Source organism: Scophthalmus maximus, chromosome 2 (assembly GCF_022379125.1).
Source record: "Scophthalmus maximus strain ysfricsl-2021 chromosome 2, ASM2237912v1, whole genome shotgun sequence".
Lineage (NCBI taxonomy): Eukaryota > Metazoa > Chordata > Actinopteri > Pleuronectiformes > Scophthalmidae > Scophthalmus > Scophthalmus maximus.
Window position 1 is genome coordinate 31,384,583 of NC_061516.1, and position 126,160 is coordinate 31,510,742.

Below are 126,160 nucleotides of genomic sequence, written 5' to 3' on the forward strand. Positions count from 1 at the left end.
CAAGGCGCTCCTCCCTTCACTGTCTTGCGTGTTAGGTCATGGATAATCAAGGTGCTGACGGAAAGGTGAAGAAACTCGACTTTGGCTGAACAACAGGCCAATCAGCAAATACACGTTTCGCTTTTACCTACTCATTGATGACAGCAGGCTCTCCCCTCCGCAGCTCTGACACTCTGCTGCTTTCATGCTACTTCAGCATTCGGCCTGCTTGTCTGCTGCATGGCTTTCATTGTAACCTGCCAGGACGGTCGCTTTATTGTCAATCTGTGACATGTTTTTAATTCATCTTCGAATACCACAAAACCTCAGTGTCCCAGATCTCCTTGTTATCTCTTACATGTGACAGCATGAGCTTCAATAGGAAACAGTCGTGTGCGTGCGTGTGCGTGCGTGTGCGTGCGTGTGTGTGTTTGTGTTTTATCTTTATGTTCCAGCATGCAACTTGTATTTTGAATAGACTGCAATTGAGTCAGTGTTGCCATAACGATAAATACATTTTTATTCACCTGAGACAGCTGTCGTAATGTAGCTCCATGTTGTTCACTGACGAACATCAAGAGAGAGAGGGAGTAACAAGACAAACTGTGATGTGATTGGTATTTGGGGAATCAGCTCAGGTCTCGCGAGTGCAATAAAACATGCTCAATGAGCAAATTATATAATTTCACACGTGCAGATATTAGTCTTCGAAGAAGAATGTTTTTATTTCAAAGCGCATTGAATTAATTTATCTCAATTACGAGATCCTGATACAATGCAAGATATGAAACATTTTACAACATCTAAGATGTGCAATATATATAATAATAATATATGATACTAATATTAATGATGTATTAATTACGCATAATAAATAATTCAAGAAACTTTTGAGAACTGTTAAGAATAATTTCATCCTTTACTGACTTATTTTGCAGCTGCGACACAAAGGCAGAGCTGGACAGTCTTTAATGATGCATAACAACATAAATACATTGGTGACTTGCATCACGTCATCACAGCAGACAGAGTTCATCATGTTGTCAACTCCTGACTGACAGTTCAGGGACAGTTTGTCTGTTTCTGTCATTAAGAGTGTTCAGGGCTGAGCTAGAATTTGGACCCAAAATGCTGACGACCAGACTCCATGAAGGTTTTAACAGATGCCAGTCTTTCAAGCAGTAGAGGTTGAGGATGGAGGGTGGCCACATTGAGCAGTCAGGTGGCAATGGTTTGGTGACTGAGTTCCAGGACTTACACCTGGCACTGCCTGAAATGGAATAATTGATGGAGTGGATGCTGATTCAGGAAGACGGGACCGTGGATGTCTTAAGCAGAAGTATTTATTATAAGAGCTCAATATTGAGGAGACTTCCAGTTCGCTACACAGATCAACAGGTTCACAGTGTTTGGTGTCCCAAGATAGTCTGCCCATCCCCGGTCTCTGTATTGATTTAGCTTTGAGTAATGTCGTCATCTCCCAGCGACTATGACACCTCGAGAGAGATCTTAAACTGCTCTCTGTTTGTTTTAGCTTGCCATAGATAAGATGACCTTGCTTGGTGCCTGAGTGTTTAACCACAGTCGAAACAAAACAATCTGACGACGAGTCAATGTAGGAGAAACACCAACTCCGACCTTCCATAACGATAGCTGTCAATCAAGGTACGAGGATGCGTTTGGGTGTGACCGTGTTGAAAGTGACCAATAATAGGAGGGCCAGTGCTTCCCTTGGTTTCCACCCCAAAATGTCAAGTCAGTTTCATCCGCATGTTTTCAACTTGTTCAGACTCTGCTGTTCTGGAGGAGATTGACAAACACCACATGCTTCACCCTAATTTTGATCAGCTCCACTTTCAGTCAGGAGACTTCACTGATACCTGCAGAAGAAACGAGAACTAAGGTCTAACTTTCCTCTGAGATTTTGCTCCATGTTGACTGAATCACATCGCATCATGTCTTGTCAGCTGCACATTCATGCAACCAGTGTCCTAGCCAGTAGATCTATCACGTCCAAAAGACTCTCCTGGATTCACATCTGGTGTCTGTGGAGGTCACTGAAGTTCACTGAACTCACGTCATGTTCATGAAACCAGTTTGAGACTTTTGCTTTGTGACAAGGAGCATTATCCTGCTGGAAGTAACAATTAGAAGATAGTGAACTGGGGCCAAAAAGGGATGTACATGGTCGGTAACAACACTCACAATTACAGTACACCACCAGAGTACCATATCCACTAGAACAGGTCCTTTAGTAGCTAATCTTATGGAAGAGGGTGTGTACATTTAATAAATGGTAAATGGACTGTATTCATAGCCACTCTAGTCTTATTGACCACATACATTCATACACTGTCGGAAGAGCCACCAGAGGCCATTTAGGGTTGAGTGTCTTGCCCAAGGACACATCAGCATCCAGACTAGGAGAAGCTGGGATCAAACTGCTAACCTTCATGTTAGTGGACAACCGACTCTACTTCCTGAGCCACAGCAGCCCTGTTTAATCATGTACTATATCTCCAATTACCCAAAGCCTGAGTGAACAAAATTCAACATTAAAGTGTCTTGTATTGTGCGACCAACCATCCAAAACCCAAACACATTAACTTTACTTTGGCAGATGATCAAGAAAATCAACAAACCCTCATGGAAGCTGGAAGCAGTGCCCAGAAGGTTCACCTCCCATCAGTGCCTCGCAAAACCTGTTTTTTTTCATTTCATTTCATTTTAATCCTGTGAAAGCTTTTGTTGATGAATTTTGATTTGCAGCAGCGCAATAACGAGGTATGATGCAAATGACATGGCTCCTCCGTAATGCTGTTGATGTCTTATAGGTGACATATTATGAAAAAATAACTTTTCATTGTTTGAGCACATAAATGTGTGTATCTGTGGAGCCTGCCAGCCCACGAACTGAAAAACACCACCCTGTTTTTTTTTTGTGAGCAGGCTAAACTCAACAGTCTGGCTCTGAAACACTGTTTCAGATTTCTCTCCCACTGTGGTGTCACAGTTGAACTCTTTTGGGGGTAACCCCGCCTGCAATCTGAGAACCTCAACTTCTCTGGTGAAGGGGCGTGACATTTCCTGGACATTTTGAAATCGGATCACAACAGACTGGGACCAGCTGGCCAATCAGAGCAGACTGGGATGCATCGGGAGGCGGAGCTAAAATAAATCCAGGTGTTTCAGACAGAAGGTGTAAAGAGAGGCTGCAAGGAATGGGCAGTATGAGAACACTGATGCTTTTTGTAAACATTGAAGCATATAAACCTTTTCAAGTGGTAACACAAATTAAAACTATGAACCTGAATATGAGCATAATATGTCAGCTTTAATCTTTTTTCTTATCTATTTTCTTAACTCTGTATGTATTGATTTACAGTTGTGTATTAATGTGTTTTTAAAGTGATGAGATTACTCTCAGTGAAACACACAAATCTGTCACTGGGATCATTTGTATGATTCCACAGTTGACCTTGTCTATGCACGTGGCATGCTGCTGCACCTCAGTCATATCCATAATTATAGTAAACATCACTCTTCAGTATAATATCATAACATGATACTGAGTCACATAGGTGGCATCTTTTCATGATGTATGACTTCACAGCCTGGAGCTTCAAGCAGCTCACATACAGACCTTTTTATTAGTTCACTGACGGATCCACAGCTGGAACTATCAGCAGTCTCTGTATCTGCAAGATGAACATATTTTGTACCTATACCCAAAATGAATGTCTATATTTCAATTAAAATATTTGAAATTGTACACTAAATGTGATGAATGGCAATAAAAAAATATTTAAATGTATTTCAATATGTTTATACAACAAAAATAAGGCAAATGTGAGACAATACAGAAGAAAATATCTTTAAACTTTTATTTATGTTTCAAAGTTTTTCCACTGCCTCCAGTTCTCACCCACTTCAACTACTTAGTTCCCCAAGTAACCGTATTTGTAGGGGGTCTTTTGAATTTGGCAGCTGTGAGTTTGATCAGCCGTTGGCTGAACTGTTAACTATTAGTGGCGGAGCACAGATTCTATCCATCCAAGCACGTTTGTCCTGCACGTGAGGGGTACACTGCTTCATCATTTACTTTTCATATGCAAAAAAAAACATCTGAAAATGTAATGATTCAACTTAGTTAGCCTCTTTTTGTTAATTGGTGATCCAAACTATGTTCCATCTGCATTCATCTAACTCACTCTATCAATAAAACACATCATCTTTATAACCGTGGGTTGTCGATTGGGCAGATGTTACACTCCACGGTGTGAGGAGAGAATTTTATTTTTTCCCTTATTGGTGATTTCTGACCGGCGTTTGTTTGTCCACCATCTCAAGGTCCCTAATACGTTCATAATTGTTCATGAACACTATGACATCTGACCCCTGACCACAGTGATGAAAATCTACCTCTATTTCTTAAAAACTTTTTCATGTTAGTTGTTTCATAGAATGTGGAACTAAAAGTGTCATGAATAGAGAGATCGCTGGACAAACATGAGGATCAGTGATTCAATCCAGAGAGCCACAGCCATATCAGACCACTTCCATTGTCTTCCACGAAGAGAAGTTTAGGTTTGAACAGAAAGTCGTTCGATTTGTTGCTAGGCGCTTTTTTTGAAAACGAATACATATCTAAAAGGGTCTTAGACGTTGCTAAATCTAGTGAGGGCGTTACAGATTTGGCAACATTGACTCAAGGTAATGACCCACTAAAACGACAGATGGCTGACCAGGTGAATGGCAGTGAAAACTCTGAGGGTACCGGAGCGGTGGGGCATGACAGGAAATGGAAAAATCCATAAAACATGTGAGTACAAGGAAAACAGAAAACTCCTGATGCTGGATGTTAATGAAGGGTGACGTTGTTAACGTCCTTTTAAATCTGAGGTGGAAATCTTGCAGACTGGAGGACGGATGTTTGTGGAGATGAATGATGTCTTGAGCAGAATCATATAGTAGTCTTGATGTATCAAGGAGAAAGGTGGTGAGCAACAGGCTTTTTAATTAAAAGGGTGTATATATACATATAGATATCTATATGTATATATATATATATATTTTAAGTGTCTCTAACTTGCATACTTTGGTTCGATTACCTGTGGTACTTCTCTGTTGGATACTTTAATCTAAAGATAAGCTTCTGACAGGGGACAGATGTTTTTCTACCTGATCTCGAAGAACGTCACAGAATGATTATTTCTATGCGACTGTGGATTTCTGAAGAGCTCTTTGGGGTAACCTTGGTTGCCATGGTTACTGCTGATGATAATGGCTCAAATTCTGAGCTTCAGATGACTAGTGGACTCGAGTAACCTTTCTCATGACCTTGCCTTGTTTGCAGACGTGCTGAATAAGAGCAGCCTATTGAATGAATCAATGCACGTTGATTAAGAATGAATGAAACTGAAGGTAAGAAAACTAGATATAAAAAATAGATAGAACTCAGTCAACTCAGCTTTCTGTGGAATTCTTTTGGGCAGCACCAATTGGCCAAAAATCAAGACAAAAGGAGATATATAAATAATGTCAAAACTTTCAATCTTTTTTCACACTTTTGCTAAAAAATATCACGGACAACATTAAACACCTGTGTTCACAGGCTGAGCAGCACTTCAAGTCCTAAAGATATTAAGTTAACATACAGTAATATCTGATCAAGTGGCATTTAAACCTCATATTTAAAGGGGCAGTATGTGAGGTGGAGAAACCTTGTTCCCTCTTTATTGTTGTTTGCCAACTCGCGCCAGTGGATAGAATCAGCGTATCACTCCGCAAATCATTTGTTCGACACAAAGCAGTATGGGTCGCCAGATGAACTAGATTCTGTCACATATGATCTAGATATAGAGACAGTTTCAGCAAATATGAAAAAAAAGTTATTTTTGCAAATCCTACCGACTGCAGCTTTGAAAGGGACAGAAAATTAACTGATCATCTAAATAGTTGCATTCTGTTGGTCAATTCAGCTCTAATGCTGATATATGCATACAAAAACAACAAATCATAGAACCAATTTAAATTAATGTCTGTGTAAACTGTGATTTGGTGTTAGGAGAATGTTGTCTTTTGTTTTATTCACCTATTCTGTGTCTATTTTCCTGTTTTTCTTTCAAACTAAGTTTTCTTAAGAGATCCAATCTATACCTGCAGTAAAGTCTGGCAGAATGATGCTGTTTCCCCATGTTCCTATTTCAATAATGGGCCTCACTAGCCAAACAGCTCTACCACCACCAGGATAACCAGGAAAATGAAATATATCATATTTGTAAATTCACAATGTATGGAATGTTCACCCTGTAGATCTACTGCACTCCTAAACATAACGGTTGGCCTGGGCCCGCTTCACCCTGCTCCAGTTGTAATGAGGAAACAGTGAGTGGAGTAACAGCAGAGGCAGCCACCGGAACGGAGCGGCTGCTATATGTTGTGCAGCAAACTGTTACAGGGATAATAATGATCCTCTGGACTTGGTCTTCACATGAAAGCTCCATGTAATGAAGCAGGGAGATTTAAAGAAGACCTTCAGATGACTTCCACGGCGGGAGACACGCCGTAATGGAGCTAGATTGAGTGATAAAACAAAAGCGTGGGCGGTGAGCAGGGATGGTGCCATTTACAGTCTGTGTGTAGATATGTACATACACTATATGTATACTGCTTATGTGTGTGTTTGTGTGTTGTTCATAACAGTATCTTATCAACACAACCAGAGATGTTAGATTGTTTTTTAACTGCAGTTTTTTTTAACCCTTCAAAGGCAACTGCAGGGGTCTACCCCTGTGTGTGTGTATGTACTGTATGTGGAATAAAGAAAATAAAGGATAACAGTTTTATGAAAGGGGGCAGGACTAAAGAGACAAAAATGGGACCAGCAGATGTGTGAGTAGATCAGAGCACTGGGATGCACCGGGCACGATGATGAGAAGGAGGACAGGACAGGTCTTGTTTGTGGAGGTGACCGATAATGGCCATGAGCTTGATGAAAAATTCTTTGGACTGATGAGACACAAAGTAACACCAGTAACACAATTCTATTAATCTCAAAACCAGAAAATGTTTTGATTATGCTCCATACAAATGTTATCTTGGATAGACAAGTGCTAAGCCTGGGGACTTCAGACAGAAGTGTCAGTTCTAGGACCCTGTACTGTAGCTGTTGGGGGTCAGTGTCAGAAAAAGCAATAGAAGACACTTAGTACCCCGGTGGATGATAACCAGGTTGTAAGACACAAGGAGAAATATCCTTTCTCTAATCACAAACAAAGTCACACGACAAGATAAGACAAGAACACAATTATATTGGCAGATGAAGCAGCACACCACCTGAAGCTTTACACGCACACGCACACACACACACACACACACACACACACACACACACACACACACAGTGTGACTTGTTTGTCCTCATGGAGAGGACACCTCACAATGCCCTGTCCTTCCTACCACCTTTCCTTTGGTCAGCTGTCCAACATCATCTTTGTAGTCGCCATTCAAAAAGTCATCTACTTTCTTTAGATGTAGATCTTAATTAATTATTATCAAAGATGTATGAAAGAAATGCAGTCCAGGTTCTAATTTTGCCTGTAAGCTTCTTCCACAAAATCTGTTCAATGGGCTGAATCAATGGTGAAGCAACTGTGAGCGTGAATAATCCTGTAATTAAAGAGCAAAGTCATATTTTGCAATACCAGAAAAAGTGAGTTCATTCTAGGCAATGAATTATGACAAACTGTCAATGGTGCTATGTGCTATGACATCACGACTAAAAGAGTTTGCATGCTTTGTAGACTCTACAACATTTAAACCACTTTAGGTAGGATTCTGTGACTTCTTCAATGTAAATGTGTGTCACAAATATCATTCTGATAGGGTAATTTAAAAAAAAAGTATAAAAAACTAGTATTGCTACCAGCTCGCAGCGCAACCAATATTATTTGGTCTGGCTGTAGTTACTCTTTATCTATCTTTTCCAGTTTGAGGCATCTCAATCTTGAATTCAAGATGAACTCAGTGTTCAGAGTTTTTTTTATTTCAGAAAACAATAGAGGTATTACAGTTTGAATTTCAAACAAGAAAACTGAAAATGGCTTCATTTGAAAGCAAAGGACAGTGAACCTTTTTTCCAATCTTCAGCCATGAGTGAAACCCTCGGATTCTGTGTGTTCCCGCCGGGCGTTGATAGAGATCGGCAGGGGTCAAGCAGATAAGGGGGTTGCTGAATAAATTGGTCACGATTCTGAATTTTAATCCTGAGACAGTATTTGTTGTCCTGACGACTGACAGCTTTTTCATTCAGATGTGAAAAGAGTTTCTCAGGGCAAACCCAAAAGGGCACGACTTTTCTAAATTAAAACATGGTGCCAGATGTCATTGAATTCATTTTATTCATCAAGTTATTTCCCAAAATTAGACCATGAAAAACTTTACAGGGTTTATAGCTTTAAGTCTTGTTTGATTTCATAAGTTTTTCCAATCTGACGCAGTATCCTGATCTTCAATTTAGAAAAAAACACCAACAAATTGGTAGGAAAATATCGTGGTTTGGGTTAAAATAATAACTTTGTTACAGTTCTGAAACATGACGTAGTCATCATGACTATAACTTAAAACACTTGGCAATGGTTAGGGAGCGATGATGGTCAGGGTTAAAAGAAACCAACATTGACTGTCAATAGGAAACAACAACAATTTAATGTCCAATGAATTATTGGCTCATACGTCCAAACAGACCTCTTTCAGATGTGGATCTTGTTTCTTTATAATATCATCACCTTACTTCCTTTCTAACTCCTCAGTGACAAGATTCTCGTGTAACAGACCAAAGAATTTTGTAACGATAGTTTTTAACAGGAAATTAGGGATACGCTAAAAATGCAAGCCATGAGTTTACACTCATTAAATCCTGTGGTGAAGCCTTGGTGGGCTGTGACAGAATCCAGACCACCACAGGTCAGCTCGGGTACAATATTTTTGGGCATGATATAACCTCTGAGACAGCAGGCTGAAATAAGGCAGCGGAAAAGGTCACTGAGGCATTTGGAGCCAGACAGAGAAGATTATTTTGGTACAGAGGGAGAAATCAATGAGGCGGCACTGCCGAGAGCACCACTGCTACACAACCAGCCATTATCTCCATTAAATCCTCCCTGTACGACCAACTGTATCTGAGCAGGTTACAGCCAGCGCTCTTACAGGCGCACACGGCGAGGAGAGAAGATAGCGGTGACATCATCAGACCTGTCGACCATTTGCCTTCTGGGAAGCCCCAGCAGCCCTCTGACCAAAACCATTTGGTTGAGCCCCGGGGGCACAATGCACCCACTCCCACTTGTCTGCCTGTGCCTGTCATCATTTAAATTTTGATGGGTCTCTGCCTGTGATGAATACTGATTCCTGTCAAGGTCAAAGCTGCAACACCTGAAAGAAACGACACGCAGAGAGGAAGAGAAGGAATCAGTAGTGATCGTGATGGAGATGGAGGAGGGTTTGGGTTGGGGGGTGTCTTGCAGTGGCAGATAGAGATGCAGTGTGAATTAATGAAAAGGGCCATGAGGGGTCCGACTGGAGGAACAAAACCAAGAATGAGAGGAGGAGGTGAAACAGGTACACTGAACAGTCGTCCAACACATGCAGGTTGAGGAGCATTGTGCCACATGATGGCATTCGATTGAATGATGCAAGATGCTCGGTGTAATTGCGGTTTTTGATGATCCACAAAAAGGAGTTCTCCACAAGATAAATAAAGAGCTTGTGGGAAACAATGGCTATTCAAAAGAAAAGACAACACAAAAAAGAGGAATATTGGAAAATGGAAAATGCTGACCAATTTACCATTTTTTACCATCATTCAAAGGGGAAGGTTTAAAGTTTGTGTCATTGCCTCCCTGGTTCCAGAAGAGAGGAGCCTGGTGGCTGAAGGCTCTGCCTCCCATTCTCCTCTTACAGACTATGAACCACAAGTCGTACTCCGTTCACAGAGACAAGTGATCTGTTGGAATAATATGGAACTATGAGCTCTGTAAGGTATGATGGAGCCTGATTATTAGGGGTTAGTTGAAGAGCAGGATTTTGAAATCTATTCTGAATTTTATAGGAAGCCAATGCAGAGTGGCTAATGGTGCAAGTAGATTCCATACAAAGTCAATGCAGAGACACGTCAGATTTCACATCACTTATGTAAGAATACGCAAATCATGTGATGATGCAAAATTCGCGTCAGTCGCCCTTATTGAAATATTTGAACTGGCGTCAGTGCAATAGCCAGTTAGCGTTGTGATCCTCCCTCCGTCACTGTCGTCAGACGTCCTGTCATTGTATCAGGAATGGAAAATCACTACTGTCGCTGTGTGTGCAGAACGACCAGGTTGCTATTTGTATAGTGACCGGGCGAAGAAGGAGAGGGCTCGGCAGAAAGTGATCGAGGAAGTCGGACACTAGATTTAGCCCGAGTAAGCACAACCGCTTTGTGTGGCCATCGGCAAGCCTGTCTGCATATTTTTCCTTCAACAGTTCATGTTTATTTGTGTGTGTGTTTGTTCACAGGACGTTTGTCGGAGAAAGTGGAGGGAAGAACCTGCAAATATTGGTGTTAATCACACAAATGGAAAAAGTGACCCGAAAATTCCGGTCGCGTCCGGTGTGAATGCAGCATAACACTGGATGAATATGATCTTTTTTTCTGGTTCCTGTCAGAACTCATGCTGCAGCATTTTGGATTAACTGGAGGCTTTTCACAGACTTTTTTCGAAACATCTAAACAGAAATGAATTACAGTAGTCCAGTCTAGAAGTAACAAATGCATGGACTAGTTTTCAGCATCCTTTTGCTGAGGTGAAAAAAAGCTGTAGAGACTTGTTTTGTGTGTGAGTCTATATAACTGTAAATTCTCACGAATGCCAAACTCATCTGTAAATGCTACAGAGGATATTCATTTACAGCCAAGCTATTTTAATCAAATTCACACACTCTCTCTTACACAGCCTCCCAGGTCATCCCCCTTGGTTTATGTGTCTTATTTTGATGTTATTGATTGATGATTTATTGATGATCGATTTTATTTAAACAGTGCTGCTGTTTTAATTAGTAATCATCCCCTGATGTACCTGATCAGAGACCCAAAATTATGCTTGTCAGAAGTGAATTTTTAATACCAAACCCACTTTCATCTGAATTCCTATTACATAATCCTTTTCATATTCACTGCTGCTTTGTCCTGAGAGTGTGCCCTGTTGCCATGGTGATCTATGAGGGGATGGATGCTGTTTGAAGGGCAAATTGGGGGTGGGGTGGGGATGGTGGCACAGCCAACGGCCTGATTTAGGAACAGACCTGACTGTATCCCTGTAGAGATCAACCCCGCAGCTTTCCTTCTGCCCCCCCCCCCCCTCCCTCCCTCTCTCTCTGTCTCTCTCACACACACACACACACACACACACACACACGTACAAAATACACCTTCATGGTCCTAAAATAGAGACACCTACTTGGGTGATGGAGAAACACAGAGAGGCATGTGAGGGCAGTTTCACCAAAGACGAATCACCTCTCTGTGGCGAGAAAGGAGGCCAGGAAACTTAAGGACAAGGTAAGCCCAATCAAAATTGCAGCAACAGTAGAAAATAACCTACCAGTAACCAGAAGTGAACCGTTGCTTGTCTCTGTATGTGGCCCTGCGATATGCTGGCGACCTGTCCAGGTTGAAACCCCGCCTCTCGCCCAATTTCAGCTGGGACTGGCTCCCGCCTCTCCGTTAACGGATAAAGCGGTAGAGATAATGGATGGATGGAAGAAAAAGACAACCTTCTTAAAACAAGATGTTGAACGTTTTGCAACATGAGGAAAGTAGAGTTGTGTCCATCAAACACCATCTGCAAGTTTTATTGGTCACATGCTACCAGGTGTGAAGGCTCTTCTCACGCACCATGTTTACTCAGCAGTCATCATCGTCTCCTTCTGATCAGACAGTGCTTCCATCAAATAATAAAAACCAAATTCTATTGTTACTAATGAACACTTCTCTGACTGTGTCCCTTCTCACCAGTCTCAAGTCCTATTTTCTATGGTTGATGGTTATTTGTGCAGGCCTGGTGCCACTCAGGACGTCAGGCGCGGTTGACCATGCGTGTAATAAAAGGACGTGGAAGAACTGAGTCCGACTGCAGTGCAGGTTGAAGGACAGCATCACCTCCGCTCACCATCCTTCATGAAGAAAAAATGAATTCTGGCTCGCTTGGTGTGTGGGAGGTTATGTGTGCAGGTGTACTGTGATGAATGTAAATGCAGAACCTTCTTTTCTGATGGCATCAAAAAGTCAAGTGCAGTGCTCTTTCAAAGCGTGCTTGTTATTTCAATAATAACACAATGTTTTATTCAATAATCAAAATTATTATCACATAATAATAATTCTAATAATATTGATGAACCAGATTTTTCAGATACCCGATCATAGAATTCTGTATCATGAATTCAAAAGAATTGGTGTACACTACACTCACTTGCCAATTTACAGTACACCAATATTAAATGAATATAGCAAAATATATCAGGCCTCCAATAAATTCTCCTTCATGAGGATTATCATGTTAAGTTTTCATTGAATATGTCTGAGAGGTGTGGAAATGTATTATAACTGGCTTGCATTGAGAGGTGAAGAGGCATCTATATGAATTAAGGTTGACCAAATATTAGGAGCATCTATATACAGTGTAATTTCAACAGCACTGCAAACTGTTTTCCTCAAGTTAGATTTATAAAAATTGTAATACAATATATTGTCGCAACATATCGAATCATAACCCTGTATCATGATACATATCGTAGTCAATACACAGCCACCAAAACTGGGCAGCCGTGGCTCTAGGGTTAGAGAGGGTCGTGCACTGAACAGAAGGTGCACGGTTTGATCCCCGGGTCCTCCAGTCTGCATGCTGAAGTGTCCTTGGGCAAGACACTTAACCCTAAATTACCCCTGACTGCTTACTGGCAGTGTATGAATGATAGGAAAGCGCTCAGTATAGAAGCACTGTGAATATGTGTGTCAATAAGACTGAATCGTTCCCCTATAAGATGATCTGATACATATCCAAAAATCTGGGCTGAGCTTTACCAAATCTATCAGCAGCCATTTGGCTCCAATATGTGTGTGTTTGCAGAGGAGGATGAGTGGAAGGACTTCCACTGCAGATGAGATGAAAAGACGTCTTTTTCTATGGATGAGGTTCTTCCGAAGGCGCCAAGGACACGTCTTTGTGTAGTGGGAGAAGGTCTCAGCACCTTCAAGTAAAGGTTAACAACTCAAATTCAATATGTCACGGTCTCCATGGATACAAGATAAAGACTGTTTTTAAAAAAACATATTTTTAAATTAAAGTCACTTTGTGCTTTGAGTAATTTTTCATTTTGAGCAGAAAAGAACTCAGAAACCTTGTTCTGATGTTCTGTGATGAGGCTTTTAATTCTCTTCCAGCGAGTCAATAGAAAATGATCAAAATGTGACTCAAGATTCCAGAATTGTTGTTACTTGTATAAAAAGGTGAACACAAAGCAAACTTCAGACGTGCCACTATTCACGGGCAGAAATGACGAGTCAGCTATTTTGATTGTCACTTAATCGTTCAAGCAAAAAAATCTGAAAAATATCCTTAGCATTCTAACCATAATCTGGTGCCAGCCCAACACACACACACACACACACACACACACACACACACACGTTCAGGATCATTATAAAACAGCTATCAAGTATCAACATAAATTCAACCTGACTGAAGCAGATTATAGTGTGAGTGTGTGTATGTGTATGTTTCAGAGAAGAAAAAATTAAAATAAATTCATATTGTTAATATTATTAATTATTCAGAGGGGCAGCATATATGGTGACCACAGGAACATAATGACTTGAGGTGGTTTTTAAAGTTGAGAATGTTACACTCCTCTGTCAATTCCTTTGGACTTGCGAGGCCATGGCTTCACCCGACCTGCACATAATGGTATCATGTTACAAAAAACTTTGGCTCGGTTATTATATTCCTTTTATACCACTGGAGCTGCTCTCATAAATACATGCAGGGCATCCACCAAGAAGTCCGAAGACCACATCTCCTTCATTCATTTTTCATTTTCTCTCAAAAGCCGGAGCAATCTGTGCAGCACTTGGAGTGAAACTACCTCTGCAGTTGGCAGCTGGGCTGCGTTACCATTTTTTGGTTGTTGTGTGTGTTGGATTTAAAATCCTTCGGAGCAGAGTTATCACTACGAGCAGAGTGGTTGGTTTTTCTGCTTTTGAGATGCCACCATTTTAGCACTGCGATTCACCTCTGTGTCTGTTGCCAAGCAACTCCTGACACTTTGGGGATGTGGAGTGAGTGCGGGAGCAGCCGTGGTATTTCCATGTTGTTTTGCACCAAGCACCTGGTTTCAGTGTCGTCCGCACTCATGCTGAGCAACTGAAATGAAAGCTGGAGCCACTCGGAATGTGGAGATGATGCAAAATTTATTTTTACTATTAGATGGTTAATATGCTCTCTAAAAGTCTATTCTACTTTATTACTCTGCAACACAACTCTACAACCACATCTGGACTCACTACAGGAACAAGAGTGGTGAGTCTTTGTGGTATCTGATCGCATCATTTTGATTCAAGGGTTCAGAATCTTCCAATCAAAACTATATATTTTATAATGTAACTGATTTTAGTTTGTTAACTTAATATTTCCAAATGTCATAGATAATCTTGTTTTAAGGTTTAAGGTCTATGAAAGTTGATCAGACGTCCTCCAAAGCTCCAGTCATCTTCTCAATCAGCAAAAGTCTGCTGCTACACAGGAAACCAAAATGGCGCCTAGTAGAGGCCCAAGCAGCTATCTGTCAGATTTTCGTCTTGTTAATGTGTGATGTAAAATACATAACGTTGGGCAAGGGGGCGTCAGCTCACTTGGTAGCGCCGGCGCTCCTGCAGCGGCCATAGGATCCACTCCGACCCCGGCCCTTTGCTGCGTGTCTTCCCCACTCTTTCACACTCTGTCCAGTCAATAAAGGCTCAAAAATGCCCCCAAAAATATTTAAAAAAAAATAAATACATAACGTTGGGCAACAAGGACCCTCAACCCGCCCGCCAACACAACTTGCCAGTAATAAGTGTTATGTCCCAATTGGATCTAGGAGCGGAGGACACTAACAATGAAATAACCCCTTGGAAAAACCCAGGGAAAGGCGGAAACAGTTCCAAGGATAAATCAAATCATTTATTGTTGAACTAACAAACCACAACTTAAAGCGATCTTCCCAATAATGAAGACGAATATTTCACAAGAAGGTAAACTGAAGAGCAAAGTTTTTACACAAACCAATAACCTGGAGCAACACACGCAGCTTCCACACAGCCACTGGGACACTGGGACGCTGGAACACTGGGACGCTGGGACACTGGAACGCTGGAACACTGGGACGCTGGAACACTGGGACACTGGAACACTGGAACACTGGGACACTGTCTCCCTCTCGACTCGTCTTCCCCCGATTGCAGCTGAGCAGCTTCACCAGCGCAGGTGCACACCTAGAGAGTGTCTGAGCCGGGTCAAAGAGTAACTGTAATTTTTAATGTCTCTCTCTCTCTCTCTACCTGCACTACATGGTAGTGATACGCCCGTGCTCTGGAGTCACTTGTTGTCCCAGCACTCCGGCTGCCTATGAGCTGCGTGTGGAGCTGCTGTACTCACCCTCCAGGGGCAGCTTGATGGACGCAGCGCGGCCTGCCGCCGCTGCTGCTTTAAATACTTTAACTAGTCTGCTCAAGAATTCTGCTGGAAAAGATGGACATGCTCCATGTGCAGTGCGCCTGAGGGGGGGTGGGGGGGGGGGGGGGTAGTTTGGTGTGTGTGCTAGGTTTTAGTCATACACACACAAACACACACATCGTTTTTCCTATTTCCCTTTCATCACCTCACCTGAACCCGGCAGTCTGTTTTGTCGTAGTTCACAAATTAAGACATCAACCCGTCTTTTGGATCCTATTCCATCCGGGCTGTTGAAGGATGTATTACCTTTAATAGGTAATAGTTCTATATTAGATCAAATATTGGTCCAATATTCATTGGACAAATGTGTTTTGTTCCCAATAGTTTTTAACGATCCACGAACTATTGTTTTAGGTGCCGGTTCCCTCATCCTTCTCTTTCACACAAACTAAAACAACATGTTTACTCAGTTTATAGAGGCTTTGCGGCTGCATCAGAAATCTCCTAGCAACCACATGTGGTGTTAAGAAGGTCCAGCACAGAGCTGACTGAGAAAGATAAGAAAAGATATTTTGTGCTGCGGTCTGCTTCTCTAGCTGTAGAATTAAGTCTAAGTTTAGAATTTGAACTTTCTGATGCCCCTAAAACTGATACTTTGGAAATCCTGTTGGCCTCATTTTAGTTTGAGAACTTCAGCCGTTCACTTCACTATTCACGAGCAGAAACAGAGACTTTTGGAAACAATTTTGCGGATGTGGATGACATCCACATCTTCTCCGCCATGACGTATCCTTCCCCCATTCATCACGTTTCTATCACGTGACACAAACAGACTCAGTCATGTTTTCACTGAGTGTAAAGTGATGCCACTGTTGGGGTTTTGTTCATGGACAAATGTCTGCTGGTGGAGGAGAGTGATCGGTTAGCGTAGCGTGCCCACCTGGAGGGTACGACTGTTGTATGTCACTGTTGAGTCACATCCCCTTTACTCCAGTTTGGGTGATTGCCATGGTTTCATTATAGCCTCCGCTATTAAACTGTGCTCGTGCGAAGTTGATGACCTCTGCACCCTTAGCAGCCCTCGCAGCCCCCTCTCTGGATAACCTGCTGAACACACTGTGCAAGCTGACATCTTGCACAGAGTCACATTCCCACCACGATCATCCCACTCACACCCAGACAGACGCATCCAGTTGTGAGTGTGATGCCAGAGATACCCAGCACTCAGACACTGGTAATCAATTGATGCTGATGAAACAAAGAGGCCTGTGGTGCCTTGGGCTGCGATCCACTTCCACTGATAACACAACCAATCACTTCATGGCACTTGGAGCCGGCAGAGGCCCTGCAGCCACGAACAGGGCGGGAATCTGGACAAACTGTTGGATCTACTGAACTAATAATATGTCCTCCATTACCCTCTACTCAATTTTTAATACAGCACAGAGCTTAAGATTTTACCTTCCTCGCCTGCACTGGTTAACCTACTTTTTATCACGATGCTAGACAGGTGAATTAACCTTCTGCTGGTCATATCAGAATACATAAACACATGCCCTGAGTGTGTTGAATTGAGCAAGGGTGCGTTACATCTCTTACCATTTCATTCAGATTCCATTTTTTCTTCAGAGGATGATGATTGTGTTATTTATCACACAGTTTTCACTTTAAATATTCATTACAATCTTTCTTACCCTGCTTTTGAATGAGCGTATGGTTTGATACAGTATATGGTATGTACCGCATATTTTCTGCTCCTTGAAAAGAGCTTTATAGCTGGACTGTAGCAATGTTATTATGGCTGTTAACCATATAACAGCCAAATGATGAAAAATACCATATATACAGGTTAAGATCTCAAGGACATTGTAAAGTGTGTTGGTGGAAATCATCCTTCATGGTGTGTAGGAATAGAGCAGACACTTCTACCTCTTCACAGAAATCCCTGTGACAAATCCAGTAAGAGCTTTGAAGCCGAAAACCACCACCAGTAAAAACATTAACGGATTACCACCAGCTATCAACTGTGAGATGTGGAGAGCGCAGGTGATAGACCTATCGGCTATTGGCTGAATACACAGAGTGAGGGACTGATGGTGGGACGCTCCGCGGTTCAGTTTCCATCAGAGGCGTTTACTAGCTGGTAGTCACATGTAGTTCCACAAAACTTTTATCCCACATTAGTCACAAGACACAAAATCCATATGACTCCACAGCGAGTGTGGCCTCCACTAGATTCCTCAATTTGACAGATTAACTGACGTAAATGTGAAAGTGTGTGTGTGTGTATGTGCACTCTCTTACAGTAACAGTACCTACTTCACAAAGAAAATGATAGAATTTAACTATTCTACACAAAAATTAGAGCCAGACCTATAGGCCAGACATTTTTGTATCAGCATTTAAGTTGATATGTATGCCATATGAACTAATATCCTCTGATATGAAAAAATATATTTTACAGAACAAACAATGCAGAAAAGATGTGCATTGATTTTCACATATTCTGCTTATTATTTTCTTGTCTATTTTCTCACTTAAAGTTATTTATTTGATTGTATTTGTGTTTTATTTTTATACTTTTGATATATAGTTAACTATAAAATATCAAGCCCCAATTACATTTTCTGTCATAAGGGTGATGGTATTGGCCAATGCCGATATTTACCCCCTAACATCTTCAAAAAATCCATATTGGTCAGGCTCTGCATAAAATATAATGCAAAGAAAAAAAAAATAAAAACATTACAATTATAATAACTTTAAATATTGTCAAGTCTAAAAGATCCTCTGGAAATGTTATAAGAAAACTGAATTTAAAAAAACTGTTGAATTCTCACCTCATACATCTGCTGTAAGGTGCTATGAATAAAAGTGCTACTGTAAAAATGGCATTACACTATGCACCTCCTGCAGAGCAGTTTAAGATGCATGAAGTGTATATTCAGAAAAATCCATCACCCGATCAGTAAGATGAGACCTGGCCAGTTCTGTAAAGCTGGAACCTGTGCTGGCCACAAATCATGGCTATAGTAGGATTGATAGAGACGGTGGAGACGAACAGCTGGATCAGTCCCAATCAGGTGCCGATGTGTAAGAACTGCAGGTCGGAAAATCATAAGCTGGAGAAAAAAAGAAATCCCCTCAGGGTCTGTATCAAGTTGGTTTTGACCAGCTTCAACCAACTTCCTGGGGAAACCCTGACGCTGGTAATCAGATTCAGAGTCATTCGTTTGAGGTGAATATCCTGTCATGAACGAAAAGGTTGCCCTGTTGGGATCATCAGTATCTGCACTATACAACAGTTCATGGAAATCCATCAATCCGGTTTTTAAGCTTGTTATCTCTGATGGACGTTTGTTTTGTGGTGACCTATGAAATTTATTATTTACTTAATCATGATTGCAGAAAATGTGTGTTCCTTGAAACTTGAATGCAGCCTGGTTCAGTGGGTCGTGTCACTAACACTCCTGCCCATTTGGTTTTTATGTCAAGTGCAGTACATAAAAAAAAGTTGCACTCAAGACGAACAGTGGACCTGTGCAGTTTTCTTTCCTAATTACAACCAAACTTGGGAGATATTTTAATTAACTTTGGTTACACCAGAGAAACTTTCCTCTGACTTGAGACTAATTTGCTTGTGTGAGGGAGGCGACCCTGTCCGACTGCTCTCTGGAGGAAGTCACAATATGGAGTCGTGCTCAATGAATGTCACCCGCTTATAACGTGACCGATGACATTCTATTTGTTAAGCAGGACCCTGGAGGTCCCTGCTGCTTAATTATATGTGGATTAATAATCTGATAAATTTAATGAATCTTGACTATCGGAGCAGGTGAAACGGGGCTAATGGAAGTAATTACCTCGGCTGAACTGTCCGTTGGAGGGAAAGCTGGTCTTAATTCAGACGATAAAACAAGGGATGAAACCCTCTCTGAAGAATGGAAATGAAATTTGTCATTTGTAAAACATTATCCTTGTGACACAGAAGCTGCGTGGCTGAGGAGCAGCTTCGTGAGGCTGAGTGGGGGTGAGCCCTCAGCTGTTCCCATGGCTCTGCTCTAGGTGAAGGGTAACACAAACATTACACATGCAGATAAAGTGCCCGACCGATTGGCTCTCCAATATTCATTTGACCTATTTCCATGGTCATTTTCGATCAATAGCCTGTACAGGACCTGTTTAACTGGGCGGCTCACGACAAAGACCTAACCTATGAACATGTGCGTGTGCAGTCCCTGTAGAGACCAACACTGAATACAGTTACCTTCAGATATCACGCCCTTCTCTGTCCTTCAGGCTAACTGTCATTGACACACATGGCAGTTAGCGCAGATGAGCGCTAACACAAGGACTCAAGGGATTCATGCGTGTCCCGCTGCCGGTTGACGGAGACTTGAAAGATGCGAATGGGTGACAGCTTCACACGTTTAACATTAGCAGTGGCTGATTGGACATTAAGTTACAGTGGACTCTTTAGTTTGTTTATTTTATTATTCCCCTTAGTTTCTTGATCCCTTGTTGTTGTTTCCTGTTTTATTCTGAAGTCCTTTTCCTTGTGTTGCTCACTTCCTGTCCCGTGTCTTGTTTCTGGTGTCTTTGTTTTTCCTGTGTCTCCTGCCCCTGTGATTGTCTGCACCTGTTCCTAATGTGTCTCACCTGTGGTCAATAGGCCCCGCCCACCTTGTGTCTATTTAGTCTCTGTTCTTCCCTTGGTCCTGGTTGGTTCGTCTGTTATTCTCCCGGTCTGTTCCTGTGATTTCCCCCTGGCTCCAGTGTGTCAGTACCGACTACCTTTTGCTACATGTTGTGGACACTCTGAGTTGGTTTTCGTTTTACTTTGGAAAATGCTAAGTTTGTTTTGTTTTATCATTAAATATTCTCTCCGCCCTCTGCATTTGGGTCCAGTTCCTGCTCAACCCTGACAAATGGCTGGAAAGGCCCTGAGCAGAAATCAGGATTTTCTCCATGCGATATTAGTAACAGCAGTGCTTCATGTAAATCAACCAGAAATCATTTTCTACAGTTAATGTTTAGACAAACTTAATGTCCTCCTAATTATATTTGTCATCTGTATAATTGAGGAATATTGTTAATCAACATTAAAAGCAACTAAACCATAATGTCTATTTTGCATGGTCACGCATATTTTTGTATGTGACACTCATAGTACCTGGTTACTATTGAAATGTTTTTGGAATATTGGAAAAAAAGGCACAAGTGATTTGAATCTCTAGACACACACGTCTGGTTTATCAACATTAATCCAAAACCATTCAGGTCTGAGGAACGGAGACATCGCCGGATAACTGGACCAGAGCCAAACTATACTAAACTATGGAGCCTGATTCAGAGATAGAGATATATCCTCTTCTACTTGCTCACATTTATTCCAAAACTGACAAAGACAGTGTAAAGTGTTCTATTAAAATCAAAAGGATGTTTCCGTAAAATATGGCGGCTGTGGAATAAGAGTACACCCTGACTCTTACAATGAAGTTAGTGTGAATACATGTTATCTGAGAATAATTGTCCAAAACTATGTAAAAAAATAAGTCCAGGTTGTAAAATCATATTTTCTCAGATCAAGGCAGAAATAAAGAAAAAACATTCATAAAAGACTGCTGCTACTCATCTACCTGATGGAAACTATGAGTTTATCCATTTCATAAGTTTTTTTAATGATATTAATCATATCTTTTTGAACTGTCTTGTCAGCAGAGGCACATAGGAGCTGTGGAGTGCCATCAGCCAATGTGCCTCGCCCTGCTTATGAAACTAAACCTGATGAAGCGTCCCTCTGACAGAAGTCCAAAGCCATGGATGGCGAGTGAAATGTTGCTGCTGATGGAAATTACGGGTGCGGCTGGAGGTTGATAAAAGCACGGAGTGGTTACTCTTGGGCAACAACACGCCTACAAGCACTCGTTTCTCTGCTGCGTTAATTTCCATGTTGAAAGCAAAGAGGATGGAGGAGAATGAAACTGATGGACGTACTCCCCATAAAAACAAGACACGAACTGCACCTTTAAACCCACAACTTTACTTCTCAACAACATCATCCGCCTCTCCGCTCATCAGCTGGCGAAGCACCGATTGAATGTTGCTTGTTGCAACTTGTTGCTGAAGTTTGTGTTGCATAGCAACAGCAGTGATGCAAAGCTCCTCGTAGCCTTGCAGCTCCAGTTCTCAAAAGTTTCTAATGACGCCAGCTCTGCTTTGTGCTTAAGACGGAAATAAAGAACGCAGAGAGCCTGCTTCTGTGTGTCGGTGAATTCATTGGTCATTACCAGGGAAACAGAAAAATCCAACTCCTGAAGTCAAAAACAGAGGAATACGATAGTTGTGTGAACATCACATCAGGTGAGAAGCCGGTCGTGTGTCCCTCACCCCGGCAACAATAGATCCAATTCTGTTAAATCTCCCAGTGATTGCTTCTGCGCTCCTCTGTCCTTTTCCATAAGTGGGGTGCGAGTGTTCATTGACCTGACGGGTGTGGTCACTCCTCAGACCTTTTCTCCGTCTCCTTCCTCTGCTTCTGTTTGCTCAGACGGCAGCTAACAGGGAGAGCAAATGCTAGTTGGACTAATAAGTTAGAGAGGAGCTTGAAAGTGTTCGAAAATGAAAATCTTACGTATATAAAGTCTAACTCTGACTCGGGATGAGTATTATACCTCAATACCTTACAGGCACAGACTATCCATAGAAAATATCATCTCAAAGTGCCAAGTTCAATTTGGTGTGCTTGCTTAGATTCACACTCTTTTACTTTTAGTTTGATCTAAAAATTTCCAATTCAAACCATCATTTAGATTTTGTTCAGATTTAATCTAGGCAAAGTTCCTGAATGGCTGCATTTATTTAGAAATATTTAATACTTTCAAAATTTGCATTCCAAGAATTATTTTGGTATTACACTTGAACTTTATAATTTAAAAACCATTGTGTTCAATGTTGTCGATGTCAGAGCTGAGACCAACAGTTATTTCCATTACTTTCCATCCATAGGGCGTCTTCCAGTACTACTTGTACTACTTTGTACAAATTTTTCACCAGTTCCGAAAGTTTTGGGCACGTCGGAGCACGTTAAGTGCCTCAAATTAACGATTCATTTGTTGGAATAATAATAATAATTCACTCGATTACAATATGTCCTCGCTCTGACTTTGTCAGTAGAGCTCGGGCTCTAATAAACATTACATTAAACAATAAAAAAATTGCAGTTGCTTTTCAGTGTCTCTTCACTGAAACTTTGCTTCTCTTGCCATTTTTGCAAATTGTCACCATCTACACACACACACACACACACACACACACACACACACACACACACACACACACCCCCCAAACTGGAAAAGGCACAGATTATCTGAAGTCTTTCTGTGAGGTAAAGTTGCCACTCTCAGGGAGATTACGTTTCATTGCAGGGGAAATGGGAGAACAGGGTTTCCTGGCGCCTGAAGATCAATAACCCAACCCCCCCTCGCGGTCATGCAGACGCACACACCCACTTCCACGTCTGGCTATGAAGAGGGGACAGGATTATTGTTTACTCTTTGTTTGTATTTGTGTGCATTCATCTCCTTTCATTTGTATTACTCATGCACTGACTTAATTTGTGTCTCCTGTGTTTCTGTTTCCCTGATTTCAGGAGCTGCAGGCATGAATGTGCTTTGTTTGTGGATGGAAATAGAGTTGCCTTGTTGGTGCAAAGGGCCACAGTGACTCAGCCTCTCCGTTTTTTTGCATCTCATTCTGTTTGTCAGCTGTGTTATACCTATATGAGCAGCCAATGGGGAAAACATGTGCATTCTACATTCACACATACATGATGACGTTGGTTCTTGTAGCTCCAGCACAACCAGATGTTCAGTGAAAGTGAGTGTTAATGTGAAATTTCAGTCAACAGTGTAGATCTAATGGGAAAAACAGTTAAGTGAGACAATTATTTAAAAAAAATAAGGCACATGTAACTCAGGCACATGAACAGGCTTCTAGTTAGTTAAGGGCTGTTTGGCTACACAGCCATCTGAATTATTCACTCCTCCGGGGGCGTGGGTGCTTGTCTGCTGTAATTAGTGCTGTTTTTTTAACCCAGCATATGGCCCCAACCACTATTGACTACATTAGAATTTATCTCCGAGACGCCTTCTGGCAATAATCCAGCAGATCATTAAGAGCCGTAAAAAAGCATCCTGTGAATTACAGCTCTCACACCTTTCATTCTATATTGCACAATCCATTACCTTTGCTCTTTATTTCCCAGACATGAGACGACTAATGGATGTTGCTGAGCCGAGGCTAGAATTTGTTTTTACAGTTCAAATTGTTAAAAAGGGGTTTTTATTCCATGATCAGAGCAGAACGTGTGGGGCAGCATGAATGTGCCACCTGTCATGTCTACTACAGCTTGCTGAAGGGATGTTGTGAAACTTTAATTTGGGTTAATTGCTCACCAGCCTTTTTCAGTTAGTGGAGCCGCGAGCGACAGTCTGAGACAAGGCTTCCACATTTAAAAAACAGTGAGCTACTGGAACTAGTACCGAGACTGCATTTGAAGAATGATTGTGTCACAGTGGCGCGACCCGACGAAGGTTCCTTCAAACACAGCGGACAAATGCGTCCTACCGTCCTCGAGCAACAAGGAATCCCACAGGTGGATCCTCCTCTGGCCAACCCATCCCAGGACACATTGCTCACCTGTGACTAAGCTATTGAGCTGGCGATGCGGCAGCGGAGTAAACGCAGCAGCTCAAAGTAGCAAACAATGCAATGGTGAGAACGAGTTGGTGATGCAAATAGTAAATCCTCAGTAGACCAGAGTGTCTGTTTTGTTCGGCCTTCGCAGTGGACCCGGTCTAGCGGACAGACCCGGACTAGTGGGTATTTTACTCATTTTGTTTTACGACAGGAACAATGGCTTCGTCTTAAAACATTACTTTTGCTACGATTATGTCTGGCATCTACACCACTCCGGAGTTGTCTAAAATGGTCTAGTTGCCTAAAAATTGAGACTTTTAGAAGCGCTGCAGGCCCCGTCTCAGTTTGTATACTCAGTTTTATTCTAAATTGGTAGAAACTGAACATTGGTAACACTTACTGTCATTAACAGTTACACCCCAACGTCGGTTCAAGACAAGAAATCCCTGCTCTCACTCTTTACCACTTCAGTTTGTTGTTAGTATTTTCTGTAACTAAGCATCCAACTGCAGAGGAGACAATCTGTTTCCCGGCATGCCCATTGTACATGAGTGATCATGTGATATGCACTTTTCGACGAAACAGAGCTCAAACGCTCGGTTAGCACTGGTAATTTACCATCATGTGACAAATCTGACCTCTGACCCCAGGTGCACCCGTTCTGCTCATTCGGTTCCTAGATCTAGACTCAAACGTACGGCTCTGGAGTCAGAGCCTGTTGACTTTGGAATGATTTGCCTGAGGAACTCTGGGATGCAGTGTGTGTGTGTGTGTGTGTGTGTGTGTGTGTGTGTGTGTGTGTGGGTGAGAATATTCATTTGGAGGGTAACACCAGATGATTAACATTTGATCCGGTTAGTCGAAGTCAATGGTTAATAAAAATGTTTTTCTGAAAAACACATTTCTCAACATATCTTCATAGATGATAGACAACCTGAAGCTTATATTGATCAGAAAATAATTCCTCATCACATGATATCATATGATAAGTGACTTCATGAAGAAGTCACACAGACATCTGAAAAGGACACCAAGCATAATTCAAATTTGAGGTATTTCTGCATCCTATAGGCCTATAGCCACACCCCAAAGATTAATAGAGATCAATTATGTAATCTTGATGTCAGTATGAAATGGCATTATCACAATATAAAAAAGATTGGGGCATGTACAGCGTGCACAGGGTATGCATAGCCGATCTAATGCTTTTCATTTGGTGTGTATTTTATTCATCTCAATATTCCTACGATGAGTCTTACAAGGACAAATCCCAGGTTACAGCTTCATAAGTTCCAGTAGTGGGAATTAGCTCTGAAACAATAACCTCTGAATCCCAAACACTGACTCTGCCCAGACTCTGTTCCTTCGTCCTACCTGCTGTGTTGAGGGTTATGTCAGCCAACACAAATCCACTCACTCGAGTCAAACTCAAACGACACACGGGGTTCATTTATTATGTCGGAGCCCGTGGAGTCAGTGAACACAGCCATCATGCTACTGATTTCAACGACATCTCATCACACTTTGTGTCATCACAATTACAGTTGTGGAGTTTGCGATCGCAGGTCAGAGTCACGTTCACGTGTGGTCCAGCACAGGAGCCCTTGTGACGGCTGACAGCTCAATTGCCACTTAACAGTCTCCATAAACGCTTCGTGTCAGAAATGGCACGGCAGACATTGCACGGAACTAGTATGGTAATTTAAAAATAATTCAATCCATTTAGTGTTTCATGCACAGCCGAAAATTGCCTCAATTCTTTTTATTGACTTTTGATTTTCATGTAGGCAGCCGTTGAGTGTATAGCTGTGTCTCAGCCCCTCTGCTCTCTGCATACAGATGAAGACTGGAGCAGCCATTTTATTCATCTAAGATGAGGCTGCTCGAGTTATTTACCTTTTCATTTATTTCAAGTGCGGTTGATTTGAAATGTTTTCTGTTACTTATACGCCAGCTGAGAGTCAGTGACTGAGCTGCGACAAACTGAGGATAGATGCTATCAAACACCTCCAGTGTTCTCGCCGTAATTTGGCGCCTGAATGCACCATAGCAAAGAAATAAACAACAAGAGCGTGAGAGTGTTCAATGTTTTAGTCCAAATCCATTACGGGGATGTGTGGCTACTTTAGGGGTTTACTTAAACTGCACTACAACACTGTTCACACAGAGACTGTTACAGAGATTTAATTTTAGAGCTTACATAAAAGTTTGTTGCTTTTGATGGCTTTTAAAAGTAAATGCAGATCAACATATGAAGAAAAGCCAAAACAGCAGCATCTCTGCATCTTAATATTTATGCAGTCATTAAGACTTCAAAAGCAATGATGGTCAAAAGTGGCAAAGAAAAAAAAAATATTATTGTAAGAATTATGGGTCACTGCAGCAGGAAAACCCCCAAAACAAACACTTACTCAACTTTTCAAAGAAAAAAGAATTGGACAAATAATATATGAAGGATACTAATCAATGTTATTACTAACTGTTAATAAAACAGATGTCATTGGCAGACTCCATTTGTGAGCTGACGCTAACTGGTGTTGCTCTCTGCTCCTGCGGATCTAACACTGCAGATGTCAGGCTGACATCCTGTCAACACACAACGTGGACTGTCAGGTTCTGTTCTCAGAGATCATTACAGTGAATGTTTTATATGAAAAAATCGGCTGCTCCAGTTCTATGGGATATAATTCAATTCTTCAATATATCTTCTATCATCACGTGTCATGTTTTAGTTGTTTAGCATTTGCCACACACAGAAATAGATCCTTGATCCACTGTTTAATAACTGGGAATTGTGTTTACACTTTAGTTTTTAATGTACATATTTTATATTCATTCTAATATATTGGATGTGGAAGACATTTCAACCCCGAGGATAAAATCTGAGAAGCAAACTATGGCAATTATATTTTTCGGATGTAACTGGATCTAAAGAATCAAATGTTATCAAATCCAACCCAATTTAATCAAAATGACTCGATTCCCTGCTGAAATCTGGAGATCAGCGCTGATAAACATCAGCCTTAGTGGGTCCCAACTTACCTGACTTACCCGACTACCACTTAAAAACCCCTCATCATATCACGTGAGTTAGTCATGAGTGGTTCCACATAGGCTTCATAACGTGCTGGAAAAGCAACAGTCATTGGATTAAGAGGGGAGGGGGGTCACGGAAATTGGTATGTGGTTGTTTTAATCACAGTTGTGACCTGGAAGCCAGATTACAGAGAGCGGGTTAACATGCTCAGAAATGCCCTGTCAAAATATGAAGGGAGCTCAAATGCCTTTTGGCTCGGATTTCCACATTCAAATCTGAGACCTTCCAGCCTTCTCGGAACATTATTAAAAGATCAAACGTGACAAAGCTGCAGAGAGCGCACAGCTTCGCTGGCTGCTGTGCATGGGCTTAATTGTGACATCAGGGGAAATGCTCATCAACCTCGTGCTCAGAAACCCGCTGTGCCACGTTAAGTTTGCTTATTCGTGTGCCGCTCGCAGGGCTGATGCAGCGGTGTGCAGGCTCACCTTGGCTCGGCGGGCTCATTAGCACGCCGCCGGGTGCACGCAGTGTGTGATCTCTCCCTGTGTAAGGACACGGAGGCAGATGAGCTGGATAACAGGCTTCAGCTGATCTATGGAAATGTCGGACGTAAAATATTCAATGCCCCCCTCTCTGCCTGCTCATCATCAGGACTTTGTGGCTCAGCATGCAAAGGTGCTTCATGGTTGCAGTGCACTGTGAAGCTGTGGGAACCTGAAGATGTTGAAATAGTCCAGTCATCCTTTCCCGCTCGGTCCGCTGATGAGCTCCCCTGATGTTCAGGAGAGGGAAATCAAATGTTTCCTCTGGCAGCTGCACGGTTTGATTCCTAGTAAACTGAAAGTGAGAGGAGCTTCCAACGAACCATCTTCACTGAACAGACCTTTACCTGATCATCATGTTCTCATTCTGTCTCCGTCTGTTTGCTCCTCATCTGTGGTCAGAATCTGGCAGGCTCTGTGAAGATTATGAAACAAATCTATGTTTGTAGAATTTCATCCACACTTCCTGGAAAAAAAAAAACATGAAGTGAAAACAACTGCTGTGCACACACACACACACACGCACACACACACACACACTTTCTTTCTATCAGACAATGGCTCAGGAGGTAGCTCGGTCGGTGCTTCGATCCCTGTGTGTCCTTGGACAGAAAATTGAATGTGTTGTATGAATGTGAATGTGAGCCGCGGTTAAGGTCAACAAAGTGCTTTATAAACGCATTTACCCTTTCATTTAATCTGCAACATGGACCGTTGCGGACTATTTTGCGTCACTAGTGGTACAACCATCAGGACACTGAGATGTGAGGAGTGGAGGAGAGGACCATTGATCCACCGATTTTTCAATGAGTGGACGAATGCTGAAGCTTCCTTTCTTCATGAAGGCAAAGGGGTCAATATCTGTGTCATGTCCCATATCTCTGTTGTGGACATTTTGTGCAGTTGCTGGCAGGAGCCTCTTTCCTCCATGGCTGCTACCAACAAGAGGAACACAAGCTAACGACTATAGACTGGATGAGGAGACTTCCCAGTTGCTTTTCCACAATGTTGTCTATTCAGCATCTGATATTTACCTCCGCCAAGGAGGTTAGGTTTTTATCTGTCTCTCTGTTTGTTAGTTTATTCATCAGCAGGGTTATGCAAAAAGGAGAGAACCAAAGTCTTCAGAGATTCATTCTTCCAGGTCATATTTATACAAATGGACTGTTGGCACCTGATTCATCACCTGGATAGAGAACCAATTTGAACACAACTCGTGGAGGGATGGGGCCCAGGGAAGAACCAAGTGGCAACCCACTATGATCACCCACAAACCAATAGGATGTCACCCATTGGCTTGTGAATGGCCAATTTGAAGCCTTGAGTTTAGCATTTTGACGAGCACCATCTTTTTCTCTTTTGGAAACCAGATGTAACCCCACACACTGAGACATTTATGTATGCATCACTGTAAGCAAAGGGCTTTATTGTCTATTTTACTATAAAATGCAAATTTGCATTGCAATAATGCAAAAAATGTATTCATTTTCTAAAATAACCCTAACCCTATTTCTAAAGCAATACACATGGGATAATAAAGGTCCCCTAACTTAAGGAGAGACACAGGGAGGTAACATGAAGGGCAAATTAATTAATTATTTAAGTAAGTATTACAAAGAGTTCCACGAGTCCAACAACTCCAGATCCATCTGCCTTTACCACTGTTCTCTCTCTGTGAAGAGAGTGGCACAGTTCCACTAATGTTAAGAAACATAGAAATTAATTTATGATATGTGTTTTTCCACGCCACTGCCCCTGATGCTGAGAACACTGATGCCCAGAATACTGTTAAAACTGTAGAACCCTAAACCCCTAAGCCATCAAAATCATACAAAGCTTCAGAAACCAATATATGTAGAATATATCAAGAAATATTATGAAACCTTTTTAATGTATCTGAAGAGAACATGTGCCTCCCTCCATCCCTCGTCCTGCAGCTAAATAAAGGATGGAAACTCAAAACTATGGAGGTGTACACATCAGTAACTCACGTACTTACAGCAGTGAAGTGGTGGACATGCTGGCTGAAGGGCCGGCTTCCTGTGTGGACTCACTTCCTGCGGCAGTTGGAGTGTCTTTCCAGTATAATCTTCATTTCATTCCGGCTTTATTGTTGTCTGTATTGTTTGTTTGTATTGTTATTACTGTTTTTATGATCTCATTGCAGAGCTGACACTGGCGTCCAGCGCTCTTGTACGCTTGGTGCACGCCACTACACGCTGCCCCCGAGGGCGTCAATAAGGGGCTCCGTGTCGGCGTGTGAGTAATTTGGAGCGTTCCCGTGGCGTTTTGAGTACGCACCTGGAACAAAGCCTGTAAACGGAGCCCCCCACTCGTGCCTGACTCACTCTGCCCTCGTCATTATGTGGCACTTATCAGGATTGAAATGCCACAGCGCAGTGTGGCAGCTTCATTTCTACACTGTGTAATCACCAGTGTCATGTCAGGCGTCACGTCAGGTGTTTCATTAAAATGTCTTGAAGGACATTCACTGTGTCAGTAAGTGTCTCCGCTCAGGAATGGACCTATGATCCTGTCAGTTCCATTATCTGCGTTTTCTTTTGGTTGTTATTTTTTCCCTCTTTGTGACATCTATGCATGATGGTAGAATTCCAGTACAGAGGGTAGTATATTGTATCCAAGTTATAAATGTGTCAGTTAATGACAAACAACAAATTATAAATTCCATTCTTTTTTATTTCTTTATATTCTAGTCATGTTTGTGAACTATTGCATGCAGTGAGCTAAAGATAATTGAATTGGTTGGTGTTTCTGTCGTTTTGTCATTTACTTATCAGGTTGACATGATTTATGATTGCTCCGGGATGGATATTAAACCATGTCCCAATTCTATACCACTAAATCTGAAGCTACTTTTCAAACTAAAACAATAACCAAAATATTACACGAAAACAACAGTGGAGTGCATAAAGTAGGTGAACTATATATATTTTTAAATAAAATATTTGTTGAAAGGTCCATCAATCTATTTATATGTACACACCTGTTAGTTCAGTCTGGGTGAAATATGTTTCCCTGTGCTTCACCAAGCAAGAGCCAAAAAGTGTAAACCAGCCTCTGATACAATATTCATGTCACGAATTTGGTATTTTGGATTTTCAGCAGCTGGCACCATCTATCCCACCCCCTCCCCGGGCAGCGAGGTGGAGGGTGGGTGGAGAAAAGGGACGGGAGAGGGGGGGGGGCTTCGGTTGTTTACATCTCTTTGGCAGGTCTGTGGCTGTTTCCATGGTGATGGGAGTAAAGATAGCTGGGATGTCTCAGCGATACAGTGCGCACCGAGTGGTGCTGATTGCTGAACGTGAGTTGGAGAATGAGCAGGGCACAGGAAGTGGGAGAGCACCAGGAGCTCAGACGGAACCTGTGGGAGGAATCAACGCCAGACAAACGCAGCCACTGTTTTTAGGCACCGGCTGCTTTGTTTACCCTTTTACACTCAATGGGAAATTATATTTTCCAGCTGCACTGCGCGTGACACCTGTGTCATTAGACTAAATGATGAAGTGCAACTACAACAGTTACTGATAAATGACATTCAGCACATTTGGTTGTTCATCTCTGCCTCAGCTTGTACCTGCTGCTGTCAGTACCTTTTGCTACATGGTGTGGACACTCTGAGTTGGTTTTCAGTTTACTTTGGAAATTTGTAGGTTTGTTTTGTTTAATTATTAAATATTCTCTCCACCTGCTTTTGGGTCCAGTTCCTGCTCAACCCTGACACAGGTGAACATGCAGAGAAGGACAACTTACAAATAAACCTTCTGTCTGAATGAAGTACTGGATGCAACATGAACAGTTGGTGAAATATGCATTTGTTTGTATGCTAGTGAAATCGACTTATTATATTTGTTAACAAAATAGTTTCTGATGGAAATAATCAACCAATTTATATATTTCTTTGTAGGAAATGTCTTAGGAAATTATAAACTCTTTTCTGTCTAATGAAATAGTGTTAACCATAACCACAATGCTGCACTTGGAATTCTGCGAAACTGGGTCCAGTTTTCACTCTGTTCCAAAAACCCTTTAAACTAGGAGAGAAATTCCCAGGTTATGTGTTTGAGTTCATTCAGAATAGTACTCGAAAAAAAATTAACATCAAAGTCCACTTACTTCATTTAGAGCTTTCCTCCAAATTCATGACCTATGTTAGCGAAGTGTGTTTGTGAGCACGGTTACTGTGAACATTGTGACAAGATGCTTGTGAAGCTGGGGATGGTTCACCACAATCCCATATTTGTATTTGTTAACCAGACGCGCTAACAGCTTGTCAAATACCTTTAAAACATGATCAGTTGGAAGGTAAACCCTGAGAAATGAACCTCAAATCACAGTGAGGAAGAAAACAGGTCGAGTGAAGCAAAGAGAGAAACAGTCAGTTAAAAGATAAATAGTTTATGTGAATCTGTCACATAGCATTAACCTTTACTTTATACACATTGTTTTGACTGTGATATACAGTATGTCTTTTCTCTTCTTTTTTTTTCTTTTTTTACAAGTTGGCATGATGTTTTTTCTTTCAGCATGCACTTTAGAATGCCAACAAAAGGCTCCACATACACAGACTTCAAACTCCAATTTTCCTCACAATAAAACATACAAAACATGAACTGGGATCCAAAGCCGGACAGTTTGAGGACACGATGGAGAAGCACAGCATCAGACCACCATGACTTTTACAGGTAAGAGCAACAGTAAAGACACAAAATACATGTTCTGGATTCCAAAAAATAAACACCTTTTTTTTCTCCCCAAATGACAACGTCATCCTTGAAATACACAGAGAACGGTAGGTAGCCCCTTTGTCAATCCAAAGAGGAAAGCAGCATGTGTACTACACAAGGAGGATTGTGGGAACAGGGTGACACTTGAACAGCAAGCCAACAACTGTGCAGGTCGCAACCAACATGACACAGGTTGAGCCACCTGCCAGTTCCCTCAGCTCAGAGCTGCACTTTCACTCTGCTGAAATCACAGTGTGGATCGGCGCTTTTTCTTCATCTTTTGGGTGCTTATTGCAAATCCGGTCTGATTGTTTGGCTTCATGGGATCGCTACTGTGCAGATGTAGCCATTCTAGAAGTCCCACTTTTAACTTGGGCAACTTCTGCTACACTTTTGCTCCACCCCCCACCAGGGGGAAAAGGTTGGAAGAATCAAGTTATGCAGTTTTTGTTTAGCCACCAGGAGTTATGAGGAATATTCTGGTTAGAATAATTTGTGGAAAGATAAAAAGGAAAGTTGCATGTTAAACACGGGGCGGGGGGGGGGGCTTCTATAACGGCAACTGCATCACAGGGGGGCTCTGTTTGTGCACACACACACACACACACACACACACAGCAGACCAATTGACCTACGGAAATTTACCAAGGGAAACAAAAGCAAAGATGACCATAATGTCACTTCTTGATTCAACTTAGCACGTTTGTCTCTCTATACTGTATATACTTTATGTAGAATTTCATATATGAATACAATCCCATTTTTAGAACACAAAGTGCCTCAACTGATACGCCTTAATACACTTATTGCGAGGAGGGAAACCACAGCAAGAAAAGTGACTGACATTGAGTCTCATGGCGGATCTCAGCAACCAACCACCATGTTACCTGACTCGCCATCAAAAGACAGATGTGTGGACGGAGCTGTGTGGCCCAGATGTGCTGTTCTGCTGTTTTATTTACAGGAGAATTATCTGTACAGTACATAGTCCCCACTAAGGACGTGTCCAGTTGGTTTTGCTTTCCTTTTTTCTCCAGAGTTCCAAAGTAGGAAAACAAAAGTAAAAACCAGGAAAAGGTAAATGCTTTTATCAAAGTCTTCATGGGATTCATCTGCTTTTCTGCTCGCCGAGCCGTGAACCAGGCAGCCGTCAGTCAACGCTCTTACGTGCGTCCTCGTCCACATTGTCCTGCGGCAGTGGCCCTATGCCTCCAAAGGGGTCGCCCCGCTGCAGTGGGTCCTCATACTGACGACAGTCTTATCCCATCATCATTCAAATAGGATATGAATTGTCTAAATAAAATATAAACACATCTCTAAATATGAGAAATGCATCATCTGTCTCTGCTGAGCATCATTTCAGAAGACATTGCCATGCACACACTGGCTAAATCAAATATATGCACAAAGATGAGAACACGGTACAAATCTATGGTGCTGTGTAAGTGAATGTCCAGAATCCAAACGGCTCTGTGGGGGTGATTCAATAATTTGTCCTACAGACAAAGAGATATGTTCACGAGAGATGTTCTTTTTAATTGTTTGACTTTTTGCCGAGCTATGTGTAAGATGAATCTAGCTGTGAGCCAGTTGCTAAGCAACCCTTTTCTACTGGTATGGACATACTGTAGGGATGGGTGAGGCACATGGCTGCGTGGCTGTCTGCTTTCCCACACCTGTTGGTGCACAGAAGCAATTTATGTCCGCCATGAAAATAAATGAAAAAATCTCATCAATAGTAATGACACAGGCTTTCAGCAAAACAAAAATAAAGACTGCTTCAGTTGAATGTGAGGTTTACAGACTCTGCTCTCAGGGAATTCTGTTTGTTTGGTTTGGGGATCTGAGAGCAGCTAAAGCCCTTGGAAATGGTCGACAGGAAGTGAAACGGTGCAGAAAAGGTTATGGATCACATGCATAGCAGATAACAATCTGCTTTAAGCTCGTGAATTACGCTAATTTCCAACTGGATGTGTAAGCAAATGATTCGAAATGATTTGCTCCCTGAAGATGGAATCATTTGTTTATAGTAATCATACTAATCCAATGTGGTAATGATGCACTGATTACAATGCTACAGAGGATGGTGCCATCAAGAGTGCGTGTTTGTCTGTATGTCAACCATATACATGGATCTGTTAGGATTATGAATAACCTCAGTTTTAAGTAAACACACACACACATCATTATTCATCACTGAGAGGATGAGAGGGTTCGGCTCTGAACTCTGAACTCTGACCCCCACACCCTTTCAGAGGTTTACCTTTTCCGCCATGGTGGCGCCTTCCCCATTATGATAGAACGCTGCTCTCTGCTTGTGTGAAACCAGTAAAGACAACCTCTTTGCAGTTATCTGTGAGTACACAACAAGAGACACAACAGCTTTGGTGACACTCCATCAGAGAAAAAACAAAAGCATGGAGGAGGAGAGGGGGTTAATCGGAGATAGGGTTAACGCACACCCAGCTGACATTCTAGGGTTTTAGTCTCCTGGTGAATTGTTGGTGAAACTGTTGGCAAAATGAGACACAATACAAGTTGAGTGTATCCCCCAAACCCCAACATTAATATTAAATAAAAAAATACTCATATATACATAAACACTCACAAGGAGTATTTTTGTAATGTAGCCTTTTTTCTCCTCTGGGTCCCTTTGCCACACTGTTTGCAGACAATGGTTACAGGATGATCCATGCAAAACCATGAGCAGGTGAACAGTGACAGACTGCGTGTGTGAGTGGAAACAGTCCTGAAAGACACTCAGGTGTCCATCCCCAAAAAATACAGTAGCAAAACAAAGAAAGTCACAGTTGTATGAGGTTAAAATGAAGTTACATCTCTCTTTCTTTCTTCTTTTTTTGGAAGCACGTCTTTTTCATGGTTTCTAAATATGGCGACGTCTAATATCCCTGATAATTAATATGTCCTTCATTAAATGTTATGGCTGCTACTTGGGAAGCCACCAGTCAAGAGTTCTTTATTGCAAGTCTGAAGTCTCAAAGTACGACAATATCGAAAGAACTAAGTGACCAGTTACTTAAGGATGTTAGCTAAGCACATGTACCTTCAAGGACGAGAGGAAAATGAGGAGTTGCTCGGGCTGCCCAAGCTACTAACATTAGTCTTAGCTACAAGGTTAAGTTCTTATCCACTAGCAACAATATCTACAACAGTTCAGATATAATATCAAAGGGAGGTGGTATGTTTGGGACGGGGGGGGTTCAGTCCAAGGGTTTGACATCTCACAGGATGGAGGGGATAGGGGAGCGAGAGCGCCGCAGTGGACAGGGTGATCCGTAGGGCGAGGTCACTGGAGACAACCTCAGGGTGTTACCAGCCATGCCAGTCATGCCCGCAATGTTGTTTAAGCTCCGCGATTTCTCAAAGTCTTCAGATGAGGGGGCAACAGAGAGGTGGCGGTGGAGGTGGTGGTGGTTGTGCAGGAACAGGACATGAACACACACAGGCAGGCAGGCAGGCAGGCAACGATCCGAGTCCAAGCCAGCCGAGTGAACCGAGACAGGAGACAGGAGTGAGACAGAGCAACAGTAACACACCGTATGGTGAGTGCATGCACGGCACATTTCCCGACAGTGACAATTGGACTTGACTAATATTTTACTCTGAGCTTCTGTGGAGGGAGAAATAACTTCATTGGCTTCGTGTGTGGAGGCAAAGAACCAAATAATCGCTGGTCTGTGACGCATCAACACTGAAAACTACAACTTGAAACCTTGTCTGATTAGAAAATGTACATCGGACCATCAATACATCAATTTAAGACTATGTTATAAGCAATCTTGGGTATACGACCTCTTACAAATGGAAGATATTGTGTTATTACTTAGAAATTATTCCAATTTTAAAAAGTTTACTATGCATTGAATTACAAGTAGAAATTACACTTTCGACTTTTTCTGGGTTTATGTGATTTTTGATTTGTCTCTAGCTTAGTTGGATTAATGTTCCCTTCAAAGGGGGACGCTATCGGGTTTTTCTTCATGTAGTGTTGATGTTAATAGCAGTGGCCTCATTGTTTCCTTCTGTCATCTTGCCTATATATCTCCTACACAATGTTGCATGCCTGTTAGCTTGTTAAACAGTAACCTCTGCGGTGTCCATGTTGTCGTTGCCTAGCAGCTGTGTTTTCATGACTTAATGCCAAACATACAGTTTGCACAACTTTGTGTTGCAACCAGGGGCTCACAAGTTCCATATGAAGGTAGGATTAGACCAAAAAAACCACACAACCCTAAAGGCTAGCTGAGTAATTCTGCTAGCTAATGTGCCAATGTTTCTAACATTAATGAATGCTGTGGTTAGGAATTCATGAAATAATAAATATTTTTTGTTGCCAATTGAAATTGCAATACAGATAGCAATGGTCCTCTGGCTGGAAAATCTTGTCAGCTAAGCTAAACAGTCTGTCCGAGTTATTTCTGCAAAATTATTAGTCAAATAATCTGTGTTGTTTTCATTTATATAAATGAATAAAATAATATCCAGTCATTCATCTCATGCCTCACCATTAGTATTTCCTCTCTCAGTAAATTAGTTAAAATGCACATACTGCATGGTGATGATTAAAAAGACCATAATTATTAATGTTTTAATAATCTCTACAGATTCACATTTTACAACAGCTGAAACTTCTAAAAATGTAGCATATGAAGCATGCTGGCACATCTGCCTCAAAATAAACAAGCAAGAGAAAGCAGCCAGATCATTAGTTGAGCACGCCAATCAGCTGATGGAGACGTGGCCTCATCACATTCTGTATTCGCCACTCAGTTGTTCTCCAGGAGGAAGGCTGTAAATTAAACCAGGGCTGTTTCAGAACCAGCGCAGCAGGCAGGACCGAGGACCACCCTGCTCCATGCCAACAGGTAGCAGCAGCTAGAAAGGACCTGATGTTTTATGCATTAGCGACAGTGTGGCGGCAACTGTAACCGCCGACTGGAGCAGCTGTTAAGCTGCTGACGCTGAAAAAAAGAATAGTGAGGAGGTGCCTCGGTGTGAAAGGCGTCACCATGATGTGCTCCCTACAGAATCTGGACCAGATGTTCAGCAGTTGAACCTGCTAGATTATCTCAATACCCATCAACAAGTTATTCTATGCTATGGCAGGTTTTTTCTTTTTTTCCCCCTGAATTTAAAATGAACAAAATCTTCAATTTACGACTGGCATTCTAATGGTATGATAGTATTGATTTGCTAGAGTGAGTACAGCAGGACCATGAGGCTATAAAGCAATAACATTGAAAGAATTTAGTTAGCCTCCTGGAGAGGCAGTTAACTTCTGAGAGTAGGAAATTAGTCCTCACAGGGAAAAGTTGTTTTTTTATTTATTTATATTATATGGTCAAGAGGAACTAAATGAAAGTAATTTACAGAGATAATATGTTTACTGCATTAAATCAGCTGCAGATCGACCTCATTTCCAATGTGTGAATTTCTCCATTTATCTATTTAAATTCACAACCTGTTTTGGAAATCACATGGAAGAACAACAATGCTTTCTGGAAATTCAGTAGATGTGAACTTCATGATGACCTTTAGCTTTGGGTTAAAGTGTTCCGAGGGTCAAGCCCTTTCGGAGCCTGACCTTTCCACTGAAAAATTGCTAAAGGACTGAAGGTGAAGGAAATGTGAAGATAAATTGTTATTTCTACTCGGAAACAATATCTGGTCGAGGTTTATTGGTATTAAACTTTGTTGGCAAAGTTTCAACCTTGTCCATTCAGAGACATGAAACCGGGTCCTCCTGTTGGTACAACCACAGCCATGATCTACTCCTAATATGGGCAAATTGACTTCTTCACTATATTAATATTCACAGTACTAACATTGTTAAGGGCTTGGAATTAACTGTTTGCTGGCCCTTCCCCAAGCAGCAACTATTCCGTCATAGCCTAGCAACCCGTAAGTGGGCACAGCAGGCCTGGCAAGCAATGGATTTTTTTATTAAAACCTTTATTAAAACATTAACTGCTGTGAATTTGTATTTAATTTATTAAAAAACAATTTCACACACGCCAAAAAAACTGATGACGAAGTTTTTTGAAATTACATAGTAAATGTATCCATACTTACTTTATATTACATGATATTGTAAAACAGTTGGATTTCCCCAACCAGTTACCTGTTTTTCGTATCCCTCCGTCTGCAGGACAGGTGTAGTCACTCGCAGCGAGCAGGAAGCACGTGCCCCCACTCCGACGGTCCTGTTCCCTGGTACTGGACCGTCGCATGGGGACCCTCTCCTCTGGAGACATGGTCAGGTCACTGCCCCCACTGCAGTCTGCTGACAGAACTGTGAACAAGAAACAACAGGTTACACAGATGAAAGTGACATGTATCTGTCAAGCTTTGAATCCTCAACTTGTAAAACTAAACAGCAACATGTCTCAACAGCAAAAAGCCTTCTGGAATGTACTAACAATGCCACACAGCTTAAATTACTAAATCATTTTACTAACCCTTCACTCCCTTCTTCCTTCCAGTATGGCTTTTAACCATGTACATTTTTAAAGTTGGTAACATTTCTATGGTAACAACAACTTTTTGGGGTGGGAATATGATTTGCATAACCCCTTAAGGTCATATGTCATAAGTTTAAGGTCAATCTGATGACTTTTATTGAGATTTTGGTGAATGTAAATTAATGCGAATTTACTGGACTACTCTAGAGAAGCCTCATGTTGATTACAAAAAATTACTTGAATTTATATAGAAATCATCGTTAAGTACAGAATCAAATAGAGCTACAAAGTCTTAAAGACAGGTCCATATTTAAAAGTAACAAAAGTATAATTTGCATACTACTTGAGCATACTGCTGATAAAGATACACTAAGATCAAGGGAGGAGCTTAAGCTTAAAATAATGTGCGATTTTACCAGATATGACATCATACATTAGCGTGTTTCTAATTTGCGCTTCAAAGAATAAGAAATAAGAGTGGCAAAATATGTTGAATAACTCCCTCCATGAATAAAAAAACCAAACCTTAAATATCACAAAATTTAAAGGGGTATCACAAAATGTTATATTTATTCATTTCCAGGTAATGATTTTCACATTCAACTTAAGATGATTTGTCTCTCCCGATTTGCCTAGAATAAAAAAGACCACCCTCCAAATTCTTTCAATGTCACATGTACACAGCTTTAACATATGGAGAAATCAAATGCTTCTAAAGATCAAATGTACAGTATGTAACATGGAACTTTTCACATTGCAACATAAACATGAGATAATCTAAAGGACACTGAAGAGGAAAGTAACCTCTCATACTGTGTATTTGAAATCTCTTCTAAGGAAATCATTCGGGCTACTAAACCAGATTGACTCTGTTTGTGCATTCACTTGAGGCTTGAATTATTCTATGCTTATTAAATGGAAGGTTCTGAGACCTAATAAACAAGTAGACTGTGAGGAGCCTAGAGTGCACACCTACCCTCAGGAATTTCTGCATTCGAATTCAAAGAAAGCCAGCATATACAGAGGTCGACTCTAATTTCCATCGATATCAGATGTGTCAGAGTAAATTACTGACATAGGCCTAGAGGGAAAACCAGCCACCTACGGTTTTAACAGCAAACTTGGACACAAGGTCTGTGAATTCTTATCAGCATGAGCTATTTGTCACAACCATCTCCTACTCTCATTGCCACTTGTGTTGCCATCCTTATCATTGTGGCATCCAGAGATGAAGTCTAGAAAGAAACAGGACTCAGTCTTCTGTGACGAAGCTGCTGTTGTGCTTAAGTCTCAGGGGGCACTGACCACTGCTGTCTACCTGAGATGAGTTGCTGTCCCTTCATGAATAATGCCCTTCGGAATAATGTGAACTTTCCCACTGAGGAGTGGTTGATTATAATTTTCTGCCTCAAATGGCCTTGCTCTGACCACTTGGTCTTACCTGAGCGGTTGCGTTCTAGTCCCCTGCTCCCTTTGACGTGGCACAGGTCACCTTGAGTGCTGTTGCAGGTGGTGTTGAGATCGGCTTTGCAGTAGGAGGGTGAACCTCCCAGCACTGCCTGAGGAATGTGTTTCTTCCTTTTTTTCGGTAGCTTCTGCTTGGCCATGGCCAGGGAGTAGTACATCCCAAAGTTATTGACGATAACCGGCACAGGCATGGCTATCGTTAGCACGCCAGCTAAAGCACATAATGCGCCAACCACCATGCCTGACCATGTCTCTGGATACATGTCGCCATATCCCAGTGTAGTCATGGTTACCACTGCCCACCAGAAGCCAATGGGAATGTTCTTAAACTTGGTGTGGAGGCTAGCAGTGGGGTCGTTGGGCTTGGCGCCGATTCGCTCGGCATAGTAAATCATGGTGGCAAAAATTAACACTCCCAACGCCAGAAAGATGATGAGCAGCAAAAATTCATTGGTGCTGGCACGTAATGTGTGGCCCAACACCCTTAGCCCCACAAAATGACGTGTGAGCTTGAAGATACGCAGGATACGAACAAAGCGCACCACCCTGAGGAAACCCAACACATCCTTAGCCGCCTTTGAAGAAAGGCCACTCAGCCCTACCTCCAAGTAGAAAGGCAGGATAGCAACGAAGTCAATGATGTTGAGCAGGCTCTTAATAAACTCCAGCTTGACAGGGCAGAAGGTCACACGCACCAGGAACTCAATGGTGAACCAGAGGACACAAACACCCTCAACATAAGTGAGCGCAGGGTCAGTTTCAATCTCATACTGGGGACCCGAGTCCGGCACACTGCTGTTCGGCATCAGCTCAGTCTTGTTGATGATAGTGTTAAAGGCTTCATGAGTCTCCAGGCAGAAGGTGGTGATGGAGACCAGGATGAAGAACAACGATGCAAATGCAATAAACTACAAGAGAAGAAAACAGAAAAAGAGGGAAATGGATGTTATTGTCAATGCATCCTTAACTTTTCAGGTTATTTCCAAACATGATGTTTTATACTCTGGCATCTGCAAATACAACCCCAAGATCAATCCACTCATTTACCCTTGAGGAGAGTGAACAAGTTGAATTAACTTGTATCAGTTTGAATGGACCCCAGAGAGAGGAGCAATCTATTAGCAAGAACAACAAATAAACACACACCTCCCTGTGATCCTAGAGGAAATGTGGCATGGGAAGGTAGATGCAGATTTAATTTACTGTTGCCGTTAAGTCGGGCAATTGGCAGTGAAGCAAACAGGACAGTGGTTAAAATCAATGAAGTGAGACTTCAGAATAAGTCTGTTTTGTGCTTTTGCATTTTGGACATGTGTAAACCTCATATTTGTGTTTCATCATATGATGGGGATTTATCTTCAACCCGCAGTTGTAACATGTAACCAGTCTAAACTTTCGGATGTGGACACTGTAGCTGCAATAAACCAATCCAGAAGTAAAAGCTGCCAGTAATTGTGTATGCAGATATAAATATTAAAAGCTTGTCATTAAATGGATTTTAGTTTATCCTGGACAACTTACAAAACTATGGACGCCCAGGAAAAAAAGCTAATAAGTTGACCTTGGGACTGTTTTGTCAAACTATGATTCCTAATGTGAGAAATGAATTTCCATGCTCAACTTAGTGATTGGTATTTTATTACAGAAACCAATTTCCATCTAAATTCTGGCACAACATTTTCTATTAGATGCTTGTTTTGGTAAGAAATGTGTGGCATATCGGTAAGTCCTCCTGATAAATGTGCTAATGCACTACCACAGGGTACAATGCACATTCCATCACCTTTAATACCAACTGCAACCAGGTATTTGTTGTGTAGTGCAGGTGTTGTGTGTCTCAGTTAGGTACGCAACACAGGTATTGCAATGTTCAATTGGTTAAAAATTAAAGCCATCTTTTCTCAGGTGTCCCCTTTGTTTCTAGGCAGCAGTGTCCCCAGGCAAAGTCAGCCAGTGATAGTGACCCCGAAGTAGTTCTCTTGAGTGCTATTTCCAACTTCATTCATACCTACTCCCAACATATTGGTTTACTTTATACACAACAGCTTTAGGCACGGTTATAGGGGAGAGACACTGTGATTTCATCGTTAATTTGTTGAATGGCAAAGGGAGGCAAGAGATGGAGATGGAGGGTACACTTAGAGAGAATCAAAGTCTTACCAAGAATACATAGATGTCTACCAAGACTTTGACTAATAGAAAGTTCTAGTCAATAAAACATTCTCAAGTTGCTGGAACTGAATTTACAGTATCTCATAAAAGTGAGTACACCCCTCACATTTTAAAAATATTTTATTATATCTTTTCATGGGGCAACACTGAAGAAATGACACTTTGCTACAATGTAAAGTAGTCAGTGTACAGCTTGTAAAACAGTGAAAATTTACTGTCCCCTCAAAATAACTCAACACACAGCCATTAATGTCTAAACTGCTAGCAACAAAAGTGAATACACCCCTAAGTGAAAATGTCCAAAAATGGGCCCAATTAGCCATTTTCCCTCCCCGGTGTCATGTGACTCCTTAGTGTTACAAGGTCTCAGGTGTGAATGGGGAGCATGTGTGTTAAATTTGGTGTTGTCGCTCTCACACTCTCTCAAACTGGCCACTGGAAGTTCAACTTGGCACCTCATGGCAAAGAACTCTCTGAGGATCTGAAAAAAAGAATTGTTGCTCTACATAAAGATGGCCTAGGCTATAAGACGATTGCCAACACCCTGAAACTGAGCTGCAGCATGGTGGCCAAGACCATACAGCGGTTTAACAGGACAGGTTCCACTCAGAACAGGCCTCGCCATGGTCGACCAAAGAAGTTGAGGGCACGTGCTCAGCATCATATCCAGAGGTTGTCTTTGGACAATAGATGTATGAGTGCAGAGGTTGAAGGGGTGGGGGGTCAGCCTGTCAGTGCTCAGACCATACGCCGCACACTGCATGAAATTGGTCTGCATGGCTGTCGTCCCAGAAGGAAGCCCTTTCTCAAGATGATGCACAAGAAAGTCCGCAAACTGTTTGCTGAAGACAAGCAGACTAAGGACATGGATTACTGGAATCATGTCCTGTGGTCTGATGAGACCAAGATAAACTTATTTGGTTCAGATGGTGTCAAGCGTGTGGCGGCAACCAGTTGAGGAGTACAAAGACAAGTGTGTCTTGCCTACAGTCAAGCATGGTGGTGGGAGTGTCATGGTCTGGGGCTGCATGAGTGCTGCCGGCACTGGGGGGCTACAGTTCATTGAGGGAAAAATTAATGCCAACGTGTACTGTGACATACTGAAGCCGAGCATGATCCCTTCCCTTCGGAAACTGGGCCGCAGGGCAGTATTCCAACATGATAACCACCCCAAACACACCTCCAAGACGACCACTGCCTTGCTAAAGAAGCTGAGGGTAAAGGTGAGGACTGGCCAAGCACGTCTCCAGACCTAAACCCTATCGAGCATCTGTGGGGCATCCTCAAATGGAAGGTGGAGGAGTGCAAGGTCTCTAACATCCACCAGGTCCGTGATGTCGTCATGGAGGATTCCAGTGGCAACCTGTGAAGCTCTAGTGAACTCCATGCCCAAGAGAGTTAAGGCAGTGCTGGAAAATAATGGTGGCCACACAAAATATTGACACTTTGGGCCCATTTTGGACATTTTCACTTAGGGGTGTATTCACTTTTGTTGCAAGCGGTTTTGAAATTAATGGCTGTGTGTGGAGTTATTTTGAGGGGACAGTAAATTTACACTGTTATACAAGCTGTACACTGACTTCTTTACATTGTAGCAGTGTCATATCTTCAGTGTTGTCCCATGAAAAGATATAATAAAATATTTACAAAAATGTGGGGGGTGTACTCTCTTTTGTGAGATACTGTAAGTAACTTCAGTCTTTGGGTGGCAAAATTAAAGCATCTGAATAACAGGGTTAAATGATGAGTCACGTACTGATTTTATTTTTACTTGGTTGTTTTGATCAGCCTCTGTAAAGTGTTTATAGAGCTGACATCCAGATATTCCACTTCTGTGGAAGAAACTCAGGCATAATCTTTTTTTCTGAGAGCTAGACAGCAGATTTCCACACAGCCTACTATTCTCTTTCTCTACCTTCCTCCCACGTCCCATCCACTGGTGTGCTCTGCCTACTGAGCTCTAAACAAGTTGTTTTTTACGCCCTGCCTTGGTTTTGGATTGCATGACTCACTCTCAAAATATTGCCACTATTTGGGTCACCCTGCTTCTGAACTGTGTGTGTGCATTCACTCTACAGCTGTTTGCATGCTCATCGTGGTACACTTGTCTACATTGTCCTACTAGTACAACTGTTCATCCTCCTCATTCTGACATTAATCAAATATGAAAGATGACACCTTCAGTTTTATTGGGTTACCCTACATCACTCAGAGTTACAGGACCATCAACTTTCTATATTCAAGGATCTTAAATTGACTACTTTAAATATACATTGCATGTTAACACTGAATATGCTGTCAGTCTTCTTGCATCATTGTAAGCCATCTTCATCTTAATAAAATGGACACGAACACTGTGTTATCAATGCTACTTCATAGCAGTGCTCGAAATGGAAAAAATACCAGGAGGTGCTGTCCCAAACATATATTCATTTAAATGTATAACCTGTCTAAAATTGAATTGACTTTTGTTACACTTTTTGTCTGACTTGTGTATTTGAGTATGACCAAATCTTTTCAATAATGTTCAAACTCAGATAAATCTGTAATTTTGTTCAAGCAAACTGTCCATAAGTGTTTCCCAGAGGATTTTGAGAGACTATGGATATTGGGTACAGGTAGACCGGCTGCTCCTAAAGTCAGTCCACAGAATACCGTTTTCCTCAGTCCCTCGGCCTCCTCTGGGGGTTTCCCCTCTTGTGCCTTTGGCCAATTGTTGGCTGACAGATGGAGGAAGGGTTGCCCTTGACTCCAGTGATCTTTCTCAGCGAGCTGAGCTAGTGTTTTTCCTCTTGTGATATTGTCGGCAGGGTTTGTTGCAGGGTCGACATAATGCCAGGCTGTAGGGTCAGATAGCTCTTGTATCTCTGCGACTCTGGTTCCCATGAATACCTTATACCTGCATGATTCCGACTGGTGTCAGTTGAGCACTGTGGTAGAGTCTGTCCAGTACATTACTTTCTGAATGGTCAGGGTGAGCTCTCTCTTCAGGCTGTGATGCAGGAGCTACAGAGAATGATACTGTGGCTCCATTGATGTTGCAGACTTCTCACTGTACGGAGTGCCAGGACCTTGGCGACTCCGTCAAGGCCCAGGAGGTCAGCTGCTTCCTTTAGAAGTATGGTGCGCTCTGAACTGTCATCCAGTATGGCATAAGTCTCAAGCACCTTCTTGCCACTCCGGATGATAACGCTGCACAACTTCAGTAGCACATGACTGCCGCTTGTTGGCCGGTTCAGGTACAGGGTTTCGGACGTGGTACTCACCAGACAGTTTATTTGTTCTGTCGATTTAGGCATGCCAGGTACTACTGTGCCAGGCCTATTGTTGACCTTGTGAAGAATGTCAAGGTGCTTTTGGTCACACTGTTTTCAGTTGGCATTGAGGGTGCACTTTGCTGATTCCGGCCACATCTCCAACATCTCTTGCTTGCTTTGATCCACTCCGTCTTCTGTTCCTTAGTCAATAGTTTGAAGTTGCTACCCTGATTAAAGTAGTGCTGAAAGTTGTCGCGGTAGGGGCAGTACTTCTTTGGTTCCTCTTGTACTCTCTCCTTTGCAGCTACGATTACTGCAGTCTCCAACTAATTCTGCTGGCTGCCGTGGATGATAGTGGTAGTACTCTGAAACTTGTAATCTTTGCATTGAGCTTGCTTCTCCTTACCGGCGTTGGTGCGGCACTGGAGTCCACTGGCCTGTACGTGCATCTCCTGCTCAAGACACCCGGACAGGTCAAGCAGGTTTGGTGTAGGAACGTGTACAGGGTCCGTGAATCTGTAGAAGTTATTCGTTAACTTGTTGGGCAGCTTTCCTAGAAGACGAGATACATGTGATCAGGATGGTGGAAAACAGGTGATTGATCATCTGGTCCACTTCACTGGGACCTTGCAACAGAGGGGATATTCTGTCTGATGAGGGAAGGTATCTTCAAAGCTATCGGAAGATTCAACTGAACACTCCTCGCTTGAACAGGGTTCCCCTGGGTCCTCCTGGTCACTTGGTTCCTCGGTTGCACCTTGTAGGGGTCAGAACTCGTAACCATACGGCAGCTCCGATTTGCTTTTCCTCCGTTGTTGGTCTCAATAACCACTTTTCGACGACCGCTCACTGGTTGCAGGTTTCCCGCGTCCATGATGCTTGGGACGTGGCTTTGCTTGGGCGGAAAGGCTAGCGACCATCTTCGAGAAGTTTTGTAGATTTCCTCTTGCCGGCGACAAGTTCTTTTGTCTCTGTCGGCATCAGCGGAGGCGGCCTTCCTGGGTTGCTCGTCAAGAGACTTGCGGGAGCTGGTAGGGTAGTTGACGTCATAGTCCCCGAAGCTTTGATGGTCGTTGCTCGACTTGGTGTGGACGCTCCACGCTCCGGTCTCGTTCTCTCTCATCTGTTCTGGACATCTTGGACTGTAACAGTTGCTAGGATCCGGCTCAAAGGACCAAATTGTTTGAAAGAAAGGGTTTTGGATCCAAAGGTGTGGCAATAATCACTCCAGGATGTCGGGTCAGGACACTAGAGCTGTGGTCGGGTGAGAGCGCAGACGAAAGATGGATGCGGAAGTAGTTGTGGGGTTCAGACTATTTATCTAGATGCAGTCCAGCATGCCAAATACAAGGTCATCACATTTTAGGTACAATCCGCAGGAATGGAGTCTCAAAGAAGTCTTGAATGAGTCTAACTGAGTCTAAGTCTGACGAGGATTAACCGCCTATTATATACGATGATATCCTTTGATCTCAGGAGTGGGTGTGTGCTAGATCACAGGACATACACAGAAATCTGACAAGTATAGTAAAATGCATACGGCTGTATTCGGCAGATCACTGTCTCATAACTCGAAAATACTATTACATCTAAAGAACAGAACAGTACATAGTGGCATGGCGCTTTTTTACAACCGCATTCACGACAGCACGTTCATGCAACGGCTGATTCTCCACTTCAGGGTTCCATGTACTGAGTCGAGCTTCACCGACTTTCACAAACTGTAACCTGAGTATCACGTTCACGTTATAATGCGAAACATTCACATTATTTGATGAAACTTTCACGTTATAACGTGAAAATATCCTATTATAATTTGAAAGGTCATGTTTGAAACTGAGTGCGGACAAAGAGCGGATAGTCCTAAATTGAGGATAAGGCTCATTTACGCGATGTGATGAAGTTCTACTTCATGCTGGAGTTGAGATTCTGCTGTTATTGCGCATGGTGGATCATATTGTGATAAGCGTACACTATGGAAGATTTTAATAAAGTGCATGGGGCTACTCCAGCACTTTACTGCGATGAAGTTGAAAATCACAGATTCTGACTTTCCAGATCAATAACGAACAAAGGAAACATTGTTAAAACACACGCACAATCAGAGCTAGGTACACAATGAGCTGCAGCATAATTTTCATTCAAACGACCCGAATTCCCGGCTGGTTGAATGACATGTCAGTTTAGCTAGCATTAGCCAACATGTACCAAAAAACTCAAACACATGAATGAATCATTAATGAAGTACAACGAGACAAATGCTTTGTTGTCTTCACTGGCTTTTGTTATTTTCATAGAAATACTTTCTATCTCTACTATCAATCCAATATAATATGAAAATCACACCACAAAAGCCTGACTCTAGCCTTAGAGGTTGTTTCCTTCACTATTCTGAATTTCTCTCTAACTCGCCTCTCTGTGTCTTTATCTCCATCTTCCTCTCATCACATTGGTTGAAACGAACAGAAGTTTCCTTGGGCTCAGGTACAACAAGCAGTGGTCTACAATGGCTGTTCGCATCTGCGGAGTGAGGATATATCTCCCTAGTGCACACCATCGTGTAACAGCTGAATCATGTCACATTAAACCAGCCAGACAACACCAAACACACATGCATTCACAGTACACTAACATGCAGATAGCTACATTGATACCAATTCACATACTCTCACACACACACACACACACACACACACACACACACACACACACACACACACACACACACACACACACACACACACACACACACACACACACACACACACACACACACACACACACACACACACACAAACATCCATGGTTATTTATTCATTCATTGTCTACCGCTTTATCCATTTAAGGGTCACGGGGGGCTGGATCCCAGCTAACATTGGGCGAGAGGCGGGGTTCACCCTGGACAGGTCGCCAGCCTATCGCAGGGCCACATACAGAGACAAACAACCATTCACTCTCACATTCACACCTACGGTCAATTTAGAGTCTTCAGTTTACCTAAGGGGAGGAAGCCGGAGAACCCGGAGAGAACCCACGCATACACAGAACATGCAAACTCCACACAGAAAGGCCCTGGTTGAACCGGGATTCGAACCAAGAACCTTCTTGCTGTGAGGCGAAAGCGCTAACCACTACACCACCGTGCAGCCCTGGTTATTTATGATAAACATTAAAAATGCAATGTTGCTAGTCTACCATGTGATTGCAACACGCACACGCTGCTCAACATCCTGATTTCCAGCACACTCCCTGCTCATGCTAAGTAAATCCTGTACTTACATAAAATTACTCTTTGAAGACACACAGCAGGGCGGATGTAGTACAGACCGTCCATCTCTGAACAAAGCACGCCCTAGTGTTCAGCCATATCTTTCACAATGTGTGAGGCTTTTAGTTTCTCACTAATTAATTACAGCCAAGGTGGTATAAGGTCAAACCCATGACCTTCATATCTGAATCCCAACATGTGCTGTGAAGAGCCACGTGAACATATTTCATCCGAAAAAATCATTACAACAGGCTGATTTCACTGATTACCACAAACTTCACCTACAGGAACAGGCATCATAATCTGTTATTCCCCAATGGAGGTGAGTGAATCAGCTGACGGACTGTGGAGTGGTGGTGGGTCAGTAAACTGTTAAAATAAAAGTACAATCACGGAATATATTGCCGATATGTGAAATGGGACACCCTGATAAGATAACTAGAGCTTGATAATAGGTAATCAGTATTAATGTCACTTCAGCCGGACTTTACTTTTTTAATTGTCTGTTTCCTGTTTTTGTCACACTAACTCTCATGTCATTTGAGACTCTGCCACACCCTCCTCCTGCCGATTCCATTCACCTGGCCTGCCCCACCCCCATATTCACCTGTTCCTCATCAGCTAATCCGCTCTGCAGTGTATATATACCGGTCCATTCCCTCAGTCCTCTGCCAGATTGTCTAGTGTGACTACTACTAGCTCTCCAGCATTTCGTTATTCTGATCCTGATTCTGGCTGTACCTGTTTTGACCTGCCTCTTTGGACTTTGCTTTTTGCCTGCCCCTACTGGATATGTTTTCTTCGCCAATTGACTACCTGACTTGACCTCTGCCTGACCAATAAACACTGTTTTTGCATCTGAACTGCTCTGCATCTTCTTTTGTGTCGTGCTGTTGAGTTCTTGCCTGCCATTTTGTGGAAGCCTGACAGTTAAAGACTTTTCTTCAAACTCTCTAATGATCTTTTAGTCTGTTAATCATTTTAATTTGATTCTTCCGAATGTTGGATTACTTTTGTCTTGCTGTTTTAAGTTTCCTGTTTTATCAATCCTGTTGTTTCCTGAGTTACACATGGACTAAACCAGCTACTATTATGTTGACAAAAACTTTCTTATGCAAAGTTGTGGGATAATTTCCATTTCCTGGAGACAGAACTCAGAATAAAAGATAAGCTGCTTGACAGCGTTGTCTCATGTTGCTGCCCAGGCAAAGCATATTTCGTTTATTTTTGTTATTTTGTATTTATTTCTAGCTGTCTCAGCTGCCTAATAACCCACTTCCCTGATGTCCCAGATGGTCTCAGATTCTGCAGCCATGCACGCTCCCTGGCAGGACTTGACAAACCTGCCCCGTTCTAGTCTGCCCGGAGGGTCTAGCAGCTAAGAAATCAAGTGGAGACAGGGGCAGCGGGCCATCCCTCCTGCACTGGACCTGGAAACTGTCATCCTGCCAGATGATTTAGGGGTTTGCCCTGGAACTAGGTACAGGTCTCTGGTGTTAAGCTCCACACCAAGGCCACAATTTCAATCTGAATTTGACACTTTGTGTGGTTCATTTCAGCTTTGACTGACCATCACTATTTGCATTTACCAGTATTACTGTAGTAGGCTACAATCACTTACCTGTGGCTGGCCAACTCAAACGCTCTGTTCTTGATAGAGCTCCAGAGAGAAGCACTAGAAATGAAATATAAATCTACATTGAGATGGTGTTTGGTACTTAAAACCACACATGGATTTTGCAACTCCCATTAAAACATTGGAAAAATGTGAAATCTGGGACCTTTAAGCTCAGATTTCTAACCACTTACTCAAAATTTAGGGGAAGTCTCCTCGAGGAGAGACTCGGTCATAAACATGGTTCCTTACACACATTGCTATCACATCCATGCTGTCTTACTTCTCATTAGCCAGGAATGTGCGCTACTAAGCTGGAAAGGTCATTTTCGGTACTGTAGCTCCAGCACTCACTCAGAAGGCTAAAAACAGAGTGAACCTCAGGGGTCACACATATTTCTATACATCCCTTAATCTGTTCGCACCGCAACATGTTGGATGGGCAAACCTTGGCATCCTTCAACTGAAACACACACACACACACACACACACACACGCGCGCACGCGCACCGCTCCGCTCAGGGTCTGATTCAGAAACCGCCCTGCTGGCTCAACCAATCAGAAGGCCTGCTTCCCCCACTTCCTTGGGACTGCCACCATCTGTTTGACACTATAGTGAAAGCTGTGTGCCCCGATCTGAGACCGCCATGCTGCTCCGTCCCTGTAAGCTGCCGTGACATCATCAAGCTGAGGGGAACCCGGCGGTGATAACACAGTCAAAGAGGATCTCGAACACACTCCTACATCTACAAACCAACATAAAGAAACCTGTGGGGTTTGGGGGTTGGGGCTTGTATATGTCTTGCCTTCTGTTTCTACTTGACGGCTACAAAAGTTATTTTTTCAATCTGGATTCAGGGCTTTTCCACTGTACAGTCATGAAGTCTGCGGGCTTGTTGAACTGCACGTCCACATGAACAAAGCCATCACTGTTCAGTATGCAAAGACTGCACATGTAATACCGTGTGGAGTCAGGCTTCCTTATCTAAAGGCCAATAAGGATCTCATGATACCAAAAATAAGGGATAATTATTTGAAACAAAGTGCTTTATTATTGATTAATCATTCCCTTATCCATTATAAGTTTTTAGCTAGCCAGATTGTGAAAAATAAATTAATCCTCATGACGTTTACATTGTCTGTATCTCCAGCTTTAGCCTCCATCAATGAATCATTTGACCACTGACCTTCTGAAAATGTTTGGTGTATCTGGACTACGATTCATTTATCATTAATATCCTGTTAGCAAGTATCACTGTGCACCAGAGGGACAGTTCTGACTGAGCTGGACAGTGACAGAAATGAGCTTTTGCTGTTTGGCTGATTAAAGCAAGGAACAAACAGCTGAAAATGAATTATTAGAAAGTGATACTGATATTAAATTTGTGATATGACAGATTGTTAGCATGACTTTTTGTGAGCATTATCAAATTTTAGTCTGCAAGTTAAGGGGAAATTAATTATTCTTAATGAACATAATTTTATTCTTGTTGCTACAGATCACAGTTTACCCTTCTTTTAAATGACAGCATGGCTCCTCTCTTTCAGTTTGTGTGTTTGTATGTCTCTCTCACAGACAGAGAGCTCAGCTCCAGCTGGAAGCACAAACCCCCGGGCAGAGATATCCTTCCGTCTGTTGCTCTGTCTATCGCTCAGTAGTGTTGTGTCACTTAAAAGCAGCGGCAACCCACCCCCCTCCTCCACCACCAACCCATGTTAGTGAACACACACAAGGGAGTGACAGTGATCACCCTCTTCATGACAAGAGCGTCTGTCTTTCTCTATGTACCTATCCCTTTCTGGCCTGGTAACCGATGAACTAGGTCTTAAACCAATGTCAAACTGACTCCACAGCTGATTGTATGAGTTTTGCCATCCGACCTGACCAGGTTTGAGTAGTCAGCTTCCAGACCTGCAGCAGCCCGTGACACACAGTCAATGAAGATAATAATGTACTTTGAAACTCTCCGTGCTCAATATCAACAATTTGAGTCAAAAACCTCAGTCGTGACTCCTGAGTCATAACTGAGTCAAACCTGAACACAGACACAACAGATTCAGTGTGATTTACCCTTTCAGAAGAAAACACTATGTCGATGTCCATTGACAGAACACATGCATAAAGCTGCTAAGAAATCATGAAAGAGAATCATAATGTTTTTTTTGAGTATCAGTAATACAGTGATAGTTGTATTACAATTACTAACACGTATAGGCTAAAATATGAGAGTTGGTGGTCTACATCTTGAGGCATAATGTTTAACTTTCTAACCATTTAATCAGAACGCCCATCTTTTCCTAACCACTCCACACAGAGGACCAGTGTCCACTCATCTGAAAATAATCCAGGCAACAATCACATTCCCTCAAAATGTATCTGGCAAAACAAATTATTTGTATTTCGTCGCATATTCTATTCTATTTATATATTCTATATTCTATTTATTCAAACATGTTAAAGATTATAATACACCCTCCTCCAACTCATTTGCATCCAGAAACATACTGACATCTGTTGTCACATGTCTACATGGCAGCTTTTCCTGTAGTCTTTGTCACCTGCATGCTTCTGAGGAGAAGTGATGAAAGACACACAAACAGTGACACTCACTCCCACACACTTTATTAATAGCTCTAAATCCCTGGGGCAACAACCTAATACAGTATCTTCAGTGTGTATATTTCGTCTTTTGAAGAAACATGGATATTCAACAGTGACACAGGAAAGTACAAAATCAGGGACATCAATATTCCAAAATTGCAAAGCAGCAAGAAACAATGGCTTTTAACTTTGTGAATCTGAATCTCACAATAGTAAATTATGTTTTTCAATAATGTTGCAGACAACACCTAAGTCAATAATAGCAGTTTTTTGGTTTTAATGTTTGCCAGCCAGACAGATCTGATTCACTTCTTTGACCTTTGCAGTGTGAATGAAGGAGAAAGAGCCTGACGTGTCTTTATGTTTATTTATGCTGTTTTCTTCTGATGCGCTCATTGTAATTCACTCTGGAAAGGACAGTCTGCTAAATATGTGCCATGCAAATCAAGTGTATGCTATTGAAGAGAGGACCATGAGCTTCAGAAAGCCTAACATGCTGCATATGTTTTTTTTAGAGATCTTGAATTCCAGCCTGGACTTTAAACCAAAATGTGTATTTGAAATGATGGACCTCCTACGGGTCCTGTGGGGTTAGAGAAGCTTCCCCCAGAGTCCTGGGCCATTAGCTTTATACACATGCAGTATATCTACTTAGGCATGCCGTGTGATAAGTGAGCCGGCCTGTAGGAGGAGAACAGTGCATGCTGGGAAACAGACATGGTGTCTGCCTTTGCAAATTCTGTCACATCAAGGTCCCCATTCTAAAATTAAAAAGCGGTTAAATCAACATTAGGCAGTGTAGTTAGCTGAATGGCTCATTTAAAGACCATCGTAGAGCATACATAATTAAACCAACAAGTAATTGATTTCCATCTCAGCCTGATTCTATAGAGACTAGGCTGGATGATATTTATTTTATTAAATAAAGTGGGATAGAAATAAACCCAGTGCCTGGGAGGACAGTGACGAGTCCCAGGGAAGATCCCAATTTAACACCATGTTTTTGTCAGATACGGGCTGCACTTTCTTTTCTTTTTTTTGTTCTTGATCAGCTCCCGCCATGGAAACGACACCTTTTCCCTTTTTTTGACAGCTCAAGATGGTGAATCGCACGTGTGAAGAGAGAAAGAGGCAGAGAGAGGAGGGAGGACAAACGGGAGGCGGGGAGGCAGCCGAGGGGAACAATGAATGGTGGAACTCCTTGGCAGGGAAAAGGGTTTCCCCATCTTTCTCACTCCCTGGCTCCCTTTTCACGAACGAGATGAAATAATTGCTTTTTGTTGTTGCTGTTTTCAGTAGAGACAGATGACAAAACAAGAGCAGGGTGTGCTGTCACTCATTCAACTAAAAGAATGGGTTTTGTCACTAATTTAGAATCAACAACTGACAGAGGAAGGATACGAGCGGGCACCCCCGAAAACAGATCCCCGACGCCTAAACGAAGAAAGAACAAAAACACAGAAGCGTTTCCGCGTGCCAGGAGGATCTTCTGTTCCCCTGGTTGTCGTCCGTCACCACCTCCCCCGCTCACACACACACACACACACACACACACACACACACACACATTTCTTACCCATCCTCATTGTACTCGGCTCATTGTGACATGGCAGCCGGCTCACTCGGGGAACCCTTCTAAACCCGTCGCTTCTGGCAACCAACCAGATGCTGGGGCTGAAAATAGCCTATCAAAAGTTTCCAGGCGTTACGATTTGATCGTCACGTTAAGTCAGTGAAGTCGGTGCTGGGGGGGTGCTGAGCCAGAGACAGACAAATCCATGCCAGCCACTGTTGTCTTCATTCACACAGAGGAAAGGAAAGGAAACTCCATTTTGCCATCACAGACACTAGACACTGGACAAAGAACTGTTTTATATAGTTGAGCTTTATAAGTAATGAATCAATATTCATCTTCAATGTACTAGTATTTGTCTAATACTCTCTAATTTTTAAATACAAATTGGATGATATAATAACACATAATTACACCAATAGGGAATAAAATGAGAATTTTGCACTGTTAGTGTTTATTATGGAGGAAGAGGTGTCAGTAGCTGTAGAACAAATAGTTTGAACTGATATAAATTCATATTTTGGCATAAAAATATATGATAAAGTATTACTATCTTCACAACACATTAATAGTGACAGCCAGTGTAAGGATGTGGCATGGGGATTGGATTTAAATATCTGTGAACCCCTCTGCTGCCAGCTATGAACTGAGCAAAACAGATGAGCACTCATCAAAACTACAGAAAATGGGTTTAAGTGTCTGTTCCCTGCATTTTCGTATTTTCTGTCAATTGAAAAATTCTCCTCTGCATTTGCTGACTGTCAAAACTTGTCCCTAAAAAGACTGCCTGGTAGAAATCAAAGAATTGAAGAGATTAAAGCTTATTGTCACTGGAAATAAAACAAAAGCCGTATTCAACCTCACCAGTCAGACTAAAATAGTGCCGCTTGAGTACCCACGGAGACGAGGATTCTAAATATAACCAGCACGCTTCTCCCTCACTGCCGCTCTCTGTCATCTGTTTATCTGCCCATCAATATTGCAAGGCTTTGCCCATGTCTCAGACGTGCCATCGACTCATGGAAGCCGGTGTTCATGAGAGCATGTCTGCGGTATAGAAGCATACATATTAGCAGTGACTATGCTGATGTATAATCACCAGGGCATGACAGGTCTGAGCTGAGCGGTCTCTGAGTGTGGTGGTTTGTATGGAGCTCTCAAACCAGATCTGTGAGTGCGGCTCGTTGGTGTAGAATAAGATTCTCCCTCTGGGTGCGAGAGGTCCTGGACGAGCCCTTTGAAACATCTTTGACATCTCTCCCGACATGTGGAATGGAAAGTTCAAGATACGTACCACAGACTTTAATTCTGGGCCCTGAATGTAACCTGCCTCGATGCTGCGACTGTAAGTTTAATTACATTTAAATGAATGTAATGTAATGATTACAATTGAGTTAAAAAAGATGATACTTTGACCTTTGATCAGTTAAAGCTCATTTTCAAGCTCTGTCATTATCCTGTTTCTAGGTCTTAGTAGACATTTAACCAGTTGTCTAGTCACCACTTTACCGATGCAGCATTTCCAACTTCCCTTTCCACATTCCCCCCTTTTTTGAAACATATTTCCTTTTCCGAAGCACATTTTTCTCAACTCAACTTATTTCCTCTTCTCCACCACATGTCCAATGTTTCTGAGGCATATTCAGACACTCACAACCCCTAAACAAAAAGAGTCAAACCGTCCTAAATGTTGGGACATTGGGATTTCATTTTTTTGGGATTGCACCAGAATTTGACAAAAGCAGACAGGCAGTTTTTATCCCTTCTATAATAAATATCACTGAGGGACTGCTACATCTTCACCCTGTCCCCAAGCCACCCCATTCTTTAAAGAAAATTACCACACCATGCAAATCATTGCTAATCATAATAACCCAAACGACACCCTTTACATACACCCATTCCCCACGAGCACACTGACGGCCTATTTCCTGATAAAAGACGCACTTCTTTGTTTCCTCACTCGAACCCCGCTCCTTAATCCTCAGAGGCAGAATGTGACATTAATCACATTTCAAGGCTGGGACACGAGAGTCTGACACGAGAATCTGAAACGGACGAGGATCAGAAAGATGAGGGTCCAATGGACGACGAGTGACTTCATTTGACTTAACTTAACAGCCCTGGTATTTAAGTGGCCCACAAAGTGTTTGATCCGGTGATGCACAAAGCGGCTGTCTCTTCAGTTGAGGAAGCCCCGGTTGACAACAGGATCAGGGACTGTTGTGTTGGTCGAGGTGGAGAGATCCAGACATGCAAGAAAGTGTGAGGCAGATTGGTTTAGTTTGTTTCCATTTTGTCTCATGTGCAAAGGCTGATTCAACACTGACTGCTTCTGTCAGTAAACTAGTGAGCTGAACAACCAGGTGACACACACTGAAACTCAGACATCCAAAGGGGATTGCTTTTGTCATCAAATCAAATTTCCTACTACTTTGACTACTTGGTTACAGCAAAAAAAAAAAAAACTGCACTGACAGATCCAAGCAAATGTGTCAAGATTTCACGTGAAACAGGAAATACGTCGTAAAATACAGTTGACAAAAAAAGCCTCATCATCAATGACTTGACTTAAGAATTGCTTTTGAGATCTGCTGTACAATTGTTGTTGCTTTGACTTTGGATCGGGTTCAGGTTATCTAAAAATGCAAATGATTACAAATTCTTATATCTAGACAAACATGACTAGTGGGAAGACGGAGAGCGAAAGGACTTGCACTCGGCACAGTGGCCACATTCATCACAGGATCTTGTGATGCACACGTGCTCAAAAACACTTTCCATGAACAACCACTGCAAAATTAACAACTGTAAGACAATGGATACATTGGAATGACTCTTTGTATCATCAGGATTTAACTCACAGGACAGAATTCATGCCAGCATGTGTTTGGGGAGCCAGCAGCAAGTCTGTAAAGCTGTACAGGCCCAGAAACCCAAAGCCCACGAACACATGAATAACACAGCAAATAAATGTGCTGCTATCCTGGACATTGTATTCCAACATCTTTATACCTGCAATAATGTAGCCTGCCAGGATGTAATGATCTTAGTTTGACGTCTACACAGAACTCCAACTTGGACTCCAACACAGAACTGTAAGTCTTGACATTTCAGGCCAGGGTTTGACTCAGACTTGTCTCGACTGACTTGAGATATGACGGAAGATGAGCGATGGCAGCATCAGCAAACTTCCACCAATGAAAGCCTTCACACGGAAAAACAGTCAAATAAAATACCGCTTAGGTCCTTTATTCACTCAACATTTGCTGAACAAGTCCAGCACACGTGTAAGACACTGTGCTCATTTAACCACATGTTGTGAGTGTATTAAGCTAGTTTCCTTCCTCCTGTCATCCATCTGTAGATAAGCAGAGAAGAACTGTGTGTGTGTGTGTGTGTGTGTGTGTGTGTGTGTGTGTGTGTGTGTGTGTGTGTGTGTGTGTGTGTGTGTGTGTGTGTGTGTGTGTGTGTGTGTGTGTGTGTGTGTGTGTGTGTGTGTGTGTGTGTGTGTGTGTGTGTGTGTGTGTGTGTGTGTGTGTGTGTGTGTGTGTGTGAATTGATGTCAGTATCTGGGCTTTTTTCTGTTGTGATTAAAAGCCTAGTTGGCAGGCATTTGCTCAGCCCTCCCAAGATTTCCTGAATTCATGAATACATTATTGTCATTTAAAAGAAACAAACATGCAATTATATGGAGAGCAGGAATAAAAGAGAGAAACAAGCCAAGTCAAACACACACACACACACACACACACACACACACACACACACACACACACACACACACACACACACTATCTCTCTCTGAGATGTGCAGCCCTTCCCTTCAATCACAACCTGCTAAACATGTGCCTTCACCAGTAAGTGAACCTGCTATCTGTCACTGTGCTGTTATTTGTGTTCTGATGAGCTTCCTGTTCCAGTTTTCAAAGCCTTCATTTAGCCAAGAGCTGCAGCGAAGTGGCTCACACTGTTGGGCAGACAGGGTCTGAAGCAGAGCAATCATCATGGAACAAGTAGTAACAGTCTACAGAAATTCAAACCTTACGTGAGCTGAGGATATGAATTATCCTGGTTTGTTGGCTGCGCAGTCAAGAAGGTATTGTTTTCTTCTAGACTTGGATAAAGAAAGCATGGGCTCAGATGTATCAAGCAATAGTTCAAGGTCAAAGCCAGTGGTGCTGGAAAACGGTGGAAATGTACGTAATTGTCTGTCTGGATTAATTAATTTTTATGGAATAAAGAGTTAAATAACCTTCACTTGGCAAGACGTTTGACTCATACAGTTACCCAAAATTTGGATTTACATGCAAGGTGCATGAATGGGGAAAGAAAGTCCAATGACTGTGAAACAGAGGGAGGGGCAAAGAGGAGGGTGGAGGTCCGGTGTGGGGTTGGCAGCAGAAGTACAATACTATTAGTGCATCATTGTTTAAGGATATGAATGCAAAAGCTTATTTTTCCCCTGTAGGGCAGTGAGGTTGTGGAGTCACTGCATGAATAGTGTCATTTTGAAAAGTGTCAACTTTTGTCATTTTGCAGCCAAAAAAGTCCCATGGATCTCACTTACATGTGTCATCAGTTTCACAACAAAGGTTTGAATCACATCATTAAAAACAATCTGCTGAATTCATATTCATCATGTTTGAATGGCGGAGACAAACACATCACACTGTTGCTGCTCCCTTCTCAAATTCATTATTCTCCATCATCAGGGACGTGGCTCTCACTGTGCGACGGGGTAGGTAAAGCCACTGTTGCTATGGTGATGAGAAAAGTGAAAGTGGCGACTGAGAAGCGCTGTGGCAAAAGACGGATCAGCCTTGAGCTGAATGCTGAAGAGTTATGACGAGACCACGGTCTCGAACATTCAACCACAGACTCGTACATGAGAGACGTGATTGTCTTTGTCAGGACATATTAGATGCAACAGGCATTTAGACATTTAGACACTTTCTAAATCTTGAAGTGACCCCGAAGTTTTTCCTCGGCAGCCATGATAAGAGCTGTTCGGATTCTCTAAATGCTCAGGAAACGATCTCCTTTATCATAGGGTACACTAGACTTTTTTATGCAAAAGGAAAGGATAAATAGATGCCCAACAATTCATTCCGGCAGCGATATTTAACGTGACTCGCCATGCACGAACATAAACGATTAAATGTCACACGGTGGTAATACACACTGAAACATGCTGATGGAGCCGCTGAGGTTTTTGTAGTCCATCTTCAGAAATTTGTAGTTTCACCACGACCTACGCAAGTCAATAACATCCGCCGTCGCGAGATGACGTTGTTTAGTGAAATGGAGGCGGATACTCTGAGCAGCGCTGTCGGCTTTTCCTATGAGACCTCCTTTACACCTTTCCTTGACCTCATGACGTTTTCCACTGAGGTCAAGGAATAGTAGATAGGAAAAGATGATAGGAAGGACAATCCGAATCCCTCCTACAACAACAGGAAATATGATTCAAATTGTGCTGCTGATGATTGGAAAAGATATAAGCACTAGTAACAAAGTGTATCCACCTGTATGCAAGACTTAAAGTAAAGAAACTGATTTTCATGAGTTAGTGCGAAGACTTTCCAACTGAAAAAAAGACTGGAGAACTCAACCAATCGAGCATCGTCAGCGCTGCAAGCCCCATCCCAAAAGTACCTATACCTGTGAAGTACTACCCTGCTACTGGGAACTTTTCCAGGCTAAAAAGATTTCCAAGGAACTTCATTTAGTCCCTGGTCCCTGTGGTGGAAATGCATCATATATCTTTGACTTCATATATCATATATCCTCTAGAGTCAGAGCTGGCTGGTGTGGAACCCTCTCTCCCCCCTCAGGCAACTTGAAATTGCAGGTCTCCCTTTGCTAATTTGCACAACAAGAAAGGCGCTCGCAGCAAATAGCAAATAGTGAGTGAGTACAGGACCGAGCCGTAAAGAGTAGTCTGACTAGTGATATGACCATTCCTGGGATTTACTGTTGACATACTAAAGGTCACAGAGATTGTAATGCAGGCCGGCTATAGTTCCGTGACGGGCTGGAGTTGCAATATCGATGCCTGGCAGAAAATAGTGGTCTGAGCAACTTCCAACGTGTGTGTGTGTGTGTGTGTGTGTGTGTGTGTGTGTGTGTGTGTGTGTGTGTGTGTGTGTGTGTGTGTGTGTGTGTGTGTGTGTGTGTGTGTGTGTGTGTGTGTGTGTGTGTGTGTGTGTGTGTGTGTGTGTGTGTGTGTGTGTGTGTGTGTGTGTGTGTGTGTGTGTGTGTGTGCCATTAGAACATCATTCACAAGCCAAAATTACCAATGCAGACAATATATCAAACAGACAATTCTCTGTATTTAACAACATGACTGATGCACACATTTTCGAAGCTGATTCTTGTTCCACATCTACTTGACTTTTTAACAGATGTTCTTGTGGTTTTATAGTACATTTGTATCAAAATCCTGTCCTTTGCTTATTTGAAAACTGTACAGGAAGTACTGCTGGCCCAGAATGAACAAACACGGTTTCTACTGATATTTCCTATTGGCAGTTCAATATGACTTGAGTTCACAGTGGTACGTACTGCTTCCAGGAAACAGTCATATGCCTGACGATAACAAAAGCGTTCACTTTCTCTCATCTACTCGCCTTTTGTCTGTTACCAAACTGTCAGTCGTATAAATGAAAGCTTTACAACCCTAAACAGTGTTACCTCAGTGATAAACTTTAACTCTCTTTAAGGAGACACGTTTCCTCCTTGGGTCTTAACGTACCTGTAGCCTGTATGAACCTGCACAAGCTCGACTCAAATTTCAACCTAACACAGGAGCGCCTCAGCCGATCGGCAGGTTCAATCCCAGGTTCTTCTTCTTGTGCAAATGATGTTTTGTGATGCATCACTGTAATGAAGTACTTTGATTAATCATTTGGATGCCAAACAAATATTCCTGTCAGGTTATTTGCTTTTCTACAAAATGGATTGTATCACTATATATACATGAATGCAATACATTACATTCATTTAGCTGATGCTTTTTTCCAAAGATATTACCCCAAAGAAAGCAAGAATCATGCGAGTATATACACATTTATCAAATAGGCAAAATGGCTTCAACTGCTCCATTTTTTCTGTTTTAATGATTCAAGGACTAAGATGTAGTCTGAACAGGTGAGTTTTCAGTCTGTGATGGAAAGATTGAAGGAATTCTGCCATCCTGATGTCAATGGGGAGCTCTTTGCACCATTGAGGAACCAGGACAGAAAACAAACAGGATTTAGATCAGCACTGGAAGCCCACCCCTCGCAGAGCGGAGTGGACGGGCTGGGGTATAAAGTTTGACTATGCCCTGGTTGTAGGAAGGGCCTGAGGCACTTGCAGCACGGTAGGCATATTTAGAATAATTTCTTTAGAATATTTTCTAAATGTGGGGCCTTGGTCAAACATGATCAGAACTGTCCCATAATTATTCTATGAGTCTTGTCAATGCCAGAGATGTGTACATAGCAGGATGGACAGTGAAGCAGGCCTAGCTGAGGTAATTTTATGATCACAAAGGTTCTTTGCATCAACTCCAGAGCTTCCATGCGAATATAATAGACAAAAAACATTGTCACTGTATTTCAAACCAAAAAGGGGAACCCTGTCGGGTTCATGCAACCTGCAACCCTGAATAAAACATGGTGAATACAGAACCTTGGTTTTGGCTACAGTCAGCAAGTCATCTGAGAGGCTGCTACCTCTCCTGACCTCTGCCCCCCCAACCTTTCGGCCAACTTCTACTGAATGCTAAAGAAGGAGCAATAACAGTAATCTAAACTCTGAATTTCATCTTGTAAACCCTTACACTACAAGAACAATCTAATTGCTCTGCTATGTTAGTGTCTAATGTGACAAAGATCTTCAGTCCTTTAAAGTCAGGGCTAACAATCGGACGCAGCAGCTGTAACGACGTAGCCATTAGCATGATCTAAATGTCCACTGTCAGCCAACTTGACATGAATCACATCGGTCTCTAAATTGGAATTTGATGTCTCTGCCAAATGGAGATGACCTAGGCTCATTCTACAAGTCTCCTGGGCTCCACAACCTTAACAATGAAATGAATACATTCATATTACACACTCCGCTCTCACCTCCACTAACTCAAGGGACACGCACACACACACACACACGCACACACACACACACACACACACACATACACGAAGCCTAGAAACAGGACTGTTAATGCAGGTGAAGATCACAGCAGTGTTATTATTTCATTTCTTTTGAATCAGGCCCGTGCTGGTCTGGATTCTGGGCCTATGAGATACCCTTCGGCTAAATGTGAAACACCTTCTTGTCAATCAGACACGCCTCGTTTCCAATGTCACAGGGAAATATAGCATTCAGTTTATCTCCACCCATGGGAGCTGTGTGCAAAATAATTGGCCAGGAGATTAATTATTTATCCGCTGCGGTGTCTTAAGGCCTTGTACTGACAGTTCATATAATTATTTTAACATATGTATGCCTGTGTATTCCATTGGTATTTACTGGTTTACCACCTAAACCATTCAAGTGCAATGTCGGGAGGAGACACTGAAATGTTCTCTTGTAAAGAGAACGAATTAAAGGAGTACACATGGTATTCAGACAGCAAGAATTTGAAAACATTAGGATAATTAAATAACAAATTGATGAAAACACTTATCAGCGAGTGTCACACATCCCATCAGCTTATTCTGGCGAGGTGACCTCCACTCGACAGTTATCTGTAACACTGTTGGATGTCTGATGCAACAACCAGGAGCTTTTTGCAGCCGTTTCTTCTCCAAAAAGGATCAACGACGACGTCTGTTGCCACTACAGTAAATCTATTTGTGGCCTTGCCAGCTGAATTATTCATATCAGATGTGTATTCTGGTCCTGACTGATCACTTAGGAAACACTGTCATGTTGAAGCTCTCACTGAATTGTAGAGGTGTGAAGTTGAAGCTGAGAATTTATTTTTAAAAGCCTTATGCAATAGAATTGTTCAGTAAAGATCAAATTATCTCGAGATCTTCATTATTTAAATGTCATACAAAACATTTTCCAGCAGTTCTGAGAATACTTTTTTTTTTCAAATGGCAATGTGTAAACTATTTCTTGGATGTGGAATTAGTAACCACCACTGCTTGGTCCCAAAGACCTGGTAACATATTTCAGTGGAATTTGGTTACCATGAGCCAGGTGATTCGTTGTGGTGCAGATCTACTGTGGGCAATAAGATTCATGTTGTGGCTCTTAGTAACCAAGACCCAATACAGGACCTGATGCAAATCTAAACTATATTCACCCGGAGCAGAGTCATGCTGTATTTTTATTCAGGTCTTGGCTCTGCATGTCAAGAATTATAGCCACAAGGGTTCGAGCTGGCCTCATCTGCCTATGTCCACTGGGATCTGTGGACTGTAAGTGTAACATCTATCTAATGTAAAGAGAACCACTTGAGTGCCCGCCATCTCTGTGAGCTTCCATTCTGGAATGTGTCCAACCCTTGACATCTGACTAGATCCAACCTGACTCACCAAGAGTTATGGTCAACTGGTGTGTCATAACCATAATGTACTTAAGACTTAACAACTTTCTTCACCTCTAAACCTTCTGTTTTCTGGAGGAGGATTTCCAGATTACTTTTTCTAACACACGTCTACAGTACCAACATAAGCCACACTTAACCAACAGATAGTTTTTTTTAACCAATCCTTCTACAAATTTCTGTATTTTTTTAAATATATGGCAGATTATCATAATAGTTTTGAGCATAGTCACGCTTGCCAGAGGATGAACCATTTTTATTTTGACCATCACGTTTTGCTTTTCTGACTAAACGTCCAACTGTGAGGCTTCAGACAACACTCCATGGCTATAACTTATTTATGCCTAGGTGTCATGGCAGTGTGCCAAAAAGCTCTCAGGAATGAAATATACCATTAGCACAATAATTACATTTCTGCCAGAAAGCTGATTAGATAAAAACCCTCCGGGAGGAAGAGGCAGAGTGAGACGGAGACAATGAGAAGGCGAGTGCAGGAGGAAACAACTAGTGAGGCATACAGAATGGAAGAGAGGAAAAAAATAAGACAACAGAAATTATGAAGGAAGAGACGGAGAGACGGGAGTGATGATAATGAATGATGCCGCTCGCTGTGGCTCACATGCTATGATCCTGACCATCCATCTCCAAAACCATTCCTCGTTAAATAATACAGTTAAGATGGAAAAGCTCTCATCGTCCACATCCATTTAGCCAAATCACACTCTATTGTAGGAAAAAAAAAATGTGCTTAATGATTCATGAAGCAGCTCCCATTACCGTCACACCAACTCACAGAGAAACTGTGGCAAGACGTGGAGAAGAGACAGAAGAGACAATGAATTGTAGCAGTTCTGAAGCTCTGACTTTCATCAGAGGGAACAAGGCTGCGGCTCTGCTGGACAACAGTTCACACACTATCTACACGGAGGTCATGGGCTTGAATCAGATACCAGACCATTATACTGTTTCTCCATCGTGCTGTCCAACAAAGACACGGCAGCAGCCACCACTGGCGTTTTAAAGGTCAGAGGTCAGTTGTGTGCCGCAAATGAAATGTCATTCAAATACTTGGCCAGAAAGGTGGAAGCTGTTCCATTGACTCACTCACTGGCTGTGATTGTTGAACATGTTGGGGTTAAACATTCCAACAGAGCAGCAACACACTGCATCACTTTTTTCTAAACACGCCATTTGGTAACTTTTGCAATATGCGAACATTCGGAAACATTAACGTTCCATGTTCTCATTTGATCAGGATGTAGAATTTGGCTTCTGTTGTGGTACTTAGCATTAGCACTGCTTCAACTCAAAACTGGTTTAGCAAATTGTCTATCTGACACTTTAGCTGCTTTGCATTAAATTAATCCACAAAACATGAACGCCTGTCTGAAGATTTTAAAGGGATGCACTTTAATAATAATCTGCCATACGGGTAGTGAAAACATGTTTGTTTTTTTAAATATAGAACAGAAATTTAAAAGTACTCTGACCCTTAAGTCTCTACTTTGTAGAAGACCCTTTGGGAGCAGATATATAAGAGTATAAGAGTACTCTTGGGTAAAGTCTCTACAAATTTTACACACCTGGATTTAGGTAGTTCATCTCATTCTGAAGCGTCTGTGAGCTGCCGTCTACAGGACTTTGTCTGGACCAGAAAAAAAGACAGATGCCAGCCCCACCATGCTTCACCATACTGATCAGCAGTACCACGCATAATGTGTTTTGTTCTGCCTGAAGCATTTCATTGTAATCTCATCTCCTGACAAACTACAAACTCATTCATAAATTTGTAACAGTTTCTATTATTCATTATTCAGTTTCGACTGGTGGTGCAAAAGTGGCCCTTTTACCCATTCTTACTTAATCCACAACACAAAGTCTGCAAAAAGTCACGTAGTGGGAATTCTTTCTGAAGTCACTGTACTATCACAGAAACCCCTCTTGTAATCTATAAAAAAGGCCGTTCTGATATCCTCACCTCTCTACATTAACCTTTTCATGCTGCTGTTGTGCCAAACAGGCGACAGATTCAGCACTCAGTCAGACGAGAGAAATTAACATAATGTAATGTATCGTTTTTCAAAATTAATCTTACATAATGAGGCTTCGGAATTATGATAATCTGGATAAAGAGTGAGCCCGTCATCCTCAGGTTCACAACAATGGGGTTTCTCATCAAATTTGTGTGTTCGCTCAACCTCAGCGTGCTGCCAGGCATCCTGCGCACACACACGCACACACACACACCAACACACACATACATGGAACAAACTGACATTTGGGAGCAGCCAGCGTTCAGTGTATTAGCACTGTATCATGCAGACAGTCTGGCACGCAACTGCAGACAGACACACACGCATCCATGACAACAGAACCACCCGTAAACGCGCTCGCACACACACACACACTACACAAGCAGGCTACCCAAACACACATTCTGTCTCTCTCTCACACACACACATAGGCAGTGAGCCATTTTTGCTGAAGCACTGAAGAGCAGCCCCCAGCGGATAGATATCAACGAAAGGCATTATGGGCGAACCTATCTGGCGTTTAAGATCGAGTTAGGGCCAATTAGCCTGCGGGGAGTGAGAGCAGCCGCAGCCGCAGTACACAGAGGACCAAAGACGCCCTACAGCAGGAATCACAATGGAGACACTCCAACAAACACAAATCCTCAACTTCTGATCTGAAAAAAACCCTGAAAACTCTCGAACTGTGTGAATGTCCACTTCCCATCGATGACTTTGAACACAGTCGACAACGTGTACATCAGATCACGTGTTACATTTGCTGAACTGTACAAGAGAAGTTCTCACTCACAGACATCCTGTTTGTGTTGTGTTTGCTCTTAGTGTTGGAAGAATGACACTGGGTGTGTTTTCATTGGTCACTGATGAAAGAACATTTGTGTATTGAGTCTCATCCTAGTTTTGATCATATTTGGGAATGGGATCTTTATCTGTAGAACATAATAGAATATACTGTTTGTAGCTGTAAATAATATTGCATTTACCACTCTGCTGTACGTTTCTATCTGATTATCTTTAAATGGACGAAAGACAAAAGTAATAATACAGATCTCTTTCTACTTTGTAATTATGAGAGCGTATCTGGGAGTCTGAAACCTGGAGCTTGTTTCACATTTTTTGTTCCTCACATGTTCGTGTGTGTTTGGCTTTTGATTTGATTAGCGACATTGCATCAATCGGAAGGAGAGGATTTCATGTTGCAGCTTGTTCATTGCAACTCTTTTGGATTGGCTGTTTACAAGCCACATCACATAACCAGTATACAACAAAAACTTTATCATGACCACATTATGAAGTGAATGTACAGTTGGGCATGTAAACGTGCTCACTGTAAATCCAAACACAAGTGTATGAGATGATTCGTTTGCTAAACATTATTTCAATGATAGTCCGGTTTTAATACCATAACTTTCTCACAATGACTGTGACTGTTCTCTCAACGTTAAACTGCCGCTTAGTCCACCTGTCAATAAACACCAATGATGATTCTTATATTGTAGTTCTGTCTACCCCTTCAGGATGTGTCTTGTTCAACAAGGCTTCAGCAGCAGATACAGTTCGTACCTACACACTCTGCATGAACCAACCAGAATTGGTGCAGGTGGTCGTGATCTAAGTGGCGAGGCAGCATGGATAAAAACATCATTTGTTTTCCCTGAAGGTGACGGAGATAAAGCAGCGCGGCGGTGGATGGATGTGTGGAGTGAGAGGGCAGCCCCGCAGATTGATGCTGTGTTAACATGAAATGAATCGCCAGAGGGAGGGAAACTCTATAGTGTTCTGGGACATGATAGGAGATCAAGTGGAGATGGAGGTTGTGGGTGTGTGTGTGTGTCAGCGTCTGTGTGTGTGTGTATGTGTGGGTGCCGTCGTGTAACAGTTTCATGGTAGTATCAGAATGCTGTTTTGTGTGCATTGACAGTTTACACTGGCAATAACAATAGCATGCAGTGCACTGAAAGTTCCTTGATGGTGATTGAATGTGAAACGATGGACACGTGTAACCCTCAATGGCCAAAATGCTGGCTATGTAGTGGGAGGGGAGAAACCAACAACATATTTTCAAAGGCGAAGGCAGAATTTATAGTGTATTTTGCAACAGGGGGCACATGAGACACATTTAAATGTTTTTTTTTTTAAAGTCAAGTGAGGAAAGCAGTGGTAAGATATTTTTTGTGGGCTGTTTGGGACAAGAATACTCTGTCGAAACAGTAGAATTCATAAAAACAGGGTGAGACGTCACGATTGACTCACATTTGGTCGAGTACGTGTGTCGCCAGGACCTCGATACTGCGGCTCCATTTCACAATCACTACTCTGCAGACTCAAAATGATGTCACCAACACATGCTGGCAGCGCCCGTATCCAAGACACTCTGGCTTTATTTTTGCACAACGTGGGGAAGAAGAGACCCGTCGTCCATCTTCATATACAGTCCACGGGCAAAATTCCCACCACACCAGCATGTACATGGTGCTCACAATGTACCACAAAGCATCTGAATTGAGAGACCATGTATATCAGTGCTCCATCAATGAATTGGGACACAGAGATGGACAAAACAACCAAGAATATTCTCTCATTCCACAGCCTCCAGCTGGGATGCCTTGTTTCTGCCTTTGACTCTGTACCCCTCTAATCTTTCTCTCTCTGTCTGTCTCTTTCATGCCAGTGGGTTTGGTTCTCCCCTCCTGTAATAAAAGCACAAACTTCCCCTGTTCTCACTCCCCAGCTTCTGAAAGAGGTCTGTGATCTGGCAAGGAAACTGTTGACATCGATCCCTCCCTCGACTCTCCTCCGGGTTTGACATTTCCAAATTCTCTGCTCAAGGTCAGTGCTATTCACGGCAGAGAGCGGGGGGGCAGAGGTGTGTATGTCATGGGGTTATAATGATTGACGAGATCCAAGACTGAGGAAGGTAGATAAGGCGCTATTTAGCTTTACAAATCTATCAAATCTGAAGGGCAACATCTTCAGTCTCCGGTGAAAAAAGAGTTAGAAACAGAAATAGTCTATGCATGATTCACTCCACTTTGTGTTATTAAACTTTTTTTAGTAACATATTTTTAAATTAATCCACTGTGCTTCCAGAGTTAATAATACATTTCAAGTCTTATGATGTTTTTTGTAACGAGTAACAGCAGCAGGAGCAGAAACATTAACAGTTATTGCAGTTATGGTCATAGTAGCTGTAGTCATAATCACAACAGGACATATTGAAACAGTAATAAAAGTTGTAGTCCTAGCAGCAGGTGCAGTAATTGCCGTGATATTAGAAGTCGGGAGTGGCAGGACCATTATAATTCACTTTAATACACGATAAAACACCAGTGACCAGTTAGTGTACAGCACATGGTGAAAAACAGGGCTGTCAGCCTGTGTAGAGTGGAGGCTCGATTCAGTGCACCTGGGGTTGAAAACACCTCACGCACCGTTCACCTCCACCTCCTCCTCCACCACCACCTCGAACCTCCCAGTGACACACGAATCCTGAAGACAGATTCCCAATTTATTGGCACAGTGGCAGGCAATTCACACAAAGACTCTTAAATAAGGGTAATTATTGTGTTTCCCTTTGACATTTGACCCATTGAAGGGCTGCGTTTCCTGGGGAAGATATAGTCAGTTGCCCATAGCAACCAATAGCTATGTAAGCTGTCGCCAAACCTCACAAACAAATGTCAGTGAAAGCTATTTAATCTCTGCGTGTTCTACGTGATGGATGAGCGTTTTGATATTTCAAAACGCTCATCCATTTTTACCTCGATGGAAGAGGTTATGCTTTTATCCCTGTCAGTTCGTTTGTTTGGCAGCAGAATTGTGCAAAAACTACTGAATGGATTTCCATGAAACTTGGTGGAAGGATCGGACCATGGGTCCAGAAAGAACCCATAACATTTTGGTGTGGATCAGATCAAAGGGTCGGATATAGAAAGGGAATCATTCCTGGATCTTTATGAAAAAAATTTAGTGGTTTGATAAGTGTGTGCAATTTGGTGCTGCTCAATTGAATTTATGGGGATGTTGGGCATTGGCAGAGGTAGATGCACTTTACTGAGTGCCATTATTGTTTCCTCATGTATTTGCACATAGCTGTATGTTAATACCTACAACAATTTCTGGACTCACTGTGATGAGATGATTTCATGCTTTTCAAAAAAGTCACCATTAAAGTCTGTGGCAGATGATTTTCGGCATTCGTATTTAAAACTGCATAAAAAAAGCCCAAACCATTATCGGGTAACCAAAGAGAGCAGCGTAAATAATAACGAATAACAATATGCTTCAATCTTTTTACCATAAATATATAAATGTCCAAAAAGCTGTTTTTGCCTATTTGACAAATGTTAATGTCTCTTGGTTCTTGCACTTTTGGGTAATATCTTCATGGTTGAATGCACTTAATAAATGTACTGTCTTCCTCTGATTTCAGACTGGTAACGTTACAGCCTATATAATATCGGATCGGTGCATCAGAGATCATACACACAAGTAGAAAGGGGTTGAAACAACTGTACACTAAAAAGTTGTGCTTGAGAATGGGACAGTGAGTTAAAAATCAACATGGGGCATATGCAGTGAGCATTGCCAGTGTCCTGTTGCAGCTACCGGGTCATTTTTCGATGTTTTAACCTCTACAAGTCAAATTTCAATAACATCACTGTGTTGTGGTGGAGACAGAAAACTTAGAGAAAGAAATTTCAAAACCTGCTCAAGTAAAACAAAAACTATTGTATCACTGGGTAGAACAAGAGGTAAGAGAGAAGGTGTATTATTTTGTACTTTGGGTGAACCTACTCTTCAATGCAACCCATTTCTTCTTCTCAACAGGACTTTATCAGTTATTTCAATTAAATACGATTGAATGGAGTTTGCAAGTGGAATACCTGAAAACTGTGGTATATAAAGGAAAACATGTTTTGCCGAAGGCACCTTGTACACCTCTGGGAGAGACGGTACTTTATATACACTATACTGTGCAATGCTCACAGGCACTATTAGACAGTTGGGAGAAGCATGTTCTTCTGATGGAGAATATTTATGTCTTTGCATTTGGCGGATAATGCCTTCGGGCCACGTGTGACAGGGAATGATGAAGGAGACCCTGGAAGAGATGGAGAGCCTGGCTCCCCAATCTGGCCTGCACATCACGGGGCCCTCTAGTTCCAGTAGGTGGCTTCAGATGACTTGGCAGTCCAGACAAAGCTATTTCTGTCTTTCAAGCTTGTTTACTTCATCCTGATGACAAATACCCAGTGTCTGACCTCCCGTGGCAGCCATTTTACACCTTAACTCAATTCATTAATGTTCCAAAAATACCCACTTTCAAACAACAGTACACCTCCATGGGTGTGAGGGTGTGAAAACAGAGGATCCACGTGAGCAGAAAAGGGTTGCTGCACAACAAACACCGAGGAATTTTTTTTTTCTGGATATACATCCAGAGCTCACGCTGTGTGTAGCAGCTTGAAATTGAAGCCAAACAGGCATTCTCACAGGGATCTTTGATGTTTCATGTGTCTGTGTGGCCAGGGAGGGAGGCAGAGCCACGTTGTCTCGTTAAAAAGTGTGCAAAAGCTTTTCCTTCAAAGGAGACTATAGAACAGACTCTGCCAGAGGGATCAATGCCAGGCAGACTTGGAGCGACGTGATCACCCCTCTCATCTTACCCTGCTTGGTCAGGGGATATGTACCATTTCAGTGGGGATAGGGAGATAAAGAACTAGGGAAACAATAACGAGGAAAGAAGGACGGTCAGAAAAGAGAGCACAAATAAAGTGAATGTACATGTCTGCCAAAAGAAAAGTTCAGTGGACGTTCATGGGGTTTTAAATAATATGTCACATTTGACGCTGACAATAAGCTTACAGACACCAGCAGAAGGAGATCCATCAAAACTGCCCTGAGGCTTCTGAACACACAGATTCCAAATGTATCATTACTCAAAATGACCATCATTAGCAGTGATTCACTCATCAGGTCATTGATGGTTCTGCTTTCTGGCATTAAAAGATGACTCTCTCATTGAAGAAAAAACTGAAAGCTGACTGAGAATAGCAAGATGTGTGAGGAAAGGCTCAACAGAGTTCACAGGTGGTATATGAACCCCAGAGACAAGTGTGGAAGCCAAGTTCATTAGCCTAAAGAACTCACCCTGGTGTTTCCGTCCTGGTATTCTCCCTGTTCCTGATCTATCAACTCTGATTTCTCTACATGTACCACCGCCGGCTCTGCTGCTCTCATGGTACCTGAGTTCTGAATTCATGCCAACTGCAGAGCTGAGAGGAGAGGGAGTTCAGAGATGAAGAACTCTGACAATGACAGGGTATTAGAGAGCAACTGAGCATACAGTCATGAGTGAAACTAGTGGAACTGAAGGATATGGAACACTTCCAGAATGAGAAAGGTTCTTTCATGAACCAGTTCCTCCCTGAACTTTAACTTTCCATCGTCTTCCATCATCCTGATAAGTTCTGACAAATCACTTGGCTGCAGAGCAACTAATGTCTTGCCTTCTTGCCATCTTTTATTTGCAACTTGCTTTAACTTCCTCTGTTGATGTCAGTGCCAATTAAAAGATCATACAGGTTTTAGTCCATTATCTTGAAATCAGATTTTTCTAAAGACTTCTTAAGTTTACAGAGAGCTGGTCTACCCTCCAAACAGGTACTCACAGTACTTCATTCACAACAAACAGCAAATTGTAGTGAGTTATGAGTGAGATACATTAGGCAATCAAACAATAAGCATGCATTTGATTAGATGTTTTAAGCAAGAGGATTCTCATATTGTACTAAAGTGGGCTAGGGTTAAGGGTTAGACACCAATTTACTGTTCCTACTTTAAAAAAAGTGATGTCCAATCATAGTTTAGCAACAGCACGTTTTTAACTGACATTATCAACGTGCTGAAGAGAATAATACATGGCGGTGTTGCATGGCGGACTCCCTATTTCCTACCCATTCCCCATTTTTGAAGTACGTTCCACCCTGATTGTACAGTAAACAGGGAGTGGTTTAGTTTTTAGTTTGCCCATCTCTTTTAAAGTCTTTTCCAAACCAAAAAAACACTTGCAGACATGTAAGACATAGATTAGTGTTTGTCCTCTTTAAGCTTAGCAGCTAATGTAAGCATGCCTAGCTAACTAGTTACCTGCGCTGGTAACTGCAATTATTGTAAACTGCTCAAATGCAGTACTAGATTGGAAAGATGGATAGTAGAAGTAACAGTAACTACTGGGGATTGGACTTAAAAAGGGTTCATTTGTTGCTGATAAACAGGGAAATCTTTTATATCTCTACAAAAAAAAACTGCAAACACAGAAATTACTCCATCAGATGAACTTTTAGTTGCATCTAGGTTGTGACCCAGTACCTTGTACAGGGGCATTGGAATTCCCCTTGTGACACCCCAGCACAGTGATTAAACACATTCAAGGAGCGGACATGCCAGAATGCTTGGGATGCATCTAGCCTTCTAAATGCCAGACAGATGCATCTGTCTAGACATAGAAGCATACAGTGTTCCTCCGTTACACGGCGACAGGTGCCTGTCCAATATAAAAATTAATAGCACTGAAGGGTAATCATCTCTTTGTGATCATTCAACCCTCCTCCTGTAAAATCTACAAGCCATATTAGCTCTAGTTGTTAACACAAGCCTGTAAATTTCTCATTTATAACCTAATGTCACTGAAATTTGCCTCAGTTGTACGAACGTAGGAACAAACTGCATTCCTAACAGAGTACTAATGCTAAATGCTGCCAATGTGGGATTAAACATAAATGACCATGAAAGAAATGGAAAGGCCAGAGGGTGAGTTTAGAAGCTGCTGACGGATTAGGATTCCAGGACCGGGTTCGGGGTGAAGAAAGATGTGTTATTCTGTAGTAGCACTTTGTACTTTGCACAAGTACACAGTGGCTCAGATGTGGTTCAGATCCAAGCCCTGTGGCTATATTTTTCTGTCCTAGTAACAGGAACTTCCTGTACTCCATCCCCGCACAGGCTTGAACTCCAAAGTTATCCTTTCCACCCTCCTGGAAAATCGAACTGAGTTGACCTCTCGAGATAACTCTGTCTTTGAAGAGAGGAGTTTGGTTTCAAAGTGAAGTATATTTGAAAAAAAGGTTCCCTGAGAATAGAGTGCAATATCCAAACAAATTAGGATGTGGCACATAGTAAAGGTCAGAAGTACAAATCAGTCAGGGAAAATATTGAAAAAACATCATTATAATTAAAAATATAAATACAGTTATTGAAAATCTTTATCGGACAAATTTTTTTTTGACAGATATCACTCCAACGTGGTGACGGTTTAAGGTCTAAATGTCCTGCAGAGATTCAAAACATCTCAAAAAACAGGTTCACTGCACTGCACCTGATATCAGCTCCTGCTTCCACTAATGTCTGATAACAAAACAGGTTGCTGATATGTATGGATAAATCAACTGTTCGTCTGGTCACCAGACATCTCGTCATCTAGATAAAACTAAAGCAGTCTAATAGACAGTCCTACAATAAATCTGCCCTTCATCAAGCTTATACTGTTCAGTTTTTATTACCTCCACCAAGGAGGTCTGGCATTACAAAAAAAATAGTGAACAAATTTGCACAAGACTTGGTGAAAGGAGGGGACATAGGTCAAGAAAGAACCCATGACACATTTTGGTGTGGATCTGGACAAAGGGTTATATCTTTAACATTGCGATAGGGCGTTTTTGTTTGACATTTTCACCAACTTCCCAGAGAAATTGCCACTCACCAGAGCAAATTATACACAATCAAAGATATCAGTCCCCTAAATATGTCTTATTTCTTTCCTCAAGGTCCATGAAATATTCCCTGGGAAAATGGCGAATATGTAAAAAAAAATGTCCCCTAAACAAACAAACCAACTAACAGAGAAACAGACAAGGGCGAACCTTGGTTGAGTAAAAACATTACAACCTTCATGAAAGGAGGATTTACTGCAGGACTGTTGTACAAGACTGCATTCGTTTTAGCCATATGAACCTAATAAACTGCCCACTGAGGAGGCCTTGACTGTCACAGCAGTAGAAGGCTGTGTGACATTATTATGGGAGCATCAGGTTGAGAAGGAACAGAAGGCACGGTGGTAGGACAGTAGGTCAATGGATTTGCACCCTCCTCCATAATCACCTCTATTTTGAGGGGTTAAAAGAAGGGCCCATAAAACATGACCTCTTCCGAGGCTCTAATCGCTCCCCTTCTGGGCCAGGCACCTGAAACTCCCAACATGACACTTTTACAAGTCCCTTCTGACACCATTGTTGCCATCAGGGACACTAAACAGACTAACTACGGACTAGCAAAACAAGGGCATAAAAAAAGAGCAGGGGATAGATGAAGGGCAACAGCATTTCCTGGCACATGGTCACACTGACTATCAGGAAGATCAAGAAGGACGGAGCGAGCTAGACATTGATTAGCATCGCGGCGTGTTCCAGAAAGTTTTGATCTAGTCATTAAATAACCAGTGAGCACGTGTTGAAAGAGCAACCTGCACGAACACCAAAAAACTGAGGTCTAAATGCAATACATTTCAGTTGGTTTGACCCTTTAAGCTCATTTCAATTATGGATCTAAGGTGTAGTATAGTATAGTCTATATAGTATAGTATAGTATTTCTCAACAATCGTATTCATTTCAGTTCAGCATTATTCAAAATACTGTGCATTCCTGCTCAGTTGCAGACCTCTGAAAGCAAAATGCTACAGAAAAAGAAGAACTGTGACATTTTCCATTGAGAACCATCAGTCCCATTCTGCTGAAATTGTAACTGTCATGATAATCCTTACGCATACACTGATATCTAATGGTGCTGCTTTTCCCATAAATTGTGTGTACTTTTTTTTTTGGCTTACAATAAATTTAAACTTGATGATAAGGAGAAAATGATGAGTGAAATAAATAATGAGATTGAAGGACTAACTGGAGAGATGCTCCCATTCAGCCCTGCAGTGTTCTCCCTGTCCTCCTGCACTACTTTACCATCACCTTTTAGATCTACACCCAAAAAGGTTCTATATTTACAGTTACACAACATAACAGACACACACACACACACACACACACACACACACACACTACTGTCATCAAACACATTTCTCTACTATACTGTCTGAAGGACATTATGCCCTGAGAAAGAAAACCTCCCTCTCATGTTTTGCAGCTCACACATACAGCTGCTGTGACCTGTTATGTTCTGTGTTGAATTAGAAGCCAGCACACGGCTGCTGCAAACCCATCCGTCACAATGACTGACAGCTTCAACAGAAACGTGAATGGTTAGAGCGACAGTACGAAGCACCGTTTCTTGGAGGCAAAAGAGTAATATCTATGCAGATTTTGTGGTATTTCAACATGAACGAACATATGGACATGAATTCCACTGAAATTTCACCTAGATCCTGGTATTAATTCAGCCCACTGCAAGAATGTGAACTTCATTTAAACAGTATTATTTTGGTTGATTGAGTGTTGCGGGGCAGGAAACTGATTCAACCTCAGGGTGAAATGAAAATGACGTCTCCTTGTTGGACCATCAACTGAAGTATCTACTGACATTTGGAGTGTTACAGATGGAAACCATTCATAGAATGCACACATGTAACAATAAGTCTTTTAAAACTCATGGACAAATTCTCTAAAAGCAGTCTTACAAGGATTACATTTTAAACATTGCATGGGCATACAATGATGAAGCTCAGTGAGAAAAGCTCAGAGAACATAGACCGATTGATTGTCGAATCAAAAAGGACGTTTTAGCAGCTTTTTGAGCTTTGTTATTTAGCTGGTTGGTCTCAGTTTGAGAGAAGAACAAAGCTATAGGTAGGTCAAGTTGTTTGATGAAGAGATGCTGATGCATTTAGATTATTAGTGGTTGTTGGATTCAAAATTTGGGGGGGAAACTGTACTGGTAAAATGTAAGTCTCAGTCTCTTCCTACCACTTACTGAGCTCTTTATTTAGCAGCACACCCGGACCAGGAATAAGTAGAGAAACAGCTCCAAAATGCCAGGGTTTATGGGTTCAAGGAAAGAGATGTTTACATGTGGCAGCCTGCAGTTTGTCACAATTGGAAAGCCATGCATAACAAACAGATGATTGGACTGCTCGGAACCCAGAGCATAGAGGGTAGGAAGTCCATGAATGATTACAGACCCAAAGGTCTGTCTCATGTAACAAAGGTTTTGTTTGTTAGTTATTGATCAAAAAAGTCAGAATCTGTGATTATCTTTCCAACTTGACCACAGTGATCGACTGGATGTTGGTTTGAGTTCACTCAGAATCGATTGCTTATCCTTGGTGTCCCGGATGTTGCATCTGAATTTTTTTAACAACAAATTATGGGATCTGATTTTGCCCTATTGAATTTGAGCAACAATTTGAATTCAGAGTATATGCATTTCATGAGTTAGATTTTTTTGGATTATATAATGAAGTGTTGAACTCTGAAAAATTCAGTAGAAGAAGCTCTACTACACTAAATTTGAAAGTCTGGTGAGACGGATTTGTTCCATACCTCATCCTCATACCTCTTACCTCATCAGTATTTGTTGGATTATTAATTGATTTATTCATTTAGTTTGTCTTGAAGGAAGGTGTAAGAACCAATGGGTGTGCAATATTTGTATTTTTAGATTGATATTTTTAGATTTGAAACTGCTCACAGCCTTTTTCATGTTCAAACATTTGGTATTTCTTGCAGGACTGTATTCTTATTAAAGGGAACTAATATTCATTGCTTGTTTGGTTATTGGTCTTTTCTTTTTTTTAAAGAGACCTACGGCCAGAGGGATCCAAGGACAGTTGGCCCATTAAAAATATGGCAACAGTGGTCCCAAAACTAACAATAACTACTGAATGTCACGTTGTCTTTACGAGAATACTTTGAATAGAGCTGGCAGTTACTTGTAGAAACGAATACAAGCAGTGTGGTTGTGTTTTTAAGTGGAGGACTACATGATATCATCTTGTACAACATGTTATGTACTGTAGCACCCAAACATTTACAGTCACATTATATGTATTGTAAATGTGTGTGTGTGAACTGTATATGCATGTCAGTCTGTTGCTGCGGTGGTGCAGTGATGTAAGCGTCATCATCTGATGGTGAGCATGGCGAGCCAGAGCTGCACAGATGGTGTCGAGGCAGGGCTCCTCCAGTGTCACAGCCTCCTATCCCCTGCGCTCACGGAGCAAAAGATCAAAAGCTAGAGCGAGACGCTCCACCTGAGAGAGACTACGACGACTGGACACACGAGTTCATGGCAGGCTGATCTTAGCAAAAGGGGTTGAGAGAGTGCCACAGAGAGCAAAGTAATGGCTGAGAATACATCCTGCTATTTGCTCTTGTTGCAAATAGCATCTTCTTCAGGATGAAGGACAAGAAAGGCAACATACAGCGTTAATGAACTCTTTACTGAGAGTAAAATTTGATGAACAAGAATGACACTTAGATGAATGCATACCTCCACAGAGGCCCAACAGTCTCCTTAAATTCAATGAAACCACAGAAAATTGTAGCTCAGACACATTACTCGATACTACACGACGTGCTGTCTTGTAACCGCGAAGCTTTCAGTTGTTGTGCTGTTCACACTACGTGACTCATCGGCGACAGGGGTTTTGCAAAAACCAATGTGAGAAGAGACACGGGAAATGATGCGATACAAACACTGTCATTGGCTGTAGTGTGTCGACACCATTAACGTAGTAGACACACTCAGGGTCACACAACAGTTCACACTACGGAATTTGGGCTCACCGCAACGGCGAGTTACTTTGATCATTTCAATTTTCATCCGATTTTTGTCGTTTTGATTGCGTTACACACAATCATAGATATCAATCCCTTAAGTATGTCTCATTTAAAGGCCAAAATGGCACTAAGAAAATGTCCCCTGTTAACTTTCCTGTCCCATGTTTGTGAGTGTGTAATGACACTTAAGTACACTGTTGGATGGAAACGCAAGTGTACACACACACACACACACACACACACACACACACACACACATTATTCCACAGGAAATTGTTGAAAAAGGTAACAAGAAACTGAGGATTATAAAACAAAATCCGAAAAATATCTGCCAGCTTTGTTATTTGAAATAAAGCAATTACAGTGCAAATATAGTGGAACATAACCAGGAGAAAGAGGTATTATGACCAAAACTAATTTGACCCCTCAGAAACTACAGCTTTGTATAATTGCCTATTAACTGCTGTTGCAACCTGGCTTTTGTTTACTGTTTCATATTAATAGCTTGTGATTTTATCCTATGACTGAATTGCATCAGCTTAATGAGACTGATGGATGTTTTTCTTTTTTTAAAAAATGTTTTCTTACGTTTACAAAGTTTACTAACGTATTGCTGTGTTTATATCAAACGTACTACTCTGTCATTATGAATACAAACTAAACTTAATGAAGGCATGAATTATCGCCAAATGTGTCAAGAAAAAAGGACGTGGAGAACTGGAGGAAGCAGACGGGTGTGAGACTCTCCGGTGTGCAATTTCACCAAGTGTTGAAAGCTGAAGTGGGCAGGAGCTGAATGACACAAGATGTGAAGATTGCATCATGATTCCTCAGCATTTGGAAAGGCAATTATACACATTACTATGTGTGTGTGTGTGTGTGCGTACTTGTAAAAGAGACCCTCTCCACAGCTCCACGAGCCTCCTTCAGCACGCTGCTTAAGTGACTTCTAATGGAAAGAGAGTCATGGTTTGAGGCAGAGCTTGGTAGAGAGTGAATAGCATAATTGCCTGTGTCTGAGGAGGGCGGGAGTACGAGGGTGCTTCAGATAAGAAGGTCATATTTACATGCTGGGTTGTGAGTGCGATCTGACACTGCAGCCAGCGCTAAACCCACAGATCTCACGCGTCGCCTGGTTGTTTTTACTTCCATAAATGCTTGCTGCATAAATAGTGGAATGATTTTGCACTGAATGGCACAGGGTTTGCATGTAGAGCCAGCACATTAGAGCAAAGGAAAGAGGAAAGAGCCCCCTGTCACTCATTTACAGACAACAAACCAGTGTTTCTAGTGAGTGTGCAGGTAAACGTTAAGACACAGTTAGTGTGTTTTCATTTCCTTTGAGGAGTGGATATATCTGAAAGACCTTTCACACTTCAACAACATGAAAGTATTTCCAGAATCCTCAAAGAATATAGTGCACATAAGAATTAATTTAGAATATTGGAAAAATTGTCACCTCTGCCGAAGCCCCTCATAATTAATCTAGCCACAACAAATTGCACACACTCATATGGCGTTTTTCAATATATATGGCCATGGCTCGGCACGATTGGCTCAGCTCGTATGCCCAGCGCGGCAGTGGTTTGCTTTTCCATTACAGCAGGGCTTCCTTTGTTGTGGGTGTGCTCTCAACTGATGATGCACCGCTCTGAGTTGATGACGTATAATCCTTTTGCTTTGTGCAATGGTTGTTGGTACATCTCATGATGGATTTCCAGGCTGTTGTTTTGATTTTGCTTGGTATCTACACCAGATGTGATGCAAATTTTTGCGTTGCTTTGCTCGCACGAGTTTGGTCGAAAGCAAACATTTGTGCATGACAGGCCATCTGACCAAGTGCAGCCCGCTTGGACCACTCCAGAGAAGGTGCATCCCGGGCGCGGCTTGGCACAGTAAAAGTGGTAATGGAAAAGCAAATAAGCGCGGCCAAAAGTACCAATGGAAAAGGGCGTTTTTTTCCATCAAGATCCATCCATTATCCCCTTGAAAATTGGTGAAAATGTAAAGAAACAAAACAACAAAAAACAAACTTCGCAAAATCTTGTGATGTCAAAATGAAAAGAAATTCCTGCATCCGCCCCTTCGTCCAGACCTGCCAAAAATTGGATGGGTTTGTTAGTCGCTTTGGACAAAGGAGTCAGCTAAATAAATGTAATATAATGACAAGTATGAGAACTCGGTTCTATCGTTTGTGGTAAACTGGGTACTAATGATTAAAAAATAAAAATAAATCTATTAATCACAATTCAGTGGACTTAAGCAACTTTGGGCCAAAGTTGTTTGCTGTTGTGTAGTATTTGTGATCAGAGAGGACACTTTATTCTGCATGTGTCGAGACTTGAATCAATGGGTTACATACAGAGTGTGTGAGGTCACAGAACTATGTAATGCTGTGTTGACCATCTTTTGCCATCGTCCCAACTGGATAAAAGATGGCTAGCGAACATTAGCCACCCACTTCTTTGCATAATGTGTACCAAACACAAAGAGTGTGTGGGAGCTCAGATGACTTAGCAGGAGTTAAAATACCATGAACAAAAAGGAACATTGAGAGGGGATCAGTGCTAACAATAGCAACCTTGGCTAATTTCCTGGTGGAACATCTGAGTGCTAGTTACCAAGCATGCTACCTTCTGTTGTCCAAACTTAGCAAATGTTAAATGTTGCAAAGTTGTAGCTATGTCAGAATACAATCAGTAAAATCAAACTTGACGGACTTTCCAGGTACACTGCTGACCTCTACCGCAAGGTCTTAATAATGACCACATACGTCGTAATATGCTGCCTCAAAACCTGGTGTTTTTTGGTGGAGGACGGCCTCCTCCTGACAAGAGCAGCTCTCAGATGTCTGAGGTTTGGATAGAAACAATTGGAATCATCCATCCAGGTTTGCAGCTTAGTGTCCACAAATTCATTTAAAAAGGTTTGGAAAATGGAAAGTAACAGCTGTAGCATCACTGTAGTTTACGTTTCCTCTCACAAAAGACACTTTAGTATTTGCTTAGTCCTCAAAAGTTGTGGCTCTTTGCTGCTGCAGGCTCCGAGTGTAATCCTCCCAAAGTCTCAAAATCAGACCAAGTTCAACGTCTGGGCGACTATGATATATGAGGTCATTTAGATAAAACTTGAGACCCAGTGACTTTGCTTGTTTTTCTTTTTACATCAGCTCCTCTTCCTGACATCTGTCTGTTTCATCCTTCCTCCTTGCCATCCTTGCCTTTCTCCTTTTCAGGGTTCATAAAATAACCAAGAGGCAGCAGGCTCCACTCTGGATTGACTCAGACTGTTTGTGATATATGCTCCAAATCAAAGGTAGGACCTCTGGCTGATGGATCAGCACAGCAGCCACAGAGACAATCATCTTCGAGAACAACAGACATCTGCATCAAAGTCAAACGTTGTAATTAATTCTCAGACAGACTTCTGCTATTTCTAAAATGGTTATTTGTGATATCAGTAATGTTAATGATGTAATGAATCATGACTTTTGCTTGGATTGCTGTATATTAACTGGAATAAATGCTATTTGCATTTTAATTATTAACATTTATATCATTGTCAGATCAGCTAGAGCTTGGTTGAAATATGCATTCACTATTTCTTGTAGTCTCCCTCTATTGTTGCAGTTGCTGAAAAAAAACTGATTGTTGTAGCTAACTAATTCCCTACAACGTGTCTTCAGTGAGTTATTGGGATATAAATAAAAATGAACAGGAGATTACATTTACAGATTCATAAGAAGCCAGATCCTGCCACATATATTGCATGCGTATGTATAAATGTACCGATACGCCTCAAGCACAGGGATGAACAAACATTTGTATACAGACAGCTTTTGAGGATGATAAGTTGATGATGAGTTTTAGCTCAGTGTGCTTTAGTGAAGTCCTCTTGTCCTGTTTTTATTTTAGTCTTTAAATGGGTCACCACTCTTTTGCAGGTCAATGTCAGTTTTACTAATGAAAACTGTTGTATAATGTAAGTTTGGGCTCCTGGAGAGTTTTTCTCAATCCAGAGAAAATTATCCAGGTGATAACACTGGGGTGTGTGTGACCTAGGCTTGGTGATAAACCGGGCATGTGAAGTTTTAATAAGATATAATAAGCATTTACCAGGGAGGTACAGTCTAATGGTGCGTTCATGGCATGTGGGAGATAAGGTAATGATGGTGAAGATTGCCATGTTTGCATTCAAATTGTTGGACTGCTGTCACCCATCTCACTTTTTATCACAATTACCACTAACAAAACAGAGAGATCACAAATGTTTGCTACAGTCCGAAATACTTTAATAACTAGCAAGAAAATTGCATAATTGTCATGATCCGCCAGGACTCTTTTGTAAGATTGTTTGTGTGTTGTTTGACATTATGTTTATTTATGTGTTGATTACCCTTCCTTGTATCTGTTTGTCAAGTTTCCTTTGTTATCCCTTGTGTTTGTTTCATCTTGAATTTCTATTTCCTGTGTTACTTTGTACTCCTTTTCCTTGTGTTGCTCACTTCCTGTCCCGTGTCTTGTTTCTGGTTTCTTGTTTTTCCTGTGTCTCCTGCCCCTGTGATTGTCTGCACCTGTTCCTAACGTGTCTCACCTGTGTTCAATTGGCCCCGCCCACCTTGTGTCTATTTAGTCTCTGTGCTTCCTTTGGTTCGTCTGTTATTTCCTTCCACTCTGTTCCTGCCTTTTATGGCTCCAGTGTTTGCTGCGATTTCCTGTTTCTGTTCCCATACCCATGGAAACCTTGTCTTGATATATCCAGTTCTGTGTTACATTTACCCTTCTCCATGTTTGTTTGTGTTGTCTTAGTACAAATTTGCTGCAAGTTCCCATGTTGTGTGGAAGAAAGCAAAGTGCTGGACAAATAAAGTGAGGCTCAACTAAATGGAGAAAAATATGAAATGTCATATGGCCCCATCAAGTTTTGATTTCAATATTGTGTCATATTGTAGCAAGGTGTCATTTTGCTACCTTACTCTTATTTGAGCTGTGCTCGTACCACAAGAAACTATTCTACAGCTGTGTCAGGTGGTCCACCAATCAATCTGTACTGAATTGAGTTGTGGAGATAGGTGGTCAATTAAACAGCCGTTTAGCAGGGACATGTGATGACTTAAAGCGATCCTCTTCTCTGCTCTGACAGTAAGCGGCAGGCGTAATTTAGGATATATCACATGCCAGGAGGCATTAGTGGCTGGCACACAGTGGCATGCATCTGCTCAGAAGAAGACTCACACACAAGAGCATGAGAGAGACTGTTGTCCTTGGATAACAGCATGCGTTTTACTGAGAGGCTGCATTTCTCGCGCTTGAGCAGAGCTGAACTCAGGCTCTTAAAATGGCTCCTCTGCCTGTGGGAGCAGATGCTTGTGGTTACCCTCCACACCGCGCCGATCTGATTCCCACACAATTCAGGTTAACTGTCACGGTACAGTGTTCAAGGAACAGGTGGCCGAGCTAAGCCTGGAAGTGAGCGTCACGCTGATGTGTGATGACATATGTTTGCATTCACATCTTAAGCATTTAGTTAACGTTTTTGTGCAGAGTAGCTCAACATTGCAGCTTGAGAAACCTTCAATTGCTGTTTTTTAAAAACTATAATACAAGCAACATGTTGTGTAGGGGATGGAGACCTTCCTAGTATTCCTACACTGGGAAAAATAAGTGGTTGGAATATAACCTAACAATTTCTAATCTGTAAACTTCTGAGTTTGAGCGAGTTGTAATGAATTAAAAAAACATTGAAAAAGGACAGTGTGGATTTGACCTTTTGGCATGATATACTCTTCTTGTTAGAAATGATTATTTGTGTTTATTTATGTACAGACAGATGATATTTCTTCTTTTTCTTTTTCTTCTTCCTCTTCTTGAGGAAGGAGGGTGTGGGTTGAAGAGCTTGTGTGATTGAGTCTCGTTTGACCATAATCTATCTATCTATATATCTATTTGTCTTTATGTTTGTTAAGTGAATAATAATTAGTGGTGTAGTGGTGTTTTGTGGGGGTGTTTGTTGGTGCACTGTTCCGGCCAGGTAATTGTCTGGCCGGGTGGCGTGTGACGCCATGGGGGGTTGTGGTGGAGACTTCACCAGGCTCACTAGGAAGCACGGGGTGAAGGTTGGGGCCGGGTCTCCGTGCAGTGTGGAGGAGGTCGCCCTGGCCGTTGGAGATGTGATCGGACATGGGTCTGTCAAGTCCGCTGCTCGGATAGGGAAGATCACGATCTCGAACATTCCTCCGTTCATCAGTGACGAGTTCTTGGTGAGGGAACTGTCCAGACACGGGAAGGTGGTGTCGGGGGTTCAGAAGCTCTCCTCTGGGTATAAGTCACCACTGTTGAGACACGTGGTGTCCCACAGGAGACAATTGTACATGATCCTCAACAACCGCAAAGAGGAGTTCAACTGTCGCTTTCAGGTGAAGATTGACAACTTCGAATATATGATTTTTGCAACTTCTTCTTTTATGCAATGTTTAGGATGTGGGGGGGGAGGGTCATGTACCCAAGACATGTCCCAAACGGGCCGGTCCAGCTCCGCCGCCGGCCGCCGGGCCGGGCGGGGACGGGACCGGTGGGGTTCCAACGCCGGATCCACCGCCGGCGGCCGCTGGGCCAGGCGGGGTCAGGACCGGTGGGGTGCCGCTGCCGGGGTGCCGCCGCCCGCCGCCGCTGCCGGGGGGCCGGTGGAGGAGGAGACCGGGGCCGCGGAGGTTCCTGATACCGACTCTGCCTCGGCCGGTCGGAACAACAGCAGCAGACAGAAGCAGGTCATTGAGACGGTGTGTGACGTCACTGAGAGCGCAGGAGTCGGTGACAGCATGGAGACAGGTGAGGTTAGCAGAGGTGATGAAGAACATGGGGGTGAGACGGGTGGAGGTGAGACGGGTGGAGGTGAGAAAGGTGTGGGTGAGGCGGTGGTAGGTGAGACAGGTGGAGGTGAGCTGGGCGGAGGTAAGACAGTCGTAGGTGAGACAGGTGGAGGTGAGCTGGGCGGAGGACAGGTGAGACAGAAGCAGGCAGGTGAGAGTGTGGAGATGGAGGCGGAGCATAAGGCCGCTCCACTGAAGCGTCGCAGCCGGAGGGTGAGAGCGGCTGCGGGGGCTAAAGCCAGCAGACAGGCCGAAGGGAGAGAGGAGGTGACAGACAGCAGTGACTGGGACAGCTGTCTGTCTGATGCCAGTGACCTGTCTCACACACAGGCCTCGCAGGAGACTTTTTATCTGGATAAAGATTTTTAAAAATTTCTCCAACAGACGAAAGGCATGAAGGGGTTAAAAATAGGGAATTTTTTCCCTGACAAAGGAGTATTTTACACGTCTGCGAAAAGGCACATTGGGATTAAAACACAGGCTGATCTTACAGATCAGGAAGTGTTTAGATTGAAGAAAGTGATGTTAAAAGTACAAAAACAAATCTGTTGAAATGTCTATGAACGCACTGATTGGCACTTTGTCCTGGTTTGTTTTTATCTGTGTTTTTTATCTGTCAACATCCATGAACAGCTTTAAGTTTGGGAGTTTAAACCTTAATGGTGCCAGGGAAATTTAAAAAAGGGCTTTTGTTTTTGAAACTTTTAAGATGAAAAAACTAGACGTCCTGTTTCTTCAAGAAACGCACAGTGACCTGGGGAACGAATTCAACTGGCGTCAAGAGTGGGAGGGAGAAGTTGTATTGAGCAACCACACGACGCTCAGTGCTGGAGTGGGCTTTTTATTCTCAAAGAGCTTCACTCCGACTTCCCTGGAGGTGGAGCACGACGTCCAGGGGCGCTGTCTTTTAGTAAAAGCCGGTTTTGGTCTTTTTAACATTGTTTTTATGAATATCTATGCTCCAACCAGCGGTGCAGAGAGAAAGCTGTTTGCAGTAAACTCGATGACTGTGGGCCGTCAAGTTATTTATTCGTAGGAGGGGATTTTAACTGCACGGAAAACAAGCTTTTAGATCGTAACCATGCCGAGCCTCATCCAGTCTCTCAGCAGGTCTTGAAGCAGCTGGTCTATTCCCATGGCCTGGTGGATGTTTGGAGAAGGATGCACACAAGCTCCAGACAGTTCACATGGTCCCACATAAAAGATAACAAAGTATCTTTGGCTCGGCTCGACCGATTTTATTGCTTCAAGGATCATTTTAGTGTTTTTAAATCATGTAGGATTTTACCAGTTGGTTTTACTGACCATGGTTTAGTGTTATGTCAAGTGAATATCAAAAACATATTACCTAAGTACTGGCATTTTAATTCAATTTTAACTGTAGACCAAAGTTTAAGAGATGCTCTTAGTTATTTTTGGACTGGTTTTAGACAGAGGCAGAGCGAGTTCACCTGCCTAGGGCAGTGGTGGGACCATGGGAAGACCCAAATTAAACAGTTGTGTCAGCAGCACACTCTCAACGTTACACGTGGCATCACCAGATCTATCAGAGATCTGGAGACTGACATTGTGGAGCTAGAACAGATATACACAGAAAATCGAGGATATTTTGAAATCCTCAAGTCTAAAAAGATGGCTCTGGCCGACCTGCTGGACACGAAAGTACAAGGTGCACTAGTCAGGTCCCGAGTGCAGAACCTATGTGAGATGGATGCTCCCTCCAGCTATTTTTTTGGATTAGAGAGGAAACAGGGGCAGAGGAAACTGATTCACTCTCTGTTCTCGGAAGATGGTCAAGAGCTCACTGACCCGTCTATGATCAGAGAGAGGGCGGTGGGATTCTACGCCTCTCTGTATAAGAGCCAACATGAAGAACATGCAGAGTTGTTTGAGGGGTTCTCTGGTGGACTGCCTCAGGTATCCAGGGAGACCAACTCTGAGCTGGAGTGTCCCCTGAAGATAGAGGAGCTGCAGGGTGCTCTGAAGAGCATGAAGGGCGGGAAGGCGCCAGGCATTGACGGCCTATCGGTCGAGTTTTACGAAGCTTTCTGGGACATTTTAAAGAACGATCTTTTAGAAGTTTTTAATGAGAGCTTGGTCACTGGGGCAATTCCTTTAACCTGCCGCAGGGCTGTTATCGCCCTGTTGCCCAAGAAGGGAAACCTGCATGGGATTTAAAATTGGCGTCCTGTGTCTCTTCTGTGCACGGACTATAAAATCCTCTCGAAAGCCTTGGCCAATCAGCTGAGGGAAGCCATGGAGAAGGTCATTCACCGGGACCAGACATAATGTGTGCCCGGCAAGGTCCATGGTGGACAACGTTCACCTCGTTCGAGATGTTTTGGAGGTCTCCAGTTCATTGGGCCTTAATACTGGGTTGATCTTTTTGGATCAAGAAAAGGCATTTGACCGTGTTGAGCACACATTCCTATGGGAGAGTGTGCTGAAGTTTAATGGCAGTTTGTGTGCTCCTTTTAGGGTGCAGAGAGGTGTCAGACAGGGCTGTGCCTTGTCTGGGATGCTATATGCACTCTCCCTGGAACCCCTCCTCCATAAAATACGATTGAGCGTTCATGGTCTGGTTTTACCTGGTTTTAATAGTAAAAACGTTTTATCTGCCTACGCTGATGATGTTGTTGTTTTTATAAAAAATCAGCATGATGTAGATATGGTGGACAGGATAACTAAATGTAAGTAGGTGGGTGGTGTGGGGGTCGTCCCACTCTCCCACAGAGAGTCACGTGGAAAAGAGATGGGATAAAATATCTTGGCATTTACCTGGGAGACAAAAATATAATGAAAAAGAACTGGGAAAACATTATTGAACAAGTTGAGGGTAAATTAGCAAAATGGAAATGGCTTCATCCCCAGATGTCGTACAGAGGGAGAACACTTGTTCCGAACAATCTTGTGGCGTCTTTGTTGTGGCACCGACTTGCCTGTCTGGACCCACCATCAGGTATGTTGGCCAACGTCCAGGCAAAGATGGTGGACTTCTTTTGGGATAAATTTCATTGGGTGCCACAATGTGTGTTGTTTTTACCCAGAGAGGAGGGGGGACAGGGCCTAGTCCACCTGGCAAGTAGAATTGCCACTTTTAGAATACAGATCATTCAAAGGTTTTTAACTGGGCCTTCAGATCTAGTCTGGAGGGATGTGACCATCTGGATACTCAGACGTGTAAATCAGTTGGGACTGGATGCAGCTCTATTATTAAATTTTTTAAATTGGACGGGTTACCTCTATTTTATCAGGGTGTTTTTAAATCCTGTGGCCTTTTTAACTGGAAAGTTAATTCACAGCAACTCTCTCTGCACTGGCTGATGATGGAGCCTTTGATCTGTGGGGCCAGACTCGACGTGTGTGGCAGTGCTGTTCCTGGACTGATGGGGGCGCTGTGCAAGACGAACACAGTGAGTTTGAAAAGACTGGTGGACGCTGCAGGACCAGCACTCACGAACGCCCCGGTGGTGAGCTCCATGTTGGGGATTCGTTCGGTCCGGATGGTGCAGAGAGCCCTCGACCTCTGGAGGAAGAAACTCTCCGACAAGGAGAGAGAACTCCTGCTACAGTTCCACCAGGGAACAGTCCAACCTGAACCCATGGACGTTTTCCCTGAGATTAACCTGACCCCCAAGTACACAGAGCTCAATGGTCCCCTTCTGAGCACTGACCGGCAAAAAACATTGAGCCTCTCCGCTGTGAACGGAAAGAATCTGTACAAAGGCTGCGTGAAGACAATGAATCAGAAGAACCTGTGTGACAGAGCCACGAACGTGTGGTCTGAGAGACTGAGTGGACGGACGCCTGAGTGGATGACACTGTACAAACCCCCGGTGAAGAAACGGACTGGTGACTTCCAATGGAGGATTCTTCACGGGGCTATTGCCACCAACGCTTTTATATCCAAGATGAATCACAGTGTTTTAAATGAGTGCCCTTTTTGCAGGTTGTCCGAGAATGTTTTTCATGTGTTCGCCGAGTGTAACCGATTAACTGTTTTTTTTAACCTTTTAAAACGCGTTTTTAGCATATTTAACGTTGTTTTTTCTATCCCCGGGTTTATTGGTGGAAGAAAAACAACAAAAACAAATGTCGGCTACTAAATTTTTTGATAGCCGAAGCAAAAATGGCAATTTACATCAGTCGCAGAGACAAAGTCCTGAAGGGTGTCGCAGTGGACCTAATGACATTGTGGAGGTGCAACATCCGAGCCAGACTGAGGCTCGAGTTCCAATTCCACAAACTTACGAGGAATGTGGCTCAGTTTGAGAAATTCTGGGGCCAGGAAAATATTATTTGTAGTGTGTCAGAGATAGAAGAACTCTCTTTTAAAAATGTCCTTGAGTAAAATTATGTCAATCATGTTGTAAAGACTGTAAATAAAGTATGTTTTAAAAATCAAAAATCTTCTTCTTCTTCTTCTTCTTCTTCTTCCTCTTCTTCTTCTTCTTCTTCTTCTTCTTCTTCTTCTTCTTATTATCATGTGTTCAGTGCCATATATGCCTCATTGTCAAAGTTAAGAAACAGCCTTAAGACCAAGTATCAGTTTGACTTCAGGGGTTGGCGAGAAAAAATTGTCAATTTATTTGAATTTTTTTTTAAAGTAATAGCAACAACCTGCAGCAGCCTGGATCTTTCTGTGGCTAATGGTTGGATGTCAGTGGGTTAGACAAAGGCTTTTATATGGTTAGGGTGGTTTTATTATCACCAAACAGATGGGATTAATTTCAGAGTGATTTATAGAAGGGCCTGAGGTTATGTTCTCATCCCAGCTCTTCAGCAACACTGAAGAAATTTGAGTCAATGACAAAATTGTTTGTGTGGTAGTCAGTATTGTACTTTGACAAATGTAAAAACAAATGAAATAAAAACCCTCTCCTCTCTACTTCCCATCTCTTATAGGTGGCAAAATACTTATGCCAAGACAACTACACTCAGAGGGGGCTTTCATAAATTAAAGTAATCCAGTCTATGCGTTTCTCCCACTCATGTTTTAAAATGAATAATTTTACTCAACTCCTAGTGATCATATTCAGACAAATATGAGTCATACTTGCACATTAGCAGGGCAGATGTGAGACTAATTATTGTTGATACTAATCTATTAAGAAGCCGGAGATATCTGAGTCGTCCCTCCACTTTTTTTTACCCACTATTCCCCTGGAGATAATAATGAAATAGTAAAACTTCACAATGTGGTGAGATATCTTTAAAACAAAGTCCGACAGGGAAAGAAATTTGGGTTTTAATACAGCAAACTGCACATAACCTTTAAAGCCATGAAATTAAAATGTAACTATGGGTTGCAATAAGCTGCATCACAGGAAAACCATGGGTGTGTTTTTTATTTTGAAGGTAGACTGTGTCTTTCTCTTGTGGCCCCCGGGACAGCACATAATAATGCTAAGACAACCACACATGTTGAAACATTTTTGTCCTTGGCCTTCATGACTGAGATTTGTTAAGGGAAAACAACAGAAAGAAGGTGAGTCTGAGATCAATCAGAGGCTGAGCTAAACGCAAACACACGCACTGTGGGTGTGTCCACTGTTAGCTAGCCTACAGGTAATGCACAAGTGTATAAACTGTGTGGGGGGAATGACCATGGACTACACAAAGTCCATTATTCGAATTGAGACAAATGTCACAAGGCCAATATTTGCCTTCCCTTTCTTTCTGGTCACACCTTTATACATATTTGCAGGCCGAAAACAACAAATATGGCAGATTGTAAATATAATGTGTGATGGTTTTGTTGTTGCACATTGTTGTGCGACCATTGTCAACCTTGTTATTTATTCTTACCTTTAGAAAAAGAAAACACTGTTGATCAGACCCTCAACATACACATAAGCTTCAACATGAATGACTGACCCATTCCATCCTTGTACTATTTAGTGCAGAGTAAAAGACCTAGTGCAATATGTTTCTATGAGGAATAACATTATTTTGTTTGGTAATGGAATGCTCAGAAGGATAAATGGGTCATTTTCAGTTAGAATGCAGTGATGCTAAATTTTTACTATAAGGAACCATTGACATAATGTTCTATCAACAAAAACTGAAAAAAAAATTGTTTTTGTAGGTACAATTCAAATGCGGCTTATGGGGATGTTGTAAAACTGAAAGCGAAACCAGTGAACCTTCACTCTCTCTGGAGGTACTTCATTAAACATGAACATATGTTGGAGATTTGATTGGTGTAGAAAAATGTGGATTCCTGGAAAGAAAACCTGTTGCTGAAATTTTATCAATGGCTGAATTATGTTCTACCAGAGCCGACTGGCCTGTGAAAAAAACACCGTGTGTGTGCGTTCACAATAAAGACACGTGCAGCTGAGTGAGCAGTAATAATTTATATTATATGACACATTTTTAACCTGCTTGAGGACCTGTTTAACAAATAATTGGCTGATTTGCATGAATTATTATAAAATTCTGCATAAGGCTGTGTGATTTAGCAATGGTAGGAGCGCAGTTCTTTGTTTAACGTTCCACTCGGTATGAGCACATTGGACTCTCCTCTCACACTGACGGCATCATAAAATCATAAAACACTAACCCAAGTATTTCTGTCCACCTGTATTCCAATTTCTCTACCAGCTCTATTTGATTTTCCTTCAATTTCTTGCAAATGCTGATACTGCAAGCACCAATCTTGTGCAGCCTACGAGTTAGCACCACAACAAATCTCAGCAGGAGGCACAAGACCTGCATACTATATGTATTTTGATGCCGAGATTGAAATTTGTTCTGCACGCAATGGTATTAAGTGAATCATATGTGTGTGTGCGTGTGTGTATTTTTTTCCAATATCATGTAGCCAGCCATAGAAAGTCAAGCCGTGGTTTCCGAAATTCAAGGACATATTTTTTGGCTGTTGCACTTGAAACCTGAGACTAATCTAAACTCCAAAATGACAAGATTGGTCATTTTTAACAAAACCTTACAACAACCTATGTATAATGCATACTTTTCTTCCTTACTTTGACCAAGTACTTTTAAAGTCAGGGTATACTTAAAAACAAACCAGTTCATATGAAGCATTATCTGATCTTGTTTGAAACCAATAGTGTTTACTGTTTTTCAGAACAGCAAGTCATGAAGGAGGGGTGGAGAACTTGCCGTCAAAGAGAGGGGGGAAATATAATCACGAAAATTGGGCATTATTGTTATGCTCTCGAATGATAAGTGACAGAAATAAAGAGGAGATTGAGAGATAAGTTAAAATTTGTTTTTTCACCTTCACACCAATTTCGGATCTTTTGTTTGTGAAAGTTGAAAATTATCAAATGCAAATTTTTGGCCACACGTAAAATCATGTTCTGTGAAGCCCCAACATCAACCATTGTGGATGAGAATATGTGGTGAAATGTCTGTCTGCCTTGAGTTGTTGCAAACATACAGTGAGAAGAGAGAAAACTCCTCAGGCGTGAGGCCTTTAACCTCTTCCTTCTTTGTACCAGCTAACTCCTTGAGGTTGTTACTGAAGAGCAAACGCACCCAGGCGTGAATATTCTCTTCAGTCTGCTATCCCAGTGAAGAGGAAGATGCTGCAGGAGTGGAGGGCTTGTCTGGGTCCCCGGGAGCCTGAATCCAGCAGAGAATTACTAATAGGATTGGTTCTGCCAGGACGGTATCAGTGAACCATGGAAGACTCAGACAGACAAAGACTCCTGCGCTGCACTGGGGTGATGGGGTCAGCGAGCTTTCACTTCAGTCAGTTCAAGAGAACAGGACATGCATTGTTTTTCTTCCTTTAGGAATGTGATTTCTTGTCAGCAAATATAAAGGGTGGATATTCAAGCGATATTCTGAACGTTTTGTAAGTTGAAACAACCATATACAGGGATAGATGGATAGGGATTGAGAATGCACGTCACGCTTGCAATAAAAATTAATCGGAGGTATGCTCAGACCACACTGTATCCAGGGTTTTTTTTATTATTTCACTCAAAGTTACTTTTTAATATGAAAACTTTCAGTCCAGATTAAATTATCCACCATTTGAAAACTCTGACTCCAACTAAAAATGGTGCTGGTATAAAGGGTGCTGAGGGTGCAGATCTCCAACTGCATAATTAATATTTTTTGTCAACCTTTTGCCCTACATCATGAAATTTGTCAAGGGCGCCCAGACTCCCAAGTACAATGGTCTGATCTAGCTATCTAACTGCTTACAGTTGCACTTTGTAACAGCACAGAAAACAAAACATCATCTTGGGGTTTGGGTAAGACAATTGACATTTTCACCATTTTGACATTTTATGGACCAAACAACTAATCGATTAATTAAGAAAATGATCAACAGATGAATCGATAATGAAAATAATCGTTAGTTGCAGCCCAAGTTGCCAGTCAATAAATTATATAAAAATGAGTGGATTGTACAACTATACCAGTGTCGCACCTCTTCACTGGACTCGATTCATACAGCTCCCACTTCAGAGACTCAATGGAGACAGGCTTAGGGCGTCACTATTACTGGGCTGCTAACATTTGCAGTCTTGCCATTTGGAACCACCACCTTTCTTTGTTTATATTATGCTGCATTAGTGTATGCTATATAACAATGACATATACTCTATCTGTCATGCTGTAGAAACTAAAAAATATAAACTTTCAGAAATTGTTTTTTAAGAAAAAATGTCCAGAGCTCCACTCATGGCTGACTGTGTTTTTCTGCCAGAGGGCAGAAGCAATGCACTAACTCTTTGTACAGTTTTTTTTCTTTCTCAAAGAGACGATCTCCTGGGAAGTTTCTGTTACTGACTGCAGTTGATATCAGGCTGGCAGAGTCTGCATTACCATATGTCATCATCATCATCATCATCATCCAGAGAGACCCCTGACAGTTCTGAGAGGAGTTACATTAATAGTATTTACAGTCACAGTTCCATAGAAAAGAGGCTGTAGTACTTGAGTCTGATCTCGAAGGTACCTTGGAGAGTTTTAAATTTGATCTACACTCTCTGTCTCTGACTTACAAAAGATTGAACAAGTCAAGGATGAAAACACGTGAGCGAGAACAAACAAATACAAAGAGGTAACTTCTGACTGGAGGACGTGGTCAATATCCTGGTATTTTACAGTTGGTTATCATACTTCAACACAAAATTCGTTAATCTTAAAATGTCAACACTGCAAGAAAAAAGCATTTAATTGTAGAATAGAAGAGTTTGGAAAGTGTGACCCAAACAAATTTTTAGTCAAACTAAACTTCTGTGTCAATAATCATGGTAATGTCACTCTATACTTTTATATTCTGAATTATGACATTGAATAACAGACAGAACTTTTTTTTTTGCAGAATATTATGATGTAACAGTTAAGACGAACTTCGTTTGTTTGTAGGAAATATAATTGCAGTACTGCATTATTTTAAGTGATTACACATGTGTGAATTGTTGTCATAATTAGCATATGATTTCTTGAGTTGTGGCCCAAAGCTGTTTTGTGAAGTCACAGAGAACTTGACCCTAAACTAGTCAGATCATTCTTGTGTCCAACTTAACCTTCTTGCCAAATTTGAAGAATTCCACAGGCTGTCAGTGGCACAGGGGCACAAAAATAGAATATTAAGCCATACAGTATGTTGCAGAGGAAACAAGGAGCAGTATGACATGATTAATATGACATATTCAGCCAACCAACCATCATAAAAATTGCCATGGTCACGAACGTTCAAACCACTGCCAACTCAGGTGACCATGGAAAACAGCTGTGTGGTACCGTAGCAACCATCGTGCTTACCCTGACGGCAAAGGATGTGATGTCACAGACTGGCTGATGTTACCAACGTGAATGGTATTTATCAATACAGATGGTTCACAGCTTGGATTAGGACGACTCCCTATGTTTCACTTGTAGCTTAATATAAACACTATTGTTCTTCAATAGAATTGATATTATACATATATAAACATCTGCCAATGATTTCTAAGATGTCATTATCAAACCTTTATGATAAAGAAAATGTAATTGAGGCTTGATATTTTAGTTTAACCACAAACTTTATTGTAAATAACTTTAAATAAAAATATTTTTTACTAGAAATTTTTCTGCTTTTTTCTTACAACATAAGCGCACCGATATATGTGTCGGGCTCTATCCCTCTCCATTTTCAGTCTCTCTAACTGTCCACATCTTGATGTCCACCGTTGTTTCCTGGCGGCTCAGCGTGTCCTCTGACTGAGCCCGGCTGCATTGAACAGTGGATCTTCTTCAAAGCCTCTGTCTTTGAACCAGAGTAAATGATCAGCGGGCAGAGCTGAAGGGCAGGGGCTGACCCGGCAGAGTAACCAGCACGCAATTAGCATCGGACAAAGATCCAATGAAAACGGCAACATTCAGCCCGTTACCATTCCGCGTTATGTAAGGGGCAGAGAAAAAGAATCAACACGTTTCACCGCTTCAATCGCACCCGAAGCTGTCACAGAGGGTCAGGCCGCAGCTCGTCACCATTATGAGAAGATGACAGCTCGCTCTGTGCACATCATGCCCCTGGCATCTGTTTGCTGAGGTGACATTTCAGTTTGCAGCCTCATCCGTGTCTGGGAGTGTGGTTTCCCACCCTGTTTATTTGGTATCAGGTTCTCAAATCAAAGCTGTGAGGGTGGCTGAGCTGTCTGCTGTCACCCAAGAGACTACTGTGCTATAAATGTGACTGCTGGCTGATAAATAATATGAGCACCTCTCTAAAAATGTGGCCTTATCTTTACCTGTCAAGTCTGGCAGGCTCTGAGGATACATTCCTACTAAATGTGAGTTCATCTGAACAGTGGGAAAGTGTTAGTCTGAGGCTTAAAGGACAAAAGGTCTGAAGGCTGTGAATCGCATTAGACTGCAACAGTCTTCAGTTGCTAAGTGACCATTCTCAAAACAAAGGAGGCAAAATACTGTAAATATGTTATATTTAAAAGAGAACTTATTACTGTCAGGCCAAAACTTTATTATAAGTTTTCATGAACAAAAAATATTTTGATAAACACGACGATCATGCTGTTAGTTTTGTTTTTATGAGGCACACCTTTAAGGTTTGTTATTTTCTCACAACTCACAGTTTCACCTTCAGCAGTAACAGGCAGGCATCTGGGTTTTTTAAAAAAAGGGTGTACTAAATATTAGAGTACATGTCCAGCATGAAACAGCAGACATGCAAAGTCAGTGACTAGCAGGTGAACAAAGTGGAGGATTTAGATTTAGTGTTTTTTTGGAAGAAGAGAACAAACAGAACTTAAAAACAGTGAGTATCAAATCATGCTAATGTTGCACTACAGTATGTGTGCTGGATGTGTATATGCAGGTTGAACAGGATTGTTTAATTTACAGTAAACAAGATTATATGTCTGACCAGACATTTGATACCAACTTCCTGTACCTGCATTGATAAAAGGAACCGGTAAGCTCAGATGTTTACAATACCAAATGGAACATAGTTTGGAACCGGTTCTCGATTCCCATCCCTAACGCTCCCAATGACAGCGACTCAGCTGCAGTCAGCCAGCTGGGGCAAAGAGAAAGTCTGACTTATTAATTACCTTTTAATGCATGAGCCTCGGGGTTGAGCAAATGGTGTCAGAGTAAAGAACTTTCATTAAATCCATTGTCCTTGGGAGGCGCTCAATCTTTGAGAGTGAATGGATGAGCATTAATTAGTCAGCCGAGACCAATGGCAAATCCGTTACAGCTCATAGAGCTCATGGGTCACATCGGGGCCCCATCAGGGCCACATCAGGGCCAAACCAGGGCCCCTCCTGGTGGTCGACGAGGAGCATACCTAGTCATGCCGTCACATCTATAAATGCATCATACATAAGTCTTATCTATCCCATTCCTGAGTACAATCCAGGGTCTTTCAGTGCTTTCCTGCTTTGGTGGACGATCCGCTCCAGTTTCTGCAGTGCGCCTCGCGGTCTCCATCCATGATGACATCAGTCTCTGTTAGCAAACTGAGCAACAAATCTCGCCCTGTTTGGCGAACATCAAGTCATATGCATTTTGTGAAAAACACACACTATGTCTTCCATTTGGATGTGACTGATACACCCAGAACTCTCTTCTCACACTCCCAGTACATACACACAACATTTAAACTCTTGACACGATCGGATGACTAACCGTGGTGCTGTAACTTTTTTTTTTCAGCTGTGCATCAGTAAGACCGCTCTGGACCTGGTTGTTGTGGAAAGACGGTGGTTGGGAGTGAGTTAATAAATGTACTACTCAGGTCACAAGCTCTGTTGATATAACACACAAAGAAACCTTTAACAAGAAAAAGAGGAGTGGGAAGTTAAGACATGCACTTTTTGTCTCATGCTTCAAAATGCTTCATTCATAATCAAATGAACATCATGCCAACTGGTGTCCAGAGTTGCTGCATTTCTAAAAACAAAACTGTTTTTTTGCTTCCTAAATAAATAAACAGATCTAAATAACTGTGGTTACCCACAATCCATTACTGTTTTCATTGACACTACATTATCCCTCCTGTAGCACTGACATTATATAATTCAACTAAACTTAGAAACAACAGACAATAATTTGTGTCAAAGACAAAGATCTCAAATAATAAAATGTAAAAGGATTCCAAGCTCTAAAAAGCACTCCTTAAGCTTTTCACATATATGCTGTGAATATTCTGAAACTTGACTTTAAAAAGCCCCACAAAAGGATGACATCAGTCATGGAGACCTAGTTTAAAGTCTCAGAGTAACACCGTCATCATGTGTGCCAAATCTGGCACTTTAATCTACTGTGCAATAATTTAAAAGTCCCTTTGCGGGAGAGAGTGAGCATGTTCTTTATATATCAGTGTGTGTATGAGTGCGTGTGTGTGGGAGTGAACAAGTGAGACCAACAGAGAGAGGGCAAGGCCTGATGGGATGCTGTGTACAGCAAGCAACTGCAAGGCAAGAGGTCCGATCATGCATACTGAACCAGTCTCCTTCATTAACTATCCACCAGCTGCTGTGCCACAACACAAAGACACCTTCTGCACTTTATCTTCTTTTTTTGGTGGTGGTGGAAGCTCACTGCATCATATGAATAAATATCTGTCCTGCTAATCTAGTTCGCCAATTCATAGTCACAATAGTGACAAAGCGGTTTTATTTCCCATTCGCTAGAGGTTTTATTCATTGTCTTAGTTTTTCTAGGTCTCTGGTGGGATTTTCGGGGGTAAAAACCCACTGGTGCTTTTATGTTCCTGACTGGAATAAATGCAACACTGGAACTGAGGAGATAGCGTGAGCAGCAACTTCTGCAATGGGTGAACCAATCACTATAGCTGGACGTGCCTTTTAAAAAATTTCAAATTCGTTACAACGTAGATCTCATTTTCATTCTTTTGCCAAAAGGATCTTTTCTTATGAAAACATCCGTCCAAGAGGTCAGAATCGTACTCTGGATCAGAAGTTAGACGTCAGTTTGGACAGATTATCTAAACACTATGTATCTGAGAGTACAACACAGATGGTAGATGAAGCTTTTACCTGTATGTCAGCTGTGACGGAGATTTACAAAGATTTTTTTCTTTCAAATAAGTTGGGCTCAGCTAATACTCACTCATTTTAGAATTGGTGTATTTATTCATTCCAAATTGAAATCATGACCATCCAGGTTTTAACAAAATAGTATGATCTTTTAAGTTGCTCTTTCATTAAAAGAGAGAGAAAGTAACTTTTGAGGTAACAGTGGCAATAAGAGAAAACTGGACCTGAGTTGTTCTTCAGGACCAAGAGAAGGAAATAACCGACTTATCTCCTGGAGCCAAATGCATAAAACTCTGTGGATTCCTAAATAGAACTCTGTATATGCACAAAGTACATGTGCATACTGTATATATTCTCTCTCTCAGATTTCTAAAGTCACGCGTAAGCCTGGTTCTGTTTCATAAATCTCATTCATTGTGGACCTGGTCCCACATGCACAAGCCTCATTCCCACTCCCAAAGTGATCCATAAAACACGCTCTTAAACTCCCACATCTCAGTCTTCATTTTTAAATGTCAGAAAGATGATCAATGATTCATTTATCGCACTCACATTAAAACAGACCTCACAAAGGACAGTAGGCTACTTTACAGTGGAGGATCAAATTCAAGGATCACTGATTGGGAAATAATATATAGCTCACGTAAAAAAAAAAGAATGATAACCATTAAGTTTAAATGAGCCTTCGATTGTGTACATTTAAAAAATACTAGCATACTTGGGAAAAATCTCAAAACACCTAAACAAGCAATATTTTTTACAGTAAGATTACATCTAATGGGGTTAGGGGTTAGGGTTAATTTATCACCTCATAATTATATCTGCAGATTGCTAGAGGAATCTTTGGATATGTGAACCTTGCATGAGGAGCTCACATCTTTACAGCGCATTCCTCTTGACCAAGGCATATATGTACATATTTTGTGCATACACATTGTTTATACATCTGGCCCCTGGTGTTCACCGAATTTTACTGTTGTGTGTACATTTTTTTTATTGTACAGCCTAAACTGAAGTGTAACACTAGTCCAAAGAGAGAGGAGTCATTAAGTTAGTGAATTGACATTAGGTGTGTATGTAAATCTGCCCTACTCCGGCTAACATTAGGCAAAACAAGCTATTTGTTGTACACGACCACGTAAGCTTGCAGCAGCAAAACTACTGAGAGATGGTGCTTATGAATTCAACCAGAAAGATGATGCTAGTTCATCTTTAAAAGTTTATAGTCTCAAAGTTTATAGCAGCTACTTGCTAGCAAAAAAAATTGGAATTATAACTTTGTTTTCATGTAGTTGTAATGTATAAGTTATGTATCTAAAGCATTGCTCATTGGAGAATCAGTGTTGTATTCAAGGGAACATATGGGAAAAGGAGCATTTAATAATAATAATAATAATAATAATACATTTCATTTATAGAGTTTTTTCATTTTTCATTGCTAAAAGTGAACTGCAACACCAGGGGCATTTCTGGAGGGTGTCTGGTGATTAGCAGGTGGCTCATCAGTCAGCCATTATGGTTGCCACTGCTTGATGCTAACACTTCAAAATCACTGAACCTTTTCTTTCCATGTGGACACTTCCCCTTATACAAGTACACATGATGTCACAGATGTACATTTTTTTCTACATTCAAAATGCTCAAGAAACTAACCACAGAGACCAAAGTACACTACCAGGTAAGATGTGACAGTCAACACACTGCACAAAATGCAATGTATGAACATCCCAGGGGTGATTGCCTAGCAACAAATACACAACCAAATGTAGAAAAAAAATCACTTAACACTACATTTAACTCATGATAACATGTCTCCTAATGACCATGGCAGCAGCTCTCTACATGACTCCTGTACACTGAGCGATTACAGTCAACCAAAGCTGCACAGGATGATGATTGGCAGGGTAGATTAATGTGATTGGCAGCGGTTACAAATAAGCCCAGCGGCACGCCGTCACCGCCCACACTCGGGCAACCATTTGACCTGCTCTCCTACCCAGCGTCAGGTCTGCTGCTGTGTACACACCAGACGTCTACGGCGTCTGTTTGCAGTGGATCCGCAACATTTCCTGGCCTCCTACAACCTCAGACTGTTCAACGTGATCTAAGCAGGGCTGTCTGCTGGGCCGGACAGGCCCTCATGCACCTGTAGCCCTGGTTTAAAAGGAACAAAAAGTGAGGATGTTGAAGAACATCACCGTGTATCACCTCTGACAGCAGTAAGAAAGGAGTTAAAGAGACATGCACACGTCGGTTGGTTGTGTTAGTGACGCTCCAATCACCGCTTCAAGACTAACAAACGAGCACGCAGGGGTTACTTAGCAATAAGGGTTCATGGTCGAGCAGGTTTTTGAAATCCATGAGTTTCAGGAACCGGACGTATCTCAATGAAAACTAGCCGTGGTGATGAGCAATGATGTTGCCATGACAACAGGCAGGCTGAGCATGCAGCCTGGCTTTGGTATCTTCAGGCGTGCGGCGGGCGGCAACCAGGCGGTTTGAGTTTTTAACCTCTTAAGTGGCAGAAAGCAAGCTGCAGTCTCAGATGGGATCATGGGAGGAAGGGGGTGGGGATGCGTGGGTGAGGGTGAGGTGTGTTAGGGAGGTGGGGGCTTCACAAAGTCAGGCATCAGTCAGGACCCTCTGCCTCAGAGCACAGACATGGGAAATGAAAAAGGTGGCGGGTGTTATTTATTTTTCTCTTTTCTTTTTTTGTTACCATCCCCATCCAGCAATGGCCAACTACAGAGACATGAGAGGGACAAACAAACAAGTTAACACATAGTAGAACACCTACACACACACACACACACACACACACACTTTTTTTCCTTTTCAGAAACACAAGCATAAACATATAGGAAAATCAAGCTGATATCCTCACTCCTATCTCAGTCACACAAGTGAACACACCGTCAGCTACTGTTGAAACACTGTACAGATTAGAGAGGCAGCACTGAGCAGGAAGGCTACAACAATAGAAACAGCGTGGGGAGAAACACGCCTGCTACCGCTGACCGCTGCCACATCAACACTCTGGATGCGTTAGTTGGTTAAAGGGGCAGATCAGACATTGCTGACACTGACATGTGATCTGATGTGAGTTATCACTTCGTTTAGGAAGCTCCTGTATGGAGAAGAGTCAAATTAACGGTGATTTAATGAATGTGAACACAAGCCCATATTGGAGACGAGTGCTGCTCTGGCTCTGACACACTGACGTGACTTATTGCTTGGAACTGCTTTCCAAAAAAAAACCTCTGTATTCCTCATAAATCCGGTCGCCATTATAGCAAAGAGGAAATGTTTGCCTGTCCTACTTTCAGTGCAAAACATGTTTAATTGAAGCACAAGTTGGGAGTTGTTTTTTGTGTGTGTTGCTTTTACGACATCCAACATTAACTAGCTACAGAAATTCTGAAAGCTTTCGCAGTGTTTGCTTTGGCAGAACAACACCACTTCCATGTCTTTGTTCTGCTGTCAAGCCAAACATCTGACCAGTGGCTTACAAATAGGCGGATTTCTTTTCTTTTTTGTTCAAAAAGACAGCCAAAGTCATTTTTTGGTATTTAATATATCATGTGGCCCCCTGGTGGCCTGTAGTGTTTAAGATGTAGAACGTGAACTGCAACACCGGGGGTTTGTGATTCTCTGGGGGTTTGTGACCCTCTGATCTGTATAGACGAGTCCAGTCGTGTGCCTTTGTATTGCGCTCTCTAGCGCTGCTGCCATTACTTCATGAACATGTTCCCGATGACAGCCACGAGATAAAAGACATGTCGCCGTCAGTGTATTTCAGTGAACAGCTTACTTAGATGGCCAAAATTGTTTGCACCCTTCCACTAAGAAAAACAAATCTCTGAAATAAGGTGATACTGACACATGTCATTTGTATCCACTACTCTGATTTCTGTATTGAATATAACAGACATATTGCTTTTGATTTTCTGTGCAACATATTTCAAATAATACAACAAATTTGAATGTTTTTCTCTCATCCACTCTTGGCTGCTTTTGCATGTGTGTTTTGGGTCATTATCACCCTGAGCCAGACGCAGCAACGCGGCCCCATAACATCGAGGAGCCTCCTCTGTTTTCACAGTGGAGACGTTCTTTCCTTTCAAGGCCTCATTTTGACTCTGCATGCCGCCATTGCCTGAAGCAGGGCATTGTTTTCACCCCCGTCTGTGTGTGTGTGTGTGTGTGTGTGTGTGTGTGTGTGTGTGTGTGTGTGTGTGTGCGTGTGCGTGTGTGTGTGTCTGTGTGTGTGTGTTTGTCTGTGTGTTTTGTACAACATGACTCAAAAATGTGGTGGAAAGTTTTTCACCAATATTAATTGGAAGAGTATCGAGGGTCTCTCCAGATGTGCATCACCTACACGCTGATTTCATTTTCCTCTGTGAGCTGATGTGACGTGTGAAAACCTTTAACTTGGTTCACAGTTCAGAGACATTCTGCGACAAGCACTAGGGTCTTTTTTACATTTCCCTTTCAACGGTTGGGTCTTCCTGGCTCTCAGCAGAGCACTTTCACTAAGAGACAGACATGGTACTGTATGGCTGGGCACTGCTGTTAGCTTAAGTTTTCCTTGGTTCTTGTTCAATGTGGGCTCCATTTCTCACAGGTGGCCACATCCAGGGAGGTTGGCTGCAGACACGTGGAGGGGGCGGAATTTTTACTATACTAGGGATACCCCTAGCCGATGTAGAACAAAACGCGACAATAATTTTTCATATATCCCTTCTTGAAATGAATAGTTGTAACATGTATTTTCTAGAAAATAATACAGCAAAAAGTGATGATGTTCGGCTTTTGAAATTTGTTGTTTGGTCTTGATGATCAGAGGGAAAAAATAATCATGTTAGCCAACAGAAAAAAATATGTATTATTTGTCCTTTAAAATTTCTAAAAATGACTGGACTCGTAACACATATCGCTGGATTGTGTATATAGATTATCACCTAATGTTTCCAATGTACAAACTCAGAGGAATGTGGCATTTTGTTCAAGCCAACAGTCCATCAGTGTTTCCCAGAAGATTTTGAGAGACTATATTGAGACTATAGGACATTAGACCTCTTGGGGGGGTCTGGGGTCAGGCTCCCCGGAAGAAAATTTTGAATATTTCAAAGTAAGACATTGTTTAGCTAAGTTAGTTTCTGTCTGTCTAATACTACTTTCTGGAAAAGGTAGTATTGGTATTGGCCGTAAATTACGCCCTTGTAGGGAATTTCAGTTTTTTTTTTTTTTTCATTTTAGTGCTTTTCAGGAGGAACAGCACATTGTTTGAATGAAGTGTAAGGGCACAAACACTTCAGGTCACATCTGTAAGCTTGGCAGATGTGGCGATTCATGAAAACTTATGTTCATATTCTATTTTTTTATTTTATTTTATATATATATATACATGTATTTATTAGTCAGCTACCTTACTTTAGGCTGACACAAACAATATGATGTCTCTAGCACATGCAATAGTTTTCATGATGTACCCAGCCATCTTTTAGTTTTATTTACCACTAAGGTTAATGTCGTTCGTGCAGTTAAAGAGAACTTTACAGCTAATACTGTCAGCCCCGCGTCGTGAGGGTCAAAGGTGAACTGTGTAAGAGGACTGAGATTTCTGCTGGCACCGGTCGGCAAGCTGAAGTCCCACCTTTCATTTCCATGGAGGATATTTCCACATTACTATCTGCTAACTCCTTGTCAGGGGGCGGATTAGTGCCCCCAAGGGTCTCCTTTTTTGTGTGTGTGTGTGTGTGTGTGTGTGTGAGCCTATCTCCATGTGTATTAAAAGGTTAATTAAAAGCCAGCTGGCCTTTATTAAAAGAGGAAACACCTGAGCATGAAGGGAGGACACCATATAAGGCCTGATGTGGCTGGAGACCCAGCATCATCACCATCAGGGAACATGGTTCACATGAAGATGACAGAGGTGTGAAGGTTTCTGTGTGGTGCTGACGGTGTGACCACAGTTCTCTGTCAGCAAACTGGCTGAGTGCAGGGAGACATAGTGAAGCAGTGAAGCGATGCTGAAACCAACTCAGTATTTACCTCTGTTACCTCCCTGCAAGTTCCCCTGACAACAGTGTCACTACCAAGACATGTTTTCAAAAAATCACCAGTGAGTCAGTGGTCACCTACAGTTTCTATTTTGAAATACAATAAACACCAATTGGGCTTAGGATGGAAGTCGCTCCTTGTAGCCCAATATCACTTTCAGCCTCGGCACATTCTCCAATAAAGTCTTCTTCCACAGATTAAACCAAACAGACAGTGCATTTCAAACGTGGAACGCAGCTGGAATAAAATCCTTTAAAGATCTGTATATCAATGACAAATTTGCTTCTTTCCAAAAATTATTCGAAACATTTTACCGACCAAAACTATTTTTTTTCAGATATTTACAGAAGCTTTGTTCGCAGTAGATTTCTCCATTTTCCAAATTGACCTACAGAAACGCCACTTGACACATTCCTTACACCGATACATAGGTTAAATGGAATGATTTCTGTTATTTACACTCAAATTCATTCCCTTCGTTTGGTGTCTTTACATTAAACTCTTTGGGAAGATGAACTGGGAGAGGATATTTCAGAGAGAACTTTGGAAGACATTCTTGTTAAATCCACAAGTTGTCTATTTGTGCACAGCACGGCTTAATTCAGTGCAAATTTGTACATCGCACGCATGATACAAAAGTTAGACTTTCTAAAATATTCAAGGAGGTGTGCGACAGGTTTCAACAAGCACTAGCAAACCATCCACATATGTTCTGGTCCTGTCCCGATTTACAGTCTTATTGCAAAAACATCTTTGGATCTGTCAGCGATTTGCCACAAACAAATAAAACCAAACTCCTTGACGGCTATCACTGGTGTATCTCCACCCCCAGCAACACTCTGCTCTCAAGAGGCTATAGCTTCATTACTTTTACTACGCTGTTAGCCAGACGCTTAATATTGTTTGGGTGGAAATCTGCAGCACCCCCCTCACATATCACATGGATTAAAGAAATCCTCAATTTTGGTTAAGTGGAAAAGATCCAGAACACATTGAATGGTTCTACTCTACTGACTGTGGGACCCTTTTCTGACTTATTTTCAGGATTTGGACCCGATTGACTTAAGATTGTCGTTATGTTGAGCTGTGGCTTGACAGACAGTGGACTGAACTACAACTATTATTTTACTCTGTTACTATTTTTTTCTCGTTTTCTCAGTTTGTTTGTTTGTTTTTTGTTTGCATTAATTTCAGGGTTCCTACACATTTTCCTTCCAAAATTCCAGACTTTTTCCAGACTTCTCTTTCGATTTTTCAGACCAAAGGTGACATCAGAGTACAAATAGCTAGATGTTTATTTTGTAAATATTATTATATGAATGAATATCACGTTATTTTGTATAATTTATTATATGTGTCAATATTATTAAGTGAATAAATCATTTAAAAACCAACTGTTACGATATTACATTCTGACTGTAGCTATTGTGTTGCACTTCATACACAGAAAGTCACGGTTTCTCCTGAAGGTCGATCTAACCCTAAACTTAACCCTTTAGATTTCAGTCTGGAAACACAAATATTTTTCCATACTCATCCCAACCAGGAAATTACTTAAATCAAATTACATAATTTTCCATACTGCGTAGGAACCCTGTAATTTACAAGTCTATTTTGGGCTTTTGGGTTTTGTTCTTATTTGTTATGTTTTGAACTTTGAATGTCAGTTATTGAGACAGTAAACATCAGCAAGCGTTTCCTTACTTTTATGACCTAAGAGTATCATTTATCAAAAAAAAAGCCCTCATCAGTCAAACCTAAAATATAAATCAACATTTTAGCACATTTGTGTTTGCATCAGCTGTTATAATGTTGTCTGTGACATCATGGCATGTGGGAAGCCGTTCTGTTTTCATTTCCTTTTACACAACGTGACATCATCACTCATTCACTCCTGTAACACGGGAGTGCCTGCCGATGAGGGAATGCGTTGCTGAGTCCATTACTCAGACTTTACCAGCAGCCTTAGAGCGCATTTCCTCTACAGGTAGTGGGGATCTTTAATAAAAAAGGTTGAAAAGCTTCAGAATGTGTCATATGGCCATTCAACTCTGACTGGGATTTGAATCCCATAAAACCCAATGATGTTTAAAAACAAGTGACAACGATGTCACATGGTGCTGCACTCAATCAAAGCCCCACAGGCACATTTCTTTCATGTTTTATGTATCAGAAAAATGATGATCAGAGCTAAATGACATTTGTAGAGCTGTAACCAATGAACAACAGGGAAAGCGGTGTGAGGCAGGTTTAGAATGCATGGTTAAAATAAAACCTTGCTCAAAAATTTAGGCTATAGCCTCCGTTTGTTACAGGCCTACACACCTACAATTCAATGCTGCTATGAATATCCATCGTGACGGGGTGTTAACACATTGTTTGCTCATGCCAAGTGGGAAATTCTGCATATTGAATTGAAGTGAGATATTTGCACCTCTTCTTAAAATTGGGCTAAAAATATCTGTCACTGTCTTGAAATGAGTCATTAGTCTGGATACTTCCACAGAGAAATAAAACACATCAATATACAACCATATGTTGTACATGTAACCATATGACCAGTTCCAAAGAAGTGATCTCCCACCACTGCCAGACCTCTCGCTTCTTGAAGAATGCATGTTTTTGAGCCTCAAACAACTTATATGCAAAATGACCTTCTGGACTCTTTCCAGAAGATTTGGGGCAAACACAACTTGTTATGAGCATGTTCTAGTGTGTGTTTCTGTGCAGTGGGGTTGTGGTGTTTGTTGGTGAGCCCCAGACGCAGCGGTGCGCCCTTACCCTCGCCGCCCTGGAGGAGTAGGGGTCCTCGAATAGATTCCAGATCCTCGGCTGCCACTTCCTCCACAGACTGATATTTCCGTCGGCGGCCACATCCTCAATGCCGAGCCTCTTCCCGATGTCGTCGTCCTCGTCCCCGTTGTCCACGTTGAGCTCGAACACGTCCAGCGCCTCCTCCGCGTCCCGGTGCTGCCGGTATGTCATCCAGCAGCAGGGCTCCACGTCCGTCTCATCGATCCCCCAGAAGGAGAGCTCCTCCTCGAACAGCGGTCCGCACACATCCGCCGGGCAGTGGAGCTTCCCGGTCCGGTAGTAGTTGAGCACGTAGGCGAACACGCCCGGGTGGCGGTCGAAGAAGTACTCGTTGGTCCGCGCGTCGTACTCGATGAAGCCGGGGACTTGTTGCAGCTGGTCCAGCACGGAGTCGATGTCCGAGTCGGAGGCGAGCAGCGCCAGACGCGTCCCCGGCAGGGTCTTCAGGGTGCTCTTGTAGGTTTCGTGCCTGGTGCCCCCGACGTTGAGGATTATCCTCTCGTTGTCGTCAAACTTGCCCATTGCTCTGTATCAGACATGACTTGATGGAAAGCGGGGGAAGTTGGCGAGTGCAGTCCGGAGGTAACGGCGAGTCAGACGCGCGCACACCCAGTCCTGTTCAGAGAAGCTGCCGGGGTTTGGCTGTCGTGCGCAGCATCTTTGATTTCATTCATCCGAAGCTTTCGTGCCAGTTTGGGGGGGCGAGGAGGACTTCCATCTTAGGTTTGGGGTGATTTCGGGGAGGTGGGGGTCGTCGATTTGTATCTCACCATCCGCCCAGACAGTCGGTGCTCACGGAGTGTTGATGGATCTCAACTGGTTGCTCCAAACAGACTGCGCTGCCGCTGCGTGTCTCCGGCGTCCCTGCCCTCTCCAAGACGCACAGCCGCTCGTCAGCGTTCGCTTCGTTACTCAGAATATGTAATAATCACGAGTCCTTTCAAATAACAATGATAAATAAGGCTAATGTTGGCTCTTTGCTAATTTCTATCTGGGAAAAAGTCATCGCCCTCGTAGGTAGAAGTAACTCATTTAATTTAACCAGCTTTCAGCTCGACACAACAAGCAGGAGGAAACATTCATCGTCTTTTTATTATTATAACCAACAATTACAAAAACTGCAAAACAGTTCTCCTGCTACCGAGGAAATAATTATCAACTGTCTAGAAATGAAAAAGTACCAAAAATAACCATTATCCCTATTTGTGATTTAGGACTTTCATCCTTCAGAAGTATCTCACAACATCCTTTGTCTGTCTCCATCTCTGAACTGGTCCAGTGGGTTATGGTTACCTGGCATCACAGCTTTAGTTGAATATGTATTCACATGATGTATGTGTTAAACAGAAGAGGGTGTGTTTCCCCTCTCAGCATCAGAGTGAGGTAACAGCACTGCCTTGTGTTTTTAACCTCAACTTCCTCTTTCCTCACCACCACATGAATGCTGTTGAGAGATGACAAGTGAAGTTTAATTACACTGACTCATAGCTTTTGTCCAAAGTTCTGTCCAAGGGAGGCACAATCATTCTTTGTGCCTTTGCATCTACACTGCTGAAGTGACCTTAACAGGAAACGTGTGTGTGCGCGCACGCGCACTGTGTGTGTGAGCAAGTGGTAGCAGCAAGCCACTATACTGTAGACAAAGGAATAAACCATTTATAGAAAAATCTGACTTTTGATCTAGATAAGATCAACACCACTACGCTTGACAGTGAGGTTTTAGTTGAGTAATAGTGAGAAGTGACAGACTATAAACACTGTACTGTCTGAACTAATGCAGTGCTCCATGAATAGTAATGGAACAAAGTAATTATCGTAGAGGCCAGGGTAACGGTCACTCAAGGAGTAAAGGCAGGTAGAAAGGGAGCAGCACTAACAACAGACTGCATGATGCCTGGCAATGGTCGAACATGCAGGGCCTAATAAACCCATTAAAGGGGCCCTGGGCACAAAATGAGCTGTGGGCCCCCTTTGACCCTCCATTCTTCCCACAATCTATGTATAGTATGTATCATCTTCCATTAAAGGCTGTGAAACCTTATTTTATAAATCAGCTGTGACAATGAATGTTCTTTTCCAAAATCAAATGTAAAACAATTTGAAAAACTTTTTTTTTCTGGGGGGGCTCTTCTCATTTGTCTGAAGCAGGTGGGACTCCACTGTCACAAATGACTATAGCAGCTACTTTATGAGCCCCAGGAACCATGGCCAGGGTTTTCTAAGTGTCAGTCTGAGTTAGCACTTATTTATTTTGAGATGTGCACAATGTAAACACATTATGAACCAAAAAATATAAAGGGCCTACAAGATATGCCTTACAACAGGGCCTTCATCATTGGAGCCAAAATTGCAATTATTCATAAAAATTAACAAACAGATTCATACGCAATAAAATTGCAACAAAGAAGTTGATGTGCAGTCATACAGTGGCAACAAGATAAGTTGTTATAGCATTGGTATCGATGGAGCAGACTGATCTTCTCGACTTCTTCAGCATGATGCTGTTTGCTGGAAGTAGAACACATCAGTGACATAACCAAGTGTCATTCCCATCCCCATCTCTGCACTGTGAAACCTCACAGGTTTTGGGTAAGAACAGAGAAGCAGCTGTCTAGCAGGAGGAGGAAAGAGCGTCATCTTTAGGGAATCTGAGCACAGCTCAATCATCATGGAGACATGACAGGCAGCACGCCTGTAAATACGTGCATCATTATTCCCTTGTGTAGAATTACTTATTAATCATCCTGAGCATTGTTTATTTTTCTTCGTCAACATCCCAGTTTTAGAAATGGTAACATATTGTAAGATGAGATTTATTTTGAAAGATTTATCTTTGGTATTTCTCAATTTTTCTTTACAAGGGAATATAATTTAACCATCCATCTTCATATATGTAAATGGTATTATGTTCTTTTATCTAGATTAGGAACTACTTCATATGGTGCACCTTGCCTGTAACATTTTTGTTAAGCTACGCGGAGTGATATGTCAGGTAGCGTGGTAGAATGTAGAGTTCTTTGGAGGGTCATTAAAGGTACCTGAGTAAACAGAAGAAGCTCTCAACGTGTTTTCTCACACCCACAGCCCAAAACTATTAAATTAAACTATTAACTATAGTTAAACTTAATAGTTATGAACTATGAAGTTATAGTGGACTCTTTAGTTTGTTTATTTTATTATTCCCCTTGTACTTTTCCTTGTGTATCGATTATATTTAGTTTCTTGATCCTTGTTGTTGTTTCCTGTTTTATTTTGAAGTCCCTTTCCTTGTGTTGCTGCATTTCCTGTCCCGTGTCTTGTTTCTGGTGTCTTTGTTTTTCCTGTGTCTCCTGCCCCTGTGATTGTCTGCACCTGTTCCTAATGTGTCTCACCTGTGTTCAATAAGCCCCGCCCACCTTGTGTCTATATAGTCTCCGTGCTTCCCTTGGTCCTGGTTGGTTCATCTGTGATTTCCCAGAGTCTGTACATGTGATGTTGTTCCTGTTGTTCCCCCCCCCCACCACCTGTGATTTTGCTACCTGATTTGTTAAAAAAAGCCAAAGGAAATTCCATAGCATCCATATCAGTGCGCATTTTTGCTTTAATATGCATATTTCAATGTTTTTATTTTTCAAAAGCTCAGTCATTTATGAATTTATTGACATCAAACCACCTCTTATATGTCTGTGACATCCTCTCACAACTTTCACAGCTGTTAGTTTGTGAAAAAACCTTAGCAAATTTCACTGCATCTATATCATATTTTTTTATGGACTATAATTGAGTCTTTTATTACCTTTGGTGGAATTTTGCATTCCTTGTATCTCTGTTGAGTTACCTTTGTTATCCCGTGTTGTTTTCTCGAGTTTGTTGTTTCCTGTTTTATTTTGAAGTCTCGTTCCTAGTGTCTCTGCACTTCCTGTTTCCCTGTCTCTTGTCTGTTCACTTTACTTTTCTTGTGTCTCCTGCCCTTTGTGATTGTCTGCACCTATTCCTAATGTGTCTCACCTGTTTCCTATTATCTGCCTTCTGTCTATTTAGTCTCTGTGCTTCTCTTTGTGTTTGTCAGTTTGTCTGTGATTCCTGCCCTGTGAATTTTGCCCCAACCTGTTTCCTGTGATTTCTGACCTGTGATTTCCCCCCCAGTTTGTTCCTTTTTCTGATGTCTCCTGTGCCTTGTTAGGTTTGTTTTTACGCCTCCATTGTTTTTTGTTTGTTCAACCTGAAAGACTGTTATGTCTCTTTTTGTTTTCGTAGATTTAAAATAGTTTTTCTTTGCACCTTGCATTTGGATCCTGCTCCTTCTCAAACCTTAACAGTACGAACTGACCAGAATGGACCCAGCAGGTGCTGTATTTTATTTGGAGCGTTACGAATTGATTTATACTTTGATTTATATTTATGGAGAAATTAAAAAAGAGACATTGGGGTGTAATACAAGGAGGCTGCTCTGCACATGGCACACAGGGAAGTTTCCCTGAGGCCATGGCTGAGGAGTTTATTGACCAACTGGCTGATGGACTTTTTGAACACCCTGGACTCCCAGCCAGTCTCATAGTGTGCCATCCAACCATTCTCCCGGTCGGCTAGCATTGGGCCTGCTAGCTTGCAACCGGCCTCCATGTGGGCTAGCACTGGACCTGCTAGTCTACAGCCAGGCTCCAAGTCGGGTAGCATTGTGCCTGCTAGCCTGCAACCGGCCTCCACATCGGCTAGTATGGGGCCTGCTAGCCTGTAATCGGCGTCCATGTCGGCTAGCCTCGGGCCTGCTAGCCTCCAGCCAGCTTCCACATCGGTGGCCTTGCTGACCCCTTTTCTCGTCTCCAGTTGGCCGGCCGACCGACACATCCCACGTTGGTGGTCTGGCTGACCCCCTGCTCCTCGTCTCCAGTCGGCGGACAGATCAACACATCGTCTGTTGGTAGGAAATTAGGTAGCATTATCAGTGAGCATTTTGCTTTAGTATGCAAATTTGAAAGTTTATATCCTCAATAGCTCAGTCATTTCTGAAGTTATTGACATCAAACAACCTCTTTTATGTCCGTGACATCCTCTCACAACTTTCGCTGCTATCAGATGGGGAAAAAAACCTGAGCAAATTTCTCAGCATCGGTCTTTTGAAGGTCATTGGCTGTTATTTTATTGTGTGTATCATCTTTGATGGAAACATCGTCCAGGTGATGGATATGTCTAATTAAGTGGTAAATCCTGCGGATTTGTTGTCCCGGTTCCATGTCATCTTGGGTTGCAATGTCCTGCTGTGGTCGATAACCTCTTTGTGTTGTTTGTTGTTCTTTGTCACTGTAGGAATAGTGACGGTGGCCGTGATGGAGTGTGTACCCACGTCTGGGTACTGCTACTCTCATCCCGGGTCTTGTCCAATCAGAAGTTCTAACTGTCTCCGCATAGGTGTGGGGACATTCAGTGTCTCTGGAGTCGTACTCGGTATAGAAGATACGTTGGCGTGGTCTGTTGCGCTGTTTGCCGTAAACCCCTCTGTCAACTTTTCCATATTTGGATGAAAATAAGCCTGTCGCGACGTTTCGATAACAATGTGTCTTCTTCAGGCTGGGCTTATTTTCTAGGGTCAAGTCAGGCTGTAAGCGTCTAAAATGAAAAAAAACAATTAATGAATATATAAATAAATAAGTCCTTGGCGATTAGATAAGGTGTCCCTTAAAGGGTTTGCTAAAAGATTAAATGGAGAATGATATTGGACTAAACATTTTTGTTTTATTTTTTTCCTATTATTTTAAATAAATTTTACAAAAAGCGTTGAGTTAATTCAGTCTTTTAGTCTTAAATAAAATAAGCCAATAAGGCCTCTGCAAAATTAAGTCCACATGGTAAATCAAATAATATCCAAATGATATAAATCTTTCCAACCAAGGATTTTTCTTTGTTTATAATTAGCTGCAGTTGTAGCTGACTTTGTGTGCACCTGGGCCTTGTGGCCTCGTGTGCACCTGTGCTATCGTTGGCATGCTATAACATCCAGTCAACTGCTAGCTGTTAGCGTGCTACATCGTTATGCTAACCGCTAACGCGCCATGTGATAAAGGATTATAGCCATCAAGTCTCCAAGGGGGGGCTGAGAACATCATCACGTTTGTTAATCTCACAATAACACCATATACACTGTTTTAGGTAATCGGGATGAATCGGTCAGGTGGTCCTGCTCAATAGCTGTTATAAGTTTCTGTCTTCAAGCTACAGCTGTTGTCATTGGTCGACAGTGTCAATAAAGGTCAGAGTAGAAGTGAGTAAAAAAAAAACTTTATCGGGGTGCCTTGATGGCTTGATTGTTCTGTAAATCCTTTCAAGGATCAGGTTGGAATAAATAAATTCTGCTATTTGGATATTTGATCTCCTGAATCCTAGAATTACGTATAATATAACTAAATAATATTTATTTCAAATTTTGTATTTTTTGATTTATAAGATAGAAAAGGATTTTGTGAAAATGAAAATTGTCTTTATACTGCTTTTGGTAATAATGAAAATCCTTAAATAATATATCCTGTGTTAAAAAGTCATTTCTTTAAAAAAAAGGTTGCAAGAAACAAAATACAAATATTTATATAAAATATGATCCATCCAGCCATATTGTGCCCTGAACTCCGAGGAACATGGTGGTGGGTAAGGGCAAGGATGGGTTAGGGTTAGGGCAAGGGTTGGGGATGGTTAGGGTGAGGAAGAAAGACAAGGGTCAGGTTAAGGTCCTGGTGGGAGTCAATTCTTGGTAGTTGGATATAGCTGTTTCTCAACAAAGTAGGATTAAGTCAAGATCAAATGATCATCCAGGTTGAAGTCAGGGGTCAAATTAACATCCTGTCAGTCCCATAAAATATTAGCAATACAAATAAGAATGAGCAGAGTAGAGCACTGGCCCCCCCTGGAGGCACTGGCTGGTTAGGGGAGGGTATGAATATCAGCGAGCCCGACAGTGTCAGGCTCCACGTAGTGCATGGGCCATCCTAGGAGGGACGTGTGGTGCTCCCCACCGCTCACTCAGTCCCCAAGGAAATCTGGTTCTCAGTGTGTTGATCCACTCCTTTTTTCTGTTTTTTACGTGACAAATCCGTCCAAATAGGACTGGTTTGAGATGACTCATGACTGAGTGTCTCAATTTTGTGTTTAATGAAATGCCGCACAATAAATGTCTGTCCCTTTTAGGTTCCCAATATTGTATTTATGTTGGAATTAATCTGGTCTTTATAGGGTTGGTATTACTGTAATTTACACTCTGGTCTGACTTTTCGTTGTAAAACAATGGATCTTTATTAACACATCTGTCAATTCTTGCACGGTATACAGTCTGTCTGGGTTTGTCTGATGGTCTGGTCGGTGTGACAGGCATGATGAAAGGATCGGGTTGAGCCGGCCCCTTCCTGGCTGTTGGTCTCAATGGGCTGCGAAGTTTAACTTCCTGGTCCAGTGGTTCAGCATGGTCTCTGCTGTTGTTGCCGTCCAGTGGATCTTGTCTTTCTCCGTATTAAAGTCATTGTGTGGCAATGGTGGTAGTAAGGGCATGTTGCTCCTGATGTGATCATTGAGCATGCGTAGGCTGTCTTGCTCTCTCTGGGGTAAATCTGTGGAGTGATTAATGATGGGGATCCAGATCCCCGCTGAAGGGAAAACCATCCTGGCTACTTTCAGTGCTTTTTGGAGCTTTTTAATAGGTTTCCTTATGCTTTTGTTCTCTATTGTTTATCCCCACAGACAGGATCACCTTGTCCACTGATGCTGTCGGTGGGAGTTTAGCCAGGATGTGTTCAATGTGCCTGAAATTGCCACCTGGTTAGCTCTCTATCTGGAAATCCGGGTTATTGTATGAAGGGATCCTGCTGAGGTTTGAGACACCTATGATCAACCACTTCTTTCTAATTGTGACCCTCCATCCAACTATTTTTTTAGTTGAAAGTGAATTTATATGTGGCTTTTGTGTGGTTGTGGGTTCTCTGACCTGTTTTTGTCCCGTTTGTAGTGTTTCTATTAGTGGATCTTCCTTCTGTCCCTTCTCTGATTCAGGTTCCTCAGATGGGGAGGGGGGACATGCCCGGGGGGACATGCCCGGGGGATTCCCGTGGTGTTGTTTTCTAGAAAAGATGTCTCAAAGAATTCCTCGTCCTCCTGATTCAGGGATTCTGGCTGTGGAGTGGAGTCTGTGTCGTCCCCTGGGGGATTAACATCATAAATGGAGATGTCATCAGGGAATAAGTCATGTACCAGGAGTGCCGGTCGTGGCCCTGTAGATAACAGGGACCTGGATCTTTCTGGTGACCTTGGGAACGTGGGGGAATGCACGTGCACAGATTGAAGGTCAGGGGGCAGATGTTCTGCCGGTTAGGGTATATGTCCTTGACATCCTCTCAACTTTCACAGCTGTTAGTTTGTGAAAAAAGCCAAAGGAAATGCCATAGCATAAACATTAGTGAGCATTTTGCTTTAATATGCATACCTGAAGGTTTGTATCTTCAATAGCTCAGTCATTTATGAAGTTATTAACATCGAACCACCTCTTATATGTCCGTTACATCCTCTCACAGCTTTCACAGCTGTTAGTTTGTGAAAAAAGCCATGAGAAATTCTGTAGCATCTATATTAGTGAGAATTTTGTTTTACTATGAATATTTCAAGGTTTGCATTTTCAAGTTCAATATACATCTATTGATGCACTTAGACACAATATCAGTGATGGAACCTGGGGTCATTGGGTGTTTCGGGTCTTTCAACATCATACATCCTTGCCCAGGCGACCCAGCTGGGATCAAGTCCTGACTCGTGTCTAAGTAGCATGTACCCACAGATCGCCCCTCTTGATCCACAGCCATCCAGAGGCCTTCTCAGCTGCCTCTGTGGTGGTTTGGTGGGCTTTCTCTGGCGTTCTCCTGTTATGCAGAGACACCTCGCTGCGAAGCCTCAACAGCCCACCTCTTTTGCCACACACCGGGCACTGTCTCCTCTCGTGCGTGCGTGCGTGTGCGTGTCACTTGTTTCCAGTTTCACTCACATATTGAACACATTGGGCCTCATGCAAGAAAAGTTAAAGTTAGAGGGAGGTTAAGAGGGTTAGGCTTAGGGGGTTAGGTGAAGGAATCTGAACCTGTCTCCCGAAGGAAACAGGTAATGCACTCACTGCCCACCCAACCCCATCATCCCGGTCCCGGAACGGCTGGCGGTCCCGGAACGGCTGGCGGTCCCGTCTACGTCATCCGCAACGTCGACCAGAGTCCAGCCGTCATCAAAATCTCCTATGTCAGTGGGTTTTATAAATAAGGTTGGGTTAGGGTTAGGTGAAGGGATCTGATCCCGGGTGGTGGCGGTCTCGGCGGCATCATGCGCCACGCCGGACCTGAGGTCAACCATCATCAAAATCTCCCATGTCAGTGGCAGATTGAAAAAAATAAAGTCCAGTACCACACCAGAATAAATATAAATGTATGTGTATCATATTACATTCAGTTCAGAAGGGACCTGGGTTTGTAATCTGTCTCTCATGTTCTCTCTGGTCCGTCCACGCTGCACAGGTGCGGAGGTCTGTAGCATCCAGATGTTGGACCTGTGAAGTTTTCAGTCTGCCTTCCCCAATACTGTATGTGTGTACTTGTGTCTTGTGGATAAAGTTTTACTTTTTTTCTGGGTCAAGAAGACTGACGGATGAGGCAGTAGTTGGGTTTTCCCCAAGCCTCGGGGACTTTGCTCCGCCTTGAAGCAAAAAAGACAAGGCGGCCATTTCTGTGGTACTACAGCTAAAATCCAATGCGGCCGCAGTGCAAGCTGGGTACGCGCGGACACGTCGCGTCCCCGGAACGAGGTTTCTTGCTCGGTTACGGTGAACATGTATGTGGATTCAGTCTGGTACTGATGTCAGGCGGAATGGAATAAAAATACACGTGGGTCGGATGGTTGTGATCCGCTCATCGCTGCGTCGAGATGTTTTAAATACCGAAGATGAACGATGAGCAGGTTGCGGTGTTGCGGTGTTACTCTGAGCTAACAGGCTAAGCTAACAACAAGCTGAGCTGCTCAGACAGGTAGCGTATGAGCTCATTCACCCACAGACAGTTTGACAGTTTGATGGAGTTCAGCTCAGTTCATTTCACCACCTCGACAAACGACATTAAAAAAATTAAAATTTACACCATGTAAACCCACCGTCAGGAAGTCTGATGTTGTGACATCAAATGAACTATAAACATCCAAAATATAAATTATTCATCACATTAACAAGTTGAGTTTAACTTACAAAACACAAATGAATCTCAAGTCATGAAAGATTTCATTTATTTTTAATCCATCATGAACAGATCATATTTGCTGTACTTCAGTCCCCATACAGTAAACATACATGTGACATGCTCATCAGCTCATCTATTGGACAAACTACATGTGGCTCTTCACCTTTTTTTAAATATACTAGTAATACGGTTTGGTCGTTGACAGTGACATTGAAAATAAAGATATTTATAAATATAAGTAAAACCAAAAAGCTGAGGTGGATCAAAGTGGTGAGGCTCCTAAAAGACTTCTCAAATAATCAAAGACAAAATATCAGTGTATCATTGGTTTAAATCAACACATTGCACCTGATATGCTGCAACATAAATAAATAAAGTCCTGACAGGTCATATGACTGTCGGAGGAGACGGTGTTGCACTGAAGAGAAGTCTTGCATGATGAACTCAGCTCAGCCCTGACTGCAACAGACAGCTGTGGGGAACCATGACACATATCAGCATTAACACTGAAGACATGTCATACAAATATATAAACAGGTAAAGAACATATTTATAAAGACCCAATAATAACTTTATCCAGCACGTTGTAGTTCTCTCTCTCTCACACACACACTCAGCATCAGTATCTCAATAAAAATGACGGACAAAATTCTTCTTGTCTGGTTGTTGTTTTTTGTGGAGAATCCAGTGACGTATTAACCATGAAATCAACGATTGTAGTGATTTAATATAAACTTCTCATATGAACTTCATTGTCAGTCGCTGTTGCCGTCTGCACACATCCACGGTTTCACATCCGAGGCGAGTCCATCAGAAGTCGGAGTAAACATCCGTGAAATCTGCTAGCATCGGATGTAGCGTAGCATTCATGGACGTGCAGAGCGAGATCCAGAACGGAGAGGTTTTGCCTCTGCTGTGAGTTTGCCAGTTATTGGGGCAACTGCGCCCTCATGTGGGTTATTTATGTACTGGAGGGATTTGGTGCCGCACCTGATGTAAATCCACTTCAGTTGGACTCAGCTGCTCCCGACGAAGTTCGCTGTGATGAAGTCGACATTGGTCTGAGGGAAGAAGGCGCCTGTGGATCAAGCTGGTGTGGTTTTCCTGCTGTTCATGTGAGAGGAGTTTAGAGAAATGCATCATTATTAGATACAAACAAGACGTTTGCAGCGCCAGAGATTTTCTTTTGCTGGTGTTTTGTGTTGCTCGACGTGTCAGTGAGGGTGCTCAGACACATGTACACACGCGCCAATATTTATAGGTTTTCATAAAGTCTTTATTAAAAACGACCCATTACTATAGTTACACACATTGTTAAAATGTCAGAGTTTTGATGACTAGGGTAGAATTTTCTACACTTCAGAGTTGAATGTGCATAAAGTCCACTGCTCAGATTCCACCAGAATCTGTATTTGGTGGTGTGTCTTGGTAGAGTGTTGGTGTTGAGCTGTACAGTCTTTTTTCTTGGGTGATAGATTCCACCTGTTGATTGATTCTGTCTGGTTCGCATCTTTACTTAGGGTGCGATTTTGTCATTCAATTCAATTCAATTTTATTTGTATAGCGCCATATCACAACATACATTGTCTCAAGGCACTTTACATAGTGAGGTCAATATTACAATATTACAGGGAAAACCCAACAAATCCCACAATGAACAAAGCACTTGGCAACGGTGGAGAGAAAAAACTCCCTTTTAACAGGAAGAAATCTCTGACAGAACCAGACTCAGTTGTGGGCGGTCATCTGTCTCGACCGGTTGGGGTGAGGAGAGAGAGGAGGAAGAGAGGAGAGGGAGGAGGAGAGAGGAGAGAGAGGAGGAAGAGAGGAGAGGTGGGCAGAAAGAGGGTGGGAGGCGAGACTGTAGGAGAGAAGAGAGAGAGAGGACAGTTGTACAACCGCCGCTGTAATCTCTACCAGACTGATACTTATAATTAAAAAATACAATTATGTTGTTGTTATTATTAGTGATGATATTAATATTAATATTAATAATAGCAATAATAATGACGGGTTTGGGTCCTGCAGCTCTGGGGTCAGAGATACACTAGGAGAGATAGAAAACACAAACAGGGTTAGTGACATGTACTGTAAACATATCGGGGGATGGGGGGGGTAGTATAACAGTTGCTTTAATTTCTACCAGACTGATACTTATAATTAGTGAAAACTGATACTTATAAATACAATGATGTTATTAATAATAATGATATTAATAATAATAATGACGGGTTTGGATCCTGCAGCTCTGGGGTCAGATCTACTAGAGGAGAGAGAAAACAGAGTTAGTGACATGTAATGTAGATACATGGGGGCAGAGAGAGAGAGAGAGAGAGATTGAAAAAGGTGGGAGAAGGAGAGAGATATAAAGGGAGAGAAAGAGGGAGAAGGAGAGAACAGGAGAGGGAGAAAGATGCTCATGATATAAGTTCCCCCAGCAGTCTAGGCCTATAACAGCATAATAAAGAAATGGTTTATTAAACATCAGATCGGTCACGCTTTGTCATTGGTTGAACACAGTTTCATCATTTTGAAAGACTCCCGAATCATTGCTGGTTAAGGTTAGGTAAAGAGCTACTTACCACTTTTTGTCCTGACTCTTTTTGTGTTAGGGGTTAGGGGCTTGGGGGGGGGTTGGGGCTGAGTATGAATATCCGCGAGCCCGACAGTGTCAGGCTCCACGTATTGCACGGGCCATCCTAGGAGGGATGTGTGGTGCTCCCCACCACTCACTCAATCCCCAACGATATCTGGTTCACAGTGTGTTGATCCACTGTTTTTCCTGCTTTCTGCGTGATAAATCCGTCCAAATAGGACTGGTTTGTAGACCCATGACTCTGCGTGACTCAATTTTGTGTCCGGCGACGTTTCAACCCTCTCTGGGTCTTCTTCAGGCCAATAGGACACACAAAAAAAAATCACTAAGTTAGGTCTGGCTGGAGTGATGTTGTCAGGTCGAGATTCAAGTGAGAAATGAGCTCCCACTGGAGCTCCTCCTTTTCTATCCTCTGTTTGGTTCGTCTATTCGGTTTTTACAAGTTTGTGTGCGATCTTATTTCTATTGCTATTTTAACCATATAATCCCCAAACAAAATTAAATAGAATGAGCTCAATGTATATTGTGAACTATAGAAATGGTTTTAACCCTATAATGCACAAATTAATACTTTTTTGAGTATGTGGGCCAGATTAACGTGTCTGTTGTGGGCCCGAGCTGGGCCAGAATAAAACTGAATTGTGGCCCATATTTGGGCCATTTCTGGTTTATTTGGCTCATTGTTGGCTGACATATGGCATTGCTCTGGCTTGCATGTGGCCCAGATGTAGCAAACAGGAGGGGACCGCCCAAGTGCCATCATTCCACGCGGTATGTGGGCCAGATTCAATAGCTCAGTCAATTATGAATTTATTGACACCACACTACCTCTTATGTCAGTAACATCTTCAAGTCTGTTAGTTTGTGAAGGAAAAAACGTAGCAAATTTCGTATGTTATGATCTTGTGTCATGTGTATCTGTGTGTTTGGGTTGTTTGCCCTCCCTGCCAGTGGGAGGTGCTGCTAGTGTGGTCTGTTTTTCAGGTGATGATCGGAGGATGGAGATTGTCCAGAAACTAATCAGGCTGGATTTAAGGAGGATGCCTGCTGATGGTGACGCCCTCTCTCCTCTTCCTGACTTCCAGACTGACCGTGCTGTGTTTTGTTAGACTTTGTGTCATCGAGTGACGAATCATTGGTTGTTTGATATTTTTTAGATAACCTTTTGAATGGAGCAGTCCTGGTATTGTAAGGGTGAGTAGCCATTTTGTTTTGTAAATCGTTTTCTCCTGGGTTAACGTTACGGAGGCAGGTCAGAATCCTGTACTTTCTTTTGTGCTATTTTTGTTTGATAGGTAGTTTAGTGTCATTAAAAAGACTTTGTTTGTTGTTTTGGCTGTGCTCACCCTGAAGACAATATGCCTTTTTGGACTGCAAATTCCTTGTTTGAATCCATCTTAGAAATCTATCTTGTTACAGGTAGTGTTGCATCCTGTTTTGTTTTGGTGTTTTCTGTTTGTTTCCTCTAGGTTGATCACCTTGCTGCGTCTATAAAGGCCGGCCCCTTTTGTTCAATTCTCTCTCTCTCTCTCTTCATCCTGCTCCAGCAGCACCTGTGTGGTGCTTGGTATTTGGTTGTTCATTTACTATATTATTTATTTTAAAATATGGTTTGGTCACAGGCCTTGTGACAGTGGGTTTGCGTTCCTACCTTCCTGTTCAGGGGGTCAGTCTCATATTAGGCAATGACCTTGCAGCCAAAGAAGTGTTTCCCCCACCTGTTGTGACAGACAACCCTGTTCCTCCTGAACAGTCTGAGCTAAGTGATTCAAATAGTAAAACTGAACTGTGGCCCATATTTGGGCCATTTCTGCTTTATTTGGTTCACTGTTGGCTGACATACAGCATTGCTCTGGCTTGCTTGTGGCCCAGATGTGGCAAACAGGAGCGGACTGCCATCATTCAATGCAGTATGTGGACCAGATGAACGTATCTGCTGTGGGCCATAGCTTTACTAGAATAAAACTAAATTGTGGCCCATATTTGGCCCCCCGACAGGAGACACGACACTCTGTCTGGGGAAGAGGCGTGACATTTCGTACATGCCCTGAATGCGGTTGACCAATCACAGCAGACTGGGCCAAATTGCCAATCATGTATTTTTTCCTTTTGTTAATTGCTCCTTGATTAACTTAAAGTGTTTTTTGTTATTTTGTCAATACATTACCGGTAACCACAGTTCTGTATGGTGTGTTTCATTAATCCTCAATCGGCTCCCAGAGTTGAACCTAAACTAACCCTACTCTCTTTATATTATTGTTATTATTATTATTGTTATTATTATTATTATTATTAATAAACCATTTTCACTTGTAAGTGCTACACTATGAAAATGGGTATGTATTTGTAGTCATTGCTGAAGTGATGACTCAGTGTTCAGTCTTGTTGTCCAGTTCTGCCTCATGTTGATGTTCCACTGGTCTAGCCTGTCTGGATCACCAGGAGGAAAACTTAGCACAGACAAATAGGTATACCTCCTTAACAGACTTTACTTCAATGTTTGATATCTCATAATAAGAACATTTTAGCAAAAGACAAAGTTGCTTGATGTCAGCTCTAAATTATCTCTTTACAGGCACAGCCAATATCATTGTAAGGTTTTAATGGTGGTGATCCCTTACAAACAGCACGAGAACCAGCAGGATTGAGGTGTAGAGTATGGTGGAAATGAGTTGTGTCACACAAGCAGGGTTTCTTTTCCAGAGCTCTGTTTTTTCCTTTTTAATTGTGTCCATGAATAACAAAGAAATACAAGCTTCTCACCAACAGGTAACAAGATGATTGTCAAAAGCAGTCTTGCAGGTGTAGCAGCACCCAGCAGCCAAGAATCCACCTGTCTCTCTTTCCAACAAACATTTCTAACCTCCCAATCATCTAAACCAGCCCCATTGCCCAGTGAAGGGGCCCAGAGTGGTTAGCAGGGTTGTCAAGAAAAAAGCACTATATAACTAAAAATAACTTCCTGTATTCTTCCACTCGATCCAACTTGTCATAATGTTCATGTGTGTTTTTTCATCTTAGTGAGTGGGATGTTTTCCAAAACCCTCACATTGGTATCCTTCAATCATTCACTTATTTTCCATGTGACAGTCATGCTTGTTTTCACTGAAATCACACCAAAAATGAAAAATAACACATTCAATATATAATGTTTTAATAAATTGTAATGACACTTTGCACAACTGCTCCTGAAATGTAGAAGTAACAGTGTATGTCCACGTTACAGGTAGTCACAAGTCTGTTTCTGCAGGCTAATAATCTATAATGCCTGTTTTTGTAAAATTATTAATCAAACTATTGAAGGGTTAGGGTTAGTGATTTGTTCCTGTTATAGCGATTTATCACACAGACCATTTGTGTTCTTATTTTCTCACCTGTTGCCAACTTCTGGGTGAATGACTCTGTCCTTTTGAGATTGGAATGTATTATCTGTAGATCCAACTGAGGAATGAACTTACTAAAAGAATTTCCACAACCGAAAGCACTAAATAAAATATTGGAGTAAGTGGGGATGGAAGATATCAGTGGAGAAATCAAAATGTTATATTTTTCAATAAGAAAACTTAATGTCAGGGACTATCTGTGTGGATAGGCAATTGAGAGAGGAAAAGAGTTTAAATCATTAGGAGTGTATTGCGATGAAAGGCTCAAATGGAAAAGGCATGTAGAAAACATTGAGCAAGTGTGAAAAGGTAGTAAATGTATTATCCATATCAGGAAGTACATGGGGTGCTGGCCAGAATATCTACAGGGCAATGGTGAGATCTATGGGCCCTTTAATACACCTCATTTACAATTAACATTTTGGTTGAGTTTGTGTTAAATGACGTTTTACTCGCTAGATTGCTGTTTTTTTGTGAATGAGTCTGCCATTGATTTTTTTATTCTAAACCATTATTATAATTCACTACAATAGACATCACCAATTTAGTTAGGTTGCACTGTGTGAAACATTGTTCATCATTGATGAATCACTGCTGATCTTAGAATTGTCCCTGCCCTGGCTTCTCCAGTTTACATGTCAGAGTGTCCCAAATTGTCACAGTGTGTAAACGTGGTATGTCAGAGAAGAGCTATATATAGAAGTTCTGTATGAATGTGTGAATGTGTCTAATAGTATATAGCACTATTCTAGTCTTATTGACCACCAAAAGCACTTTACAGTACACCCATTCACAGCCATTCAAACAGCCTTATGGTTATTGGACAACCCTCTCTACCTCCTGAGCCACAATCGGCCAATATAGTAGTGTACTGTTAAGTGCTTAATGTGATGTTCAATCAATGCTTAAATTCAACTGTCACAAACAGTTGAAGTGCAGTCCAAATAAGATGTTAAATACATATTGACAAGGAATTAGATGGACTGATTTTTGTACAAATATGAATTCACTCCCGAGTCAGAGAGTGACTAAATATGAGGACGTGCTGTAATGAGTATCTTTATATTAATATTCTATGTTTTAGTCATATATAGAAAATAAATGTTAAAAGTAGAAAACGATAAAAGATTAAAAGTCCTCATTTTAGGGTTAGGGTTAGG

At 42.0% G+C, this 126,160-nt stretch overlaps 1 protein-coding gene across 4 annotated transcripts; it reads right to left on the bottom strand.

Annotated features, from left to right (window-relative positions):
- Window positions 1–32,413: 32,413 nt before the first annotated feature.
- Window positions 32,414–110,111, bottom strand: kcnc2 (potassium voltage-gated channel, Shaw-related subfamily, member 2). 4 transcript variants are annotated; one of them, XR_004790152.2, is made up of 5 exons: window positions 108,769–110,109; window positions 40,682–41,615; window positions 38,901–39,071; window positions 35,022–36,146; window positions 32,414–34,051 (listed from the first exon to the last, which is right to left on the bottom strand). XR_004790152.2 is itself a non-coding variant. In XM_035625509.2 (5 exons), exons 1-4 carry the CDS (start codon window positions 109,321–109,323, stop codon window positions 35,050–35,052), a joined length of 1,722 nt encoding a protein of 573 aa, XP_035481402.1. In that variant the 5' UTR covers window positions 109,324–110,111; the 3' UTR covers window positions 32,414–34,051; window positions 35,022–35,049. The 4 variants fall into 4 exon arrangements, 3 of the variants coding, with proteins under 3 accessions (XP_035481402.1, XP_035481401.1, XP_035481399.1); XM_035625509.2 differs by having other exon boundaries at window positions 35,022–35,111; window positions 108,769–110,111; XM_035625508.2 differs by having other exon boundaries at window positions 32,414–35,111; window positions 108,769–110,111.
- Between the last annotated feature and the right edge of the window lie 16,049 nt (window positions 110,112–126,160).

Excerpts from the sequence above, each read along its gene's own strand:
- kcnc2 (XM_035625506.2), bottom strand. The coding sequence starts at position 109,323 with ATGGGCAAGTTTGACGACAACGAGAGGATAATCCTCAACGTCGGGGGC. Across the intron at positions 41,616-108,768 it reads ACTCCTCCAGGGCGGCGAGG|TTTATTGCATTTGCATCGTT; the intron begins GTAAGGGCGCAC and ends CTTCTCTTGTAG. Across the intron at positions 39,072-40,681 it reads ACTAGAACGCAACCGCTCAG|TTCTGTCAGCAGACTGCAGT; the intron begins GTAAGACCAAGT and ends TCTTGTTCACAG.